We start from the raw sequence: 144,179 nt of genomic DNA on the forward strand, positions 1-144,179 counted from the left end.
GCTCCATGTTATTTGATTTGTTTCTTATTGACTGCTTGCAGTATTTTCTCCTTGATCTGGGAGGTCTGGAATTTGGCTATAATATTCCTGGGAGTTTTCATTTTGGAATCTCTTTCAAAAGGTGATTGGTGGATTCTTTCAATTTCTATTTTACCCTTTGGTTCTAGAATATCAGCGCAATTTTCCTTGAAAATTTCTTGAAAGATGATGTGTTGGCTCTTTTTTTGATCATGACTTTCAGATAGTCCAATAAATCTTAAATTAGCTCTCCTGGATCTATTTTCCAGGTCAGTTGTTTTTCCAATGAGATATTTCACATTGTTTTCTATTTTTTTGCCCTTTTGATTTTGTTTAATTGTTTCTTGATGTCTCATAAAGTCATTAGCTTCCACTTTCCCAATTCTAACTTTTAAGGAATTATTTTCTTCAGTGAGGTTTTGTACCTCCTTTTCCATTTGGCCAATTCTATTTTTTAAGGAGTTCTTCTGTTTGGTGAACTTTTGTGTCTCTTTTTCCATTTGACCAATTCTACTTTTTAAGGCATTCTTTTCCTCATTGGCTTTTGTGCCTCCTTTACCATTTTGCCTAGTCTGTTTTTTAAGGTGTTATTTTCTTCAGTATTTTTTTTGGGTCTCCTTCATCAAACTGTTGACTCGTTTTTCATAATTTTCTTGCATTGCTCTCATTTCTCTTCCCAATTTTTCTTCTACCTCTCTTACTTGATTTTCAAAATCCATTTTGAGTTCTTTCATGGCCTGAGACCAATTCATATTTTGATTTGAAGCATGAGCACAGAAGAGCTTGTGGCTGCAAAGGAGCCGAGACCCTGGTCACATGCTCCTCTTTGTCCTGAGACTGAGACCCAGGATTGAGACCCAGATCCAAGTATAGGCAATGCAATAGAGTCCTGCCTCTGATGCCTATTGTCCCATCCCCTTACTGTCTGTGGGCTGAAAAGTCTGGAAACCGAAGCTGCTGCCACTGATTCAGAAGCCTGGAGCCCTGCTTCTGGTTTGCTGGGACTGGGTCTGTGCTGGCATGGTCTGCGCTGGCCTACGCTCCTCTCTCACCCTGGTGAAACAGACCTTTCCTGCAGACCTTCTAAGTTGCCTTGGGCTGGAAAATTGTTTCTCTCTGTATTTTTGTGGGTTCTACCATTCTAGAATTTGTTTAGTGTCATTATTAAAAGATGTTTGGAGGAGTTTGGGAGAGAGCTCAGGTGAGTCTCTGCTTTTACTCTGCCATCTTAGCTCCGCCTCTATAATAGATCTCTCGTCTGGTTCATTTAGCTTCATGAACTGGCTTTAAAGACTTTTCATACTTAGTCCAAGGCCCATAAGTGATTGATTGAGACATTTTCTTACCTAGTTGAGATATCAAGGCTAAAATGTATAGGATGGTTTTAATACTACCCTTACACATGCAAACACACACATAATATTTCTATGTATATTTATAACATATATACGTAATGTGTGTATATACACATGTAAATGTGATACAGGGTAGAAATATCATCTTTATGTAAGATGATTTCCAAATGAAAATATCCAGCCATGATATATCTCTTGAGACCTAGTCCAGCATCTCTAACAACTTTCCTAACTCAAGGTCCCATCAAATTCAACATGTCCAAAATAGAATTCAATATATTCAGGCATAAACCTTCACCTCCAAATTTCTCTGGTTGAAATGATTTGGAGCTCTATAAACCCAGCCACTTCCTATTAGGCATTTTGAAGTGGATATTCTATGGACATCTCAAACTCATCATGTCTAAATCCAACCCTTTTGGCAAAGAATTGGAAATTAAGGGGATGTCCATGAAGTAGAGAATGGCTGAAGAAGTTGTGGTATATGCATGTAATGGAATACTACTGTGCTATAAGAAATGATGAGCAGGCACATTTCAGAAAACCTTGGAAAGATATACATGAACTGATGCTGGGTGAAGTGAGTAGAACCAGGAGAATATTGTACATAATAACAGCAACATTGTTGATGACTAACTTTGATAGACAGCTCTTCTCAGCAATGCAAAAATCTAAAACAACTCTGAAAGACTCATGATGGAAAATGCTCTCCACATCCAGAGAAAGAACTATGGAGTCTGAATGCAGATCGAAGCATACTATTTTCACTTTTTTTGTTGCTTTTTCTTTCTTGTGTTTTTTTCCCTTTTGTTTTGATTTTTCTTTCACAATATGACTAATGTGGAAATATGTTTAATACGATTATACATGTATAACCTATATCAGATTGTTTGCCATCTTGGGGAGGGGGGTGAGAAGGGAAAGAGGGAGAAAAAAACGGAACTCAAAATTTTATAAAAGTGAAGGTTGAAAACTATCTTTACATGTAATTGGAAAAAATAAAATACTATTTAGTCAAAAATAAATAAATCCAACCCTTTTCCCAAGTTTCTGTATTTTTGTCACAATACTTCTAATCACTCAGGTTTGTACCAGAGTAATCTCTACCTTCTCTCATGATTTCTCACTCTCCTTCTTTGCACATATCCAAGCAGTTGCCAAGTCTTATCAATTCTACTTCCATCTTTCATGTGTCTTCCTTGTGTAGTCACCACCCTATTTCTTCTCATCTTATAATTAATCTCTCTGGATTAGTTCTCTACTCTCACTAACCTACTCTACACACAACTGCCAAAGTGGTTTTCTGGAAACTAAAATGTGGCTGTATCATTCCCATGTCAAATAAATTCTAGTCCTTATTACCTCTAGGATCCAATATAGATTCCTATCTGGCACTTCACCTCCTGGCTCTAACTTACTTTTGCAGCCTTATTATTCATTCCTCCCCTTCATACACTCCATAGTCTAGCCATCTGGTCATCTCACTATTCTTTACATATAACGCTTGATTTTTCATCTGATGGCCTTTGTACAGTCTGTCTCCTATGACTGTAATGTAATTCCTGTCCACCTCTGACTCTTGGAATCCCTCATTTCCTTCAAAGCTCAGCTGACAGATGACCTTTTGCATGGAGCTTTTCCTGACGCCATCAACCGCTAGTGTTTTCCTGCCCTGCTCCCACCCACACACCAGTTACCTCATATATAGCACACTGTAGTATATTCTGATTTTACTTGTATATGTGTAACATTGAGGAGCCACTGTTGGGTCCACAAAGACTAGGGTACTGCATCTATTCCTTATTTTGTACCTTGCCATATTGTTTGGACCAGGTTCAACCCCAGGAATCCTAGCACCTAATGAAAGGGGTGGGGCTAGGCTTCTTCCTTGTTTTAACACTCTTTGGCTCATTAAAACTTCCACCCCAGTTTCCCAGGGTCAAATTTACTTATAATTTTGGCTATAGCTCTTATTTATAGTTCCCTCCCAGAGGGAAGGTAGAGACTATGTACACTATGAATCAGGCAGGAAACAGGCAATTTGTTCCTACCCACACAGGAAATGCTAGGCATAAAAGACTGACTGACAGCATGCATCAACCAATTGACTTAAAACAGAATTCAATAATCTTTAATTACTGTTACAATTTACTGGCAGGCTGATACTTAAACCTCATCAGAACATGATGAAGTTTACAGAAATGTTCTTAAGTATCCAAACAACTCTCAGTATGTTTGCTGGTAAAATGGCCAGCCTTTGGCAAATTCTCTTATTGGTGGCCATTATTTTCAAGCGTTCTAGAGTAGTTGCCAGGGACTATCTCCCCTCCCTGCCTTCTAGCCTCCATTCAGCTCCAATCCAGTGGGAACCAGGACCTCTCACATCTCATATTTACACAATATTCTCCAAGCATGGTCCCTCTCTGGATAGATGTTCATTCACCTGAGATCAGGGAAGAACAGACAAAAAATGGGGAAAAGGCGTCCAGGATCCCTGATGCAGTCTTGCCCATTTGAATCTCTCTGCACTAGCTGTCATGTGGGCACGGTCGTCATTCTGCTAGGGTGGAGAAAGGCCGATCCTTCCCTACCTTTAAAGTCCTGGGTAGGGACCTTGAAAGTCCCAGGATTAGCAGCATCCAGAGTGCTGTGGCAGCACTCAGACAGGAATAGCCCAGGCCAAGGAAATTCAAGAGTCTCTAGCACTCTGACCTAAGATGTCACAGAAGACCTTGAAGATCCAAGTCTCTGAACTTCAAAGACCTAGAAAGGCCTAATTCTTGGGCCTCATTTTCTAGTTTGTGGTATATGTATGGGGGGATCATTTGCTTTGGGACAGGATCCACAACTAAATGGTGTGAGCAGGGCCTATCTGGTCCTAAGGACGGTGTCTAAAATTAAGTCCCTCCTTCAGGGGTTTCTGGGGCTGCTCCAAGGAATCCAGGCGGAGATCAAGCAAGGTCAGCCACCCTGCCCAAAAGAACAGCAAGAGGTGGAGTCTGGCTCTGGCACGAAACACTCATTCAGAAACTAAAGCTAGAGAAATGAGTGAATCAAAGGAAATATAGACCCCTATACAAAGTGAAGATCTAGCAATCCCTAAAGAGGAGCAACTCTATAGTGATTCTACTTCAGACCTGTCAAATTGGTAAACTTGACCAAAAAAGGAAAATGACAGATGTTGGAGGAATACAGGGAACAGTTTCCTTGACGTGGAAAAAACATGAACACTGATGCACTGTTGGAGTTGTGAAGTGGTCCCATCATTCTGAAAAGCAATTTGGAACTATGCACAAAAAATTTACTAAACTGTGCCTATCCTTTGACCCAACAATCCCACTAATAGATCTACATCCCAAAAGAGAAAAAGGATCCATCCATACAAAAATAATTTGTCAGTTGTCAAAGAACTGGAAATTAAGTTTGCCCATCAACTGAGAATGGCTGAACAAATCTCACCTTCTCCAGGAAATCTTTACTGGTCCCCTTTCTCTCTGACATTACCTTCAATCTGCCTTGTATATATCTTGTTTGTACATACTTGTTTTCATGTTGTCTCCCTCATTAAAGTAAAGCTTATTGAGGTCAAGAACTGGTTGTTTTTATTTTTGTTTTTCAACTTTCTTTATATCCTCAAAGTTTAGTATAGTGCCTACAACATAGTAAATATTTTATAAATGCTTATTGATCAGAACTGACTGGAATATTCTCAAGCTGTAAGAAATGATAAAGGAGACAGTCTCAGAGAAAAGCTGGGAAGACTTATATGAACTGACCCAGAGAACAGTGAGCAAAACTAGCAAATAATTTGTAGAATAATTTATACAATAACGGCAATATTGTAAAGACAAAAAACATTGAAAAAAATTAAGAAGGCTGATCAGGGAAGAAGGCAGCATGTTAGGATGTAGAGAAGCCCAGATCCTCTGTGGGGTTTAGAAATGTACCAGTCTAAAAAGAAATAAAAAGAAATACCTTATACTCCTTCACTCAGCTCTAAGATCCACAGAAGAACCTCCTGTAAACTTGTGGAGACCCTGAGATAGACAAGCTGGGTAGGTCAGAAGTGGAACACAGAGAAGCTTGGGGAAGGCTTAGAGGGTGAAGTGGGCTCCATTCATCCTCAGCTGTATTCAACCCAGAGGTAGGAAAAATACCTAGGCAAAGAGTAACTTGGGCATCTGGAAGTCTATGGTAGCAGGAGCCCAGTGAGAAGGAGCAGTCTCTTAGGTACCCCAGGTGGGGCCTAGACCAGCATTAGCAACCAGAACCCAGAGGCAGGAGAAAAGCCCTAGGTAAAGACCAACACAAGGTTTCTCCAAAGCTATTGGCAAATGACAAGTGTTGAAGTAGCCCTATAGCCCAGCAGCATGAGGAAAACACCTAGGCAGAGACTAACGTGGAGAGAGATTTTGGTGCCCCAGAGTAAGAAAGAACCCCCTAGACAGAGCTCAGAATTGGAGCAGTCACAGAAACCCTTGAAAGAGGGAACTACTTTTAGACACCATACCGAAGACCAACAAGCTCTACTCACACCATTTAGTTGCGGATCCTGTCCTAAGCAAAAGGGAAATAGAAGAGATAGGGACAAAGGAGGGGCAGAGAATAGTTTAAGATGGAGTGTTAAGATAAGTAAGGAAATAGTCATAGGCAAAACAAACAAATATTTGAGAGAGAAAGGAGAATTAAAAGGAAAAGAAGAAAGAGTGAAAAACCTGGGTCAAGGATGGGGAAAGGGGAAAATAAGAGCTGTAACAGAAAAAATAGGCCATTTCATTTATAAGTGCTAGGCAAACTCTTTTACTATATTTCCTATTGTAAAGTTGGTATTGATAGCAAAGAGAGGAAACTTTTTTTTTTTACTATATTTCTCTCCTTTATTATATTTCTTATTGTAAAGTTGGTGATGGTAGTAAAGAGAGGAAACAGTACCAAAGGACAAGATGGAGAAAATATGCATTTAATAATCATAATTATGAATATCAATGAAATGAATGTACCCATAAAATGGGTTAGAAAACAGAACCTGACAATATGTTGTTTATAAGAAATACATTTGAAACACAAAAATTCATATAGAGTTTAAATGAGGGGCTGTAGTAAAATCTAGTATGCTTTCACTGAACTTGCAATCAGATATATATATGTATATGATATGTATATATATGTGATAAAGAGATAAGGAGGGAAATAAGCTCAATGTAATGCTTAAAGACACAATAGATATATCAAATTTCAATACTTAATATTTATGTACCTAAAAGCATAGCATCTAAATAATTAAGGGGAAATTAGAGGAAAAAATAGATAGTAAAACTCTAATAGTGGAAGACATTAATGTAACCCTTTCAGAATTAGACAAATCTCATAAAAATAAAAACCACAAAAAAGAAATTAAAGACTCGAATAGGACTTTCAAAAAAATTGAGATACCTCTTTAATTACTACCAAATGAGGATAGAAAGAAATTTATATAATGAACTGGTGAGTCAAAGAACCAAATTTTGGAAAAATAGAAAATTTAATCAAAGAAAATGATAATCATGAGATAGCATATCAAAACTTATATGATGTAGTAAAACAGTTTCTAGGAGGAAATTTATATCTCTAAATGCTTTCATTAACAAAAGAATAAGTCAATGAGTTAGATAGGCAACTAAAAAAACTTGAACAAGAACAAATTAAAAATCCCTAAGCCACAAAGTAAAAATTCTGAAAATTAGAGAAAAGATTAATAAAATTGGAAACTCCAGAACTAGAATGCATTTACAAGTAAATTCTATCACAGAACAATTAATTCCAACACTACATAAACTGTTTGTAAGAAAAAGAAGGCCACCTTCAATCTCTTTCTATGATATAAATATGATCTTGATATCTAAACCAGGGAGAGACAAGACAGAGAAAGAAAGTTACAGTTATCCTTAGTGAATATTGATAAAAAAATTTAAATAAAATACTAGGAGGCAGGCCACAACAACACATTAGGTTATATGCTACAACCATATTGACTTTATAAGCAGGGTTAGTTCAAATCAATACAATAAGACATGTTAATAATATAAATAAAAATTAGGGGAGTGTGGAATAGTTTACCTGTCAGATCTATGGATAATGGAAAATGTATTACCAAATAAGAATATCAAACATTATGGGATGTAAAATGGATAATTTTGATTACATTAAATTTAAAAGTTTTTGCATAAACAAAACTAATGCAGTTAAGATTAGGAAAGCAGGAAACTGAGAACAAATTTTTACAACAAATTTCTCTGATAAAGACCTCCTTTGAGTCAAATTTATAAGAATATGAGTTATTCCCCAATTGAAAAATGATCAAATTATATGAACAGGCAGTTTTCATATAAAGAAATTAAAGTTATCTATAGTCATATGAAAAAATGTTTTAAATCTCTACTGATTAGAGATTGAATTAAAACAACTCTGAGATACCACCCCACACCTATTAAAGGAAAATGATAAATGTTGGAGAGGATGTGGGAAAATTGGGACATTCATGCACTGTTGGTGGAGTTGTGAACTGATCCAACCATTCTGGAGAGCAATTTGGAACTATTCTGGAAGAGCTATGAAACTGTTTTTTACCTTTTTTTTGTTTGTTTGTTTTTACCCTTTGATCTAGCTATACCACTACTAGGTCTGTATCCCAAAGAGAAAAAAAAAAGGAAAAGGATTTGTAGGTATAAACTATTTATAGCAATTCTTTTTCTGGTGGTAAAGAATTAGAAATTGAGGGGATGCCCATCAATTGGGGAGTGACTGAACAAATTGTTCACAAATATGATTGTGATGAAATACTATTATGTTATAATTAATGATGAGTAAGATACTTTCAGAAAAACTTGGACTTACATGAACTGATGCAAAGTGAAGTGAGCAGAACCAGGAGAACATTGTACAAAGTAACAGCAATATTGTGCAATGATCAACTGTGAATAACAGCTATTTTCAGCAACATAAAGACCCAAGACAGTTTTGAAGCACCTATGATGAAAAATGCTATCCACCTTCAGAGAAGAACTGATGGCATCTGAATGCAGATCAAGCCATACTGCTATTTTACTTTCTTTATTTTTCTAGATTTTTTTTTTTGGTCTGTGTTTTCTTTAACAACATGACTAATATGGAAATGTTTTGCAGGACTGCACATGTATAAGCTTTATTGAAGTGCTTGTCTTTTCAATGACAGGGAAGGGGAGGAAGGATGGGAGAGAATTTGGAACTTAAAATTATAAAAAACAAAAGTTAAAAATTGTTTTTACATATAATTGGGAAAAAAATAAAATATTGAATTAAAAAAAAAGCTGTACCCAAAAGGAAGAGGTGGGGGGAAATACTGTAGGCTTTACACCCCCCACCAGCCCCACCCCCTCTGATCTTCAAAGTCTATTTTCAGGACTGAACGGCAGTGGAATTTCTTTTTTTTTTAAATTAATTTATTTATTTTTAGTTTTCAACAATCACTTCCATAAGCTTTTGAGTTTTAAATTGTCTCTCCTTCCCTTCCCACTTCCCTCCCCAAGATGGTATACAATCTGATATAGGCTCTACATATGCATTCCTATTAAACATATTTTCATACTTGTCATGTTGTAAAGAAGAATTAGAACCAATAGGAAGAACCACAAGGAAGAAGAAACAAAACAAAACAGAAGAAAAAAAGAGCAAATAGTATACTTCGAACTGCATTCAAACTCCATAGTTCTTTCTCCGGATGTGGATAGCATTTTCCATCATGGGACTCTTGGAGATGTCTTAGATCTTTGCATTGCTGAGAAGAGCTAAGTCTATCAAAGTTAATCATCACACAACGTGGCTGTTACTGTTACTCAGCATCAGTCCATACAAGTCTTTCCAGATTTTTTTGGAAGTCCACTTGCTCATCATTTCTTATAGCACAATGGTATTCCATTACATTCATATACCACAACTCATTCAGCCATTGCCCAATTGATGGGCATCCCCTCAATTTCCAATTCTTCGCCACCACAGAAGGAGCAGCTATAAATATTTTTGCACATGTGTGTCCTTTTCCCATTTTTATGATCTCTTTGGGATACAGCCCTAGAAGTGCTGTTGCTGGGTCAAAGGGGAAGAGGAATTTCTTCTATCAGAGAGAATGATAATTGACAGGAAGAGGAACCCAAACCAGACCCTGCTGGTCAGAACACCTTAGAGTTGCCTGACTCTTCTGTGTGGTCTTTTTTTACTTCATCAATGTTGCAAATCAGCTAAGGGCAGTGACATCCTGGCCCAAGACATGGGGCAACATGCATGCAACACTAGTGAGGGGTGGGGGCAAGGGGGAGGTGTGTGACACCAGGCCTGTCTAGCACAGGGGACATTGATAGCATGAGGGATAGAGATCAGGCTCCAGAAATAGGGACTATGGTCCTCCTGACTGGGGAGAAGTGGCATGAGCCCCCTCAGCCAGGCTCAGGACCTAGCATGAGAGGAGGGAGAATTGCTTAGATCCTAGTATAGGAGAATATCACTCACTCAGTCCAGGAAAGGGAGGCAGACTCAGGCCCTAACAGTGGCAGTGCCTGGTGCAAGGAAGCAGTTGCAGTATCCAAAGCAGTGCTGCCCTGGCATAGGAGGTCAGTGCTGTGACCTGTATGAAATAGGGAGAAGAGTCAGGTTCTACATGGTGACACCTGCCCAGCAAAAGAAGGCAGTGGCAGTGCTTATGTCAGTGCTCAGGGCTATAGTGGTAAGCACGGGTGGCAAAGGTTGGCCTAGGCAGTGTGTGTGTGTGTGTGTGTGTGTGTGTGTGTGTGTGTGTTTGTGTGTGTGCTGGGGGGAGAGCCCAGTGGCATCAGGCAGCAGCAAAACTCTAGCAGCAGTGGCAGCAGAGAGCAGTGGGTTAGGCCCTGGAGGCAGTGGGCAGTGGGCAGTGGTGCAGTGACAGAGGGCAACAGTACGGACCTCAGAGGCAATCGGTAGCAAAAGCAGGCCGCGTGTAGGGCATACCCTAATAGCAGCAGAATGGCCAGAGGTGTGGGCCCTGGAAGAGTGGGCCAAGTGGCAAAAGACAAGCCCAATATAATCTTATTGTTTAGAGTGATCCAGAAATGATGAGGCCCCTCCATGTTGTTACCAGTACAGTATCCAGGGGCCATTGGACCCCTTCTTCCCCAGGGAGAGCTTGAGGACCAAGGGACTGACATTCAATGGTTGGGAACTTACTTTCTTGGTGAAGGGGGATCTGAAACTTTTTGCCCAGCCCCAACAGAAGAATGGAAATATCTTCTATTCATCCTCCAAGGAGGTAAAATTTTTCCCTTCCTATCCCTGTCTCCCCTTGCCCCCCACTCCCAGGGAGAAAGGAGTCCTGGTTGATGGGTCAGGGAATACTGAGTAGTATTACAGGGTGATTCCTAATTATAGAACCTCTGGTACAGGATGCATAAAGGAGGGAAACTGCAAAAGACTGGCATCAACCACCACACATAGTAGCCAGAATGTTTTGATTTGAAATTCTGTCCTTTCAAAGTATGTTGTTTGGGGGTAGGAGGAGGGGAAGAATGCAGGGATTGATATTTCTGGTCTTTTAAGATTCTCTCATAGTTGGGCACAATCAAGATGATATTTCATTTCTTTTCTTTTCTTTTTGCTATCTTTCTAGTTTTATTTTTCTTTTCCAGGGCTGCCTATGCCAGGTTTCTTGCATTCCTTAGATTAGGGTTGTCTAGTAACAGACCTAAGGCCATTTAAGTGGAAGTGTCAAACACATGACCAGTTGGCAGCAGAAGATCCCTTAATAGTGGAGTGAACCAGATTACAATGTAATTGGGGAATATTTAACAGAATGAAAACTACAATAAAACATAGATAATGTTAATACTTGGTTTTCTAAGTCAATATATAGGGCAGCCAGGCAGCACAGTGAAAAACACGCTGGGCACGGAGTCAGAAAGACCTGAGTTCAAATCTGACCTCAGACATCTACTAGCTAGGTGACCTTGGCCAACTCACTTATCTGTAAAATGAGCTGGAGAAGGAAATGGCAAACTATTCCAGTATCTTTGCCAAGAAAAAGCCAAATGGACATGACTGACATGACCGGGATATGCCCTGGAGGGATCCTCATGTGGGGTTTCCATTTTAGTTTGACATCATTGCTCTAGACATCGTTTAAGAAACTTGCCACCAAGGGGTGAGATTAATAGAAAGCTATCTACCAAGATGGTCAAGGCTCACTTTTTTTTCTTTCTTTCTTTTTGTTGTTTTGTTTTTATGTCATAATCATAAACTTAACTCTGAAGTCTAGCCAGACTTATGGAAGGAAAAGGGAAATGAAATCCTAAGAGAACTGCAGCCAGTGAGATCACAAAGATTATAAGATACAAGAGAAAACAAGATTTGGGAGTGCTGTCCCCAGCTACAGAGGCTAATGGTTTGGTGGTTAAGACAAAAATCAAACCAAAACAAAACAAAATTTCACAGTCAGCAGGGCTGATCTTCTTGTTGGTTGTGTCATCTTGGGATCTGAAATGCTTGATGACTTCCATGATGTTCATGTCTTCCTTCACTTGGTCAAAGATCAAGATGCTTGCCATCCTACCAGTCTGAGCAGTTCAGATGAAAAATTGGGAGTTACTTGTTTTGGGCCCAGGATTTGCCATTTGCCAAGATGCCAGGACCAGCATACTTCAGGATGAAGTCCTAATCAACCAATTTCTCTATAGAAGCCTGTAGATGGTCTTGCCAACTGTACCATTATGATATATGACATTACCATCCTAGCACATGGTCCCCAAGAATGTGAAAGTAGGATCCCTTGTATCCAAATCTTTTTTCTCCAGTGCTCTCAGAACATGGAACTTGTCTGTTGTTTTTAGACCTTTGCCTTCAAATAACTTAAAAGAAACTTGGTTTAGGGGCTTATTATTTGACACAGGTGTCAAAAGACATGATGGAGTTCCATGGCCATGGCCATGGCCATGGCTGGGCTAGGGGTTGCAGTGTAGACTGTAAGGGAAGGGAGAAAGGAGGGGCATGGTGGCAATCGGCACACCGACCAAGTGAAGCTGAGGGCTCCCGGTTGCAGTGTCTGTGAAATTAGGCTAGCTTTTCCTAAGGCTGTATCCCACAAAGGCTAAAAGGGGAAAATTAAAAGGCATTGAAACTGTCCCAGAGAACTGATTGGCTAAGATGACTAAGGCTCAGCTTCCTGGTCTCTTTAGAGAAAAGTGAAGAGCTGCTTCCTGAGACTTCTGAATAGCAGACTCAATCAGGCTCAGATGAATCAATGCTATATCCTCCCTAGATATCCTTTTCCTTCGATGCCTAAGTAAACCTTCTGTTAACTTCTTAGCAAGGACTATGAAGTGCTTCGTTTTGTTAGAATCTGGGCTCTAAGAAGTGGCTTTTTGCCTTATCTCACCAGGAACAAGGCCTCTTCCTCACTTCCTGTGCAACAGTTCCAAATCATGCTGCTTTTTGGGTACTCCTCCCCCAGCCCGTTATGTGTGCCCACACTCTTGCTTGCTTATATTTGTCTACTCAGGGCTTAGTACAGTATCTGGCACATAAGTGCTTAATTAGTGTTCTACCTATCCAGGAGCTCTAGATGTAGGGATGAGAAGGACATGAAACCAGGTAGAATAATAGAAGATTAATACCATCTGCTGGAGAACTATGGTCAAAGATTGATGCTGCATGATATAATGGAAGCAGAATAACTGAGGATAAAGAGAGGGAGCGATGATGACACTTTCATCTGGTGGGAGCTACAGATAATTCCAGGCAATTTGATGGACAATAGCCACATGAACGTGCCTTAGTAGGAGAGAGACTAAGAGTGTGTCTGAGGAATGTGCTGGAGTCACACTAGACAGAGCACTTGCTGGGGTCTTTCTGAAAGGGCATTAATGATGAGGTTGCTCAGTAGGTAGGTGTTGTCTTTTCCCATAATCACTACATACATTTATTTGTATGGTAGACAAACCTGTTCATTCTCTGAGCTTTATGAATTAAGGATGAGCTTGTAAGGGTTACACCCTGGGTGGTTTTCAAGTAGAGAAATACTCAGACTGTCTGGGTGGGGACGAGGAGCCCGAGGTTTGAGAAACATCCTAAAGTGCACTAGAAGGTTGGGGGAGACTTTTGATTCATGGAGGAGTCTCATGGAGGAGACACAAGAGTTACACAATCAATACTTACCAGCTTACCAAGGGACTATCAGTCCATATTACCTGATATCAGCACCTTCTAAGTTCAAGGTGGAGTTTGGGATGAAATGAAACAACTGTTAAGTCATTAAACAATTGAATGAACAAAAGGAGGTTCACTTTGCCCTAAAACAGAAGAGGGTATGTAACAGGGATACAGTGGCACTTAGCTTTGTAATGACAAAGTTCCCTGTGTCTCTCTTTGGAAACACATTTGATCATCAGGGCAGGGCCTGGTAACTTGAGAGTTCTTCAGATATCTACCAAATTGGAGGGGCCCTGACTCCATGTGGGTGAGACTTTTTATGCCCTTGAATGACCAGGAAGCTGCATCAAGGGAGGCAGGGGCCAATCAGGTCCCAGGGAAAGCTTTGTTGCCTTTTTGGGCAAGTTAGGTGGCATAGTGGATAAAGTGTAAGACTTGAGTTTGGATTCAGTCTAAGACAGTAAGCTGTGTGACCTGGACAAATTACTTAACCTCTGTTTGCCTCAGTTTTCTCATCTATAAAATTAGGATAATAATAACATCTATCTTCTGAAGTTGTTATGAGGATAAAATGATGTAGTTGTAAAATGTTTTACAAACCTTAAAGTGCTATGTAAGTGTTAGTTATTATTATTAGGGTAAATTAATCCCTGTTGTGGGGAAATGAGAGGGTAGAGTAGGAACCCTTCTGTCATACGCCATATCAGGTTGGACTCTGAACAAAGCAAGCTAAATGGATGCTGCCCTTTGGAACAACATATAATCTTGTGGGAATTATGGGAATTGAGCGAACCACACTGACTCCAAGCTTGGGGGAAAAAATGCTGGAAAAATCCAGGGAAACCTGAGTTACATTCCAGTTTCAGAAATTTATTAGCTGTGTGATCTTAAGCAAGTTGCCTTATCTCTGTTTACCTCAGTTTCCTGATCTGCAAAGAGGAAAATAATAATGGTATCCTTTCCCAGAGCTGTTGTGTGAATCAAAATGATGTAATAATTGTGAAGTGCTTAACACAGTGACTGGCATATGGTAAGCACTATATAGATGTTTATTACTATTTCTTTAATTGGATTCTATATTGGATTTTTTATGTGATTAGTATAAAATGCCAAAGGGGTTCAGATTAATCATTTTACATTATATTAATAAGATAATTTGGAAATGCATTAGGCTGAATGGATGTCATCTGACTGGCAATAAGTTTTATTTCATGCTTTGAACATATGATTTTGTTTATATTATTATTGTGTTTCTAAATTCTCTTACACTGTGAAAATTGGAAAATTATTGTTATCAGAAATGCTGTTAGAAAAACAACTTTTTTTTGTCTGGATGCTGTTAGATTATGAATTGAGCTGTTAAAAGAATGTGATAGCTATATTTCAAAACTGTTAAATATTTAATGGGGTATATTTTGTTTCAAAATAAATAATAATAGAAAAAATTTACTGTTTGGGGGAAAAGCTGCACAGATCCTTTAAGATATTCTTGTCTGTGAGGACCCTTGAGACTTTGTATACAGGCAGGGTCACAAGATCTTATCAGCCTTATTGACTTCATGTTGCAAAATCTAAAATACTGAAGTTTGAGGACCTACAGTTGAGAAAACAAAATCTCCTTTCCCATTCCTTGTTAAAGGAGGGGAATTTACAAGTTTACTATAATCAGGAGTTTTCAATTGAAAATTTTGGCTACCATTTACAAAAATTATGCAAATATATAGGGTGGTTTAAAGATATAACTTCAGTACATTAATATGAGTCAGGTATTTGTTGTATGTTTGAAACCCCAGAATGTGGTTAGTTTTGATTTATAAAGGATAAATGAAATGTAACTTCGAGGGAAACATGAGAAAATTAATAATATCTAAACCACAAGCTGTATGTAGTTCCTAGAGAAAAGTCTAATTCTGCTGCTTTTTTTATACTAGCATTCTGTTAGTAATTCAGACATATTTCAGTATAATCTATTATTTAATGGATTTAGTATTGTATTTATAAAACATCTACTGCTCACCTGCCCTGATTATAGAAAAGTAGGGACATAGTTATAACAGTGTCAAGACTTGTCCCCTCAAGGGCGTAGACTGCCTGGACATGTACTATAACATGGGAAAAATTCCCTTAGTTGTGTTTGATTCCAAACACTAGTCATATCTGATAGCCAATCATGTAGTAAAGTTCCACATTTTTCAGAGTATCAAAAACCAGGCTCAGGATTAACCAGGTGGGGAAATTTCCTGTTCAGAAAGGAAATAACACAATGGGGAAACTGAGTGAAGATGATCCTGCCTTAGGCCACACCAAGGTTCTCCCTTCAACTTTACCCAGGGACAGACATCCACCTGTAGCTATTCTCAGACTGCAGTACGTGACTTTTTCTACTATTGACTTCTGTAATCAAAAACTCACAACATCATTAAATTATAGTCCTAAGAGGTTTTACCTCAAATAGCAAAATTTCACTAATCACAGCTTGTGGTTTGGATACAATTAATTTCCTTTTGCAGGTTGGTGGGGAATGAGGTGGCAGCACCATGAGGGAATATAAGGTAGTTGGATGTTGCCTGCCTACTCCCCAGAGTCCAGTGCCACCTCTTTATTGGATTCAGATCTTTGCTCCTAATCATGTTGTAGCAAAGTCCCGATTCTGGTACTTCGTTTCCCAGATGAAAAGATGAAGAAGTCCTCTGGAGAAATTGTATATTGTGGACAGGTCTTTGAAAAGTCCCCTCTTAGGGAGAAAACTTTGGCATCTGGCTGCACTACAATTCCAGGAGTGGAAGCTACAACATGTACAGGGAGTATAGAGACCTGACCACTGCTGGTGCCGTCACTCAGTGCTATCGAGATATGGGAGCCCGTCACCGTGCCTGGGCCCACTCCATCCAGATCATGAAAGTGGAAGAAATTCTTGCCATTAAGTGCTGCCAGCCTGCAGTCAAGCAGTTTCATGGCTCCAAAATCAAGTTCCCTCTGCCCCACAGAGTTCTACATGGCCAGCACAAACCATGCTTTACTACCAAGAGGCCCAACACGTTCTTCTAAGTGCAGAGACAAGGAGGCACCTGTTTTATTTGATCTGTTTAAATAAATTTCTCAATTGGAAACCCCCCACCCCCAAATTCTTATATCAGGTATAGGGTTTAGGTAAAGATTAAAACAGTAAGTGGTTATACAAAAAACTGAAATTCTCTAAAGTCTCAGGTGAATTATGGGTTTCTAATTTGATGTCTTATAGTTCTGTGGTTAATAAGATCAGAACCATAAGACTTGAGCTGGTTTTCACCATATGAACTAGTTATTGGAAAATAAAATTTAAGAGAGTGTACCAAATTGTATCACTGTAGTCATAGATATTGTATATCGCAGTCTTGTTTGTTGTTCGGTCATTCAGTTGCATCCAACTCTTTGTGACTCTGTGAACCATACTTTCTCCATGGGATTTTCTTGGCAAAGATACTGGAATGGTTTGCCATTTCCTTCTCCAATGGATTAAAGCAAACAGAAGCTAAGTGACCTATCAAGGGTCACACAACTAGTAAGTGTCTGAGGTTGCATTTGAATTCAGGTCTTCTTAACTGTAGGCCCTGTGCTTTGAGTCACCTAGTTGCCTTTTCCAGTCTTGTTACTGACAGATTTTAGCAGAAATATCTAGGAATCTCTATAAAAGATTTAGAACAAGAGAAAGCAGAGCCCTCTTCAGAACTGTTCTGAAAATGAGGCCTATTCCAGAAAGTCCAGAAGATATTTCCAGGGATCAGATGACCACATGGGAAAACTGGGACTTAAGACAATATATGATGCTTAAATGGACATTGGAAGTGGATTACTAGGATACAAGAAAACGGTGTTATTTAATATTGATGATCATCATTGTATTACTTTGGCCTTTTGTTTCATGGTGTTTAGATCTGCTGAAGTCATGTCGGTGACATAAATCTCTCCTCTCAAAAATTAGTCCATTGTGAGCCCTCTTTGTAGTCTGATCTGTAGCCCGACATGTAATTCTGAATATATACATATATATGTGATTCTAATTATATAAACTTTATAGATTTGGCTTATAAACGATTGATAGTGGAGGGTGCCAGCCCCCTCCCCCAGGAATCAGAGGAGGGGAACTGTGGGAACTGAGTGAACCAAGTCCATCTTGTGACTCAATTCTGGATCTAGCTCAGTTCCCTTTCTATTCAATTATGGATTTAGTCCAATTTCTGTCTTCTGAGAAAATTTTATTCAATTATGGGAATGGTGATAACACATTATTGCACTGTTTGAAATTAGCTCTGCATGGTTAGGAAGCTGGACCACCTCTACCTGTGGCTGGCTTAGAGACCTTTAACTAAGGACCTAGGTTATGCTGATCAGAAACCAAGTCAGATCCAAGGATTGACCACAATTCTACATCTCAAGCAACCAACATGTCTTAACTGCAAATTGACCTGTACTGGTCAATCAGTTACTGTTTTCTTGTTCCTTCGATTGAATACAGACACTTGGGGGGGGCGGGAAGTGGGACACCTCTTTTTTTTTTTTCTGATTTCAGGGAATTGCACCTCTTCATTCTACCCCTTCCAACTCGGAAAGCCCTTGATCTTTCCTTCAATTAGAAATCAGATTATGTAATCTTGTATCCTGGCTTGTATCCTGTTAATTGTTTTCTTTTAATGCATAAAGATTTCACCCCCTGCAATTCAGGGTCCAGGGCTAAGCTGAGGAGGCCTGGTTACAATTTGTTATGCAATAGGCATGTATTGCTCAATAAATCAATATGCCTGAAACCTCGAACTTTTGTTTCCTTTGTCATTTCAGATTTCACCCATCACAATATGGAGGTAGCCAAATTTTCATGACCTTGTGAATGACGCATGCTTATCTTCAGTAGTTCATGTGTAATTTCTGCACGTCACTTCCAAGTGGATGACTGCTGAATTTCTTTTTCTTGAAGGTTTGTTGCTGTTATTCCTGTTGTTGCTTTTGCTTAGACAATAGGGGTTAAGTGACTTACCCAGGGTCACACAGCTAGTAAGCTGAATTTCTTTTTCTAGTTCTTATCTTTCATCTACGGTCCTATAACCAAGAGTTGTCTAATAGATGTTCTGTTCTCTCCACTCAAATTCGATCTTCTCTGATAACTGGCTTTGCCACTTACTAGCTGTGTGGCCTTGGCAAAGTCATGTCTCTCAAAGCCTCAGGTTCTTCTTCTATAGAATTAGGGGGCTGGACTCAGACCTTAAGGTTCATTACAGCTGTAAATTCTATGTCCCAAATTAAACTCATTATCTTCCACCCAGACAAGTTATCCCATTGAGCTTTCTGATTTCTTGTCAATGAGTCACTGTTGTGTCACCCAGATTTAAAACCTTGGAGTCATCATTGGACTCCTTCCTCTTCCTGTCATTCAAAAGTCCCCATAATCTTGCTGTACCCTTCCTCTCTCATTATACCTCATCTTGAATTCTATCAGTCAACTTGGACTCACTGTCCCAGAGGGCACACCAAACTCATTCTTATCTACTGCTTCTCCTACTACTATGTACTATCTACTACTTATATTGTCTTCTGTGTGGTCCACAGTAAAGAGGATTGAAATTAGAATAAAGGCCAAGGTTCCTCATGTGCAAAATGTGGAGGTTGGATTAGAGTCTCTTTTAGCTGCATGATGAGGAAACTGAGGGCCAGTGAAGGGAAGTAATTTTTTCCCCTTGGCCCTAAAAGCCTACTGTTCTTCAAAGAGAAAGACAGACTCTGAGGGGGGAGGGAGTGGTTTCCAAATAAATTCCATACAGGAGGGGTTGGGGAAGTAAACTGGAGCACTTAATCAGATGGTCAGGGGATTACTGACAGCTCAGCTTGCTGGTCTGGTAGTAAAAGGCGTATTTCACTTCCTCTATGATAATTTTTTTTTCTTTTTCCTAACCACCATAGCCTATCTTGATGTCTCTCTCTCTCTCTTTTTTTTAAAACTCTGATAGTATTTAGAGTACTTGATTATATGCTGCCTTGCATTATCTCCTTCTTGTTATTTCATATTAACTATTATCTTTCCTGCCAGGTGTGTAAGTTCTTTTGGGTCAAGGACTCCCACTCCTGTATCTAACTTGGAGCCAGAAATGAAGTAGGCATTTAACAAATCCTGTTCTACTTTTTTATTGCCCTGTCCTACTGAAAAGTGACAGCTAATTCACTGATTAATTTAATTTATTAAGTACTTACTATATTGGAAACTAATATTTTGCATAGTGAAATTACAAGATTCCCCACTGCTCTGGATAGGTTACAACCTATCTTAGGAAGACAAAACAAGCTAGACATTTTTGAGGAGTTGAGACAGATTATGGATGTTATAAATCATTGTCAAGTCTAGAAGCAAGGCAGTCCTCTGCAAAATTTCATGGATATCATAGATATCAGCACTTGTAATGAAAACTGTTCCTCTGATTGTGTTTTCTAGCTAAGTAGCGTAATTTACACATTAGTCTCATAAAAGTATTTTACCTTGGGTTTGATGGAGGGAAACATCTTTAAGGCCCAAGTTCTCTTTAATCCTAAATTCCTTCTTTTCTCCCACACCCATTTTTTTCCCTTTTCGTTAAATGCCTATTATTCCTTACATCTGAATAGTAACCACATTCTGCTGTTGTCTTCCTTTGAAATGTCCCTTGCATCCATTTCTCCCATTCTAATAATCCCATTGCATGGATAAATCTCGAGTCCCTCTGTTCTTCCTCTCCAGCTTTTCTAAATCAGGTTAAAATTAGCTTCAAGGGCAGCTTTGAAAGTGAAAAGAAACTATAACAGAACGCAGCTCGAGGAGAGAGTTTTGGGATGAGAGGAGGGGTGCACTTTCAGGCTTCTGTGATTTATAGGGCAAGGAAACCCCACACAGAATGGGCTAGCTCAGGAGTGGGGAACCTGCGGCCTCGAGGCCACACGTGGTCCTCTAGGTCCTCAAGTGCGGCCCTCGGACTGAATCCAAACTTCACGGGTTCCCCAGCTGTGAAGGACCCTACGGTCCGGCGATTCTCGTAGTGTGGGTCCTGCGGGTCCCAGATATCCTATTTTCACAACAATACAAAGACGTTTTAATTTCGAATACAGTAAATACCATAAATAAATAATTCACATAAACAAAAGCTCTTTTTTTGGGGGGGATATCCTCAGTAATTTTTAAGAGCGTAAAGAGGTTTTAAGATAAAAAAAAAGTTGAAGAACCAGTTATCTAGATTCTAGGATAACCCTCTCCTTTTACAGATGAGGGAACTGAGGCCGGGGACTTGAAAAGGACTTTGTCAAGGTTACACAGCAGGTGAGCCAGGAGGCAGGATGGGATCTCAACCCGACCGAGCTCGTTGACTGCCCTCGCAGCGGGGGGCAACTCTTCACCAGGAAGAGCCGCGGGATGACGGGCCGCGGAGAAGGGCGGAGGAACCGGGCGGGGCCCCTGCGCTTAGATCTGCGAGGCGGCCCTCCGCGCTTGCGCAAGAACTCCGCCACGCTCTCCCACTCCTGCGTGGCTGAGGAAAAGAACGCCCCGGCTGGCTGGCCCTCACCTTCTTCCTCCCCTCCCCATGTCGCCACCCTTCCCCTCCTCCCTTCGGTGCAGGGAGCCGGGACGCTCCGAACCCACACCCCACCTCCGCCCTGCGTCACAGAGAGGCTTGTGACTGCCCCGCCCGCCAGAAGTATCGAGCGCGGAGGTCGGTGCTGCGCGTGACGCGGCAAGCGCGAGCGCGAGCGCGGGCGAGAGCGAGAGCGAGCTCTTTGGGGAGGGCTGGAGAGGAGGCGGAATCGAGGCACTGAAGAGTGGGTCCGGTCCGGTCCAGGCTGGTCCGCGAACATGTCCGTTTGACACTGTCCAGGTGAGACTGACGCGCCGAAGGGACTGGAAGGGCCCGGGCTGGGCCGGGGTGTTTGGGCCTCGGCTGAATTCCGTTTCAGCCGACCTGCGGCCTCGGGACTTCGGGCGGGGCCGGCCGGGCCGCGCTCCCCTGGGCTGCCGGCCCAGCTAGCCCACCTGCAGGGGCCGCGCCCGGCCGGCCTGGCGCTGTCAGTCAGCCCTGCGCCACCGCTGCGGGAGTGGCCGCGCCCACCCCGTCCTCGGCACCCCTCTCGGGAGATGGAGGCCCGGACAGGGAAGACCGCGGAGGCGGTGCGGGAGGGCCGCGCGCTGGGGACTGTCCGGGACGTGGCACGGCGGGCACCGGGGCTCCGGCTGGACCTAGAGGGTGGGGATGCGGATGTGGCGACGCCACCCCTCGCCCGTGCTCTCCCTTTCCTTGGGAAGGCCTTAGGGTCCGTTAAATGTCACCCAGGTGTTTTCAGGTTGCTTCTGGAGTGTGACAAATGAAGCATTGACATAGCACCCTTATTTTTTTCCTAGAGCTAGAAGGGACCTCAGGCTGGCTAGTCCAATCCCTCTCTCTTTTTACAGATGAGAAAACTGAGGTCCAGGGAGGTTAAGTGATTTGCCCAAGGACACACAGGTAGTATCAGAGGTAGGATTTGGCCTAGGTCCTTTGACTCCAGAGCTAGTGCTCTTCCCACTGTACTAAGCTGCAGGTTACTTATTCGTTTTCCCAATATGTAATTGAATGATGATACTATTTTACAATTCGGTGACTCTTCCAAAGCACTTTGACATATATTCTGTTTATACCTTTAAGCCCCAGCAAAAACCCCACCACAGACAGGAAGCCTTCCCCAGCCCTTCTTAATTCTGTTGCCTTCCTGTGTTATTTCCTATTTATCCTGTATGTAGCTTGCTTTGTATGTATTTGTTTGCATGTTGTCTCCCCCTTTATATTGTAAACTCCTTGAGGGCAGGGCCCTCTTTTCCCTCTTTTTTGTATCCTCAGTGCTTAGCACTGTGCCTGGCACATAGTAGGTACTTAATAAATATTTATTGAATTGAATTGAATTTGAACCTGAATGTGGAACTGGGACTAAAAACTAGGTCCTGCATCCTTGGTTGCTATACCTTTCTCACCAGATTGACTCTAACTGAAGTAGCTGATCATTCAATCTAATTAGCTTTCTTCCATTCTAATTTCTGACTTAAACTCTGGGGGAAAATTGAAGTCAAATTAGGGAACTTTGAAAAATAAATAAAAACTTACAATATTTTTGTTTTAACAAGAAGGTTTAAAAGAATATTTGACGGACATGTTGGCTGCTAGAGTATAGTTAGTGACAACTATAGATAGCTACAATAGCATAAAACTTTTCCAAATATTGTACTCAGATACAAGAATAAATTTAGGCTAGGATGAGGTGATTTGATAAGCTGACTGTTGCAAGAGACATCTACTGAATTGACTTCTTAGTCAGTAGCTATACCTGTATGCCATGTGCAATATAATAGTGCTTGACATAAGAATTATGCTGGGTCAGATTTGTGATAGTACATCCAGTCCAGTATTCTGTCTCTGATCGTGGTGTTCAGGGATCCAATCTTGAGCTTTAGGCTTAACTGATCCAAACTTCTTTTTGAACCTTAGGGCCTTTACTTTTCACCACATTCTGAATCTTCCAGGTCATGAACCCCCACCAAAGTCCCTGTGCCACTTTTATGTACCTTCCTGGGTCACTGAAGCAAAGGTTGGCCATTTGGGTTCATAGATTTGCTGCATCTGATCCCTAATTTGTCATTATTAAGGTGTTGCCACCAAGAACCAATTGTTCTCTGTTTTACATCTGCTTCTTTTTCTCTTTTTATCCTGTTTCCACATGATCATGTGGCTTTTTTTTTAAGGATTTGTTTACAAGGGAAAAGAACATAGGAATTCATAAATAATTCAGGACAAGGTAATTAGAAATATGTTAATTTCAGACTGACACCTAAACTTTTTAACCTAAGCCTTAAATAAAATTCTCCTAGCCATTTGGCTATTGACCCTCTTCTAGCCTGGTAATGTCATGCTGCCGTGTCTGGCTCTCTCATGGCTGCATAAAAGAATATTGTCTTTGCTACTAGAATACTCCCAAGCTGATTTTGAGATTCCTTACTTGGGTGTGCTGGATCAAGCTCTTTTGCCCATTATATATTCCCTGGATCTCTCTCAACCAATCAGGAAGTGACTTGATGGCATGACTTTTGGTCCTTCCTCCCACATTCCTATATAATCACTTTCCATCTCCTCCCCCTCAAAATAAATACAAACACATAAATACTATAGTGTTTCCATCACCTCCAAAATCAGAAAGATTCAACCCAACAAATAAGTTACTCCAAATATACAAAAGACAACTCCTTTCCTTAAACTGTGGTACCAGAGAATAGTTTATGGGAGGAAATGTTTGATTTCCCTTATGCCAACCTCAAAAGTTTAGAGAGACCATTCTTCCCTAATCCTTGTGTCCTTTGGCAACTCTTTAGTATCTGTCAATACCTGTGCTCTTTTTTCTATTATCTTTTGAGATTACAGAAGCAAAGAATGTTTGAACTGGAAGTGAACTTAGAGATCATCTGGTCCAAATTCCCCACTGCCTTATTTTACTGTTAGTCTTTTTGGCTGTAGTAGCACACTGGAGCTTCAGGAAGCACTCTACAATGACTCTCAGATACCTTTTTTGGATTGCAGTTGATAGTTTAAAAACCACCACCTTAATAAATGGAATTTGCATTATTTTCCTCACTTTCCCTGCTGTGAAATTTTCTGTTTTTCTGCCTATTCTGACAACATCCAAAGATCTATTGCTACCTTGAAAAGTTTAGTTTTAGCTGCATATTAGTAAAAATTTCAGATAAGATCTATCTAAGCACTGATCCCTGGGGGAATTTCAGTTCTCCACATGCGAAAGTTGTGTATTTATCCCAAACTGATATTTCCTGACATTAATTCAGTTCATTAATTTTGACAGCCTCACTTTCCACCTGCCCCTCCATCATAGGATCTTAGATTTAGAGCTGGAAAAAGGTATCCTTAGGGATCCTTGAGGCTAACCCCTCTCATTTTACAGATAATGAAATGAGCCCAGAGAGGTTAAGTGAATTGTCCTACTAGGTCATGCAACTAATAAATGTTTGAAGTGGGATTTGAACCTAGATCTTCCTTATTCTATCTGTCCCGCATTCTATCTACTGCACCTTGGTGACTTAAAAAATGATCTCTATTCTGTGTAACTTTTATTAATTAAATAAGTTATATTGCCTTCTTTTTCCTTGTCTTCATGCTTTTTTTTCTTTTATTCCTTTAAAAAAATTTCATTAATCAAGCTTTGATTTCTTTTACAAAAAAAGGTTACTTTTAATAAGTTGTTTGCTTGAGTGTTTTGATCTTATGTTTTCTTGGAGATCTCTGTTATATTTCATTTTGCTCAGCACTAGTCTGTTGTTCCCATAGGGTCCTTATGAAGCCCTTTTTATGGATGGAGTTTGAAGCATGACTTTCTCCACTTTTGCATTGCTAACTTCTTGGAGAATTGTAAGCAAACTTTTCATCTCTAGAGGATCCTAGATCTTGCCTGCCTGCTTCTCTGTACAGCCACTACCCATTTTAAAAAAAATTGAACTCCCTGTTTTTCTATAAACTGGTGGTGTCATTTCAGTAATGTTCCTAGGAATGGGCAATATTTATTAAGGAAGAAGTCAGTTTGGGATTGGCATTAGTGCTTGGCTTGTAAATAAATGTCTGAGTTGATTGTGTGTTTATGTGTGTGTGTGTGTGTGTGTGTGTGTGTGTGTAAGTTTATTGATGATTTTTGGCATTATTGTTACTTTTCAATACTCCCACCTCACATAGAACCCTTTCTTCTAACAAAGAGAAAGAGTTAAGCAAAACAAATGGGACACGTGGACCATGTCTGAGACAATGTGTAACATTCTCTATGTTTCTAGGCTGGAAGGAGATTTATTATTTCTTCTCCAGGACCAAGATTGGTTATTAATCAATTTAGCTGCTTTGGTTTTTGTTTTTTTTTGGTGAGGCAATTGGGGTTAAGTGACTTGCCCAGAGTCACACAGGTAGTAGGTGATATGTGTCTGAGGCTGGATTTGAACTTAGGACCTTCTGACTCCAGGGCTGGTGCTCTATCCACTGCACCACCTAGCTGCCCCCAATTTAGCTGCTTATTTAGTGTTTTCATTTATATTTTTGTAGTCATTGCTTATATTTTTCTCTTCATTCTGTTTTCTTTGCTCTGTGTCAGATAATCTCTTCCCAAATTCCTCTGAATTCTTCATATTTGTATATCTGTAAGTATCGTATAGCATATATGCAAAGTATTTCTGGATAACATTAGAGGGTAAGGAATGCCTGGAAAGGCCTCTAGCAGAGAGTAGGATTTGAAGAAAATCAGAGATTTCAAGAGACTGCCAGTGAAAAGGAAGACAGGAGATGAAACATCATATATGAGGAACAATAAATAGTCTAGTATGTTTGGACAATAGAGTGTGGAGAGAAGTAATATCTAAGAAGATTGGAAAGGTAGGAAAGAGCTATCTTGTAAAAAGCTTCAAATGCCAAACTGAAGTGTTTTTATTTAATCCTGGAGGTAATAGGGGGCCTCTGGAATTTTTGTGTGTGAGGGTAACATGGTCAGATCTCTACTTTAGAAATCACTGTGTTATATGAAGGATAGATTGGAGTGGGAGGAGTGGGAGAGCTGCCAAATAGGAGGTTGTTGGACCTCTCTCCCTCCTCATCTCTGCCTCTTCACTTTCCTGTCTTCCTTCAAGTATCAGCTCAAGACATTCCTCTGGCAAGAGGTCCTTCACAGTCCTCCTTAACCTTAGTGCCTTCCCTCCAAGGTGATCTCCAGTTTATACTGTATATATCTATATCTGTTGTACATAGTTGTTTGCATTTTGTCTTGCATTAGACTTCAAGTACTTTTTTTGGGGAGGGGGGTTTCCAATTAAGAAATTTATTTAAATAGATCAGATAAAACAGGTGCCTCCTTATCTCTGCACTTAGAACATGTTGGGCCTCTTGGTAGTAAAACGTGGTTTGTGCTGGCAATGCAGAACTCTGTGGGGCAGAGGGAACTTGATTTTGGAATCATGAAGCTACTTGATTTGAGGTCTGTGGCACTTGCTGGCAGAAATTTTTTCCACCTTCAAGAACTGGATGGAGTGGGCCTGGGCACGGTGATGGGCTCCCATATCTCGGTCTGCACTTATTTCTTTTGCCCCACTCCAACCACTTGCCAGACTGTCAACTACATAACGACTGGGTCTGATTTTCAATTTCCCTCATCCCAGGGCTCTGCGCATAGTAGGCAATTCACAGGATTCTCACTTGACCTGCAGGAAATATCTTTCCAGTTCTGCCTTCATGGAGATAGATGCAGGAACCAAATTTCCAACAATCCTGACTAGGACAAATGTTGCCTGTGCGCCACAATCCTCGGGTCAGCCCAGAAGGGCCATGGCCTCTTAGGAGTGTAGATTCCACCGTTTCGCTTTCTGGAGGCCCATTTACTGTACAGACTTCGAGTACCTTGAGAGTCATGGACTGTCTCCCCCCGCCCCCCCCAACCTTTCTTTGTATTCTTAGCGCTTAGCACAGTGTCTGAAGCATGTTGAATGTGCTTAATAAATGCTTGTTGACTTGACTCAACACACTCTATATAAGCCAGCCAAACTGGCTGGGCCTCATATGTGACATTCCATCTTTGTGTCTTTTCAAACTCCCTTCCCACTCCTCCCCAATGCCTGGAGTACATTCTTTATTCATTTCTGCCTCTTAGAATACCTAGAGTCCTTCAAAACTCAGGTCAAGATCTATCTTCTCCATGAAGCCTTCTTTGTTCCACATTCCCCCAGCTACTAGTACCTTCCCTGCCCCCATTACCTTCGGTTTATCTTGCATGTACTTAAGTGTACATGCTTAAGGGACTGTTTCATTTTTGTTTTTGTATCTCTAGCACCTAGTACAATGCCTGGCACGTAGTAAGCTTTTAATAATTGCTTTTAATTAATTGCCAATTTGGGTATGAGATGAAACTTCAGGTGGTTTTAATTTGCCCTTCTCTTTAATGATTTGGAACTTTTCCTTGACATCAAACAAATTCCTTTTATGTTCCAGGTGCTCTGGTAGGGATACAAATACACGTATGTATTAAGTGGTGGGTCTATAATGTCTTGCCTTTAAGGAGCTTACATTCTATGTGAGGGATGTATGTTCATGGATATGAGTGTACCAGATGTACTAAAAAAAATACAATGTTGGAATAAGGTGGTGGATAGGGATTGTGAGGACGACTAGAGTCAGGAAAAGCCTCCTGAAGGAGGTTGCATTTGAGAAAAGACTTAGGGGTTCCAAGAGGAGAGGTGAGGAAGAGAGCATTGTAATAGCTGTAGGCATAAAGGTTAGTCTGTGCAAAAACATGGAGGTGGAAAACAGAATATTGTGTATGGGGAAATGGTAAATAGGTCAGTTTGAATGGAACATAGTTCATGAGAGGGAATAGTGTGTAATCAGCCTGGACAGGTAGTCTGCTTTAATTTTATAATGTACCTTTTTACATTTAGGTCAGGTATTCATTTGGAGCTTATGTCGAGGTATGTGATATAAGATGCTTGGCATATAAACCTAATTCCTGCAAAACTGCTTTTTAGTTTTCTCAGAGTCCTGTCCAGTAGGGACTCCTGTCAGTAGTTAATGTTATTGAGTTTATCGAACACCAGGCTACTGTGTTCATTTACTTCTAGGTCTTGTATTGTCTTTTCCACTGATTTACTTTGACCATTTTTTAATCAGTACCAAATAGTTATAAAGTTTCTTTTCCACTAACCTACGTTTCACAAATCACAAAACTTACTGGACTTCTTTCCCATCTTCTACCTCTGTTTCTCTCTACCTTTGCCTGTCTGGAGGCATTTGTAGATATCTGAGAGTTAGTGGTTCTCTTGTCCGATTGGGTAGTAATAGTTGTTTTCCTTTGAATAGTTACTATTTTAGCCATACGATAAGACTGCTGGCTCCAAGTGAAATTTCTTTCAAAAGAAAATATAAATATAGGTAAAGACTGAAAAATAAACACTGAGTATGGGCCATAGGTTTTATACAAGTGATATTTTCGAGGGAAAATGAGAGATCTGTATTTAGACCTATATTCTGTGAAGGGCAATGTGTTTGTAAGAGTATTGGATGAAAAGTCAGAAGATTTGAGTTTTGGTACTTGCTTTTTAGGTTTGTGGCCCTAGGTAAGTCACTCAGCTTCTGTTTTTCTCACTTGCTGTATCTATAAAATGTGGGGCTTGATGATCTCTGATATTTCCAAGTTCTGAAATTCTGTGATGCTGTGTTAGTGGTATCTACCTTTCTCTGTATGTATCTTTTCCCTGATTATTTTTCATTTCAGTTTAGCTTTGTGTAAGGTACTGTGCTAGGCATTGGGGATGTCTACCAATAAATGTTAAGCACCTACTATGTGTCAGGCTTTATGTTAGGTGTTGGGGAAATGAAGACAAAAATGGCACTACTTGTCCTCAAGGAGCTTATGTTCTGTTGGGGAAAATAGCATGTACGCATAAAAGGATGTGCAAAATATATACAAAATAATTTCAGGGCAGAATGAGACACTAGCAATGGAGAATCAGAAAAGGCCTCCCATAAAAGATGACGTTTGAATTGAACTTTAAAGAAAAATGAGAGATTCTAAGAAGCATGAGTGCTGTTCCTGTCTTAAGAGAGATATCTTATGTAAGGCAAAAAAAGGCTGGATATTTTGGCTGGACTATAGAATTTGTGAAGGTGATTAACACATCTCTTGCATCTGCCCCCTACCTTAAGTCTCCACCTGTCCAGTCTATCCTTCACAGAGCTTCCAGTGATATTACTACAGCACAGATCTGACTATGAAACTCATCAACTCAGTAAACTTGAATGTCTCCTTATTATCTCTAGAATAAAATATAAGCTCTTCTGTTAACATTTTAAACTCTTCATGAGTGGGCTCCAGACAATTTTTCCAGGTTTATTGTGCATTATTCCAGGAATTTGGGTTTATTTATTAGGTAGTGGGCAGCTAGGTGGCACAGTGGATAGATAGAGTGGCAGGCCTGGAGTTAGGAAGACCTGAGTTCAAATCCAGCCTCAGATACTTACTAGCTGTGTGACTTTAGGCAAGTCACTTAACCTTGTTTGCCTCAGTTTCCTCATCTGTAAAATGAGCTAGAGATGGAAATGGCAAACCATTCCAGTATCTTTGCCAAGAAAGTTCCAATGGGGTCATGAAGAGTTGGACACTATTAAAACAACAGCAACAATGACAACAAGACGGGATTAATGTATTGGAACTGTATAGTATTCTGGATGATTACTCTAAATGTGGGATTAGACAAACTGGAAGCTGAAAGGTTAGGAGCCTGTTTGATATAGCCTAGAGAGGTTGTAGGGCAGTGGCTGTGGGCAATCAAAAGTTCGTAACTCTAGAATTGGAAGGGACATTAGAGGAGGAAATTGAGGCTCAGGGTTATGTAACTTGCCTCTTACCTAGTGTCATAGAGGTAGTAAGCATCAGAATTGGAGTTGATTTGGCAGGCTATGACTCCAAAGATAGTGCTCTTTCCATTATATTACTCATTGAAAAGAGGAGTAAAGGATGCAAAGATATTGCAGGAAGATATTTATTGGAGCTTGGGCAGGTAAATAAGTTAACCGGGTTTGTAGCCTATGTATATGTAGATTTTAGGTCAGAAATTAGAACAAATTGAGACTCCTGTAAGCTATATACTGGTTTAAAAAAAAGGAATTTTACTTAACCGTGTCAAAGGACATCTGTTGAGATCAAGAAAAGGGAATGTCCGGGATTTTCAACTGAACACAGATTCTTATTCTGGCTCTTGTTTCTGGTCTGCTGTCTGAAGCCTTGGGGATGTCACACTATTTTTTGTACTTAGGTGACCAGACAGCTGTGCCAGTGGCCTGAGCTATAGTACCTGAGCCAATCAAATCTCGAGGACATTTTTAAAGGAAAAACTAGCCTAGTTTTTTTTTTTTTTTTTTTTTTTTTTAGGTGGGGTAAGAGGGTTAGGATAGAGCTTCTAGCACACCACACTACTTGATGGTAAGAGCTTCTAGAGCAGAGGTATCAAGCTCACTGGTAATGGCTGGCAAAATTTCGAGGTGTCACCTGAATCAAATGAAAATGTAATTGGGAAATATTTTTAAAAATTAATAAAATACAACATAGATAATGTTAGTGTGTGTGTGTGTTTTAAGTCATTATGCTGCCCACAGGGATTCTTTTCTATTTGAGTTTGACATCACTGTTCCTCCTCTGCTTAACTTTAGTGTTGTTACAGATCAACTCTGACCTGGGGATAGAAGCCCCACATGGGTAATACTGAATGATTTCTGTTGATTGTCACCTTTGCCAGTTTGCTGGGTGTGATGTTAATTCTCAGAATTGTTTGATATTTGTTTCTCAGGTTAGTGTTTTGGAGCATTCTTTCATCTGGTTATTAAAAGTTTACAATTCTTTTTTTGAGAATTTTTTCTTTATATCCCTTGACCACTTGTTTATTTGCAAATGGTTTTTGTTTTTCTTTATATTGGTTGTCTGGATACCTTGGATATCAGACCGTTATCAGAAAATAGCAAAAACAAAATAATGATTAATAGTCCCTTGAAGGGGGTGACTGAGTAAGAGAGAGTCAACACCAGACAGAAACCCAAGATTTCATCCTGCCATCCCCATTGGAAGGACTGAATCCTGGATCTAAATAATACGGTCTGTGTAGTGAATGTTGCCAACTCTTTACAATTCACAGTGGATCTCTTGATGTAAAGAAATGACCAGGAGCAAGAATGATACAAAGAACTATCAGGACTACAATGAATATAATGATACTTTTCCTATTTAATCAGGATCATCATCACAAGTAGGGAAGAATTGTCCTATACCACCATTCACTTAGTGTTCTCTAACCCACCATTCAGAACTTCCTGCTCCCTCACGGCTCCATGGAGGGTCCGAGGTGGGGAATACCAAGTCTTTGCCCCATAAGAAGGCTCTGAAGGACTACCCGCCTATTTATTCTGTGTTTGCTGGATTTTTACTTTTACCTCCCACTTGTCAGAAAACAAGTTGCCTCCTAACAGTGCCACCCCTTGGTCCTCCAAGTCCTTCCTGGGGAGCAGTGTAGAAGTTGAGTTCTGTATTATAGTAAGCAAATGACTACACTGGACTTTCTTTGCCATTGCTTACGCCAGTGTCTATGTTGGCTGAGACCAATATTTCTACCTATTCTACTGTTGCCCAGCATGTCTTTTTAGTCTTCCTCTAGACTCAGTGTCTGTCTCAGTTGCCATTGCTATTACAGCCCAAGGTACTGTCCACTGCATCCCTGTCCCACTGCTTCTGCCTCTACCTCTGCCTTGGGGGCCTCATTTCAGTACACCCCAGTAGGCAATCACAAACCACCACTAATTTTCTCTTCTCCTGACCCTTAATGAATTCTCTTCTGACAATTCATGGACTCATAGCATCATTCTTTGGAGGACAAGTAGCTGCCACTTCTTCAGAATGTACAGCTCCCTCTTTTCAAATAACCTTGTTTGTTTTTTTAGCTCCAGATGTCCAGTTCCAGGGGTCCTTCCCTTTTTCTCTTGTATAATATTCAACCCTTTAATAATCAGATACAGGTCAAGATTCCTTTCTGTTTTTCTTCTTTATTTTTACACTGAAGCCCTTCCTGGTTTTTGTTGTTTGTTTTGTTTTGTTTTTGGAGCATTCTTTCTTTATATCTTAAGAGAATAGGGAGATTTTCCTCAAGTCTCTTTACATTCTCATTTGGGAGGGATAGTAGCCTCCATATTGATTAACAGTCATTTGGCCATGAAATACGAGCATTACATATTCATTGTTGATTACTACAAGCATCTTCCTGCCTTCTATGACCTACTGGAAGTGACAGCCTCGGTACTTATCTTTCTTCCTAGTAGCTGTCCTGTACCCTCATCCTATTAACCTATGTTCAGGTTCATGAATCCGAGGCACTGCTTGGGCAGTATTCTTATTTTATCATAAGCCCATTCTTGTTTTATTGATAATTTTCCACTGTCGTATTTGTAAGATAGATCTATAGATATGTAAAATGCTTTTGAGACTCAAAGTTGTTTGCATGCCAACTTCAGTATCAGAAGTCAGCAAACACAACTTGGTAATTAATTGGATGTGAGGTATGGGAGATGTCAAAGATGAGAGCCTGAGAGAATTGTGGTACCATTATTTTATCCTAAGGAAGACAGGAAATAGGGCGGTCTTGAAGAAAAAATAGTAAGTTTAGTTTGGTATATGTAGCAATTTCAGGTGCTAATGAGATGTCTATTCCAAGAGAAATGCTCAAAAGGCAGTTGAAAATGGAGCTGAGGAGAATTGGGGCTGGAGAAGGAATACTTCCCCTCTCTTCCTTAACTTACCTTAATATGAAAAAAATTAATTTGGATATAAGTTCAACTTTAGTGCCTCATCATAGTATGGAGGTAGTGGTGGGTTTTTAAAAGTGATATCAATGAAGCATAATCCCTGGTAGGTAGGTTCAGCCATCCTTGAAAGGTTTTGAGCATGTTCCTAGTGAGAGGCTGAATTTACTGTCTGCAGGCCAACCTAGATAAATATGGAGAAACTTAGCAATGGAATTTTTTAAGCACCTTTGTGCTTAGGACACTGCACCAGGTGCTGGGGTGATGAATTCTTTACCACTTGCTGAATAGAGTTTTATGTTCTCTGTTCTTCATTGAAAAAGTAGGTGATTTCCTGCAAAGATTGTAATCTGAAAGGTTCCAACTATTCCCAGCTCCCCTCAGAAACTCCCTACCAAAGCTGAAAAAGAGCACCATATGAAGCAGTGATTCACTAAAACAGAAGGGAAATAACATCCAATCTAGGACTTTACAAGAAGTCCAGATGCCCGCTGGTATTCTTGTTTTGTGGACCCTTCAGAAAACCTGAAGTCATTGGAATCATAACCCCAGTTTGTCAGAGCAGCTTCAGGAAACAAAGCCACCCTCAAGTGGATTACTTACTGCACAAAGAGACTGAAGGACACAGAAGCCCAGGTAGTGCCCATCTTGGGTCCTTCAGGAATTCTACAGTCACCCTGATTTCCACAATTTGCTTTCTGCTGAATTAAACAATCAGGTTAGAGCCATTACAAGAACTACAGAAGCTGAGGAGTGGTTCTATTGCTAATCTGGACATTGAGGTGGTGATGCAATATTGTGCTGGATGCAGAACCGTATTATCCCCCTAAGTAAGGATCAAGCAGCTATTCTAGCCCACATGGGTTACGTGTGCCACTTGCAACAACCACCTAATGCAAGTAGCTCTCAACCTGTTCCTCAATTGGCAAAATTTCACATTTATCCCATCTCAGGGCAAGAAGTTTGCCTCTAGTGATCATCAGGTACATCATCATGCATCTGACTGCTAGGTGTCCAATCTCTATGAAGCCATGTCCATGATGAATCAGTGCCACCATAGGAAGAGAAAGAGTTCTTTGGTCCAGCAGTTTCTTGGTTTTGGCCTCCAGGAAGACTTACCTGATTAGAATGAATTGCTTTTGGGTATAATGACCCTTCTTTATTTCTTCCCTGGAACAGAGATCCTGCACCTTAGAGCCCTTACTCTTCTAGAAGGGCTTCATAATGCCCTGGAGAAATAGCTTAAATTTCTCTCGTTTGGAAGGCTTCCTTTCCTTTGGGATGATTCAGATGATTTCTTTCCAGAAGAGACTTGGAAGAACCAAAGGGTAGTATTGTTGGGAGGTGTCTTGCTTTTTACGTTGTTATGTAGCTATGGTAAATGTCTGTTTACTTGGAAGAAAGGGGATCGCCCTAGTCTGAGTTGTTAGTTATTCTGAATCTCTGGATAAAGGTGAGGGAAAAGTCCTTATTTAGTTCCCATGGGAAAATGGGGCAACCTCTCTACAGAGACTTCTAAAGGGCAAAATTTTACTATCATCGTCCTGATAGGGTTTTCAGGGAGGGGGATGTTTTGGTTGGGTGAGCAAGGCAGTACTGGGGAGGGGGGGATTTTATTTGGAGAGCTTCAGTATCAACATAGATCCTGGAACAGGATCTGTGTAAAAGGTCTGCCACCTCTTAGTCACTTTACTACAGCTGATCCTGATGCGTGATAAAAAATTGTTAAGTATGTTAGAGATGTCTTTATTTGTTCTGTGACGCTGATGTTCCTGTTGCTGCTTCTGCTAATGATCACTGCCTTGCCTTGTAAACTGATTTGGCATCTCCCAACACATGGATTAGATTGTTGAGATCTAAAACTTGGTCCTTCTGAAAGGAGGAGGAAGATCTTAGGATTTCTGCTTTTGTTCTCCTTAGGATTTTCTTTTTCTTTTTTTCTGTGTGGTGACTTTGTCATTGTTGTTCAGTGGCTGTTGTGGTTTTGCTTTTTTTGGTTTATTTTTTTCATTTTTAGCATAGGAAGATTGTCCAGTAATTTAAAAGCATTTAAAGCATTTAAATGCTAGAAGGTCTTCTAGAAGAGCCATAGGATCTTGCCCACCATGAAGTGTTATATGATAGAACCAATGTCTTACCAGGTTACTCCTCTTCTTAAAAGGCAATAAACCTGTCCCTAGGACTTGACTGGCTTGTACTGTGCTGCTTCCTGGTAGCTTCTGGTAATGTTGACATGGCTTCCTGGTCACCATTGGGCATAGAAGTTCCACCCCTGTGGGGGGGTTCAGGCTCTTAAGACTTGGTTGTCCTAAGATACCTTCTCCTGCTGACCAGTCTCCATATGGAGATGGAGTGGGATGTCTGCCTGACCTAAGTACTACTGTATCTTTTTTGAGATCTTTTCTATGTTATGGTTAATTAAATCTTCCTTTTCAACTGTTAAATGACCTATGAGTATCTCATTTTGTCCCATCACCAAACTAGAACTAACAGAGTATCAGTGTAGATTATATCTGTACAAGGGAGATTGAAAGGAGGGAAAGAAAGGGGAAAAAACCATGATCTAGGTCAGGGCTTTGTGAAGAGAGGCACTGCAGAGTAGTGAGATTACACTTCAGTGATGATTGTTGTCCTTCATTCTCTAAGGGGACTAAAACGACTGTCACTGTGGCTGAGTTCAGAAGGCTGGACCACAGGTTGGGCACAGATAATCCTGCATGAACATTTGGAGTGAAGATGTCTCTAAATTTGCACATTTCATGTTTCTTTTGAGGTACTGCAAGGTAATGGTGGGTTTTTGACAGTAACTCTCCCTCTACTTCAGTCTTGGCTTGTAACCTTTTCAAGTTAAATAGTTTAACCTCAGTGTGTAGCTGACTTTGATGCTATTTTTGTCCTCGTTAAAGGCATCTGACAACATTGCTGAAAACATAATGCTAAAAATTAGTATGGGAGCAAGTATACACCCTTACTTTACTCCATTGGTGACTGGGAAAGTGTGAGAACAGCATCATCCATTATCTGGAACTACTGTTACTATGTACAACGTTCTCCTATCTTCTCTTTGCATCAGTTCATATAAGTCTTTCCAGTTTTCTGAAATCATCCTGCTCATCATTTTTTATAATACAGTAATATTCCATTACCATCATATACCACAATTTATTCAGCCATTCTCCAATTGATGGGCATCCCCTCAATTTCCAATTCTTTGCTACTAGAAAAAGAGCTGCTATACATATTTTTGGACAAATAGGTGAAGAATCAGCCTGTGAAGGAGGACCCTGGTAAGACTCTTGCCAGCAATGACTAAGAGAGAGATTCCTCCCCCCCCATGATTGTCATAGGACAGTCTATTTCCTTTACCATTATAGAGTTGGACAACAGAGGCATCCTTGAACTCCTGGGGGATTCACCTCCTCTTGCCATATAACCTGGAAAATTTCAGTCAGCTTTTGTATGAGCAGTGGACCCCCTGCCTTGTAAATCTCAGCTGAAATAGAATCAGCACCAAGTACTTTGCCACATGAGAGGAGCCTAATGGTATCCAAAACCTCTTCTTCAGTTGGAAGTTCAGCTAGAGAGGGATTGACTTCAACTTGAAGTATGACATTGAGAACATTATGAAGTGTTCAGCCCATCTCTCCAGGATCATGTCCTTATCACTAATCAATGTGGCTCCATTAGCACTGAGTAGTTGAGATGCATCATAGGTCTTTGGCCAGTAAATAACCTTCAAGGCATCATAAAAGTGCTGTGGATTGTTACTATCACTGTACAGCTTTTTTTCTTCTGCCTTCTCACTGCGTCTCTCTGAGTTTTGCTTGTACTTTACTTTTGATGGAGATAAATGCTGCCTTCTTAGAGATAGATGAACTATTCTGCTGGTAAACCCTGTGGAGTTCTCATTTTTCATTTATCAGCTTCTAAATTTCCCCATCATTTTCATCAAACTAGTCTTCATGTTTGTGAGAGTTCTGGTCCAGATGAGTAAATGCAGTGCTGTACACCATCTCTCTGAAAGCTGCCCATTCCTTTTCTTTTTTTTTTTCTTTTTTTTTTTTTTTTGTTAAAGTTTTTAGGCAATTGGGGTTAAGTGACTTGCCCAGGGTCACACAGCTAGTAAGTGTCAAGTGTTTGGTCTGAGTCCGGATTTGAACTCTGGTCCTCCTGACTTCAGGGCCAGTGCTGTATCCACTGCACCACCTAGCTGCCCCCTTGCCCATTCCTTTTCTGATCCACTGTTGCCAACTGTGTGTTGGCTCAGCTTTACCTCCAAGTTAGTAATGAACTGTTCCTGCTTGGAGAAGCACTCTAATCTGTTGACATTGTTTTCTGGCAGTCATCTTGCTTTTGTTGCCCCTGCTTTTGTTGAATTTGAATATTTAGCTTGGAGAGGATAAGTCTGTGATCAGTCCAACACTTTGCACCACGTCTCCTTTGTCACTCTTGCATCCTGTGGGTCTCTTCTCCTTACAGTCACATAGTCTGTTAAATGCCAATGTTTGCTGCCAGGGTGCATCCACAAAGTTTTATTGTGTTTAGGTAAACAGAAGACAGTGTTGTTGATGAGAAGGTTATGAGATGCACAAGTCTCAAGTGTTAAGTGACTGTTATTGTTGCTGTTTCAATCTGCATTTCTCCCAAGGACTCCCTGCCATGTCTGGTAGTCTGTGTCTGCTCTTGCATTAAAGTCACCCAGAATTATAAGGTTGTCCTTTTTCCAGCACATTGATGATGAGGGTTTCCAGGTCTTCCCAAAATTTTTCTTTGAGCTTATCAGGGTTCATCATGGTAGGAACATATACACTGGTGATGGTGGCATGGCACTTTCCTTAAGTGGCAATCTCATCATGAGCCTGTTGTTCACTCCTTTTGGTAGACATACAAGCTTATCGACTAGATTATTTTTGATTGCAAAAGTTATGCCAGCTTTATGGCACTCCCTTTCAGTGTGGCCACTCCAGAAAAACATGTATCCAGCTCTGCCTTGAGTAAGCTGGCCTTCATTTGCCAGCCTTGTTTCACTCATGGCTGCTATTTGGATGTGATACCTGCTGAGTTCTCTTGCAACAAAAGCTGTTCGTCTTTCAGGTCTACTGGATTTCGTGTTGTCCGTAAGCGCGTGCACATTCCACGTATCAATGGTGAGTGGAATCATCTTTGCAAAAATTTTTGTACATTTTGTGTGTGTGTGTGTGTGTGTGTGTGTGTGTGTGTGTGTGTGTGTGTTTTGACCGCAGGGTGGGATCCCTGCCTGCTGTGGTAAGCAGGCCAGGGTTGGGTGAAGCAGACAATTTTTAGGGCCCCTTTTTAGTCCCTTCCTCACAGCAGGAGGTGAGCAGCATGGTCCTTCAAAAAGGCTGCTCAGACACCCAGGGGGCTGCCAAATCTCACTGCTGCTTCAGTCCAATGAGAAGATGACTCTTTGGCTGGGGCTGTCTGTGTGCAGGGTTGTGACTACAGCTCCCATTGTATCTGCACCTGCTACTTCATCACTTGCCTCTTGCCACAAGATTTTGAGATAGGTAAAAATGATAAAATGGTATAGGTAATATCTTTTGCTTTGCACATAAATCGGATTTAAGTGAGGCAGAGTTGCTTGACTTCGTAGGCCTCACTCTGTCTTCCAGAGTCATCAAAGTCCAGTGACAAGACAAAAGTCAAGACGACTGATGATGGTTCAGGATTCGGTGGATGACCTTGGTGTCTTTGATGTCTAACCAACCTCTAAGCACTCTACAGCACCTGCTTCCGCTGCCTTCATGGCCTGTTGGAACAAATTGTTCTCATCTGCCCATTCCACTGGGGGAAGTCTTCACATGGTTGGGGTAGACACCCCCATGACTTAACAAAGGGTTTGAGACCCCTCTGTTACCCTCAACCTGGTTTAGTGCCTCTGCAGAAAAGGTTTACCAGGGTGTGGCTGCTGTGCATGCTACTGCTTCTTAGAGCTACAGGTGAGAGTTGGGTGAGTTAGGTAGACACCAAAGGTGGAAAGCAGACCTGAAAAGGGCTTGGCAGCCCTTACACCAGAGTTATTAGTCCTCCCTGAACACACCATACACCCTCACCGTACTTTAGGTGTATTTTGCTAGTATTGAATCTGTTCCTTTTCTCTCTTCACCTTCTTTGTGAAAGTACAAGAAGCAAAGAGAGGAAAAAATATAAGATATGAGGGAGGGAAAAATGATGATCATAACTGTGAATGTGAATTGAATGAACTCACATAAAATAGGAGGGTAGCAGAATCAACAATAATGTGTTTACAGGAAATAAACTTCAAAAATATTTGGAGCTTAAATTATGGGCTGGAGTCATATTGCTTCAGATGAATCAAAAAAAGCAGGGTGGAAATCATATGATAAAGCAGTAGTAAAAAAAAGAAATGCTTAAAAGAGATACACAGGAAAAAGATACAATAAACTGCAGAAATTCCCCCCAAGATCAAAGAAATAGAAAAAGAGAGAGACATTTAGAAATCCAAAGGGAGAGAGAGATCCAACATCTTTTGGAAAATCTCTCCAAACCAAGGCTTTTACTTTGTAAAATCTATAGGTTTCAAAACCGAAGACTAAATGAAATTAAACTGGAGTATGAAGATTAGGAAACAGTTTCAGTTTAGAAAAAATAAAACAACTTTTGATGTACCCTGGAGAATCATCTTCCCAAAACTATGCAATTCTTCTTTAACCTTCTAAAAAGAGTTTTTCTTTCTTCTTTCTAAAATAAATTTATAAATACGTCTGTTAAGTAAAATAAATACTTCTATTAATTAAATTAATCAAAGACTTCTTTCTTTGAGTTGGATAATGCCCTAATCAGTTTTGGGGAGGAATCCTTCCTGGAATGATTTGTCCTCTTACTTTAGAGAATGGATAGGTTTTTAGTAAGAATGATGCAATAAAACCAAAACTCACTACCATTTGTAGTGGTAGCAGCAGCATGTCTCACAAGAAGTTCTCTGCTTCCTGCCTCATGAGTAAAAAAGCAGACACAAGAGAAAAGTGAAGAGATAACCTTACTAAGCCCATCCACCTCACAGCCTTGGAAGGGGTTGTGTATGACAGGGTCGTGTGCTACATGACTTACATTGTTTAGAAATTGGACAGGACTGGCTCCAAGGTGAGCAAGAGAGAAATTGTTGAAATGGATACCATAGAAACCTACACCCCTCCTGTCATGGTCATTGTAGGCGTCATGGACAACGTACGAATCCCTGTGGCCTCCATATATTCAGTACTGTATTTGTTGAGCACATCATTGATGAGAATACGAGAACTGGTACAAATCCAAAAAGGCCTTTATCAAGAACTGTAAGAAATGGCAGGATGATGGTAAGAAACAGTTGGTCAGAGACTTGAGCAGTATGAAAAAACACTGCTAGATTATTTGGGTCATTGCCTATACCCAATTGTATTTGTTCCCTCAAGGCAGAAGAAACCTCATCTGCTGGAGATCCAGGTGAAAAGTGGTGGTGTTTCTGAAAAACTGGACTGGGCTCAGGAGAAGCTGGAGCAGCAAATGCCTATTTCTACTGTATGTGGGCAGGAGGCAGTGATTGTTGTCATTAGGAAAACAAAGGGGATGGTGGAGAAAAGGCAGCAACTCAACTGAGCTCTCCCCCAGACCCCTCCAAATACCTTTAAATAATACCATAAAACAATTTCTGGAGCAGCAGGACCCACAAAAGGACGGGGTGAAATAATTTCCAGCCAAAGACAACTTAGAAGGTTAGCAGGAAAGATTTGTTGCACTTGGGTAGGAGTGGAGCACTGTCCAGTGCAGGCTGCACCAGCGCAGACTGGGCCCCAGCAAAGATCTGGAGCAGGCCTTTGGAGTCACTGAATCAGCAGCAGCAGCAGCAGTTGCTTCTGGAGCTCTCAGCCCACAGATGCTAAGGGGGTTGAACAACTGGTCAGAAGGAGATGACAGGGGTCACTTTGCTAGCACTGAGGCAGAACTCTGTTGCTTTGCCCATTCTTGGATCTGGGTGGCAGTTCCAGGGTGAGGAGGAGCATTAGCACACCAGAGCTTGTGGCTGCAATGGGGCAGGGACCCTTGTCACGCTTCAGGGCAGAAAAGAGTACTTGTGGTCACTCACAGACCAGAGCACAGGCCAGGAGAGTAGTAAACACACTTCTTCTTAGATCATACCTCCTTAGAAGAACTGAAAACTTACAGGTTCCTAGAAATATCTCTGAAAACAGCTACACAAAACCCCTGAAGCTTGGGACAGTGCACCCTCCACCTTGGAAGCAGATCCCTACTTTAACAAAGAGTTAAAAGTTGAGAAATAGGCTGGAAAAATGAGCAAACGAGAAAAAAAATCTGCCCATAGAAAGTTACTGTGGTGACATGGAAGATCAAAACACACTCAGAAGAAGATAATGAAGCTCCTACAGCTAAAGCTTCTAAGAAAAATATGAATTAGTCTCAGGCCATGAAAGAGCTCAAAATGGATTTTGAAAATCAGGTAAAAGAGATAGAGGAAAAAGTGGGAAGAGAAATGAGAGTGATACAAGAAAATCGTGAAAAAAGAGTCAACAGCTTGGTGAAGGAGACCCAAAAAAATAGTGAAGAAAATAACACTGTAAAAAACAGACTAGGCAAAATGGTAAAGGAGGCCCAAAAAGTCAATGAGGAAAAGAATGCCTTAAAAAGTAGAATTGGCCAAATAGAAAAGGGAGGTACAAAAGCTCACTGAAGAAAATAATTTCTTAAAAATTAGAATTGAACAAATGGAAGCTAGTGACTTTATGAGAAATCAAGAAGCAATAAAACAAAGCCAAAAGAATGCAAAAATAGAAGACAATGTGGAATATCTCGTTGGAAAAACAACTAACCTAGAAAATAGATCCAGGAGATATAATTTAAGAATTATTGGACCTCCTGAAAGCCATGATAAAAAAAAAAAAGAAAAAAGAAAAAAAAAGAGCCTATACATTATCTTTCAAGAAATTATCAAGGAAAATTGCCTTGATATTCTAGAACCAGAGGGTGAAATAGAAGTCAAAGGAATCCACCTATAACCTCCTGAAAGAGATCCCAGAATGAAAACTCTTAGGAATATATAGCCAAATTCCAGAGTTCTCGGGTCAAGGAAAAAATATTGAAAGCAGCTAGAAAGAAACAATTCAAGTATTGTGGAAACACAATCAGGATAACACAAGATTCAGCAGCTTCTACATTAAGGGATTGGAGGGCTTGGAATATGATATTCCAGAGGTCAAAGGAGCTAGAATTAAAACCAAGAATCACCGCCCAGCAAAACTGAGTGTAATCAATGTGGGGGCAAAATTGATATTCAGTGATGTAGAGGTCTTTCACGAATTTTGATGACAAGACCAGAGCTGAATAGAAAATTTAACTTTCAAATATAAGACTCGAAAGAAGCATACAAAGGTAAACAGGAAAGGGAAATTTTATAAGGGACTTAATAAGGTTAAACTGTTTACATTCCTACATGGGAAAATGATATTTGTGACTCATGAGATCTTTCTCATTATAGGGCAGGTAGAAGGAATATAAGGCATAAGTGTGAGTTGAATATAAAGGGATGATATTTAAAAAAAAAACAACAGCTAAGGGGTGAGAGATAGGAATGTACTGGGAGAAAGGGAAAGGGAGAGGTAGAATGGGGTGAATTATCTCACATAAAAGAGATAAGAAAAAGCTTTTACAGTGAAGGGAAAGGGGGGGGTTGGTGAGAGGGAGTGAATGAATCTTGTTCTTATCCAAATTGGCTCAAAGAGGGAATAACATACACACTCAATAATGGATTATAGAACTCTAGATTACCCTACAAGAAAGTAGGAGAGGAATGGGATAAGAGAAGAGGGGGAGGTGATAAAAAGGAGGGCAGATTGGGGGAGAGGGTAGTTAGAAGCAAAACACTTTTGAGTAGGGACAGGGTGAAAGGAGAGAGAGAATAAAATAAATGGGGGGGAGTAGGGTAGAAGGAAATAGTTAACAATAATTGAAAAAAACTTTGAAGCAAGTTTGTCTGATAAAGGCCTCATTTCTCAAACATGTAGAGAACTGAATCAAATATATAAAAATAAGAGCCATTCCCCATTTGATAAATGGTCAAAAGATATGAAGTTTTCAGATGAAGTAATCAAATCTATCTGTAGCCATATGAAAAAATCTTCTAACTCATTGTTGATTGGAGAAATGCAAATTAAAACAATTCTGAGGTACTACCTCATACCTATTAGATTACTAATAGGACAGAAAAGGAAAATGACCAGTGTTGGAGGGGATGTGGGGAAAATGATACATTAATGCACTGTTTGGAGAGTTGTGAACTGATTCAACCATTCTGTAGAGCAATTTGAAACTATGCCCATAGAGCTATGAAACCATGCATACTGTGACCTAGCAATATCACTACTAGGTCTGCATCCCCGAAGAGATAAAAAACAAAAAGGAAAAGGACCTATATGTACAAAAATATGTATAGCTCTTTTCTGGTGGCAAAGAATTGGAAATTGAGAGGATGTCCATCAATTGAGGAATGGTTGAAAAAATTGTGGTGTGTGATTATGGTAGAATACTATTTTGCTGTAAGAAGTGATGATCTCAGAAAAACCTGGAATGACTTACATGAGCTGATGCAAACTGAAATGTACTGTGTGCAAAGTAACAGTAAGATGATTAGCTGTGAATGACTTAGCTATTCTCAGCAATACAATAATCGAAAACAACTCTGAAGGACTTATGATGAAAAATGTTATCCATCCTCAGAGAAAGAACTGATGGTGTCTGAATACAGATTGAAGCATTGAAAAAAAAAGATAACAAAGGACAAGGGTTGCAAAGGCATCTCTAGCCCTTTGACACACTGAAAGCTCCCCCGTAATGCACATCGATGCTTGTGCAAAGTGGCCTATATTGGAGATTGATATCCTGCCCGTCTGTGGCCTAGGCTGCTCCGAAGGGCTACCACCACTACACTAAGATCTTCAAAAAGATCCAGAAGACTGGCTAAGTGGTACCATATTAAGGGTGATCCAGAAAAATACAGCTCTTGATTATGATCTGTCTGTTAAGAGAGTTTATCACTGTGGTGAGATGACTGGTGACTTTTTCATGTTGTGTTTTAGGGACCAAAATGTTGTTTCTTACTTTATTAAAATCTGCCAATACAGCTGAAACATCATACCCTAAAGATTGACTTGAAGTTTATCAATACCACCTGCAGATTTGACCATGGCTGCTTGTAGATCATAAAGGAGAAGAAAGTGTTCATGGGACCTACTTAAGGATTATGTTGCTGAAGAGCAGGCTGCTTAATATAATTCCTAGCCAGTCAGCTGGGAGCTTGGTAAACTCTTAGTAAAATTGAAGTTATTTTAAAAAAAGATAGAGAAAGGTCTTCATCGTTCCAAAATTGATAGTTCGTGAAAGACTGATACGTTTCCTCATTCAGATTAGACCAGGGACCAAGACTAAAGTATTGTCCTAATATTATTTTGTAATATGTACTCTAAAGAGGGAATAGGTATTTGGGGGTGTGGGCTAGTATGATGATTATAGCAGTTGTCACAAAAATTATTTAGTACTGCTTAAAAAATGGAGAAGTTAATCACTAAAACAGATTAATAAACTAAACTCAGAAACAATCAAATAAAGTAGCATAGGGTTTCATAAGCCCAAGGACTCTCTATTAGACAAAAACAACTGGAAAATAGACTCTCAGAAGTTGAATTTAGGCAAACATCTCATGTTTTTTACCACATTAAGCTCCAAATGGATAGATATGTCATCTATGTAAAGATCATATATAAACTAGAGGAGCAGGGAAGGAGGTGATATCTTTCACAAATGTGGATAGGGGAAAGGGAGGGTTTTTGACCAAACAAGGAATAGAGATGATCATAAAACATAAAATGGACAAGTTTGATTATATAAAATTGAAAAACTTCTGCACAAGAGAAACCAGTAGTTAAAATTAGAAGGGAACTTGTCAACCTGGGGGAAAAATTGTTGCAGCAAATTCTTCTGATAAAAGTCTGGTATTCAAGTTACATAGGGAATTACTGTGTATCTATAAGAATAAGCCATTCCAAAGTAAGATAAAGGCAGTTCTCAGTGGAAGAAATCCAAGCTATTATCATATGAGAAAATGCTTTAACTCACTAATAATGAAAAATGTAAATTGAAATTGTTTTGTGGCGCTACCCCATTGTATTGGCACAAATAAAAGGACAATTGTTGTGAGGTCTGTAAGACAGGTACACTAAAAAGCATTGTTGGTGGAGCTGTGAATTAAGCCAGCCATTCTTTAAAGCAATTGGAGCTATGTTTCAGAGGTTACTAAAGTATGGATGCCTTTTGACTCATTGGCAGGAATGTACCTCGAAGAGATTAAAAAAAAAAAAGAGGGAAAGGATCCCTATATAGTAGTACTTTTTGTTGTAGCAGAGAACTGCTAGTTGTATAATCAAAGTGGGCACCTCCAAGGTTCAGCTAAACATACTGTGAATGTAATGGGATAATATAGCATAGTAAAAAATGTTGAACATAAGAGATTCAGAGAAATTGTATGAGCTAGAGTGAAATGAGCAGTGCTAAGAGAATAATTTACATGATGACTACAATAATGTAAAGGAAAATAGCTTTGAAAGACTAAAGAACTTAAGGACCAGTCATGACTTCAGAAGACTAGTTCAAGCATGCCTCCCAGCACTTGGTAGAGGGGTGTTGAACCAGACGGTTAAAATGAGACAGTGCATTTACAGACAGAGGTTAATGTAGTTTTCTCCTACTACACTAACTGAGCTTATTTCGGTAGGAAGGGCCGTTTAGGGGACAATGAGTGATGTAAAAGAAAGGAGAAACAATAAAAAAAGATAGAAGGGGACATAGAAAAGCATAGTTTTATAACTTTTGACCCATTTTTAATACATAAAAAAAAATATAATTGACACTCACATTTTCATATACCAAAACCTCTCCCCAAAATAGAAAGGTATGTATTTCCCCTTAAAAACAAAACTAGATTGAATTGTGTTTCTTTTTAATTGATATTTTCTTTCACTTGATTTTCCCCCTTTCCCACCCTGCAACGGTTAATGAATATTAATTTAAAAAGATTTCTAGACCTCCTTTTGATGTTGACCATTTTCATTGTATTAGGTGCATTTCATTATTTTAGGTGTTTGTAAATTGTAATGTGACTCCAGTAGACTTATTATTTTTGTAGAACAGATGATGTAACAGATCCCTTTTCTCAAAGAGGTGAGGGACTGTAGGTATACAATGTTGCATATACTGTTATATTTGATCATTTTGTCTTTGCTTTTGCCTGTCTTTGCTTTTGCCTGTCTTTGTCTTTTGCTTTCCAGCGTTTCTTGTCGCATGTAATCATTGATTTATATTTATTTGGTTTACCTAATTTCCAGGGAGCACACTGCTTTGGTACATTTTAACACTTTAAACTTTTTTTTTTTTGCCTTCTAGTTCTTTCTTCCAGGTCTTTTATTTCATTACAAAAATTCTTCTCAGGTATTCATGTAGTCCTTATGGAAAATCCATGTTTTCCTTTGAATTTATGCTTGATACTTCTTGTGGACTATCTCTCTTCTAGTTTAGATTTTTTATTATCTTTGGATTTGTAATAATTGTCTGGATCTGTAATAATTATAATTCTAGTGGTTGGTATCTTCATGTTTTTTTATTTTTTAATTTTTAAAAAAATTTTTTGGTATCTTCATTTTTTATGTGTATCTCCAGCCTTGGTTCCTGAAGTAGGACATTGTGCCAAGGGGAGGTATGTGCACCAAATGATTAATCAGTTTTCTTACTCTGGACCTACCTGCTGACCTTCACCCCTCAGAAGTGTCTGTGATAAGAATGCTAGTAGGTTTTAGGTTCTCCTGGATCTTTGAGATTTAGAACACTGGGTTTCAGAACCTTCTGTGGCATCTTGGGACAGAATGCTATGGAACAACTCAGGACTGAGTTGTCCCAAACTGAGTGCTACTACATTTGTACTGGTTGCTGTGGCTCTAGGTGACTTCCAGCATTCATACTGTGGGTTTCCAGTCACTTTGGGACTTTGTTTTAGGAACTCTGTGCTTTTGCTTTTTCAATATACAGAACCTTTCAGACTGTTGGTGTGTCTGGCCCATTTCTAGTTGTGCTGAGAGACTTTCCTCTTGTTTGTTTGCATTGATTCTGGCTTTTCTAAGGAACCCCCTTTACTATTGCACTGTGGGCTTTTGGTGTTTTGTATGGTGGTGGGATGGATTAAGTCATTCACTGTATTTACTCAGTTGTGTTTCTTGGTCATTATTTGGTCTGATGCAATATTTAAATTTTTGTTGGAGTGGATGTGTGGGAGCTGAGCTTTCATCATTCTATTCAGCCAGCTATCTTAGCCAGAAGTCCTTTTTGGGGGGGGGAGCGGGGAATAGTTAAAAGGGAGGTGGGAGGAAGAGGAGGCATATTGGAAATCAACTGTGATTCTAAGGATACTCTCATTGTGTATGTAGATGTTTCTTATAAAATTTTAATAGACTGAGGAAGTATATATAAGGGTCAGTAATTATTAATATTCTCTGTTGCCTTTTTTTTTAGTACTCAGAGATGTAACTTTTTTGCAAATACTTGTTCTAGTCCAGCTGCACTTCCCATTTTTGTTTTCTTCAATATTTCTACTTCGTTAAGAAGCACATTCAGGACACTAGTATTTGAATCCAAATATGGTACCTCCCCTGTCAAGGAAGAAAAGACTTTTTTATAAAGATATAGATACAACATTTATATTTTTGTCTCTTTGCCCTTCCATTTTCACTCCTAAATACCCTCAGAATGATTTTTGCTTTGTCATGTCTCTAACTAGATTTTCTTTTAACTTAATTTCCCTTCCATTGCATTTATGAGGCAACTACTGCTCATAATCTTCCAATCAGTGAGACAACAAACATTTATTAAGTTTCTTGTATGTGCTTGGTGCTGTGCTAAGTGTTGAGGAAACCAAGGCTAAAATGGAATAGTTCCTGCCTTCAGTTAGTTTGCATCAGAGAAATAGCATGTAAAATATTACAAATGAGTTTATGTTTTAAACCATTGGTATTAAACTCAAATAGAAATGGGGGGATGGGGTGCTACTAAACAGTACATGAGGATCTTTTCAGGCCACATATTGACTTTTAAAATGACATATTAACATTATCTATGTTCTGTTTTATTTTATTTTGTTAAATATTTCCCAATTATATTTTATTCAGGTTCCACCACACTCAAGAGTGTTGCCACCCTCATTTTTGACATCTCAATTTCAGGCCATTATTACCTTTGACTTCCATATCCCTTTGTTTGACAAATAAATAGTTTGTTGACTGAGGTAGTTTTTAGGTGGTCTCATTATGGTAATTAATTTACGTGGGTTAAGTTTCTTGTGAGCAGGCATTGTTTCATTCATTGTATCTGTATTACAATGAAGTTCATAACATAGTACATGGCACATAGTTGATATCTTAATAAATGCCTATTGATTAAAAGGTTAAATTTCCTCAGGAAATATATGTCTGTGTTAGTGTCTGTTATTTTATCCATTTCCCATTTTGGAACATCAACAGCCATTTAAATAGGTTGGATTTGTCTCAATTAAGTGACAATAAATATATTATTTTAGTTTGATTTTGGTTTTGATCTTTGCCTGAAAGTGTCCACGGTCTGGTTATACATGGATGGATTGTTTAGAAATGACTTCAATATCATACAGACACCATTTATTTCTGTCTGTTATGTCAGTTTCATTTCTGTGTGATTTTATTCAGTGCTTACCATGTCTAGCATCTCCTTAATCTTTTCTAGAAGAAAGGTATTGAAGATATCTAAGAATGAGGCCTGTGTGTTCTAGAAGTTGTTGGCCTTTATTATTTCTTAATCCTGAGTTATATTTTCAAACAATTTTTTCATTATATTGTTACCTTTGTGTATTCCATTTCTAATTGGAGATATTTCCCAAGGCTCTTCTCTGTCTTCTATCCTTATCTCTCTCTCTCTCTCTCTCTCCACTCTTGGTGATCTCATCCTCATGGTCTTAATTATTTATCGTCTCTGTGCAGATAACTCCAAAATCTACACATCCAGGCCCAGCCTCCCCCTTGAGCTTTTGTCCTATATTAGTAACTGCCTATTGAGCATTTCTGACTGGATGTTCTGAAAACATTTCACAATCAGTATGCCCCAAATAGAACTTACTGTCTTTCCCTGCCAAACCTACTTCTCTTCCATACCTTCCTATTTCTGTTGAAAACACCACAATTCTTCCAGTCTCCTAGGTTTATAACTTGAGTGTTATCCTTGACTTTACTGTTACTCACCTCACATATCCAGTCATTTGCCAAATTTTGCTTCCATAACATCTATTTATCCAACATGGGCACCACCTTAGTTCAGGCCCCCATCACCTCTTGCCAAGACTATTGCAGTGACTTCCTGATTGATTTTCCTGCTTCAGATACCTCCCCCATTCCAATCCATTCTCCACACAGTTGCCAAAGTGATTTTCAAAAAAATACCAAAATGGCCATGCCACTTCAATGCCTCCCTGTTGCCCCTAGGATAAAATATTGGTTTTTAAAGCTCTTCATAACCTGGTTCCCAGCTTCACTTTCCAGCCTCTTTATTCATTTCTCCCCATCTTATACTTTACAGGGCAGCCAAGCTGGTCTCATGTGTTCCTGACACAGTACACTCCATCTCTAATCTCTGTGCCTTTGCACTAGCTGTTTCTAACCTTGAATATACTCACTTCATCACCTCCATCTCATAAAACCCCTCGTTTCCTTCAGGATTTAATTCAATCACTACCTTTTAACATTTAAAAAAAATTGTTTCATTATGAATATAAATAACATCCTTCCACCAAGAGTTCTGTACACACAACAGGATTCTCTATGAAACCATAATTCTCCATTTCATATCACTTGCCTTCTGCATATTATTTTCAAAATTATCTTGCCTGTCTTTGCTTTCTTCGGAACTTTTTTTGGCTCTCTTCTGTGAATTAATGACCCTTTTTTTGGGCTTCATTACTTACGTCCTCCTTAGCCCTTCATCCCCTGATTAACCAAGAGGGGGAAAAAAGCAGCCTGTACCCCCCCCCAAAAAAAGAAAAGAAAATCCTTGTAACAAGCATTGTCAAGCAAAACAAATCCATACGGTTTCTATGGCACTCTCTTCCTGTACCATATGTCCATCTACTCTCTTTCAGACAGTAATTATTATATTTTATTGTAGGTCTTTTGAAGATGGATGGTTATTGCATTTAGCTGAATTCTTAAGTCTTTCAAAGTTGTTTTTCTTTACAGTTTTGCTGTCATGTAAATTGTTCTCCTGGTTCAGCTCACCTCACTTTGTATCATTTCATACTTCCTAGTATTCTCTGAAGTCATCTCTTTTGTCATTTCACGTGGCCTAATTATATTTCATTATGTTGATGTACCACCCTTGTTAAGCCATCCCCCAGTCTGAGTCACCTCCTTAGATTCTAGTTCTTTCCTTTGTTTCCCTTTTATTCCCTTGTAATTTTTGCTTCTGCTAACTGTGGGTGTTCCCTAAGATTCCATCCTGGGTCATCTTTTCTTCTCCCCCTATACCATTTCACTTGGTGGTCTAATCAGCTCCTGTGGAATCAATTACCATCTCTATGTAGATGATTTTCAGATTGATTTGTCCAGCCCTAACCTCCCAACCCCCAGCCTTGAAGGGGATGTCCTGTCAACATCTTAAACAAAGCATTGTCAAAACTGAACTCATCTTCCTCCCAACTCCGTCACACTCCCCTCTTCCCAACTTCCCTACTACTGTTGAAAGTACCACTATCCTTCCAGTCACCTAGGTGTTTCACAACCCAGGTGTCATCAACTCCTTTCTCTCACCCTTTATATTCAGTCAGTTGGTAAGTACTGTCCCTCTTCTTTCATAATAAATCTAGTATATGCTTCCTTTTCCCTCTCTGGTTACTCATAGGTCTAATCCTACTCTGATTAGTTTTATTTGCTCTGTATTATGACCTGGGCCAATTCCCCTCCTTGCTCATAAGGCTCACCATTAGTGCCAAACTTAGTGTGCACAACTCTATTGGCTTAGCCCACTTCAGTGCAGAATTCCTAAGCTTAAGAAATCTACCAGCCTCAGCCTTCTTGGTAGCTGGGATTATAGGCATATGCAAGCACACTGAGCTACTCCATGCATTTTCACTGACTGGCCCCCTTGCCCAATTCTCTCTCTCCTCATCTTTTTTTTTTTTTTTAATAATTTTTAAATTTTATTTGTTTTGAATTATCAATCGCTTCCATAAGCTTTTGAGTTTTAAATTTTTCTCCCTGTCCTTCTCCACTTCCCTCCCCAAGACGGTGAGCAATCTGAAATAGGCTATACATATACATTTCTATTAAACATATTTTTACATTAGTGATGTTGTAGTGAGAATTAGAACTAATACCTCCTCATCTTTGTCTCCTGGTTTCTTTAGTTTCCTTTAGGTCCCAGCTAAAATCCCGTATTCTGCAAGGTCTTTCTTCATACACTTAATACTGTATATATCTTGTCTGTACATAGTTGGCTGTGATAATTTATAGCTTACTAACAGTGCATTAATGTACCTGTTTTCCTATAGCCTGTCTAGCATTTGTTATTTTCCTTTTGTATTGGCTTTGCCAATTCAGTGGGTATGTGGTAGAATCTCAGAGCTGCTTCAGTTTACATTTCTCTCATTATTAGTGATTTGAAGCATTTTTTTTCATATAGCTATTGGTAGCTTGGCTTTATTCCATATAGTTCATTTTTATATACTTTCGTTTTGAATAGTACCCTTTAACATCTTTTTTTTATTTTAATGTGTTTTGGTTTGAATTTGATTTGTCTCATTTTTGTAACTTGGTGATGGCATGATAAATTTCAGAAGATCCTTTCAGTTTCAGTCTTTCTGGGTTAAATATATTTCCTATAAATAATATATTGCTGAATTCTCTTTTAAAATTCATTATATTGCTCCTTTTATTTTAATGTAGCTTTTATCCCATTTACATTGTGTTATAATTTTCTTAAAAAAGCCCCCATTACTTTTTTTAAAAAATGATTCGTTTTATTAGAATGTGAACAAATTTTCTAACACATTTTTTCTTCTTGTTTCTGTTTTTAAACCAAACTTAAATCCACACTAAATAAAGTTCTTCTGCCTTATTAATCCTCAGATATCCATTAATCAGCTGTTATGTGCTATTTGATATGCTGGGTATTGGGAATACAGATACAAAATAGAGAGAATTCTTGCCCTTTGGAGCTTACATTCTAATAAGAGGATATACCAGGTTCTCAGATGAGTGCTTAAAGGATATATAAAAAACAAAAACACCTTGATTTGAGGGACTAAGAAATTGGGGGAATCAGGAAAGGACTCTTGAAGGAGTTGACTCTTCAGCTGAGCCTTGCTAGGGGTTCCGAAGATAGATTTGCAGAGGAAGAACATTCCAGATATGAGGAATAGCTTATGCAGAGTCATGGAGGCAGAAGATGGAATGTTGTCTATGGAGGAACACCAGTCACTTTGATCAGAGCATAAAGTGCCTGAGGGGGAGTAATATGTAATCAGGCTGGAAAGATAGGCTGGAGCCAGTTTAAGAAGGGTTTCAAATGACAAACAGAAGAATTTGATTTTAGCCTAAGAGCAATGAGAAGCCACAGAAGCTTCTAGATCAAAGAAATTAGATGGTTATATCCATGCTTTCAATGTCAGTTTGGAGTTGGGTGGAGAATGGGTTATAGAGGGGAGAGATTAGATGTAGGAGATAAATTCGGAAACTATTGTAGTAGTTCAGGTGAGAGAAGCCTGTAGAGTTGTTAATGGGTTAATAGAGAAAAGTTGGCAGATGTGAGAAATGTATTAGATGGAATAAACGAGTCTTGCCCACTGAATGGATGTGGGAGCAAGGAGGTGTATGGTGAGAGTATGAAGAGTCAGGAAAAGCTTCTAGGTTGCAAACCCGGGTGTTTGGAAGAGTGGTGCTCTCAACAGAGATATGGAAGTTATGAAGAGGAGTGGGTTAAGGGGGAAAGATAATGAATTCTGTTTTGTACCTGTTTAGCATGAGATGACCATGATCCAGGTATGTATAAGAGTAGGTATTGTTTCATTCTTTGTATTTGTACATATAGTGCCTAACACAATGTCTAGCCCATGGCAGGCACTTAAATAAATGCTTATTGATTGATGGTAAAATCTGGAGCTCAGGCAAGAATAGAATCTGATATTTAGATTTGGGAGATTGTATAGAGCTGATAGCTGAATCCTTCGGAGCTGATGAGATCACCAGGAGAGAGAATAGAGAGGGGAGGGGAGGGCTGGGAAAAGAGCACTAGGAAACACCCATAGGTAGGGGGTAGAACATGTACGGCAAAGGAGACTGAGTAGTATCAGTTGGCTCTGTCAGATGGGTATGAAGAAAATCCCATAGATATGACAAAATCGTGACCAAAAAGTGAGGGAGGAGAAAGGATACAGGAAGAAGGAGTGATCAGCACTATCAGATTATAAATAGAAGTTAAGAAAGATGAGGACTGAGAAAGTGCCGTTGAATTAAGAAATAAAGAGATCGTTGGTGGCTTTGAAAACAGTCGTTTCATTGGAGACAGAAGCCTAATTGCGGGGGTTGAAGGAGTGGAAGGTGACAAAGTTGAGGCAATAAAGATGGCTTTTTCTAGGAGTTAGGTTGTGAAAGAAAGAAAAGATATAATACATTTAGGTGGTGCTCAGGTAAAGTGAATTTAATAATTGATAATATCTAGGCATTTATGTAGCTTTAAGGTGTGCAAATCTCTTTATGAATATTTTATCCTCATTTTACAGATGAGGAAGGTGAGACAATCAGAAGTTAAGTGACTTGTCCACAATTTTCTGAAGGTTCTCACATTTTAAGTGTTTTATTTTGATTTAAGAAATGTGGTTTTTTTTTGTGCCTAAACAAGATTTTAAAAACATTTATTATTAATATCTTTTGTTTTTTATCACCTTCATTTGCAAATTTATTCCTCCCCTTCCCACCTACCTAGAGTCATTTCATGACAAAAAAAAAAGCAGAGCAGTTCAGCAAAAGTAACTATCAACCTGGATTGATAGTTTACACAACACCCATACCCCAAAGAAGGGGGAGAAATAATTTTTTTCATATCTTTTTTGAGGCCAGGTTTGGTCACTATAATAAGAATAATTTTTAAATTCAATTTTATTTTCAGTTCCAAATTCTCTCCTTCTTTTCCCCTACTTATTGAAAAGACAAGAAAAACAAAACTCAACAATTATGACAGTTATGTATAGTCAAGTCATTATAATTAGATAGTCTTTTTTTTTGAAGGCAGTTGGGGTCAAGTGATTTGCCTAAGGTCACATAGCTAGTAAGTGTCTAAGGCCAGATTTGAACAGATCCTTCTGACTCCAGGGCTGTTACTCTATCCATTGTGTCACCTAGCTTATCGAAGTATATAGGGCCTCTAAATTTTTCAGAGTGTAAATGGTTCTTGAGAACTACTTTCTCTCTTTTCTTCCAGCATACTTAATTTTACTGATTAACTAAATTGAAGTTCATGACCAAAGCTTCATAATTTCCTATATGTCATATTCTAGTTTCTTCAGTTATAACTTAACTTCTTTGGGAAGTCCACTGTAATCCTGATTGTTGTAGCTTAGTATATTATCTGTCTGCCTGTAGCTTACAGTATTTTTTCATTATCGTGTACAAGTTTAATGTGTCTGGGAGAATTGAACCTTGAGTTCTTCCTTGTAGGGATCCATAAAATCATAGAATTAGAGCTGAAAAGAGACCTTAGAAGTTTTTCTCAGTTAGATTGCTAGAAAAAGCTGTACCCTTGCTTGTCCTCCCTTCTCACTTTTCAGTCCTTTGCAGTCTGGCTTCCAACTCATCTCTGAATTAAAACCTTTCTCTTCAACGATACCAGATATTTTAATTGCCAGATATAATGATCTGTTCTCAGTCCTCATCCTTCTCTACATGTCCACTGCATTTGACACTGTTGATCATTCTCTCAGCCTGGGTATGCTCTCCTCTTTGGTTTTTGTGATACTATTCTCTCCTGTCGAATCACTTCTTCTTTATCTCCTTTACTGGTTCATCATCCATATCATGCCCTTAAACTGTGGATGTTCTCCAAGGCTCTTCTCTTTTCTCTCTATATTCTCTTGCTGACCTCATCCTCTTCTGTGGGTTTAATTATTATCACTATACAGGTGACTCACAGATCTATTTATCCAGCTCCACTCTCTCTGAGCTTCAGTCCAATATCACCAATTGCATATTGCACATTGCACACTGGATGTCCCAGAGACCTGTCCAAAACTGAACTCTGTCTTTGCCCCCAAATTCACTCATCTTCCAAACTTGCTTATTTCTGTTGATGCGGCCATCATTTTTCTGGATGTCCTGTAGTCATCGCAAACTTAGTATGGCCAAAAACAATTCAGCTTTCTCTCCCTAACTCTTTCAGCCCTAACTCTTCTGAATTTGCTAGTTTCTGTTGAGGACACTACTATCTTTCTAATCACCCAGGTTTCCAAACTTGGCATTTTCATTGACCCCTTTGTCACTCACCCTGTGTAGCTAGTTAGTTGCCAAACTTTGTTGTTTCTTCTACCTCTGCAGCAACTTTGGTGTTCATCCCTTTCTTTTTAACCACATATCACCCTACTAGAAGACCTTGTCATCACCTCTTGCCTGGACTTTTGCTGTAGCCTTCTTATTGGTCTCCCCTGCCTCATCTATCTGCGCTCTGTACCATTTTCCACACGGCTTCTAAAATAATTTTCTAAAATTGCAGGTATGACCATGTCACTCCCTACTTACAACCTACTTACAATCTCTAACTTTATTACGTATTATTCCATTTAATATATTTTATATTGAGGTCATTCTGACCTTTTTAAAAAGGTTTTTTCATACACATCTTTCTCGTACGCATCACTTTTCTCATATATATCACTTTCTCATACATATCACTCAATTTCCCATCTCTGTGCTTTTGCACTGGCTATCTCCCATGCCATGTGGCACTCCCTCCTCGTGATAGCCTTTTAAAATATACTTAGTTTTCTTCAAAATTAACCTCAACTGACACCTACATTAAGCCTTTCCTCATACCCCTAGTTGCTAATGTTCTCCTCTTTCTTCTCATTATCTTATATCTATTTTGCATATATCTAATGCATACATTTTCTCCCTGGTAGAATATAATCAAGGCAAAGTCTGTTTCTTTTTTGCTTTTATGTCTATCACAGTCCTGGCCATGTAGTAGATACTTAATAACTAACTACTTGTTGATTGATCAAAGATGTCATCCATTCTGATGGTTTTATAGGACTTCATCTTTATGAAAATTGTTTCTAAATCTGTTTATCCAGTTCTTACCTCTTACTTAAACTCCAGACCCATATCTCCAACTGCCTGTTAGATAATTCTATTTTATATTTTTTGGTATCTGCTGAAAGGACACATCAGAAGTTATCTTTCCCTCCAAATAGTATCCCCTCCCAGCTTCCCTGTGCTTATATTGGTGGTGGTGCTATTCTCTTGTCCTCCAAGTTTGAAATTTTGAATACTCTTTTACTTCTTCCTCTTTCATCACTTATATCCACGCAGCTAAACAAATCCTATCAGTTCTTCCTCTGAAATACCTCTTGTACATATTTCTTCTCTTCTAACATTGTACTACTCTGATTCAGGCCTTTAACATTTCATGTTTTAATTATTGCAGCAGTGAAAAATTGGTCAAAACATTTGTGAGAAACTGCCTTTGTTTATTGATTATTTCATAATGTTCCTAGTTCTATGATTTTCATGTAGATAAAAGATGAGATATGTTTATGTTTAATACTAGAGAACCAGGTAATTGATTTGAGAGGCATAATGAAAAGAGATGTGCCATGAAGACCCGAGTTTGAATTCGTCTTATGACATTTACTATGTAACCATTTTGATAATACCTTTAATATCTAATAGGCCTCATAAGAGATCAAAGGAGATAAGGATTTATAATCTTTAGAAGACTTATCTACTTCAGCTCTTATTATTGATGTTTCCCAGAAGTTTAGTTGTTCAGTTTCTAGAAAGGATAATAAAGCAAAATTAAATTGAGTGTATTGAGTGTAAGTTCAATTTAATTTTAATTTTTGAATTGGTAACTCTTCTTAGACCTCTTCAGTGTGCATTTGTTATCTAAGCTGTAGTTTAATTTGAGACTCTTCATTTTCTGAGTTGGCCTTAATTACTGACTTGCCTGTTGTAGGTTAATTTGTGTATTTACCCTAAGACTGTACCTCTAGGTTTGATTGACTTGATTGGGAATTCCAAAAAGCCGGTTTGAGTCCCAGATTAGGCTCAGTCAAGTCAACAACTAAAATTTTTTCCTTCTGTCTATCTGTCAGGTCTTCCACTGGGATAATGAAAACCTTGGTTCAAGTGCTGCCTTTGATGCATATTGGTTGTGTGACCTTGGGCACAAGTTACTTAACTTCAATGACCCAGTCACACCTCTGAGATTGTATGTTAAAGAAATGTTGCTGGTCCACATTGGTAGAGGGATTTTCCCAATAGCAATGAAATCACAAGTCCAAAAAAAGAAAAGAAAAGAAAAGAGAGAGCTTGGTCAAAACAAGCTTTACTAAAGTAAAGAGAAGGCTGTGTGGCTGAGCACATTGCGAAGCATAGACATACATTTTACTGCAAATTTAGAAGTAAAACCCAAAGAAGCCATGGACTATTATTTACTACAGTTATGTGTAGCTGTCCCTGAGGTGCTCCTTGGGTGGCAGATGGTTTCAGAGGCAAGTACTTTTCAAGGAGTTAACTGTTTTGCTATTCTAGCAGGAGCTACCATGATATTCTTTTGTTGTTACCTCTGACCCAAAAAGCAATATTTTCAGGGGTTCTTGTTCCTACCACAGTATAGTGCTCTCTACGGTCTGTTCACTCCAACTAAAAGGACTTCATGTGCCTTGTTTCATGACTACTTTTGATCTTGTCAGTCTCTGAATGGCACTAGGCAGAGGGAAGCAAGGATAAAAATAGATGACTCAACCTAAAGAAGTAACAATTCCACTTGCCTAGAATCTTTGATATTCAGTTTTCCCCAGAGCATGTTTTACTGTTCTAGAATTTATAAAAAAAAGTATTTGTTTACATGGTTCCTGTTTCTCATGTCCAATTTTTAAAACTTTTTCATATGGTAATGTTTTTACAGACTATTTTGACCATGGATGGTGAGGAAATACCAGACTTTTCAAGTTTAAAGGAGGAAACTGCTTATTGGAAGGAACTTTCCTTGAAATACAAACGAAGGTAAATATTGAAAAGAGCGGTAGAGCGGTATAACAATTAGAATATTTGCGTAAGCCCTGTTTTTTACTGTTATTTTAGAATAGTATGTTAATTCTAAAATTAAATTTCCAGAGTTAGGAGGGACGTAGGATTGTGGTCTATATTACATAATAAAGTAATATGTTTTTAGTTGAGGCTTGTATTATTTGTTGGGTGCACATATTCTTATTTTGTTATTTATTGTTTGTGTGACGTTGGACAAGTCCCTTAATCTGGGCTCCGTTTCCTCATCTACAAAATAAATCTGTGATTCTGTGAATAATAGTAATAAAGAAAGTATTAAAGTTGGTTGAAAAAGCATTAGTTGTAGTTCCCCTACAATTTTTGTGCTTTCTTGTCATTTCTTGTTTGTTGAGTGAATATTGAATAATGGACATGGCTACGTTTTCCTTTTTCTTTTGTTATTGATATATTTTTGATATATTGATATATTTTGTTTTGACACAGCAGACTCATCCTAATTACTCAAACAGACCCTCATACAAGCTACTCTTTCCCGAAGGGTTGAGTAAAATCTCCTAATTGACTGCCACTTTCCACTTTTGTAGCTTACAGATCTGTTAACAGAAAGGAATGATGTGTGATTTAATTTGAAAAGTTTGGTTCCAACAATATTCATTGTAATTGATGTGAATTTTGTTGCCTTTTAATGTTGTCTTTACATTTATTTTAGTTATAGTCTTTACATTTGTTTTAGCTCTGCTTTACCTCATACAAGTCTGACCTCTTCATATTTACCACTCTTTACAGTACCATAATATTCCATTGCATTCATCTACCACATTTTATTGAGCCATTTTTTACTTTTTGGACACGCTGGTTTGTTTCCAAATGTTTATTATTATAGATAGTGCTGCTGTGAATGTTGAGGGGTTTTTTTTGTTTTTGTTTTTTTTGCTCTAGTATATGGGTTTTTTCTTACTCATAGCTGCATTTTCCCTGAGAGGTGGGTTTATGTCCAGTCTGGGTTTATATCTGCAGTACACCAGTAGACCTCATCCAGTAAATCTGTTTAAACCAGTTTAGACCAGTTGTTCTCTGCCTTTGAATCTTTTACACCCTTGTGTTACTGTTCTGGTCTTGCCAATCCTCAATCTACTTTCATGTACTTTCTCCTCTTGCTTCTTCAGTACTAAACATTGCTGGGAGAAGTTATAGAACCATGTCAGCCCTTTTGAATTTTCTTCTGCTTTCATCTATTTTTTAAATGATTCATTAATGATCTTTTCTTAATTTTTTAAACTATCATCACTATCCCCTGTGACTTCCCTGACCAAAAGGAAACAAAAGTTTTCTCTTGTAACAAATAAGTATAGTCACACAAAATAGGATCTGCACATTGGCAATAATCTGAGAATGTATGTCTCAGTCTGCACCTGTAGTCTATTATTTAGTTGGTATAATGGATGGAGCACTGGACTTAGAGTATGGAAGACCTGAGTTCAAATACAGTCTCAGATTAGTACTATCTGTATGACCATGGGCAAGTCACTTAACCTCTGTTTGCCTTAGTTTCCTCAACTGTAAAATAAGGTGGTCTTCCTGGATTTTTCTGAATCTGTTCTTTTTGTCATTCTTATGGCACAATAATGTTTGATTACATTTACATGCCCTAATTTGTTCAGCCATTTTCCATTTAATGGCCTCCTATTTTGTTTCCAGTTCTTTGCCTCCTTGGCTTCTCTTGACTTCTGTGTTTGTGTTTCAAAGACAAGCTCTGTTCTTTTTATCAATAGTCCTTTTTTTTTCCCTGTAGAATTATGCAATTTGTAAGAGAAGTCATTCTTGGTTTTAAGTCTTTTCTTTTGAATATTGAGTTCCAAAATTTCCTCTCTTTATATGATCCTGACTGTTGTTACTTGGTACTCAGACTTTTTCTTCTTGTATGCTTGTAGTACTCTTTTTTTTTGTCCTGAAAGTGTTGGATTTTGGCTAAGACTTTCCTAGATGTTTTAAACTGGGATTTCTTTTAGGAGGTGACCTGTGGTTTCCTTCTACTTTTACATAGTCCTCTGATTATTATAGATTTGAACAAGTTTTCTTTTATGGAAATTATAATTTTTTTTGTTCGATGGTGGTTTTCAGAGATTCTATTGGTTTTTAAATGATCTCTCCTCAACTTCTTTTTCCAGGTCAGTTTTTGATAGATACATTTTACTAATAATAATAATTACTAATACTAATTTACTAATATAAATAAAATTTATTAATACTAAGATAAATTTACTAATTTACTACTAAAAATAATATTTCAGTCCTTTGACCTCTTTTTGATATTTCTTGTTGTCTCATTTAAATGTTGGCTTTCTATTCACTCCATTTTATTTTTCTGGGAATCCACTACATGGGCAGGATTTTCCACCTATTCCGAGTTGTTTTTTCTCCTTCCAGTGTTTTCCTTAAGTACTCTCAGTTCATCTTTAAAATCTTCGTTTACTCTTGAAGTCTTTATATCCAAACAATTTGTTTCTGTGAGGTTTACTTTTGTACTTATTAAGTTACTTTGTCCTTCTGGATTTACCTCTTGGGCTTCTTTTAACCCATAATATTTCTTTGTGGTATTTTGAATTTTCTTCTGTTGACTCATGTCTTCAATATTATTTCCTAGATTAAGATTTTGTGCCAGGGTCAGGCTGTACCCCTTGGATGGAATGGACATGTTCTGTTTGGACTTGTCCCCGCCATAGTCTAGAAGCTGCTGCGATTGCAGTTCTGGATGAAGTGGATGGAGCTAGGCTCTACCTATTTCTATAATATCTGGCTTTCTCCTCTTTCCTCTGGTGGCCCAGTGCAGGTAATAGCCTCAACCAATCTCTGTCTCCTTGTCCTTGTGTTTCCAGCTAGAGATAGGCTCTACCATGCTGTATAGCACTCAGAGTGGTTAGGTAAGTGAGGGTTAAGGAGCAGGAGGGAGCTGACAGAAATTCTGAGAACTGTCTTCTTCAGTGGCTCCAAAAGGAGCATTAACTCCAGGCATCTTGGATAGCCCCATGGTGCCTCGTCCCATCTCCCTGAGCAATAAAGGCTGGCTCCTCTCCCACCATGACTCTAACAGGAAAGGGCAGAGGTTCTGATGGTTTCAGGCTCTGTTTGCTGGAGGTCGGATTAGCTTTCCTTCTCTTCCTCATGGATTGTCCTTGCTAAGAGTACCTGTAGATTTCTGTTCATTTTCTTGGGCATTCCTGTACTGGATGGAAAAACTTTTTGTAATCTCTCTTTGGTTTTCTTGATTGTTTCTTTTGGCAAACTTACATTTTTTCTGTGGTGTTTATTAGGCAATATAAGACTGGCCACAACATTTCATGTTGCCATCTTAACTGGAAACCTATCCACTTCTCAAACCTGTACAAATGGACTTATGAACCTCTTTCCAAGGTTGTCAACAGTGTCTTAATTGTTAAAATCCAGTGGCTTTTCATTCTGCTTGACCTCTCTGTGGTTTAGGACATTTATTGATCCCGGCTTTTTCTTTGTTGTTCTCATCTCCTTTAGCTTTTGTGACATTATTCTCTATTGACTCTTGGTTCTCCTATCTGACTCATTTTCGGTATCCTTTGACTCTTCACTCACTGTCTCTTTCACATCCTGTTGATGTTAGTCTGGATCTCTCTTCTTTTTTATCTGCCTTGATGATATCATATATCAATGCCTAACATTGGAAAAGACTTGTAATTTTATGTGAATCGTTAGTGTTTCACCAGTGGGATCATTGGTCACTTGGCTGAATGCTGGAAGGACCAGAGCTTCAGAGACTAGGCCTCACACAAAGCTGAATACATGATCCACATGTAGGATATCTTTTAGATGTGCCTGGTGCCATGAGTGAGTATAGTTTGGTCCCTGAGGACCCAGAACCCCTTTTCACAGCCATCATCATTTTAATCATCTAATCTCTTTTCAGATCTGCCTTTTTCTTCTGAATATTTTCACTTTTATTGATATTAGTGATGAAAACACCACCTTTGCCTGTGAAGTATTCAGTTTCTTGTAATCTCTTGTAATGCTTTCTGTGCTACATAGATAGGATCTGGAGGTATCATTTGCTTCCATCTGAATTACCAAAATTAAACAGAATTTGGATTTCTAGACCATAGTTTAAAAGATAGAAATATAAGGCCCTATAATTTAATAAAAAATGCTTTAAGATGAAAAAGAAGGGGGAGGAAGAAAGCTTCTATTATATAGTTATCAAACTTGATATCATAGAATATTGCAACTGGACACCTAGAAATTCATAGGAGAAGAATTCAACAAAGAAATCAGTAACTTATGACCTCAAATGTCTATACCAACATACACAGGAAATAAGTAAGGGGTTTAGGGATTCTAATGCAAGGAGGCAAATTTGACCTCATTAAGTATCACTGAGACTTGATGGAGTCAGATCCACACTTGGAATTTGGTTCTAGGAAGGTGTAACTTATTTAAGAGAAACAGGATAGGAGGGAGGAACAGAGTTGCTTTGTTTATTAAGAAGGAAATCCTGGAACCAGAGAGGGGACAGTGCATGGAGTGATTTGAATCTTTTGAGAACAACAGGGTTCTCTCCACTCTGTCTCCCGACCTATCTTAGGTTTCAGCTTTTTGCTATTTTTGTTCTGCTTCTTCCACTCCACAAATCATTCTCCTTGGACTAGAAAACAGAGGTAAAATAAGAACTGAACATCACTGCTTTCTCTCTATTGTTTGTTACGATAGTTCAGTTTATACCTAAGAGTGTACCATTTTCCCCCTCCAATGCTGTTTAAAAAAAATAACAAAAAAAACACCAAAACCCTGATATCCCTGAGGATTTATGCGAATAAAGTAGAGAAGACAAATACATTGAACATGTAATTAATAAAAGCAGAACAACAAAATCTTAATCTCTAAACAAATACAAATGAGATTTTGAAAAGAAAGGGCAAAATAAATGGAAGTGAAAATTTGTGGAAAATTGAGTTATTAAAACAGCTGATTTTGCTTAAAAGACTAACAAAATTGATTAAACTATTAGCTAATTTAGTTTTTTTTAAAGAAGACCAAATTGTCAAAAAATGAAAAAGGTGAATTCACAACAAATGAAAGGAAAGAAGCATTTATTAATGCTTCTATCTATTAATTATTAATGCTACTGTCTAACAGGCACTTTTTATGCTAAGTGCTTTACAAATATTATTTAATTCTTCCAATAACCCTTACAGGAGGCAGGTGCTATTGTTATTCTCATTTTACAATTGGGAAAACTGAGTCAGTCAGTGATTAAGGGACTTGGCTAGAGTCATACAGCTAGTAGGTGTCTGAGGCCAAATTTGAACTCAGGTCATTCTGATTCCAGACCTAATGTTCTATCCATTGTACCACCTAAGTGCCTCTAGGGTTAGGAGAAGAAATAATGAAAATCACATGGCAGCAAAATTAAAAACTTAAAGAAAAGGAATGGATTTTTCTAAAAATATGAAACACAAAAATTAACACCTCCCCAAAAGAAATAACCTAAATAACCTACATTTTGAAGGAGAATATGAGTAAGCCTAAATTCCTCTATAAAAAATTCCATGTCAAAGCAGGTTTACAGTTGAATTTTTTCAGACATTTAAATAACACATAACTTCTATCCTCAGGAGTACAAAAGATGCTTTAGTATTAAGAAAACTACAAAAAATCATTAGTAAAATTCATAAAAAGTATATGACCATATCAGTAAAGATAGGAGAAAACATTTAGTAAAATACAGCATTCATTTGTGTTAAAGCTTCTAAAAGATATAGTATAAAATTCAGCATTTTCCCCTTTTTATCAGCATGTTTGATTTTTAAAAAACTCTTAGACACATTTGCTAAAACAGAAGGAAAAGCAGGAATAATTTCAATGTAACTTATTCTGCATGTAACTCTGGGCCATATTTTTTCACTAATGTACACTATGTCTCTGGGAGAGAGTGGTCACAAAACCTAAAAGTGATGGTTGTCCTTTGTTCTTGAAGAGGACCAAAATGACATCACTGTGTTGTAGTCAAGTTACAGTGTGTTTGACTGGCTGATCGGACCAATACAAGATCATAATGCTGTACCACAGGTTGGGTGCAAATAGTTCATATGCATGTTTGGGGTGGAGCTGTCTCTAAATTTGCACATCTCACATTTTCTTTTGAGCTACTGTAATTCCGCTCTGCTCATAGAGCACAGTGCCTTCTTGGGATATGAGCACACTGTGCTTAGCAGTCCTTTGCTAGCATCTCCCAGGTAACACAATCAATTCCAGAGTTCTTCAGAGAGATCTTGAGAAGTGTCCTTGTATTGCTTTTTCTGACCACCATGTGAAGTGCTTACCTTGAATGAATTCTCTGTAAAATAGTCTTTTAGGCAAATGTACTTTTGGCATTTGAACAACATGGCCAAGCCCATTGGAGTTGTGCTCTCTGTAGTAGAGTTTAAATGCTTGGCACTTTAGTTCAAACAAGGGCCTCAATGTCCTAGGTACCTTATCTTGCCGGATTATCGTCAGAATCTTCCTAAGACAATTCAGATGGAAGTGATTCAGTCGCCTGGCATAGCGCTGGTCCAGGTTTCACAGGCATGTAACAATGGCTTTTTTGGCCTTCATTTTGGTAGGCAATCTAGTACCTTCTCTCCCACACTTTCCAAACTTAAAAAACTATAGCACTGAAACACATGATTGTGTCTAGAGCACCTTCGAACACTAGCTTACTGGCCTCAATGTCTTTGTTCTTTCTGAGGGACAGTCTGCACCATGATTCATTGTTGGTTAGAGACACTTCTCTTCTATGCATTTCTGCTCCTCTGCCAGACATAAAGTTGATTTTTAATAATGCTTTCTACAGCATAGCCACCTTGCCTAAAGAGGCAGCATGGTATAATAGAAAGGGTACTTTATCTTGAGTTAAAAGACCTGGGATCAAAGTTATCTTGTGTAGTTTCCAGAAACGTAGCATTCAAATTCTTTATTCACACATTTTTTGGGAAACTAATAATTCTCAGATTGTCTTGCAAAGCTTTGTCATCTCTATTGCTTCAGTTTGTAGAGTTCTGAATACTCTTCTAATCCTGCCATTTTTTTACTTTTGTTCTGTTGTTATTGCTTGTCTCCTAATTATTTGAGCCACTTTGATCCTCAAATTATGCACTATTTCACTAAGATTTTGAATGTCTTTTTCATTTTTAGTGTTCTTTTTGAATTCTTCCCTTCTTTATGTTTTCTATTTTTCAACACATTATTCACTGTCATATTAATTGCCTTTGGAGGTTCTCGCACTGTGTCCATTCTTCTGAAGGTGTGGTTTGTTCTTGTTGTTGCAGTGTGCTTTTTCTTTTCTAGCGACTTCTTCCTTTCCTTGATCTTACAATGTTTATTTAATGATGTAAGGATGAAAATGTAAGGGTGAATAAACGAATCAGAACAGAAAGGAGGGAGATACATTTTACAGATAGAGAAAAGTGTTTTTGACTAAATTTATAGGGATAGATGATCATAAAAGATAAAATGGACAGTTTCAATTACATAAAACTGAAAAGTATTTGCATAAGCAAAATCAGTAGTTAGAATTAGAAAGTAAACGACTGGGAAAAATCTCTGCAGCAAATTTCTCTAATTAGATCTGATAATCAAGATATATAAAAGATTTATACAAATATATAAGAACAAGAGCCATTTCTGCAATAAAAAAATGGTCAAAGAATATCAATAAGTAGTTGTCAAAAGAAGAAATGCAACCACAAACAACTGTATAGCTGCAGATAACTGAAATTAGAAATGCAAAGAAAAACATCTTCTACCAAGTTACATTTTACCCACAGGGCATTAATGTGCCTATTTCCCCAGATCCCTTCAATATCTGTCATTTTCTTTTTCTTCAACTTTTCCAGGCTAGTGAGTGTGAGTGGAACCTTAAATTTGCTTTAAATTATATTTTTCTAATTATTAGTGATTTGGGACATTTTTTCGTATGATTATTGATGGTTTGAATTTGTTCCTTACAGAACTACGTGTTCATGTCCTTAAAATTATTGATCTTTTCTAGTAACCAGTTTGAATCTAATAGGAAACATTAGAAGCTTTTACCTACTAATAGTTAGTGTTGGAGGGGTTTTGGAAATATAGGCACATTAATGCATTGTTAGTGTTAGCACAACCATTTTGTAAAGCAATTTAGAATTATGCAATTAAAGGAGCTAAAATGTATATAGATCCTTTGACCCAGAGATTCCACTGCTAGGCATATACCCCAACGAAGTCCTTGATTAAAAAGGCCTCAAAAATATTTATAGAAGCACTTTTTGTGATAGGAAATACTAGAAACAAAGTAGATGCCAATTGATTGGGGAATGGCTAAACAAATTGTGGTCTGTCAATGTAATGGAATATTACTGTTAAATATTACTGTCATAAAAAATGACAAATACAGTAAAGAGAAACATGGAAGGACTTAAATGAACTAATGCAAAATGAAATATGTAGAACTAAGAAAACAATACATATAATATAAAGTTATAAATGGAAAGAATAACCACACAATTAAAATGAATGTTGTAAAATTATAAAGAATGAACTTCGATATATTGATTGCTTTTGTAGATTAAAAGAAAATCTTCCTCTTTTTTTCTTTAAAAAATAATTTGTTACATAGAATGACTTTCTGAGAGAAAGAGGAAGGATGTATGAAAAAATTTAAGCAATGTAAAAATAAGAATAGAAATGATTTTTATTTTTTAAAAGCACTTTACCTAATTAAAAAAGCTGTTTGCTTTAATTGTTTATGAATTTAATGAATTGTTTTTAAAAATTTATATTTTGCAAAATTCTTTGATTTTTGTTTTTTGCTTTCTTTTGAAATATTTAGTTTCTAACTTTTTAATTGTAAACTAAATTTTTTTTTTCCATTCCCTTTTCCTCATGTATTCTCTTAGAGTACTGCTTTGGCTACATTCCATAAATTTTGATCTGTAATATTCATAGTATATGTAGTATTATTTAGTATAATTTTTATCTCTTTAATTTGACCTTAACTCTTATTCATCAAATCATTTTTAATTTCCATCTAAGCTAGCATCTTTTGATTGTATTTCTCTTTTTGATAACTGTTATATTATGTTATCATTTACAAAGTGTCATTTGAAATTTCTGCCTTTCTGAATTATCCTTGAATTTGGTCAATTTTTGTGAATGTTATCTATGTTTTTGGGGAAAAAACTTACTTTCATTTCCTGTTTGGTTTTTCTGTACATCCAGTTTCTCCAGCACTTTAATAGTTTGTAACTTTTTAATTTCTCCTTCTCACAAAATAACCAAATACCTCCTTCTATCTTACTCCCTGCAAACAATGTCACTTGAGTCATTTATGTTTTTGATTGAGTCATCATATTCCATTAATAGAGTGTTGAAATCTCCTAATTCTTTTTGCAGCTTAATTAGGTTTCTTTTATAAATGCTTGGTATTCACTCCCATTGATACCTTTAAGAAGTGTAATACTTCCTAGTTTATTTCAGTGATTTCTGCTTTCTTATTTAGTACTATAGCAGCTTATTTTTTTACAGTCATCTGGAAGCATAGTACGTTTGAATCTGTATTATCATTTTCATTCTGTGTCTCTCTGTATTAGATATATTTCCTGTAGGCAAATTATTTTGAGTTACGATTTTTAATTCATTTGGTAACTATTTAGAGAAATTAATTGTTTACAGTAAAGGATATAATTGTCAAATTTGACATCCTCCACTGTACTTTGTCATTCACACATATCATCTTGCTTATTTTGCTAACATTTATTTTATCCTGATGTTTAACACATAAAATGCTAAATGGATTTCCTGTTTTCCACTATAATTTTTAAAAACTGAACTTTTACTCCCCCCCTCAGTTGAGATGAGATTATCACATTGACTGATTTCCCTCTTAAAACCACAAAAATGGGTTCTTAAATGACCCTTGTATTTGTCTTTGGAAAGTATGTTTGTTTTTATGGGACAGCTGATTTGAAACGAAGTCCATTTTCTTTTGATTAAAAAAAATATCCTAGCTGTTTCCTTTGGCTTGGGTGAAAGAGCCTGTGAAATTGGAATTGATGGTTTTGAGGATGTATTATCTGCATATAAAATATTTTTCTTGTAGCTTGGAAATTTGAATGGATGAATGAAAAAGCATTTATTAAATACTTAATTTATACAAAGCACTGTGCTTAGCACTGGGAATGCATATAAAAAAATGGAGACTGTTCCTGCTCTTATTCATTCTTATGAGGGAGATAACACAATTAGCTACAAGTTAGATGGAAAGGTCCCATGGTTCTTAGGGTGCAGCAATGAAGTAGATGAAGTAATGCATCTTCTTTAATGTTGTTTCCACTAATGAAATCGTATCCTCTTCTGATTTTTAACCATTTAGACTTTGGTGTCAAGAATTTTTCTTTTCGGAGTCTTCAGTAGCTTTAGTTGCTGAGGAGGTGAGGCCTGTAGCACCTGCAGAAACCAACAAGGTAGTATTGTGTGATACAGCCCTGTCAGGAAGAACTGACTTCAGATCCATTGTTAGACACTTACTAGCTGACCTAGGCAAATAATCCTACTTCTTGCATACTCAGTTTCCTCATCTTTGTAATGGAAATAATAATAACACCTACCTCCTAGGCTTCTTGTGAGGATAAAATGAAGTAACATTTGCAAAGTGCTTTGCAAACCTTAAAGCAATATGTAAGTCTCCCCTGTCCTCTCCTGTCCTCTTTTCTCCTCCCTCCCCTCCCCGTCCCTCTCCTCTCTTCTCTCCCCTCCTTTCCTTCCTCTCATCTTGTCTCCTCCCCTTCCCTTGTCCCCTCCCTGCCCTGCTCTGTCCTCTCTCTCCTTGATCTAGATTGGTTTTCCAGCCCCTAATAGTTTCATTACATTAAGTCTGGAATTTGAATCTAGTATTCATTCCTAAATCAACTTTTGATTTATTTCAAGCTGGAGTCAAGTCCATTGATTTCGATATTTTGAGGAAGTTTTTTGATACCCTGAAATATGATCATCAAATTTATTTTTTTAAATATGGATTTAACTGTGTATTCCCTCCCTCCTATTTCCCCCCTGTTTATCTTGCTCTCTTTTCTTTCACCTTGTTTATCCTCAAAAGTGTTTTGCTTCTGACTACCACTCCTGCATTCTGTCCTCTCTTCTATGTGGTGCCCTCCCCCCTCCTCTTCTTATCTTCTTCCCTTCCTACTTTCCTGTAGGGTAATATAGATTTACATACCCAACTGAGTGTGTATGTTATTCCCTCTTTGAACCAATTCCAGTGAGAGTAAAGTTCAAGCATTCCTTCTACTTCCCATATCTTCCCTTCCACTGTAAGAGCTCTTTCATGCCTCTTTGTGAGATAATTTACCCCATTCTGCCCCTCCCTTTCCCCTTTTACCAGTGCATTCCTCTTTTTCACCCCTTAATTTAAATTTTTTTTAGTTATCATCCTATCATATTCAACTCACATCCATGTCCTCTGTCTAGATGTACTCCTCTTATCTGCCCTAATAATGAGAAAGTTTTTTAGGAGTTACAAGTATCATCTTTCCATATAGGAATGTAAACAGTTTAACCTTATTGAAACTCTTATGATTTCTCTTTCCTATTTATCTTTTTATGCTTCTCTTCAGTCTTGTATTAGAAAGTCAGATTTTCTGTTCAGCTCTGATGTTTTCATCAGAAATGCTTGAAAGTCCTCTGTTTCACTGATGTCTGTTTTATTTATCCCCTGAAGGATTACACTTAGTTTTGCCAGGTAGTTGTCTCTTGAGTATAATCGTAGCTCCTAGGGAGGCAGCTGGGTGGCGTAGTGGATAGAGCACCGGCCCTGAAGTCAGGAGTACCTGAGTTCAAATCCGGCCTCAGACCAAACACTTGACACTTACTAGCTGTGTGACCCTGGGCAAGTCACTTAACCCCAATTGCCTAAAAAAAAAAAAATAATAATAGTAATAATCCTAGCTCCTCCTGGATTATCATATTCTAAGCCCTTCAATCCTTTAAATGTAGAAACTGCTAAATCTTGTGTTATGCTGACTATGGTTGCATGATATTTGAATTGTTTCTTTCTGGCTGTTTGCAATGTTTTTTCTTGGACCTGGGACCTCTAGGATTTGGCTATAATATTCCTGGGAGTTTTTATTTTGAGATTTCTTTCAGGAGGTGATAGGTGGATTCTTTCAGTTTTTATTTTACTTTAACTTCATTTTACTTTCTGCTTCCTCAATTTTCCTTCAGTTTTCCTCAATAATTTCTTTTTTAGGTTGTTTTTAAATTTATTTATTTTTAGTTTTCAACATTCACCTGCACAAGATTTTGAGTTCCAAATTTTCTCCCTATCGCATCACTCCCCCTACCCCAACATGGCATGCATTTTGAATATCCCTTCCTCTAATCTGCCCTCCCTTCTTTCTCTCCTCCCTTCTCTTATTCCCTTCCCCTTCTATTTTCCTATAGTGTAGGATAGATTTCTATATCTCATTTCCTGTTTTTCTTATTTCCCAGTTACATGTGAAAAAGATTTTTTTTTAACATATGTTTTTAAAACTTTGGGTTCCAAATTTTCTCCCTTCCTCTCTCCCCACCTACCCTCATTGAAAAGGCAAGCAACTCGATATAGGTTATACATGTGTAGTTATGCAAAACACTTCCGTAGTAGTCATGTTGTGAAAAACTAACTGTATTTCCCTTAATCCTATCCCACCCCCCATTTATTTTATTCTCTCTTTTGACCCTGTCCCTCCTCAGAAGTATTTGCTTTTGATTACCCCCTCCCTCAATCTGCCCTCCCTTCTATCATCCCCTTGCTCTCTTGTCCCCTTCCCCCCTATTTTCTGTAGGGTAAGATCGATTTCCATACCCAATTGAGTGTGTATGTTATTCCTTCCTTAAGCCAAATCCTATGAGAATAAGATTCACTCATTCCCTCTCACCTTCCCCCACTTTCCCTCTACTGTAAAAGACTTTTCTTGTCTGTTTTATGTGAGATAATTTACCACATTCTACCTCTCCCTTTCTCCTTTTCCCAGTATAATCCTCTCTCACCCCTTAATTTTATTCTCCAGATATCACCCCTTCATCTTCAACTCACCCTGTGCCTTCTATCTATCTATCTATCTATCTATCTATCTATCTATCTATCTATCTATCTATCCATCTATCTATACATCTATCTATATATCTATCTATACTTATAATTTTTCCCCTCCAACTACCCTAATAATGACAAAGGTCTCGTGAGTTAAATATTATCTTTCCATGCAGGAATGTAAACAGTTCAACCTTAATAAGTCTCTTATGATTTCTCTCTCCTGTTTACCTCTTCATGTTTCACTTGAGTCTTGTATTTGAAAGTCATATTTTCTATTCAGCTCTGGTCTTTTCATCAAGAATGCTTGAAAGTCCTCTATTTCACTGAATGTCCATTTTTTCCCCTGAAGGGTTATACACAGTTTTGCTGGGTAGGTGATTCTTGGTTGTAATCCTGTCTCCTTTGACCTCTAGAATATTATATTCCATGCCCTGTGGTCCCTTAATGTAGAAGCTGCTAAATCTTGTGTTATCCTGATTGTGTTTCCACAATACTTGAGTTGTTTCTTTCTGGCTGCTTGCAATATTTTCTCCTTGACTTGGAAACTCTGGAATTTGGTACAATATTCCTAGGAGTTTTCCTTTGGGGAATCTCAGGAGGTGATTGGTGGATTCTTTCAATTTCTATTTTGCCCTCTGGTTCTAAAATATCAGGGCAGTTTTCCTTGATAATTTCTTGAAAGGTGATGCCTAGGCTCTTTTTTTGATCATGGCTTTCAGATAGTCCAATAATTTTTGAATCTTCTCTCCTGAATCTGTTTTCCAGGTCAGTTGTTTTTCCAGTGAGATATTTCACATTGTTTTCTATTTTTTCATTGCTTTGGATTTGTTTTAAGTGTCTTGATTTCTCATAAAGTTACTAGCTTCCAGTTGTTCTATTCTAATTTTTAAGCAAGTATTTTCTTCAGTAATCTTTTGTACTTCCTTTTCCATTTGTCCAATTTTGCTTTTGAAGGCATTCTTCTCCTCATTGGCTTTTTGGACCTCTTTTACCATTTGGGTTAGGCTATTTTTTAAGGTGTTACTTTCTTCAGTATTTTTTTGGGTCTCCTTTAGCAAGCTGTTGACTTGTTTTTCATGATTTTCTTGCATCACTCTCATTTCTCTTCCCAGTTTTTGCTCTACTTCTCTTGTTTCTCAAAATCCTTTTTGAGTTCTTCCATGGCCTGGGACTGATTCATATTTTTCTTGGAGACTTTGGATGTAGGAGCTTTGATTTTGTTGTCTTCTTCTGGTTGTATGTTTTGATCTTCGTTGTTACCAAAGAAAGATTCTATGGTCTGACTTTTTGCGAGGCTTGGTCATGATCCCAGCCAATTACTTGAGTTTTAAACTCTTTGCTAAGGTAGGAGTCTCCTTCCATTGTAGAAAATATACTGTCCCAAGCTTTGGGGGTTTTATGCAACTGTTTTCAGAGATACTTCTAGGGACCTGTAAATTTTCGCTTCTTCCAAGGTGGTATGATAATTGGTGAGGTGTTTACTCCTTTCCTGGCCTGTGCTGTGGTCTGTGAGTGACCACAAGCACTCTTTTCTGCCTTGGAACTGTGAGGAGGATTTCCTCTCCACCACCACTACAAGCTTCATCACACCAGCACTCCTCCTCACCCCAGGACCACCACCCAGAACTTCAAACCAGATCCAAGCACGGGCGAAGCAAGACATTCCTGTGTCAGCACTGGCAAAGAGATCCCTGCAATCCCACTCTGATCAGCCACCCAATTCCCCCTCAGTCTGTGGGCTGGAAGCTCTGGAAGCAGCCGCCACCCCAGGGCCGCACTCAGGGACTGGGGCTGGGACCGAGCTTCTCTCTGTCACCACAGTCACAGACCTTTCCCACTGACCTTCTAAGTTGTCTTTGGTGTTTGTGGGTTGAGAAGTGTGGAATCTGCCTCAGCTGCCCGTGATTCAGTCCTTTGAGGCCTGCTCCAGGTTCACTGAGACCTGTTTTGCCTACACGCTCATGCCAAACTGCGCTCCTCTCCCTGCCTGGTGCGATATACCTTTCCAGTCAACCATTCAGACTGTCTTGGGCTGGAAATTTATTTCACTCTGTCTTTTTGTGGTCTGCTGCTTTAGAATTTGTTTAGAGCCATTTTTTATAGGTATTTGGAGGGGTTTAGGGGAGAGCTTAAGCAAGTCACTGCTTTCACTCTGCCATCTTGACTCCGACCCCACAATAATTTCTTAAAAGATGATGTTTAGGCTCTCTTTTTAATTATGGCTTTTGGGTAGTCCAGTAATTCTTAAATTATCTCTCCTGGATCTATTTTGTAGGTCAGATGTTTTTCCAGTGAGATATTTCACATTGTCTTCTATTTTTTTCATTCTTTGGGTTTTGTTTCATTGTTTCTTGATGTCTCATGGAGTCATTAGCTTCCATTGCCCAATTCTAATTTTTAAAGAATTATTTTCTTCATTCAGCTTTTGTATCTCCTTTTCCATTTGGCCAATTCTGTTTTTTAAGGAGTTTTTCTCTTTAGTGGATTTTTGTGCCTCTTTTGCCATTTGGCCTATCCTGTTTTTTAAGGTGTTATTTTCTTCAGTACTTTTTTATGCTTCCTTGCCAAATTTTTGACTCTTTTTTTTTTCATGATTTTCTTGTATCACTCATTTCTTTTTCCAGTTTTCCCTCCAACTCTATTATTTGATTTTTAAAATTCATTTTGAGATCTTCCAGGAAGTCTTTTGGGCCTGAGACCAATTCGTAGTTTTTCTTTGAGGCTTTTGATGTAGCAGTTTTGACTTTGTCGTCGTCTTAAATTTATGTTTTGATTTTCTCTGTCATCGTAGTAACTTTCTGTGGTCTTTTTTTGTTTGTTTCTTTTGTTTTTTTTTTTTGCTCATTTTTCCAGCCTATTTCTTAACTTTTAACTTTATGTTAAAGTTGGTCTCTGGCACCTGGAGTAGAGGGGGGACACTGTCCCAAACTTCAAGCCTTTCTTCCTGCTACTTTCAGAGCTAGTTCTGGGGGGTCTGTAAGTTCTTCAAAGGTGGTATGATCTAAAGAGAGGTGTGGGCACTGTTCTCCTGGCTTGTGCTCTGGTCTGTGAGAGACCCACAAGCACTCTTTTCCATCTGGAGCTGTGACCAGGGTTCCTACTCCACTGTAGCTACAAGCTGTTGTGTACAACTGTTCCTTCTTGCCCTGGAACTACAACCCAGGACTGCAACCTGGATCCACATATGGTCAATGTGACAGAGTCCTGTAGCCAGTTCTAGAAAAGGGACCTCTTCAATCTCCTGACCATTTGTTTGACCCCCTTCCCATTTGTGGGCTGAGAGCTCCAAAAACCACTAATGACTTTGCTGAGGCAGTCACCTGCAAGGCTTACTGCTGTTTTTCTGAGGCCTGGCCTACTACAGCATGTGCTCGACTGTGTTTCACTCTCACTGTGGTGTGACAGACCTTTCTTGCTGACCTTCTAAGGGCTGGAAATTTATTGGGCTGGAAAATTGTTTCCCCCCATTCTTTTGCAGGGTCTGGTTCATTCATTTTGAGGACTTATTTAAAGTTGTTTGGAGGGTAATCTGGGTGAATTACTTCCTTCTCTTTATTGTCTTGGCTCTGCCCAATGGTCACATTTTTTAGGGAGCCTTATAACTCTTTGGTTAACTCTCAGAGCTTTTTCCTCCAAATTTGTCATTTTTGTTTGTTTTCAGCTTTCATTGTGGTTTCCATCCTTGACTTCAGCATTCTTATTTTCAGTTCAGCAGCTATATTTCTCAGTGAATCTGTTGTTTTTTTCTTCCACAGATATTTTCAAGTAGATTTCCATCATCTTCTCATCTTCACTAATTTCATTTCTTCCTTCATTTCCATCAGTACAAGTATTTTACACATTGATGTTCCTGATGTGTTATTTTGGATAGCATTACTGTAATTTATTACATACTTTTTCTTTTATGTTTGTTACAGGTTTATTTCATATTATATCCATCTCATTGGAGCTTTTCTTTATTTGCTTATTTATTTGATCTTCCTTTTTTTAAGAGATTATTTTCTTTGAAGGTTTTTTTTGTAACTCCACATTTTTTTTGTTTTGTTTTGTTGTTTCTGTTGCTCTTTTTGAAGAGGATATGGGTTCTCTTGTGCCATCTCATTCTACCACCTTCATTTATAATGTGCTTATTTATATATTTGTGTTCTTATCTCTACTAGGTTTAATACCTCCTTGAGGGCAGGGATTATGTCTTAATTTGTCTTTGTCTGTCCCCTAGTGCCTATTAAAATACATTGCACATACCAATCACTTAATATGTTTGTTGAGTGCATGTTGTTTTTTCTTAAATAAAGTTGTCTTCAAGTAGTTAAATCTTTGTGATGCAACATAAAAATTTAACTCTTCCTTCTCTGTTCTCACACAGTTTTCAGGAAGCACAGGAAGAACTGGTTGAATTCCAAGAAGGAAGCAGAGAATTAGAAGCAGAATTGGAAGCTCAGCTAGTTCAGGCTGAACAAAGAAATAGAGACTTACAAGCTGATAACCAAAGATTAAAATATGAAGTGGAAGCATTAAAGGTATTTGAAAGTCTCATCATAAGATCTACTTTATAGTTATTTAATTTTCAATTAAAAATTTAATTAATTTTATTTATTTACAATTAATTTTATATAATATATTTTACATAATAATTTTATAAATTTGTTTATTATTATAAATTTATTAAATTAAAATTTCAATTTAGTGAGAAACATAACATATTGTGCTTTCTGGCTTTTCAAACGTATCTGTAATCAGTAAATGAAAATGAATGAGTAAATGAATTTATTGTATTTATCTAGTAAGTGGCAGGTAGGTAGCACAGGGGATAGAGCTCTGAGCCTGGATTAAGAAGACCTGAGTTCGACTGCATCCTCAGACACCTATTTGCAGTGTGACCCTGGGCAAGTCACTTAATCATGTTTGCCTCAGTTTCCTTATCTGAAAAATGATCTGGAGAAGGAAATGGCAAACCCTGTCAATTTATTTAGTGCATTTGTTTTGTATGCTTTTAAATACTGCTTTCATTATCCTCTCTTATTAAGATAGAAAGTAAGGAAGAACTAAAGTGAAAGATAAGAGGAAAGGAGAAAGACTAAGAGCAATAGAAAAGCTATAGTTGGATCAATGTGGACAGCTCCATCCACTGACAGTACAGGCTAAGTTTGTGACTTAGTAGTTGAAGCTTAGAGAGTTGTTTGGCCATAGAACAATATATGAAGAAGCTGAAAGTGCTTCCAGTCTAACCTCCTCATTTTATGGATGTGGAAACTTAAACTTTGAGAGAGTTTTAATGATTTGTCCAGGGTTACACAGCTAGTAAGTAACATAGACAGGAGTTGAACCTAGGTCTGCCTGCCTCCAAGTCCAGGACTCTCATCTACAGTGCCTCTGTAATAGAGCATGGGGAAAGGAACTAAAAATTGATTTTTAAAATAGTTTTTCCCCCCGTGGGATTATGAAGATTTTTGTATTGTATCTTTAAGAGGCAGCATGGTTTATTGGATAAATGACTGCCCTTGGAATTAAGAGGAACTGGGCCCATTCTTGTTTCTGAGACATACTAGCTATGTGAGTAGGGGCAGTGCCCCCAGGCAGCTTTCTAAAATATAAATTATAGATAAGGTTGGTTGAGAGCATTTACACTATGAGTTCCCTATGTTAACAAAATCTTAGGTCTGAACTGAAACCAAAACAATTGGAAAGATCTCATATTTTAGAAATGTAATTCTTCATTTTAGAGGTAGGTATCAATTTCCTAGCTATACCTATAAGTCTCTTTTGATATTTAAAAGCTGTTTGATTATAGGATTATTCTTGAGAGATTATTGTACCTTTTTCCATAGTACTTGAAAGTACTTAAACTTATATTCATGTTCTGAGTCCTTTGTTTTGAAAGAAATTCAATTATTTGGTGGTAGTGTATTCTGGATTTACCATAGACTGGATAAAGTTAAACTCATGTTTAGATTCAGCCTATAGATTGAATAAAGTTTTCTATCAGTCATCTACAGTTGCTGTCATTTAGGAGGTTGTCAATGTCCTGATGTCTAATGGAATCACATTACTTGACTTTTACTCTAAAGAGAGCTCATTAAAAGGCTTCCTTTTTGGGCGTGTGTCAGGATAGTTGATGGCAATGTCAGGGGATCTGATTTACTTGATGACACATGTACAGTTGGAATTTATATTTAAATTTTTATGAATCAGTGCATCCAAAATGTGTTTATGATTCGACTTTTAAATATTGGAAAGGTGACATCAAAATTATGTTGAAATTTAATTTTTTCCCCAATCAAATTATATGAAAACTAAATACCAGTGACATAGTACTAGTCCCTACACTTACTCTTACTTTTAGGAGAAACTAGAACATCAGTATGCACAGAGTTATAAGCAGGTCTCTGTTTTGGAAGATGATTTGAGTCAGACACGAGCCATTAAAGAACAATTACATAAGTATGTAAGAGAGCTGGAGCAGGCCAATGATGACCTGGAGAGAGCAAAAAGGTAGGTAATATATGTTTTAATTTTTTTTTACCAAAATATGGATATATACATATACATACATATACACACACATATACATACATACATACATATGTATCTTAATATATGGTTTTCCCCCCTATTATCTAGAAGGGAGTTGCAGCATTTGCTCATTTAACTTGCTCAAATCCAACAATCTGTGCGTAGCAGAAAGAGAAGAATAACAATTTAAATAGTGTCTGCAATTGCATTTTCTATTAATGAGTATATTTCTTTGTGAACAGGTAACACCTGGTTTGATTGGTTCAGCCCCAGCCTCCAGGGTACATATATGTAGGCTTAACTGACCCAATAATCTGGCATCTCCAGTCCCTTTCACCTGTAGTCATTTTTATGCAGACATAATTAGAATTAAGTTTCCTGTCTCCCTTCCCCTCTCATTTTTCATTTCCTTGTAGGCGGTTCAGAGAATACCCTCATTTCAGTGGTCCACCCTATCCCACGGTACCCCACTGCTTTATCCACTGGTTATGATGGGACAGTCTCTTATTAATGCCATGTCAGGTCTTTGTCTAAAAATTCTATAGAAGTTTGAACCCTGAGTGGCTCTGAACTTTTGATTGGCATGCACATCCTATTGCACATTTGAACCACTAACGCTGTGCTGCCTGTGGAACTAGGGGCAATGGGGTCCATACACCTATACTGTTACATGATGGCATCTGTTCTCCTCCTGCAATAACCATTTTTCACTGTACCACAATGTCATCTTTAAGAGCAACTCCCTCCCCTCTTACACTACTTAACTCTCTTGGAATGACTGTGCCATGGGGGCTCGGAATCTGTTGTTCTCTTAATCAGCATTAGTTCCCATGTACTTCTTAATAGTGAATGCATGTCTGTGTACTGAGTGCAATTCTAGAATTTCCTTCATCATACCCATAATAAACTTACTCGTTTTGCTTAATCTGGTAGAGCTAATGAGGACAAGTTTAGTGGGCTTTCCTAGCATTCTAGGTCACTTTCTTTGTTGTGTTTTTTTTTTGTTTTTTTTTGCTTCTTAGTAAAGCAGGAAAAAGACAGTTATGTAGTGGTATTATACCCTTCTTAATACCTCTTGTTTTTATATCACTTTAAATTTCCAATGTATCTCTCTTTTCTCCTCTTCATGGAAAGCCAAAAGCCACTTATTATAACGAAAAATTAAAAAAGAAAAAAAAAGTTCAGTGAAACTAACCAACAGAATAAAAAAAAGTCTTACATTATATGCAATATTGCATACCTATAGCTCTTGCTCTCTGCCTCCATCTCAGAATTAGGTTTCGAATTGGTTATCAGACTCATAATACAAGTATTTGATACAAAGATTTTTCTTTTTCTCAATTCAGTTGACTACTTTCCCTGTTGTCTTAGGTGAGTTGATTTGGTTCATGCAACAGCTTTTCAATTTCACTTAATTGAAATCATCTTTTCATCTTTTGTTGTCTCTGTCCCTTGTTTGGTTAAGATTTCACCCCCCTAGGGGTGACCAGGACCTTAATTTTTTTTTGTGTCATAGACTCCTTTGACTGCCTGATGAAGTCTATGAATGCTTTTTTTCAGAATATTTTTAAATACATAAAATGCATGAGATTACAAAAGAAACCAATTACAGTTAAATAGAAATGTAGGTTTATTTCCCATCCAAGTTCAGGAACCCTCTGAAATCTATTTGTGGACACCTGGGAGTTAGGACCTGAGGCTAACAACCCCTGCCATAGACATAGCTGTGTGTAAATTTATATGTGTACTTGATTTAGTCCTCTTCTAACTTTTTAAAATAGGATAACATATATTCAGGTCACATAGTCATTTGTAATTTATTGTGGTATATGGTATAAAGTATTGATCTCACCCTAATTTCTACTAGATTGCTTTCTACTTTGCCCTAACAATTCTTGTCAGATAAGGAGTTTTTTCCTAGGTAACTTACATTTTGTTTATCATACCCTGGTTATTGAATTTATTTATTCCTGATTCTTTTTTTTAAAGGAAGGATTAAAAAATATTTTCAGAAAAAAGAATAGTACGTGGAGATTAGATTTCCCCTGGTTAATGCAAAAAATCCAGGTTTGCATTTTAGTAGAGATAACTGTTTTGAGTTGAGAAGTTGATTAGAAAAGGGGAAAAATCCAGGGCGACATACCAGGCAGCCCCAGGAGTTACAGCTCAGCCAATTTTCAGAAGTAGCCTGGGTGAGAGAGGCTCTGGTTCAGTTTGGGTAGTTTTTCCAGCATTTCCATCAGCAGCGGAAAGGTAGGCTCTTCTCAAAGTTGAAGGCCCCACGAATTGACAAGATCTCACTGACTTCTTTCCCCAACCTGATTTATGCCAGGACTACTCAATACATTCCCTGATTCCATTCTGCCAGATCAGGGCCTCTGCAGCTTGGGTCCTAAAAAGGCCAGTCTTTCACTTGTAGCTCATACCAAACTTATAAAATACCAAAGGCATAAACATGAACTGTGCTAGAAAAGGGCAGCTTGTCTTCATCTTTCCCAGGGGTCATCTCCCAGACAATTTCTGGGACCAGATAGCATTGTCAATCATGTGGCAGCTTCAGTTTGTTTTCCTGCCTGCCTTCCTGGACCTTACCAGAGATCCCAAACAGCCTGAAGTCTGTGGTGCCACTTTGCCATTGTCAGGTCTTTGTGTACGATGCCCTTGGTGTACAAGATACTCCATGCCTTTGGTGATTTCCTGAGCAATCTGCGTGGTTTTGTTTATCCAGGCTTATCTTCAGGATCCCTCACAAATGAGTGAAGCATCTGTCCTTTATAGAAACTGGTGATGATGGTAAGGGGGATTAGGAATTCATGCACGACCCCATGAAGAGCATGATGTTCTTATGCCACATCTGCCTGTTAATTCATCACTTCCTTTTTAAACTGCTTGAGATGGTCCTGGTTGTTGCCATCAGTCTTCAGAGGACAGATTGTCACCTCCATGTGTTCTCTGCCCCACTAGACTTTCCCCCCCTGTCCCTGCCCAGTGGGCTCCCCCTTTGAGATTGTGCCACTCCTGCAGGTAGACTCTGGTCTTGCTGACTTTGCGAGAGATCATCCCTTTCCACAGCTTCTGGGAGTTAGAATGTCCATCTCATCCTTGTTTTCTTCCAACTCTGATTTACTTGCCTCTTGTTCTTTTATGTTTGCTTCATGGTTCTCAGCCATAGTGGCTTTCAGCTGGTCATTGATTCAGCCAAATCAGGGACTTGGGGTAGAGTGGAAACAGTTGGGAAATTAAACCTGCTGAACCATTGGGAAGGGGTTTGGTGGTGGTGTTACACTGAGGAGGGTTGGAAGACTTGAAGGGCATGAGGAAGGATGGTGTGGAAGAGATGGTAGAGGACAGGGAGGTGGTTTATGGCTGGGGGGGATGTTCCTTCTTTGTCAGGGCTTTTGAGAGGGTCATGAAATGGGGTTCTGTTGATCTCTCCACTGGGTTGTTGTCTGAAGGCACAAATTCTGTCCTCTGTAGTTTAGATAACGGTAGGAACAATATTCTACAAACAAGGGTTTCTTTTATGCTTTTCTTATGACACTTTAACCTGCATTTCTTCCACTTCTCCCCAAACATCATGCTCTGCTGCCACACATGACAAACCCAGGACAGCCAAGACTTTGTGGAGAACCTGTGGGTTGTCTCTTTGTATTGTCTGTAGGGATTCATGGGGCAGAACAAAATTGATAGAAGGTACCTTGTTGATTCTGTTTCCAATTTGAGATTCATGAAGTTTGCTCCTGATAAGAGTCGAGAAGTTGGTCAGCAACTGGAAAATTTTGTGGCTGGGTAGGCACACTACCCAGCTGTGGCTGGGCAAACTGAACCACTGGAAAGACTACTTCAAATCACTGATATTAAGAAAAATGCAAAGCAAAACTACTCTGTGGAAGGAGGATGGATATATTGGGAAATGTAGGTGATGTAAAAACAATATCTTTAAAAATTTATTTTAAGATGTATTGATAAACTTAATAAGTATTGTAGGTAAGTTCCAAAAAGATTGCATTCTCCCTAGAAGTTATTTTGTCAAGATTTCTTCTACTACTTGTTCCACTGGACTTATGTTTACTAATAACTAAATTGCTTGTATTTGTAAACCTGAGGGGAAAGTTTAGTATGAAGGTTTACCCCCGGGTGTTCTTTTGGTGCTTGATAGCAGTGATTGATTATTTCTACTTGTCAAAACAAAAACAGCCATAGCATAGAATAAGAAGGCACCAAATCCACAAAACAATTTCCCTAGCCTGAACTCAGATTTGAATTTCTTTTCTGATTTTTTCCCTCAAGTTATGAAATAAACTGAGTTGGGAGCACAGACCAAGTATAGGCCTGCCATTTAGACCTGAGTGTGTTGTTCAGGTAAACCAGTCTATTACTAATCAAGTCTTATACATATGTGAAGTAGTGTGGTATAGTGGAAAGAGCCCTGGATTTATAGGACTTCAGATCCTGGCTTTGCTACTTACTATCTGCATGCCTATGGAGAAGTCACTTAATTTCTCTGGATTCAGTTCCTCATCTTTAAAATGAGAGAATTGATTAGATGAACTCTAGGGTCCATTTCAGGTAGATCTTGTGATCTACTTCATGAAACTATCATATTAAGTGTGATTTCTGTGCTTTCTAGTGATCCATTGAAAATATGAGTCCACATAGGCTTGGTGTCTAGTCCTTTTTTGAGGGCAGACTTTCTTTATATGACCCATGGGTTAAATCTTGCCCCAGCTGTGTGACCGTGGGCAAGTCACTTAACTTCGGCACTTAGCACAATGCCTAGCACGAAGTAGGCACTATATAAGCACTATATAAATGCTGATTCCCTTTCCCTTTGCAAATCATATCTGCTCTTCTGTTCTCCAACCCTCTGCACCTCTGTTCAATTTAGCATGAATCAGGTTAAACTGAATCTCAGGGACAGCCTTGAAGGCAAATAGAAGTGAAGGATGAATGTAAAACTGACACAGAGATATCTGTGATAATGAGAGAGAACTTCAGTAGTCCCTCCTTTCAATAGCTGCTCAAAGTACAATTCTGCAGTTATTAAATTCTTGATTAGTATTACCTACGATTTTGTCTGGTGATAAAAGAAAGAACTTAATCCCAGAATTAAATCTGACCTGTAAGGAAAAATGAGTTGTTGAAGGGCATATGTCAGGAACCTTAGGAATAAGTGTTGGTTATCTTATGGTTCTATAATATCAAGGAAAATGAGAATACACTTTAGTCAACCTCTGGAATCCAAGAAAGCTGATTTAAAGAAGTTCAGAGAAAAGATAACATTATTCTCATGGCTAAAGTCTCTAAAATGACTCAGAAAGGACAAGAAATTCTAAAAGTTCAAATTTTGACAGTGCAAACTTTAATAATCACAGTCAGTAATGTAGCTATACAAGAATTTCTCTGAGGACAGATTTTTAAAAGGATACATACAATACAAAGAAGGAATGTCACTTAACCAAGATGAATATAATTGAGTGCCATAAACTTGTGTGAATGGTGTCAAAAGGATAAAATCTTGAAATAGACTGAGTCTAGTGAAAAGTGTTCAGAATAGGGATGTATTAGAAGTAAGGAATAGACTGGCCCAGGGTTTAGGGACTGTAATTGTAACTGTTGAGAGAGAAAGCTTAGGTTCCTAGTATTTAGAGATTGAATAGACCTTAGAAATCATTTAGTCCAACCCTCTCGTTTTATATACAGGTAGTAAGTAGCAAAGCTAAGATTTGAACACATGCCTTTTGCTCCTAAGTCCAATGCTTTTTCCATAACAATACATTGCTTCTTATTTAATGTGTACCTTATTTCAGAAGGTTTTTTTTTTGTTTGTTTGCTTTTTACACCAGCAGTGAGAATGGTCTTCTCACTGGAAAGAGTAGAAGAAAGAGGAAATTTTAGCCTAGTTTGGTAAGGTTGTAAGAGAATACCCTGACTATTTAAAAAGAGATCAGGTCTCCAGACCTGGATGAATTTCATTCCAGGATGCTGAAAGAACTTGAAAATGTTATCTTTGTCCTTTGTCAGTAAGTGTAAAGAAATCTTAAAGTGCAGGACAAGTGCCAAAAGAATTGAGAAGGGCAAATGTCCTGTTTAGTCTTTTTCTTTCCCTCAAAATTTTGTTTGTACATTGCCTTTGTGTATATGTGTGTGTGTGTGTGTGTGTGTGTGTGTGTTTGTTTCCCTTCCCCTCCCTCACTCAGAGGGTTATCCCTTACAGCAAGAAATAGGGAAAAAAACAGTTCTACAAAATTAGTCAATACATTAACTGATGTATATTTAGGATTTCACAGTCAGTCTTCCACCTTTCTAGTGGAAAGAGGTATGTTTTCTCATCCCTTCTTTAGGAACAAGGTTGACCAATTCTAATTAGATGGCATTTAATTTCATTTTTCTTTTATTTTTTCTAAACCCCTAATCTTGTCCTTCAACCTTACCGTAGTTACTATTCCCTCCACCCCTTAGGTCTTTACCCTACTTTAACTACTATGACACCTTGGTGAAGTAGTTTATCTCTGCACTGTTTTCTGCTCTCTAATTTCTTTTCCCTTTGTTCTGTCATTTATCGTGCCTTGCCAAACCACGACTCTGGGTTACTCTCACAGTCTGTCTCCTTTCTCTAATAACTCCTGGGCCCTCACTGCAGTGAAGCAATCATTCTGTTCTACTCTAATAGATTTGCTCTTACCCTCCACAGTGCCTGTTCTGGATGTCATCCGAAGTTTCCCACAGAACTCCCTCTCTACACCCTTTCCTCTGGGGACTTTGCCTTGTAGGTCACAGAAAAAAAAATTGTGGCATATACTCACTAAGAACTCCTTCCTTTCTCACCTCTCATCCCATCCCTCATACCATCCCCTACTATCTCCTCTTAAACTCATGTCTCTGAGGAAGAAGTTGCCAAAATTTCTTCTTGCCAAGACTTGTCTCTTTACCTTGCTATCATCCCCTTCCATCTTTTCCAGTAGATTGTCCCCACTGTTTAATTTTCATTCTCTCTCTAGTTATTGGTTCCTTCTCTTCTGTGTATAATTGCAATAGTCTTCCAGTCTATCTCCCTCCTTCATGTTTCTCCCCACTCAAATTCATCCTGTACTCATCTCCTAAGGTGATTTTCCTTAAGCACAGGTCCGATCCTATCATTTCCCTTTTCTGTGCCCTTGCCCCCACTAAAGGTTCGAATATAAAGTCCTTTGATACTTAAACTCTTCGTGATGTGACCCCTTCCTCCCTTTCTTCTCTATACTTTTTTTTTTTTTTTTGGGCGAGGCAGTCAGGGTTAAGTGGCTTGTCCAGGGTCACACAGCTAGTGAGTATCATGTGTCTGGGGCCGAATTTGAACTCAGGTCCTTCTGACTCCAGGGCTGGTGCTCTATCTAGCTGCTCCTCTTCTCTATACTTTTTATTCTTCTCTGCACTATCTATAGTCTGATCTAAAGGCTTCTTTGTTGTTTCTTGCGCACAGCACTCTATCCACCATCTCTGTGCCTTTACACTGCTGTCCTTTATGCCTGGAATCCTCTCCCTTCTCGGTTATGCCTTAGTTTACCTGGTTTTTTTCAAGACTCAACTTGAGGGCCCCTCCCACCTTTACCATAGGCCTTTCCTGGTCCCACTAGTCCAGCGGTGGGGAACCTCCATTCTTAAAGCCACATGTGGCCTTGAGGCTACAGGTTCCCCACCCCTGCTCTAGTCTAACTGCTGGTACCTTCCCCTCTGAGTACATATCTTGTATGTAATTTAGTTATTTTCATCTTAATTATTTTTATCTTTCATCATCTTACTCCTTAAAATGTAAGCTACTAGAGGGCAGACACTATTTTTTTTCTTTCTCTATAGCCCCAGCACTTAGTGTGAATGCTTAATAAATTTTGGAGACTGACATTGTTTTCCTAGCTCTGGTTACTTTACCTTATATCAGTTTATAAGTCTTCCCATTTTTATCCGGGTCCTTCATATTCTTCATTTTATATGGTATACCAATATTTCACTATATTCATGTGCCACAATTTTTTGAGCCATTCCCTGGTCAATAGGAATCTAATTTGTTTCTAGTTCTTTGGTCTAACAAAAGGTATTCCTGTTGGGCCTTTCTTTTCCATTTTTGGCCTTTGGACTATGTGCATAGCAGTGGGATATCTAGATCAAAGGGTATGGATATTTTAGTTACTTTCTTTGCCTAATTCCAGATTTCTTTCTAGAGTGGTTTGATCTTTTCACAGCTCACAACAGTGTATTAATGCTTGTCTTTCCACAACTGTCCATACATTGAGTGTTCTCATCTTTTGTCATATTTGCCAATTTCCTGAGTATAATGTGAAACTTTAGAATTGTTTTGATTTCCATTTTCCTTATTACTGATTTGGAAGTCTTTCAAATGGTTTTTAATGACTTCCAGTTATGCCTTGTAGAACTGTTTGTCCTTAGACTTTGATCACTTATCCATTGGGAAAATATCCTATTTTTCAAAACAAGGGAAGGTGCAACTAGAGCAGGGTAAATAGATGATTCAGATAATGCCATGATTTGACTAAAGTCAGTGGCATTAAAGATTCCAGCAAGAGACCAGGCAAAAGACAGGGAATCTCAGGTTAGAAATATAACTAGAGAGAGTGTCATGTGGACTTCTCCAATGAAGAACTCAGACCTTTTGAGGCTTTTTATCCTTAGGCATTTTGGGATTATTTGGTTAGCATTAATATCCTAGAATAAATGATAGGACTTTCACTGACTTTTTAAAGGAGGAGAATCCTCTGCATTTATCTTGTAAGTCTTTAGTATCTGTGATAGAAGTCAGGCCATGTTTTCAGCTGAATTTTGAGACTGAAGTAGGTCTACAGTTCTCATAGTGACCTGCTGTGTTCCATCTTGAGGGTCAGGGACAGCCCAGGCTCTTCCTTGTCAGAACTTTCCATCTCCATTGTAGGGACAAGAATCTTTACAAAAGTGTTCTTCCTGACAGAGCAAAGAGTGAGGCTTAGAAACTACAATGGGCATCTGACACTTCTCTTATGAGTCAATCAGGTATTTTTTGAGCATATATTCTAAGTTGTGTTCATTTTAAAGTCTTTAGCTATGTGAATACTCACACTACCTGCGTAGACACATAAACTTAATATCCCCAGGGTGGTGGGAAGGGGGGATGGTGAAGAATAAAAAGAGATCTCAGAAATTATTCTTCTTCTCAAGGAACTTACAGTCAAATTGGAGAGAGAAAAATATGAGAAAAAATTCACAGTTTAAGTCAGTAAATAAAGTACACATTAAGGGTATTAGTAATCACTTGCCTTTACATAATGCTTGAAGGCTTGCAGAGTACTTTTTCACAGCACTGTGGGACTGGTAGTATACTTGTTATTATCCCCTTTTTACAGATGAGAAAACAGAGACTATGAGAATCTTAGTGACTTTCTTTTGATCACGTAGCTAATGAGCTTCTGAGGCAACACTTCAGTTCAAGTTTCATAACTACTTCCATTGCTTTATCTGCTATACCATGCTACCTTACGACAGATAGTAAGGGCTGTGTGAATTAAGAGGGAGAGGAAAAGAAATCATTTTGGCTGGAATAATCTAAAAAAGTAAAAAATGGAATAATTTTGTCTTCACTATTTGCATATATTGCATGTAAACACTTTATTTCATGAAAATCTAATATATTGGCCTTTATTTTTAGGGCTACAATAGTTTCGCTGGAAGATTTTGAACAAAGGCTGAATCAAGCCATTGAACGAAATGCATTTTTGGAAAGTGAACTTGATGAAAAGGAATCTTTGCTGGTTTCTGTTCAGAGGCTAAAGGATGAAGCAAGAGGTACAGTTTCTTCTTTCCTGCAGTGATTGGTCCAAAACACTTATTCACATTCTGTATGGCATCTATGTGGCAAAGGGAACAGAGCATTAGACTTGCAGGCAGGAAGACCTGAATTTGAATCCTGGCTCAGAGATTTACTAGCTGTCTGATCTTGGGCAAATCACCTAACCTTATTCAGTTTCAGATTCTTTATCTGTAAAATGGAGATAATAATAGGCCTGCCTCCCAGGGTTATTGTAAGGATCAAATAAGACAACGTATGTTTTGTAAAGCACTTTGCAAATTTTCAAGAGCTATGTGTATAATGTTAGTTGCTTTTATTACTTTTATTATTATATTTGCTGTTACTTCTTGATCTTGACATTTTCCTGGGAATATTTGATGGTTCTCTGCTCCCTTAGAGTACTCATTCAATTCTCAGGAACTTTAGATTTACCTTTGTGTGTTCTATATCTATATTCCCAGTGTATAGCTTTTACTTGAACTCTAGTTCCGTTTTCAAGCGTTTGCAGTTCATTTCCATTTGAAAGTCCTACCATTACCTCTTTGGAAGTAGCTGTCCTTTCCCATGCTACAGAATTTTCTTCCACACCTCAATCAATGCCTACAACTTACAGCTCCCCTTCTCTAACTTCCTGTTTTCTTAAGAGCCCCAGGGAGCCCCTGGTTTCAATACCTTCATTAAGCCTCTAAGTCACTTGATAGGGTTTTGGGAGTCATTTGCCAAAAGGTAGCTGTTGAATTTGTGAGAGAATATGAATTAATTCTTAGTGGGAGAAGAGCTGAAGTTCAAGCTTTGAAAGATGAACATAGGAAATTAGAGGATAAAGAAAAAGTCAATGGAGTGAACAGAAGGAATTGTAGACGTAGGAAGAGCACCAGGAGGTATCATTGTCATTGAAGTAAAGGAGAAAAATTAAGGAACAAAGTGAATGTCAAATGTCCTAGAGAGGTCATCAAGGAGGAGGATATTAAAAATATCTAGTGGGTTACCTAAAGAGAGATCACTGTTGACACTAATGTCTCCTTTGACCAGAGAATGTGAAGTCTTTAGATTTTAATCTAATGGAGGAGTTCAGGTCCTTTGTTATAATTTTCAGGAAGTCATTAAAAACATTTGATATTTTTAAAAAATCATTACTTCTTGCTTGCTCTTTTCTTCATTGGGTATCTTTTTTTTCTTTCCCTGTTAGTATGTTAAGGGAATACATCACCTGCGAGTAGTAGAAAAATAAATTCCATTACTCTTTCAGAAAAGCTATTAAGAAGGGATAAAGTGTATTACATTTCTTTTCAATTCATCACCTGATGTATTTTTGGCTTATCCTGATTTTTTTTAAACCTGGATATGCAACAGCACAAGTAATTATTCTCAAGACTTCAAACATAGTAGGCACTTAACATTTTTTGATTAAATGGAAAAGCATTTAAGTGCTTACTATGTGTAAAGCAATGTGTTAAGCAGTGGGTTGCTTAAACAACTTCTGTTCTCAAGGAGTTCATATCCTATTGGGGGACATAACACATATGAAAGGTTTCAGAAATAAGGCAGGTGGTAACACTTGGTTAGTATTGTTCCCATTAATAAAACGCTGTCAGTTTCTGATGTCAAATCATTTGATGCTGCCCAGGTGTTAAGAATTTTTTTTTTCTGGGTCTGTAGATATTGTGGCTGCCAAGGAGGTGGCAGCTTCAGCACCTACACAGGTCACATTTCCACAGGGGTTGCTCGCTATGGGGCAGGTTAGAAGTAGTGGTGTGAGGTAGTACTGCTATTTCTTGGGCTCTTAGGCTCCTTACCTGCCTGATAGTAGCAGTTGGTCACCAGTGGATATTGATAGGAATGGGCATGGCAGGCTCTTTCTCCACAGGCCTTGCTTCTCTCTATGATAGTTGTGGGACCAGTCTGGAAGCAGACTTGAATAAACATTTTTAAAGATCTAAGACATCATTTAAACACTTGAGTCATTATGTTAACCCAGTAGACACCTTCTGATATATAAATAAGAGAAATTGAATGGTTTGGAAAATTTATAATTGAGATACTATTGAAATAATGTGATGGGCTACATGGGCTACCATTCAGGTATGGCTTCCTGAATGATACACTATGCTTTGTCTCTGTTACTTCCAGTAATTGTTACTACCTGAATATTTTTATATTGTAGATTTAAGACAAGAACTAGCAGTACGTGAAAGGCAACAAGAAGTAACCAGAAAGTCGGCTCCTAGTTCTCCGACTCTAGATTGTGAAAAAATGGATTCTGCTGTACAGGCATCCCTTTCCTTGCCAGCCACTCCTGTGGGGAAAGGGACGGAGAACAGCTTTCCTTCACCAAAAGGTTTGTAATTTCTTTCCTCTTCCCAGCTGTAGAATATCAACTTAAAATAGTTTTAGGATTAAGCAGGATATTTGGTGATAGTGGTGGACCCAAGCCTATGGTATCTTTGGCATAGTGATACTCCTATGGGAACTCTTGATTGGAAAGCTCCTTTTACCAGTGTAGATTGACACCTTGCTCTTCAAATTGTAATCTTATAGAGTTGCTTTGGGGCACTTAGAGATTAATTAGCTTTCCAGGATCACATAATCATAGACAGGGGTTGAAAATCTTCCTGACTTGGAAGCTAGCTCTCTATCAAGTATGTCACCTTTAAATGAGCCTTTATTAAAAGGGCAGAACACTTCTGATCAGTCAGTTAGTCAGCATTATTAAGTGCTTAGTATGGGCCAGGCACTGTGCTAAGTGCTAGGTATACAAAGAAAGACAAAAAACAAAAAAAAAGAAAGCTCTCAAAGAACTCCCAGTGTAATGGGAGTGACAACATATAAACAACTATGTAAAAACAAGATATAGACAGGAAAATTTCCAGGGTAGTCTCAGAGGGAAGGAACTAAGATTAAGTAAACCTGGGGAAAAGCCTTCTTGCAAAAGGTTGGAATTTAGTTGAGACTTGAAAGAAGTCAGGAGGTAGAGATGAGGAATGAGAGTCTTCAGGCATTGGGGACAGTGAAAATGCTTAGAGTCTGGAGAAGTGTCATGTTCGAAAAACAGCACCAGTGTCATTGGATCACAGAGTATATGGAGAGGAATAAGGAATAAGACTGGAAAAGTAGGAAGGGCCGGGTTAAGAAGGACTTTAAAAGCCAGAGAGAGAGAGAGAGAGAGAGAGAGAGAGTGTGTGTGTGTGTGTGTGTGTGTGTGTGTGTGTGTGTAGCAGGTATATAAACCATTTTTTTGGATGGATGACTTGCCAAAAGAAAACATTGAAGAAACGTACAAATTAAAAAACATTTTGAGAGAAAAAATATGACATTTAACTAACTTGTTTTTAAATTAAGCACAGAGTACATAGAATTTTATTAAATAACAAATTACATAGTAAAAACATACTTTAGTTGCAGGTAGAGGAACATCAGGGAAAAAAGGAAGAGGAGATACATTCAAACCAAAAAGAGTGACTAAAAGGGAAAAAAACATCCAGACAAAGAAAAGGAGAGAGAGAGACATTTAGGGTGGGGGAGAAGCAGAATGGTAAAGGTATTAAGATTAAAACAGAAGAATCAAGAGAGATAAGAGAAAGGAACAAATATCTCACCTTGCCCTAAATTCTGTATCTCCACCCTGCCAAAGGCCTTTGTTCTAACCTGGTTTACTACCTGTTTTCTTCTGGCTCCCAAAGACTGTCACCAAAAATGAACTGTAGCTCTTTGAAAGGCATTGGCCCCCAGTTAGCCAAAGCAGCTTTGATTCATTTCAGCAACATGTTATCTTTTTTTCTTTCCTATCATTTGTTTATGGATTAGGGCAGATCTGACAGGAGTTTATGAGGTTCTATTTGGATTTTGCTGCTCCCTTGTTGCTGTTGGCGAATTGTGGTTGTAATAGCGTAGCATAGCTCAGGCCTTAGGTTAGGTGCTCAGAACTGAACTAAAACTCTGAGTAACTGCCACACTAGCATGTTATTATGTGAATATAAGCATTTATTTACAGTAACCAAATGAATAATAGCTAATGCAGTTTTAAATTAATAAAACAAGCAATACTAAATTTATAATAAAGGAAGAGAAACCTACAGAGGCAACTCTAAACATTGAAATGTCTTTTTTTGAACTTGTAGCCAGTAAGTTTTAACTTATTCCTTCTTTAAGACTTTCCTTAGTCATTGTCATGAAAGGCATATGATCTACTTTTTTTCTAATTTTTTTGTGGTATGATTTTTAATATTCAGGTTACATAGCCTTTTTGTATTTATTATAGTATATAGTGAGTTGTCGGTCCAAAGCTGATTTCTGCCAGACTATTTTCCAGTTTGTCTAGTAATTTTCATCAAATAGGGAATTCTTTCCTAGATATGTTTTTGAGTTCTTTTGACACTGTTACCGAATTAAATTTTTTCTGATTCTTCCTTGTCTATTCTGGTCTTTTGATCTACTTTGATGTTTTTAGCCAGTACCAAAATAGTTTTGATAACTTGACTTTATAATTTAGTTTAAGGTCAGAAATACCATTCATCTTTTTTAAAAAAAATCAGTATTCTAGATCTACCATCTCTCCAAATAAATTCTGTTATTATTTTGTCTAGCTTTGTGAAGAATTGTCCCTTTGCAGTTTGATTTCTGTAGCATTAAATCTTAAATTTAGCTAGTACCAAATATCCCTCCAGTTATTTAAGTTGTTTTTTATTTCTTTAAGGAATTTTTTGTAGTTCTTTCTTCATGGGTATTGAGTATGCTTTGGTAGATTGATTCCTGGGTATTTTATGCATTTGCTGTTTACTTTGAATAGAACTTTCTGTTATTGCTTCTCATATTTTGTTATTGTTACAAAGAAACATTGGTATTTGTTGGTTTATTTTGTCGCCTTCAACTTGACTGAAACTTAATTGTCTCAATTAGTTTCTTTGATGATTCCCTAGTATTTTTAAAGCACACCATCATAAGAACAGGTATAGGGACTAGATCTGTAATTTCACTGGTACAGGAAATTACTAGATGCAGAAGGCCCCTCTAACCAATGCAGATGAGCACTGACTCTGCAATTTTAAATCTTATTAGAGTTTAAAATCTCTAAAGTCTCTCACGTACAGATAGTAACATTGCCAAGGTCATGCAATCAGTACAGTGCTTGAAGCAAGACTGGAATTTAGGTCTTCCTGCCTCCAGAGCCAGCTCTGTTGTGCTCACCAAACCTTGCTTCCTCTAGTAATAAAGCATTATGTCATGGGTACAAAGGGATAGTCTTATCTCTGCTTATGTTTATACATTTAATTTTTTCTCTTTGTTTTATTGCAAGCATTTTTAGAACTGTGTCACATAACATCAGGGAAAAAGGCAGTCCTTACTTTACTCCTGTAGATACTAGTAAAGTTTCTAGTGTTTTCCCATTGCATATAAGAGTAGCTTTTGATTTTAGGTGATCCTTCTATGCCTGTACTTTGTAGAATTTTTAGTATAAATAAGTTTTATACTGTGTTTTATACTTTTTGCTGTTTATACAATTGTATAAAATTTGGGATTAAAAAATGTGATTATTAGCATGCTTTTGCCCTTTATTCTAGCATTCTGTAATCAACATGGGAGGGTGGGGTGGATTCAAGAACATAGGGTCAAATCCATACTATAATGAAGCATTGGAGTAGAACTTTGTGGAGAGTTTGTTTTTCATTTATTTTACTAATGTTGTGACTTTTTTGGAGGAGTAGACATGTTCCCCTTTCTCATCTTCGTAACATTTCAACTTGGTAGCCTTGGCTAAAGAAATAAAAACTAGTATATAATTTAGAACAGATTTTCACTCAGATTTTCCTGTGTCTACTCAGTCTAGCATTTTCTTTTGCTCCTGGAGAAGGTTCTTCAATCTTGTCTCCAAAATGAGCTTTCTGTGTTTTCAAATGAGATAATATATTTAAAGTGTTTAGGGAAGCAGAAAATACTTCAGTTATTATTAGTATTTCATGAGCAAAATTCATTTTTGAAATTGGTAGTTGCATGTTGTACTTGTACCATAGATGAGTGCACAGGCTAAATGTGTATTTATAAATGGTTTCAACAGCTACAGAATCTATTCTCTATTATCTTGGTATTTATTTTTACTTTGCATGGAGAACAAAGTCTGTGGTAAATCCGGAATTGGCTATGGCTTCATGCTAGTGCTAAATCCATTTTGCTCTGTTTCCTTTGAAGCAGGAGACATGAAGGAGAGGAAGATGTGTGTACATTTAGGACTAATTTAATCATTAAAAAGTAGGGATAGGAGTTATGAAACAGGTTATGCTTATGATGAATAAATGTAGTATGTGCAAAACTTAGAGAATTATAAACACATGTCTTTATTTCCTCCAGGTATACCAAATGGTTTTGGTACCAGCCCACTAACTCCTTCTGCAAGGATATCAGCATTAAACATTGTGGGGGATCTCTTGCGGAAAGTAGGGGTGAGCACTCAGCTATTTATCCCTTTAAGTTTCAGTTACCATGTGGTTACTCTATTATGTTGAAAGCAAAGAATAGAAGGGAACCCTTCTTACTATGAAGAAAATGTTTAAACTGAGAAACTATAGGATGTAGTGTCTTGAAGACTTTTTAATAGAAAACCAAATTTACATTTCTGTTTTTTGTTTTTTAGCAAGGCATGATGAATCCAACTTAATTATTCATTTGATTGAGTTTTTTTACCTTTACTCCCTTCCTGCCTTGATGCTGGTTCAATAAACCTCTAAGGATAAATGGAAAAGGGGAAGGAGTTTAGGTTTCAATCTTTTAGTCTCCTTACTTGTTGAAAGTTCTCTTAAAAATATGGAGTGGAAACTGAATGAGTTAGCTGTTGTCAGCAATACAGAATCCAAGACAATTCCAAAAGACTCATGATGAAAAATTCTGTAGACATCCAGAGAAAGAACTAATGGGGTCTGAATGCAGATTGCAGCATAGTATTTTTCACTTTCTTTATTTTTTTTTCCATGGTTCTTTTTTTTCTTTTGGTCTCTGTCTTCTTTTGCAGCATAACTAATATAGAAATATATTTTGTATAATTGCACATGTATAACCTATATCAAATTGCTTACTGTCTCAGGGAGGGGGAAGGTGAGAGAGAGGTTTGGAACTTAAAAAATTTTTTTTAATGTTAAAAATTGTCTTTATGTGTGATTGGAGAAAAATAAAATATTTAAAATATGGAGTAGAAGTTCAAATTAATTTCTCAAATCATTTAATTATTTTTATGAATAAGATACCTTTCTTGCAATAGCTGTGCATGCTTTGTAAACCATAAAGTATTATATAATTGTGAACTAATAATATACTAGGCAGGTACCCCTAGTCCCTTATAGTCATATTGTTTATTATAAGAATTATTCTTTTTTTTTCCCGTGTGCCATATTTGTCCATCTATTAAGTGGAAGTAATGAGATAGATCATGTAGTTAACATGCTAATTTGGCTTCCCCAGTTTGGCAAAAAGCCATAGGAGGTTTTTAGGAGGCCTTATGAGAAATCACCAATATTTACTTTTTTGTGAACATTTTAATTATAGACATGAAGTATAAGAGATTATATGATAAAGTTGTACTTTAAAGAGCACCAGATCTGGAGTCAAAAGACTGGGGTTTAAATTCCAGCTCTTTTACTATCTGTGTAATCTGAAAAGCTAGCTAAATTTAGAAGAGCTCAAAGGAGATGTTTGGATATAATTAAAATTTGCATTATCATTCCCATGTAAAAAGTATGTATTCTTCTGTTGAAGACTGAATAGAGAACTAGGAGACCTGAAATCCATCCCTTGCTTTACCACTTTCATGTTAGAATTTTTATTAACTGTTAGGGTAGAGTGATATCTTGAGAATTCTTAAGTAATAATTCATTAAGTTTATAAAGTGTTTTGAGCTCCTTACAAAGAAACTTATTTTATTAGTTGATTATTGTTTGATTATAGCTCTAGTTTTCTAAGTTATTTAGATAGCCTATAGCCTTTATTATAAAATGGGCAAGTGGCATCAATTATCTATGAGAATGGTTTGAAATATAGATTCTTATATGCAGATACTGTTTTGATAAGCAAATTTTATTTCTTCTTTATTTAGGCCTTAGAATCCAAATTAGCTGCTTGCAGGAATTTTGCAAAGGATCAAGCATCACGGAAATCTTATATTTCAGGGAATGTTAATTGTGGCCTGGTGAATAGCAACAGCACAAAATTCTCTCGTTCAGGGCATACATCTTTCTTTGATAAAGGGTAAGTCCTAAAGAACATGGAAATTAATTTTTTTTGAGTAAGACATCGGGAAAAGTTACTGAATGACCAAGTGTGTTTAGTGAAACTTGATGTACTTGAAACATATAATACATAAATATACTTAGTTGTACAAATCCAGAAAGTGTAAACCAGTGGAAACTTGTTAAATTTAATCCAGGTCCCTTGAGATCTACATTGTGTGTCATTATCAACCAGATTAGAATAGAATTAATTCTATTCTAATTCACTCTCCTCTTGTTGACCCATAAAGGAAAAAACTTTGGGCTAACTGAAAGAAGTAAATACTTCTAAAGGTACCTCTGAGTCAGTAGCTTTTGAGCCATTTCCTCTCTGTTACTAATATTACTAGCATACGGAGTTCTTTTCTCCCATTTTCCCTGTGAAAGCAAAACATTAGTTACTAGAAGATTTCATGGACTTTTAAGGGATCCTGCATTATTTGTTTTGCTTATTAGCTATAACAAATATATGAAGGGTGTTAACGCCAGGTGTATTTAAGCCCCCTGTAAAAGTAACTTTTAGTTCTGTTTGCATAAACATATATAACTGAGTATCTTCATTATCTTTACCTTAGAAAGTTTGGCTCTGGAGCCAGGTAAATATTACTACTAATTAATGCTTTTTGATTAAAGGGCATTTTACTTTCAAAGCACACATCATTAGATCTAATAATCCTAACCATATTGCTGAAATTTTAAGTAATTTTTCTCCATCTCCTGGAGTTTCTGTGTGGATATACTCTCCCTGATAAGATGTAGGTAATTTTTCAGACGGACTTGAAGAATGGCCATATTTTACTCTGATTTAAAGGGAACAGATAAGATAAAATTTTGTGTGAAGGCTTCTGTTTACCTCAAGTGCTATGGAGAAAATAAAGGGGCATCCTTTATATAAGATTTGGGTGTTGGAAACAACATCTAGAAGATACATTAGATTTTTATCTAGTGACTTCTGATTGTCTCTAATATATTAGTTATTTTCTCTCCTTTTTGAGTCATGTTCTCTAGGAAATCTATCCAACCTGTTAATGCCATTCCAGGGGAACTGAGATAAACTATAATTTCCCTGATGAAATGCATTATTATCTTAGAGACATACTTATGTGTATTCCTTTAAATTATATTCAGTCCAGAATCCCCTGTTATTCTGTTCTCATTTAAAGTTCAGAGTATCTGAAGTTCTTTTTAGTTGTAGGAAGCCTATTAACAACTTGATGGGAGTAGGGGGAGGAGTGGGTAGATGATGTGAGGATGAAGGAAGATTTTGAACTGGAATATATTTTCACATAGAAACAATGTCTTAAGTGTTGGTTTGGGGTGATCAATACAATACTAATTGTGTGTACTAGCATAATATAGTATAATACTACTGTAATCATGTTATGGACTGAAGATATTTTTGTGAACTGGCCTAGGAATTTAGCCACCAGTTAAAATACTTCCTGTGAGAAAATGTGCTTCTGGCTTTAAACATCTGACCTATAGATAAATTTTTGGAGCTCTAACCCTTTTGTAGGTTGGGAACTTTATTTGTTTATGTTCTGTTGTTTTTTCAGGTCACTGAATTATGGCTAAAAAAATAAGGCTAGTTAGAAACGTGAAGAAAGATAAATCTATGGTCGTTGTATTTCCTGGTAGATGGGAGAGCTTGTGTGGAGGCCAGATGGTGCTCTGATGCTTCTTTTGGGCAAGGGGACACCATCTCTCTGGCTTCAGTTAACCTGAGGTTCATTTATTGACATTTACTGTGTGTCAGCATATACCAGCTTTGGAACAGTATTAAAAACGTTTTTATTTGAATTGCTTGTGATTTAAAAAAAACCCAAAAACAAGAGATTGAAAAACTTTATTGTATGTCTAAATCCCAGTGGAAAAAAGATATTGAATTATCAAAATAATCTGTACCAACCTATTTAGAGGACATTTCTCCAGAGATGACTCTTGATGCCTGTCTCTGTAGGTGGCATTTTGATTAGACTGAATGATTTCTAAGGCCTACCATTCTGCAACATTTCTAACATATCAACTTCCATGTTCTGTTGTTCAGGCCTTCTCTCTGTCTCCCGCAGCTATTAAGAGTCCTTTCTTTTTCCTTGTTCATGAATTAGGTACCTTTCTGAGGGCTCACTTTTTCGAAGTTACTTTCTAACAGCTTGCTTCTATTCTTATGTGTTATTGTGAGCTGAAGAAACCCTAGGCAGCAGCATAGGAATAAGGGTCGTTTGAAAGGACAGGGGCTCAGTCCCTTCCAGTGACAGATTTGGAACTGTAGACATATAGGAGCTCTTCAACACCTAGCACAGTGTCTGGCATGTTATTTAATAAATGCTTGTTGACTGATTGACATCTGTGGCAATAATTTTGGAAACCTTTCTGGAAACTTAAATGTAGCATGCCTACCAGGGGCAGTCTTTAGAGAAACAAACTTATAAGTAATTTGGGTTTATTTGTGGGAATTAGACTCTTAGTTGTCTTATTCAAAAGGAGACAAATATGTAACACTTTTAGGCCTTGTTGTTAGTATTGTTCTTTGGTGAATTTTTTTTTTCCAGCTATATAAAACCTTAGCACTGGTTGATTAGAATTTTTTTTCTTTTCTCTGTCACAACTCTTTAAATGGATCAACTAGTGATGTATGCTCTTCTATCTAATCTAGTCCTCTGTACTTGTTTAGATGAAGGAACTAAAGAACAGCAGTTAATTATGTCATTTGACCTATCCAAGGATATCGATTCGAGTCTCTACTTCTACCACTACTTTGCTGTGTATTGAAGGCATATCTCTCTGGGACTCACATTACTCATTGAGCAAACTGGATGGTCTCTAGTGTATGACTTTAGGTCAAGCTTTGTTCTCAAAAAGCAGATAGGGTTTCACTTAGAATCATCATTTTCTATTTTCTTTGACTTTGAAAATGATAGTTTGTTAAGTTCATAATAATACAAAAGACAATATAATTAAAATAAAAATTGCTATTTGATACCTGCTGAAGTATAATGCTAGAAAGGAAAGACAATGCGTTATGTTGGCCAGCAGCCTTTAAACAGTCTAATTTCTGGTGGGCTTTGTGCACATTTGCATGTGTTAATTTTTCATAAATTGTGTGAAAATAGTCTGTGTTGCTATTTACATAAATTGTTTCCTTTTTTTTTTCTTAGGCAAGAAAAAGTCATATTCCCCACCTTGTTCATGGGTAATTGAATTATTTTGCTGTGGTTGGGCGCATTCTTTGAATCCTGGTGTCTGATTTAGAGACATTAACCAAAATTCAGCATACTAACTGCATGGGCCTGACTCAATTCAGTTCATCAAATAAGACTTGCTCTGTGCCAGCACTGTGCCGGGGATACAAAGACAAAAACCACCCTTAAGGAACTTCTATTCTTTTCCCAGTTTTAACCAGCTTATAGCTCATTAGTGACCAGTTTTGAACTGGCTACATATTGCTAGTTACATTCTACTTTTAGAAAGAGTTGAAAGAGCTTCAGTTCTGGTTCTAGTACCACTGAACAGCTCTTGTCTCCTCACACTCACCCCACAAATCCATTCTGTTGCTAAATCTTGTCATTTCTGCAAACATCTCTTACGTGTTCCCTTTTTTCTACTCGCATGCCTGCCACCCTGGTGAAGGCCCATATTACCTTATACCTGGACTAGTACAAAAACCTTCTAACTGGTAACTGGGCCTGAAGTCTATCTCCATACCAGTCAATCTTCCACTCAGCTGCCAAGCTCATATTTCTGAAGTGTGGGTCTGACCACGTCACACGCAAAGTGAGTTTCAGTTACTCCCTACACTGTCATGATCAAATATAAAGTCTTTTCTTTAACATTTAAAACTCTTCATAGCCTGAACAGCCCTCTTGTATCTTTCCAGTCCTCTTACACTTTATTCACCTTTATACAATTGTATGTACAATTCAGCAACACTGGCCTACTTGGAAATCCTTTAACACGATGCCACATATCCCATCTCCCTTCCTTTGATGTTCCCCATGCCTGGAATACTCTGTTCTCACCTTTCCTCTTTGTTTCCCTGATTTCTAAACTCAGCTCAAAGCGTACCTTCTGCAGGAGGCTTTCCCAGTGTCCCCAGCTGCTAATGCCTTCTTCTTTCAGATTACCATTATCTACTCTGTATATATGTATGAACCTAGTTATATACATGTTGTCTTTCCCATCAGAATATACAGTCTTTGAGGGCAGGGACTGTGGTTTTTTTTTTGTTTTTGGTTTTTTTTTTTGTCCTTCTTTGTATCAGCACAGCACTTAGCTCATAGTAAGTCCTTAATAAATGCTTGTTGGTCGACTGGCTGACTGATTAGAAGTTCTTTCTTTCTTTTGAGGGATCAGCAACTATTTTTAAACTTTCTGCTTATGTTACACTATAGGTGAATAGGGATTTGTTTTTTTAGTACTTTGGTAATAAGACCTAGATTTAACTCCCGATGGAAGCCTCCAGAAAGACCTGAGTAGAAATATGCCCTAGGAGTAAAGTCCATGGTTATATTTTCAGTTCTCCTTTCTCTTCTCCTCCCTAGTAGCTGCTTTTCTATTTGTCTTTTAGACACAGCCTAAGTTATTTCTCTTGATTCTCACAAAACCCTGTAGGTTAAGGTAGTGATGCGCTTTGGCACTAGTGACTAATGTGGTCAGGGCTTTAGGTAAAGTGAAGCCAGGCGTTACTTCATCATAATCTAATGTGATTTTGTGGGTTTCATATTGTTACCTAATATTTTTTGCATTTCCAAATCATAACTTATATGTGTTCCCTTATTCTTACCTATTTTAGGATGCAGGAGTTGGACCCCAGAGTGAGTGAGAGTAACGTATAGAGAAATTGATGTAATTTCTCCAGTGATTTCCCATTTTCAAAACACCAGGGATGATGACAATATGAAAACTGCAACTGTTCCTGAGAAGCAGCTTTTTTTTCCCCATTAAATCCATTCAGAGCAATTGTAGTTAGCTTTAATGGCATCTAGGCATTCTTGACTTTGTAGAGTCATGAGGAAGGATCTTGTAAAGTGTGAAGTACTGTAGAAATGTGGCTAGTAGTCATAGCTACACAATACTTTTATTATGTCCAGGCCACTTCCATTCTAGTTTCCATTGTCTTCTCCCAGTTAAAACTGTTCTTGCTGAGACCTAAGGCAACTTTTTTATGGTTATAGACCTAAAGTTCTCTTCTGCTTTTATCCTTTCTTTTACTCCATTCGAGTCATGCAACATTGTACAGTGGAAAGACTGCTGAGAGACCTAGGTTCTACTCTAGCCTGTGACACTGCAGGATCTTGGCCAAATAACCGTATAAGTGCAACTCTTATGGAGAGACAGCATGATATAGTTCATTGGTTTTCTGTGTGTGGTCCAAGGTTCCTAGGGATCCCCAATACCATTTCAGAAGTCCTTGAGGTTAGAACAGTTTTCATAATAATACTAAGACTTTATTTGCCTGTTAAGATACTCATCACTTTTTCAAGGTAGCTGGGTAGCACAGTAGTTAGAGCCTGGAATCAGGAAGACCTGAATTCAAATCTGGCCTCAGACACATACTAATTGTGTTACCCTAGGCAAGTCACTTAACCTATTTGCCTCAGTTTCCTCAGCTGTAAATTAGGGATAACAATACCTAACTCAGGTTTCCCTCCCCTCCCTCTGCGTGACACTAGCTTTGTTTTTGGAAAATACTTTTTTTATAAAAGTTATTTATGTTAACATGAAATGTATTTGTTATTTTTAATGAATTAATTAATATTTTAAAAATTTATCAGTTTTAATTTCCAGTATATAAAACCCACATAAACAAAGCTGAATAATTTTTAAGAGTGTAAAGGGTCCTGAGACCAAAAAATATGAAAACCCCTGGTCTAGTGGAAAGTATGCTGGATTTAAGAGCAACTTGAGAATCAAGCCAGGCCAGCCTCTAATCATTACCAGCTCAACAATGGAAACTCACCTCTCTGACTCTCAGTTTCTTTATTTGTCAAATGGCGATAATACCTGAAGTACCTCGTCATTGGTTGATTACGAGGCTGAAATAGCATAATATGTATAAAGTGCTTTTCCACTCTTAAAGCCTTATACCAGTATCAGCTATTACTATCAGCTATTTTTCAGTTGGTAGAGCATGACAGACACCTCTGAGGCTGTACTCATGCTGATTTTCTCTCCTTTTATCATTTGATTTCACCTTACCCATGTCCATCCTCACAGCTCAATCTAGATTTTAGTGATCTCTTATTTGAATTCCTGATCTCTGCTAGGAGTGCTACTATGGTTGTTGAATAGTAGTGTGACTAAAATATTTTTCAGCTTTGGGAAGGTGTGGGAGGCCTGAGTTGTAGTCTTGGCTCTTCTACTTACTACTTGTTTGACCTTAGGTTAATCACTTCCCCTCAGTGCCTCAATTTGTGTGTGTGTCTTTTTCCTGTAAAATTAATTTGAGCTAGATGATCTTTAAAGTTCCTTTTAGCTTTGATGCTTCTATGACTACCTCAGTAGCACTTACGGTTTAGAGGCCTCCTAGAAGCCTTTGACTAAGTTCATCTTAGAGCCTACACAGTATTATTTTCTTCTGGAAAGAGTCCCCTTTTGCCAGCAAGCAGTTTTAAAAATTGCTGTCCTTGTTACTCAGAGTGGGCATTTATTTTTTAGTATCTTGGTAACTGGACTTTCTGTGAGGTCTGGATTTAATTCCTCTTCTCTTATGGAAACTGGAAGTCCCAAGTATTATTTTTCCCAGGGGCAAAGTATGTATGTATTTATGTATGTATGATATGTATGTATGTGTGTGTGTGTATGTGTGTGTGTGTGTGTCTCTCTGTCTCTCTTTCATCTACTTCCCCTCAGTTCCCTCCCCCCATCATCTTTGATATCTGCCTTTTCATTTGCCATTCAGTTAGAGAAATAGGGCATATGTTATGTCATCTGATCCTCATAACAGTTTCTGAGGTAAAGAGTTATCTCCTTTATCTCTATAAAGTATTTTTCTCCATTTTACAGATTCAAAAGCCTGAGACTCTGAGAGATGAAATTGACATGACTAGTAGGAGGTAGAGCTGAGACTCAATCCCTGGTCTTTTTTATTCCGAGTTGAGTGCTGTCTTCATTCACTGTATAGAAAAGGAATTGAGGTGACTTTTGGGCAAGAAAAGGGGTCCATTAATACGTGTCATTGAGATAGTTATTTGTCTCCCCGTATGAAAGTATTTTCAGCAGCAAAAATCTGTTGAGCACTAAAACACCTGGTCATGAAGACGTGTTTTGAGAGATACTGAATCTGCCAAAGGGCATCAAAATCTGAGGTTTTAACCCAAATCTAGGATTTTGCACAAGACAGCCTTACAGACCTTATTGTTTCTCACATTGGGGATACAGTAAGAATTATGAGTATGGACTCCGGTAGTCTGTGAATGCTTCATAGAATAGCTGGGACTTGAAGTGAACCATGAAGTATGGGTAGGATTAGAAATCTTTTGATTCTTTGAGATCTTGTTTCTTATGCCTTTGTGCTCACACAGGGAAGTAGAGAAGGTAGAAAGGAAATTTATTGAAATCCTGGCGCTCAGAAGAGGCTGCACAAAACTGGATAAGTAACTTATCTCATGGCCTGCCATGAAGTGAAAATCTCAGAGTTGGAAGGGTTTTCTGAGGTCATCTAGTCCAATATGAACCTGAACAAGATACCACTCTACAGCACTTAGTCATCTAACCTTTGCTTGAAGAAGGGATTTCTCCCTCTAATGTGGGGGAATCTATTTTCCCAAAGCAGTTCTTTCCATTTTTAGAGATCTCTAGTTGTTAGTTTTCCTTATGTTATGCTGAAATCTCTTTTTATTATTTATAGTATCATAGCATGATAGATTTAGAACTAGAAGGAACCTTAGGGGTCTTGTAGTCCAGCCCCTGCATTTTGCTGATGAGGAAGCTAAGGTCCTGAAAAGGGAATTGAGTTGTCCATTATCACACTGGGCTAAGATTTGAACACAGGCCCTCCAACTCCATATCTAGCACTTTCCCCATTGTTTCAACCATTACTCCATGGACTTTTCTCTTGGGCCAAACAGAACAAATTCAGACCCTCTTAGGACCATTTAAATACTTGAATTTATCATGCCTCATAATTGCTAAATCTAATTACCTCTTGATCCTAATTGCCTTTTTAATCTCTGCAACCATTGACAATATTAGTCACCCTCTTCTGATCTTCTCTACTCTCTAGGTTTTCATGAAACTACCCTCTCTGGTCCTGCTATCTGTCTGACTGATCCTTCTCAGTCTCTTTTATTGGATGTCTCTAAGAGTCTGTCCTTCTCTTTTCCCTCTATACCAGTGATTCTGAACCTTTTAGTGTTAACCCCGTTGGTCTGGTGAAGACTATGAATTTCTCAGAATAATGTTTTTAAACAATTGAAAGAAATGCCATATATATACACATATATATATATATACATACATATATATATATATATATATATATATATATTTTTTTTATGTGAGGCAATTGGGGTTAAGTGACTTGCCCAGAGTTACACAGCTAGTAAGTGTTATGTGTCTGAGACTGGATTTGAACTCAGGTCCTCCTGGCTCCAGGGCCAGTGCTCTATTCACTGTGCCACTGAGCTGCCTCTAAAAATGCTGTATTTCAGCTAAATGTTAGCAAAGATAAAGATGGTAATTTTTTTCCTTATCCAAGTTCATGGCCCTCTGAGACCTTAGCTAAAAAACCCTACTCTTTATTATCTCATTTGATGATCTTATCCTATGGGGTTCAATTCTGATCAGATGATTTGCAGGTAAATTTATCCAGCTCTCTTCTGAGAGCTGTATTTCTTCAGTATTGCTTCACCAAATGTCTGTTAGACATCTTGAACTGGATGTCCTTTTTCACAAACTCAACATGATCAAAACAGAAATCATTTTTTTCCTCCCAAAGCCTCCTCTTTTCTGAACTTTGCTATTATTACAGTCAAGGATACCACCACCTAGCTATCTAGGCCCACAACCTCAGTGTCAGCCTTGACTCCTCAGTAATACTCACCTCATATATCCAGTCTTGTCATTTCAGCTTTCACAGAATCTCACCCATGTCTCCTCTCCACCCACAAAGCCAACACCCTGGTGCAGACTTTCATCACCTCACACTGGACATTTGCAATAGGTTCCTTTTTGGCTTCCTGCCTTCTCTCTCCCTAATCCACTATATCTTCCATTCAGCTGCCAAAGTGAGTGGAACTTTTTGAAGTGCAGGCCTGACCATTTCCCCCTCGCCCCCAAATATCAGTAAATTCCAGTGGCTCCTCTCAGGGAGCAAATATAAATTACTCTGGATTTTAATAATTCTCTTACATAACCTGGCTCCTTCCTACCTTCCCATTCTACTTATTACATCTCCATAATCATGTAACACTGACCTCCTTACTCTTCTTGAGCACAGCATTCCAACTTCTATCTGTGTGCCTTTCCGCTGGTTGAGTCTCATGCTTGGACTGCTTTCCCTTCTCACCTGTGCTTCCTGGCTTCCCCTTATAGCTTCCTTTGAGCCTCAGCTCAGATCCCATCTTCTGCCAGAGGTTGATTCCCTTTCCTGTGAGATACACTTTGTATATTTCTACTTATGTCTCACGTATGTTCAGTTGTTTGCATTTTGTCTCCTCTATTAGTATGTGAACCCATATACAGCCCAGACTGTGTTTTTAAGCGATTCTTTGTGTACTTAGCACTTAGCATAATACCTGGCACTTAGTAAGCATTTAAATGCTTGTTGACTGAGGTCTTTAGACATCTTTAGCTTGACCCTTCATGTTGAGGATCTTTACTATCTTACTCACCTTCTTCCATAATCTTTCTGACTTTTACTTACTGGCTTTCAAACAGGCCTCCCCAGGTTGTCTGTGTCATTTAAGCCAATGCACAATGAATAAAAATAAGCAAGTCCCCCTAGTAGGGTGGGCCTACCTGCAACTGGTATTTGGCATTCGTTAGTTGAACATTGAACTCTTTGAAGCAGCATCTGTATTTGGGCCTTTATCTTCATTTCATACTACTGGTGGCAATATGCCCCTTTTTTGCTTTGCTTATAGTCAGTAAATGACTGTTTTTAGTATTTAAGCTGAATTTGTACTGAATTTGAGGTTTTTGTTTTGTTTTTAATTCTAGATGTCTTAATATCTACCCCGTCCCTCCTCATTGATGCCTTTCTTGTAACAAAAACAATTCATGACCCTGCCTCTTAATGGTAGTCCATTTGATTAATTGCCTCTGTATGCTTATTGTCATACTGAGCTGCATGTTCTGCATTTCTCTGCATGAAGCATTTCTCTTTGCTGAAGTTACTCTGGATATAGTTTTATAATCTAGTAGCTCTCAGGACTGGATCCTGATAAGATTATTCCCACTGTATGTTCATTGCCTTGGTTTACTCAGTGAAGTCACTGACCTCTTAATTCACCTTTGAAGTTATCCTTTCTTTCTTAAACATGCTGTTAACTGTATATTTTGCTTCCTAGAGTGTTTGGCTTATGATACTGAAATGCTCCCTCTGAACTTTTTGGGATCTTATTCACTCCTAATACCTTAACATAGAGAATTTTCTACTTCTCAGGGGAGGCCCTTAGACCCATGGGGGTGGGAGAGTGAGTCCTTCTGAGCATCAGACAAAGTTAGCCCTGGATTCACCCATCATCTTCCTGCCTTGATGTTGGCAGTTTCTGAAACGTGCCCCAGGCCTGCCTGCTTTGGGGGTTGGGAAGGAAGGTAGCAGAAAAGGAGTAATTGTGGACTTGGGGTGAGAGATGGAAAACCTGGAAAAAAATCATTTTGAAAATTTCTTTCTCTATGCTAGAAAAGAGCCACACTGATCCTTTCCTATCTGTGTTTTAAAATAAATTTCCAGACCACTATCTCTCTAAAATGCTAAATGTTCATTTTGAGCAGAATAGGTTATTCCATATGTATTGTTTTTCTTCTTAAACTACACATTGACTTTAGTTAAATTTCTGGGACTTGTACAATCTCTGCTTGTAAAGGAGCATGGAATTCCTCTTTCTCAAACCCTGGAGTTTGCTGTTTCTCTTTGTGCCTTGGCCCCTTGTTCACTAAGGGATGAAGGGAGGAAGGGAGGAAGAGAGAGAGAGAGGGAGAGAGAGCGAGCCCTGGGAGTTTGAACTGACACTGTCAGTTGGCTCCTGGGTGGGTGGGGGTTTCCTAGAGAGGGGAAGAAGGTCCTTCTATGATAGAGCTGTTTATTGTGTTACAACATTGAAGTAATCCCCATGGTCTGGGACATTTCTGGTGCTTGCAGTTTGGTCCCTAACTTGATTCTGCCAGGTTCTGGAATTGTCCCTTCATCTTTGTATTGGAGGCATGGCTGCGAAAGAGCTGCAGGTAATTGTGCTGCAGTTGTCGTGCACTCTTAACCGAGAGGGTGTGCACCAGGGCCAGTAACTAAGTTATCCAAGTTCTCTTTGTTTATTCTAATCTCCAGTGTCTAGAATGGGATACATAGTCCTTAAACAAAACAAAGCTAGTCCTTTGTACGGTTAGGGAACCATTGCTCGACAGGGGTGGCAGGTTTGGGGATGAAAAGGGAATTTCATGTTTGTACAATGATTTGTAAAAGGTGCTATGTCTTTGTTTCTCTCTCTTCTGTCACTTTCCAGGACAGTAAATGGCCTTGACCAAGTTCCTCCAACTGGTCTGGGCTCCTCCAGACCATCATCTGCTCCAGGTATGCTGCCTTTGAGCGTGTGAGCACCCAGTGTCCAGGTGGAGGACTCGGCCCTCCACTGATGAACAAGGATATACCTACACCTCACCTGTCTGTGCGCACACCTGCAAGGCCCAACTCATGCCCTTCTATCCACCTGCCTTCCCGTAGCCAGCAGATGGCATGCCAGCTGCATGCCATGGCAAACACCATGCCCACTGCCCTGCAGGACTCTGCTCAATGTTAACCCTGGTTATTTTTTCTTCTCACCATAGTGCCCATTGGTTTCACATGATTGCACTTTTGTGGGTCACAAGCTGATACGTGTATTACTTGGTTTCTCTGGATACAGAAGTTCCTGCTCACCCCCTCAGCCCAGCAGCCCTTCCTTGCTGTTCCAGTAGGAATCATTTGAGTGTAGGACCAGTGCAAATCTTGGAGTTCTCCAAAACCTCATATTGATGTGTGTCCTTCACCACAGCTTCTCCATCCCCACCCCCACCCCACAGCATCTCTCCTCCTGCCCCCCAAAAAGAGTCTTTTATAGCAAAAAGGCTTTTGTATTTTGGGGCCTCACTTCTGTCCTATATTCATGGTAGTCACGGACACAGGGCACGTTTTTCCTGTACCTTCTGAAGCCTTTTGAGCAGTTAGCATTTCTCTAGGCTCCTATCACCAAGAGCAGCATTTAGTCCTGGCTCATAGACAGCAATGAAAGGGGTCCCCAGAAAGTCCTAGGGGCCATGTTCTGGAGGACTTTGCAACTGTGAGGTGTGTCTCCTTCTCTCTGTGCCTCAGACTTGGTGGGGTTGACCACCCCCTCACCAGCTTTCCGGATCCTTCAGTTAAAAACACTATCTTCAGAGCACTTTTGTTTTATTCTCAGTGGGCCTAACCAGTTGAATTGGGAGGAGTTGAGTGGCTCATCTCCAAGGGGCAAAGAGAAGACTGCCCCTCAGAAGGGTAGGACTTTACGTGTTTTTCCTGTGCATCCTTTGATTATTCACATGCTGCATTTACTGTTTACATTTTTTTTGTATATAGATTTGTAAACATACTTGCCTGAGATATTTGTGCATAACTTGGGCTTTGTAGCATTATTTATTCAGAATCCATTTGGCATGTTTAATGACTTAGGATGGTGTCCTACTGGGCAGCTGTATAAGATCATCATGTGGTTTAAAAAATAACAAAACACTTCTCATCAAAATAAAGATCCTTTTTTGTGGAAACAGTGAATTTTACAGAAAAAGAAGATTGAAGTTGATTTATTGCCTGTATGAGAGAAAACAAAAATTGGAGAATACTAATGACTCAAGAAGTTCAAATCCATGACCCCATAAATCAGAAAGAGGAATTGATTTTTACCATGCAGGGGGCTTCCCTAAGGGTGTTAAGTTAGGGCAGGTATCGCAGAAGGAAAAGGCCCCGATTTTGCTTTGAAGGGCATATTCCTTGTTCCCTTTTTCTCTTTTTCCCCACCTATGCTGATGAAATGAGTGATCCTTAACCTCAAGATCGGAAGCAGGTGGAGGATAACCATGAAGCCTCATGAGCAGATTCCTACCATGTGCTTGTTAGGGTTAGTTTATGGGGGTAGATAGGGTGGATCCCACCATCATTTTTCATGAAGTGAGGTGTTACTTTTGTCACTCCATAATTTGAGGTCATTTCAAACTAGGCTTCTTAAATTTCAACTCAGAATTTTCACCTCATCTCTCAGGCTTGCTGATTAACACCAGGTGAGAGAAGGTTCCAGGTATTTGATAGCAGTGACAAGAACAGCTTCAGAAACCTGCAGACTGGACGCTCACAGCTCTCATTCGACAGGCTTTGAATACTACTTTTGTTACAACAGATGAACTCAGCATTAAGAGCAAGCAGAAACTAAAATGCTAAATAAGCAATATCAAGTAATATTTCACATTTGTAAAAAAAATAATAAAATATTATGCAAGTAGTCTCTGCTTTTAGACATACTGCATTCTTCTGGAGTCTGGGTTTTAAACAAGTTCTCCACAAGACTGAATCCTGACATCATTTGCATAGGTATCTTCCTCTACAGCAGCAAGGGAAGGTGGTATGCAAAGGCATCAGTGAAAAATGAGGCCTGCCTATTTTCATGGATGTAATCCTATTCATTTAAAGTTGCAACCTAGCCAGTGGAGGAATATCTGCCAACTTACAATTTTTAGGGGTTGGATCCTATTTTAGAGACTTACTAGGTGCTATCATGAACAAATAAGTTCTTAGAGTTTTGTGAAGAAATTGGTTTGTAAACATTAACATATACATGTGAATTATTATTAGGCTTGGTGATCATGGTACAGTGGAAGCAACCTGTTTGGAGTCAGATGACCTGGGTTCTAAATTAATTGTGTGACTTTGGGCAAATCACAGCCTCAGGTTCTTCCTCTATAAAATGGAGAGGTCAGACTACCCAATTTCTAAGGGTCCTTCCAGTTCTAAAATTTATTGTGAGGTTACTTCCACTTTTGATATTCTGTGATTCCCAGTAGCCTTTTATAGTGTTAGTTGTGTTCATTAACTTTTTTTATAGCTAAGGCCCCTTTCGTTTTCCTAGAGCGGAAATGATAAACATCAACCTGTTCCACACACCGGTATGTCCTCTCTGCCCATGACAGTCATTTCTTCTTTCCCTCCTGTTTCACACTGCTATTTCTCTCCATATCATTAGATTCTGCCCTTCTGCTCATGTCAGCCTTTTAAAGTACCTGCATAATTCTCTTTTCTTTCTAAGGGGTCAGTTTGGTAACTTCAGTCAATAAATAGTAAACCTTTAATAAACACCTAAAAACTCGGTTTCATTTCCTCTCATCCTGCCACCAAGACATCATTAGCTGTCATAGCCATGAGCTCCTGTTCATTTCTCTGCTACATGTACTCATTTGTAAAATGCAGCATTCAGTTCCATCGCCTGTAATTGTTTATCCAGGTAGTTGTACTTACTGATGGAATGTAAGAGCAAACTGATGTTATGAGCACTGGGTTGGGAGTCAGAGGTTTTGAGTTTAAATCCCAACTCAGCCACTTATTACCTTTACAGCCATGGGCAGATCTTTAAGGAGGGCTATTTTTTCTCATCTGTATAATAGGGGGAAGGGCTAGGTGACTTTTAAGGTTCAGAAGTTTTAAATCTATGTGTGAATCTGGTATTTGTGGCCCAAAAACACACTGCCTTGTAAGGGGGTAAACTAAAAGAAGTCATTCTTAGCTGAAGTTAAATTAATAATGAGTGTAAGTTTACCATATTTTGCCTTGGCAGCCTGTAATTTTATCACAACATCTCCCTAGCATTTTCTTCTATATAAACACCTGCCTATTGACACTGTTAGGGATGCTTTCCAGGAACTTGACCCTGTCAGTTGCCATTTTTACAAATCTTCCTTGTAGAAGGGGAAGGTACTGCTGACTAATTGATGAGATTCATATTTATAAGGGCAGAGATCTAGTGGTCAGCTGAGGCTTCAGTGAACAATCTCTTCTAGATGATGCAAGCTGGAAGTAAAGATAGGAAACAAAGATGAGCAGAGGGACAGGGACGTTTGCATTTAAAAAAAAATTACTGTTAAAAGGATGGCGTTGTGTTGGTCTTTATTAAAGTAAGACCTGTGCTGCTGGAAGGCAGAGGTAAATAATGATAGCTCTTGCTTTCATCTTGTAATAGATATAGACTTGTACACAGTTAAATGTAGTACAGATTAGAGTATGATGAGTGCCTATGAAATCAGTGCTATGAGAGTGATCCCTTCTGTGGGGGGATGGGAGGATTGTAGAAAAGGGCAGGCATCTGAGTTAGATCTTGAAAGATGAGCCTCTAGAGATGAGTATTTGTGTCAGGTATTTCAGAGAGGGCAGTTGTAAAACACTGGAAAGAATGGAATTCATTTAGGGGTGGGGAACATTCAGGATTTGGCTCTAGTGAACTGGAAGAAGATGAGGTTGGAGCCACATTATTAGGGCTAAATTCTAGACTGAGAAAATTATACTTCATTTAAGGGGCAATTTGGGATACATTAAGGTTTTTTGACATGACCAACTTAGAAAGTTACTCTGGCAGTGTTATGAAGGATGGATGGGAAGGGCAGGAATGGACATTGAGAGACACAGGCTCGTATAATAATACACGTGAGAAGTAGTGAGGTCCTGAGCTGGAGTGGCTGCTATGGAAAGGGTAAGGAGGGATATGTTTGTAAAGTTGTATCATTGACAGGATTTGGAAAGATGACTTTGGAGGTTATGGAGTGGAGTGATTGGGGAGGGGCAGTTTAAATCAGGAGGAAAAGGTTTAGTGGGGTAAGTTCAGTCAAGTCAGCAAGCATTTATTAACACCTAAAGAATAGTGGAGATGTATGACAAAAACAAAACAGTCCCTATCCACAATTAGCTTAATTTTTATGAACCATAGCAATATGTACACACGTAAGTTTGACATAAAGTAAATATAAGTAATTTTGTGGAGGAAGCACTAGGAACTGGGGAGACCAGGAAGGCCCTGGTAAGAGATAGCACTACATGGCTAATGTTTTGCATGACTTCATGTGTGTAATAGGCATTGTAGTTCTTGTCTGCTTCGTGGATTGGGGAGGGGTGGAGAAAGGGAGAGGATTTGTAACTGAAAATAATAACTTTTTAAAAAAAGAGATGACAGTTGGACTGAACTTTGAAGGAAATTAGGAATTCTACAAAGTGGAAGAGAGAAGGGAATGCATTCCAGACACAAGGGATGGCTTGTGTAAGGCGTATAGATGGTGGAATGTTGTGTGTGAAGAATGGCAAGCCAATATGGCTGGACCATTTAAGTGTCTAGAGGGGAATATAGGGTATTTATTGAATCTAGGAAAACAGACAAACCAGATCAAATGTCCAAAGAATTTGTATTTTATCCTAGAGGCACTGGAATTTTTTGAGCAGGGGAGTGACCTAGTCAGATTTGGCAACTGATTGACTGTGGGTGGGTGGGTGGGATGAGGTAGAGTTGAAGACTCCAGGGCTGTGGACCAGGGTGACTTGAAGTTTAATGAGGAGGAGTTAGGAAGAGGGATAGGGTGACAATTCAGAGAAATGAGTTGTGTTTCAGATACATTAATTTGAGATGTCTACTGGACATCTACTTGGAAATGTTCAGTAGTTAAATTTGCCTTTGGATATAACTTAGTTTTTCCTTCTTTTCATTCATATTGTTATAGCCACTATATCTATTGCTTTCTTAATTCTACTTATTTCACTCTGAATAAGTTCATGTCTTCCCATGATTTTCTAAATTCTTTATGTTCATTATATCTTACAGTAGAGTAATATTCTATCATATGCATGTGCCACCTTTTGTTTAGTCATTCTCCATTGATAGGTATCTACTTTCCAATTCTTTGGTAACATAAGGGTTTTGCCTTACCTATTTATTCACAACAACCCTGGCAGAAATTATTTGCTCTGCTTTATAGAAAAGAATAACAGTAGCTGACATTGATTAGTGCTTTAATTTCACCAGCAGCTTGTTTCTCAACAATTTGTCTCACTTTAATTTTTTTTGCTAATTTGTTGGGTAATATCAGAGGCAATACGCACTGGATCATCATGCAAGGAGGCTACCCCCAGGATTTGGTTGGTGAAGATCAGGGTTTAAATACACTGCTGCTTTGTTGCCTGAGGCATAAAAAGGCAGGCTCATAAGTAGCTGATGTGCTAAAGATTTTAGCTGAATTCCCACTTGTCTTTCTAAATATCCTTCTAACTCAGCCCTGCTGCCATGGTGAATGCTGAGGTGGGGGGGGGGGGGAATCAGTGTTTTCATTATTAATTATGTCTTTAAAAAACTCTTATAAGTAAATTTATTATTTCATTTTATGGTTCATGAGTGTTTCAGTGCCTTCCAATTCTAAGCCTGAACCAAAACATTTGATGTTAAGACTGAATAAGATGACCTTGTGGTTGAAATAAAGGGCTAATGCAGAAGAGACCCTTAGGTAATTGGATGACCAGTTAGAGGAATTTGGTACCTTTGGTACCTTGAGGCTGCCAATGGGGAACTCTTTCAAAGGAAGAAATGGGACCCCCACTGACACTGTAGGATTTGCCTGATGAATGGGTGCTTAAGGGTTGACAAGAGGAAGAGTATTCCAAGTAGTTCTTGCTGAGGTTTTTACAAAGGCTAGATTGCCAGGATAAGGAAAATGAAAATATTTGAAATTAAAATCTTTGCACATTCAGTAGAGACAGATACGGATGTGTTTTCGTTTATTTAAGAATGGTGCCTTGAAGGCAGAGGGGCAGTTTATGGACTTGGTAACAGCACAGGGCAGGGCGGATGAAGGCAGGGACTGTTTACAGGCTCTGACCCAGAGGTGGTTTTGCTTAAGAATGTGTTGAATCTCACTGAGATTGGGGCTCTAAGGAAAGAGAATAGGAAGAAGAGTGAGGATGAGAATTGGGAATGGGCTTCTTTGGGAAGAGATCTTTAAGCTTAAGAGGGGGTGGGGAGTACCCTGTTAAAGCCCCTTTGGGTAACTTCCTCTAGAGTCAGAAGGTGGGTGGGCTTTCACCACTGAGGAACTTGGGTGGCTATATTAGAGATTTAAACAGCAAGCTCTCAGAACAATATATGACACACTAGTGGGAATTCCAACAAAACTCCAGCTAATGAGCTCCCTATTGGTTGAGCTCTTAATGCTTCAGGTGACCAGAAGGCAATGCCAGTGATTCAGACCCTAATCTTCCAGACCAGAGGTGTCGAACTCAGGGCCTTTGGGCTGCATCTAGTTGGCAAAACTCTCCAGAATAGCCCGAGTGAGTTTAAAGTGTAATTAGGAAATGTTTAACAAAATAAATAAAAATGCAATAAACTATCATGTTAATTTTCAGTTTTCTAAGTCAATATGCAGCCCGTAGGAATCCATTTTTATTTTGTGTTTGACATCACAGTCCCAGGCTGACCTGAGGGTGGCCTCCTCCCCTCCATGAAGGGAAACCATTCCAACCTCTGTGAAACATGCCACTCTTACCCTAATAGTGTATTATAAATTTAATATTAAAATTAATACAACCAGTTTAGTTTGTTTTACAACTACTTGTGTTTAATGAATTTCAGCATAAAATATAACTTTTCAGTCACTCCTTATTATTCTTACTTTATCAATTCCTATTTACTTTTCTCCTGTCGTCATGGTAGATACGGTTTTGTTTTTTTCTCCCACTTTGCATTATTCGAGATTCTAGCAGTCTAGGATTGTAGATGTAGAGTTAGAAAAGCCTTTACATATCCATGGTGCAATGGGAAAAACATGTTGAATCTGGAGTCAGGGGACATAGTACCTATGTGGCTCACCTTGAGCATTTAACTTCCCTGGGTCTGTTTTCTCATTTGTAAAGTGAGGGAGTTGTACTAGATGACTAGGATCTCTCTGCTCCTATATTCTTATCCAACCTCAATTTACAGATGAAAAAGTTTAGAACTAAAGAATTTTGACTTTCTCAAGGTCACAGCAGAGCTAAAACCCAGGTCCTTTGACTCCAAAGCCCCCATTGACTTTCCCTTTATATTTCCAGGATTCCTCATTCTTGTTGATTTCAGTTGCATTGCATTATTTGGTCATTATGCCATGTTTCCTTATTGCCAGATGTTTAGGTACTTCCAGCTTTTTAAAAAATTACAAATAATGCAACTCTAAAAATCTTTGAACAGTTATTAAAATGAAAAAAAAATGAATTCTCTTGGTATGTTGTCAACAATGGCATTATTAGGTCAAAAGTAATTATTATTTTTGTCATCTTTACTGCTAGATTGCTGTCCCCAAATTTCTTAGTAATCTAGTTTATTTTAATACATTTTTACCAGTTTGATGGATGAGAAGTAGTTTTGATCTCTTTAATCAGTGAGGTTGAACATTTTTCCAAGTGATTATTAACATTTCATTTCTTCTGAAAATTCGTATATTTTGACCCTTTATTGTGGACTGGGTGTTCTGACCCCTTAATTTTACATAAAGCCCATAGAGAGGAAATAACTTGCCCACTCTCAATACATACTATTAACTTAGTGGGGAAATCACCCCACCCAGTCTCCTGACTCTTCCACAAGCGATGGAGGAGCCGTGCTGACTTCTTCCTCACATAGCCCTGTTTGGGTGGGTTGGCTTAAAGCCTTTATGAAGACATCAGGCATGTTCTCACAGCACCACTGTGGCATTGCTTCCCTAACCTTCAGTCACACTTAAAGGGTTGGGTCCCCAGAGGCTTGGCAGATAGTACTTTGAAGATTCTAGGGGTAACTGAGCCGCTGGGGTTTCTAGTACTGGTGTGTTCCCAAACAACAATGAGGAAACAGGATTTACTGAGGATTCACAAAGAACAGTTAGTTTAAAACATTCACCTCCAGTTGGGGATATACTCTCTCCTTGCATCCATGTCCTTGGAAGAATGGGCTCAAATGTAAGGCACGTATGTCAAGAATTGTGTGTGGCCAAGAGGCACCTCCTGACTCCTAGTCCTGGAAATCCTTCATAGACTCCTCATGAAATTCCTACCTTTGTCTGACAGGGGACCCGCTAAAAGTAAGGGTGTTGTTGGGTTGGCTTGGGTTACTCTGTTGCAGCTAATACTTTTCCCCCAACTTCTGCCCAGATGTCAGAGGGACACCACCAGCTGTGACCCAGCTGCTGTGCTGGCTTCTCACTGGGCTCAGTTGCTCCTGGGCCAGGCTGCTCAGATTGCCGCCCTATAATTTCTAAAGACATTTTAATGCCCAGTGTTGCTTCATGGACACATCCTTTTCAGATTTGCTACTCTGTCAATTCTTGACTCCTATCGCTATCGTTTCTGGCTCCAAAGATCTCTGTTACTATTTGCTTGTGGAACCTCTGATGGGACCTTTGTATCTCAGATTCACCAGGTTGTCTAGGCTCTCCTGTCTCAGAATATTCCTTCACATGAGATCAGGAAAAAAGAATAAGCCAAAAAAACAGAAATACCATGTGCTTAGCGACCAAATGTGGAAATTTGTCCAGATAGCCTTTGAACCCTGGCAGCTCAAAGCAGGCCCCCCTCACTGGAAACTGCCAAGGAGGGAGAGATAGGTGAGTCACCCCTTGTGAGTGCACCCTCTGTTTCAGCTCAGCAACTCCCGAGTCATCAGTTCTGGCTCTGCAGCCAATCAGAAACTGGCATTACACAGCGCCAGCTCTCCTCTTAAAGTTTCCATGTAGTTATAGTGAAAGCAGGCAGGGAGTATCTACAGGTGACGTTAGGCCAGCTTAGCCCTATTATATTTAACCTTTTGAAAACTGTTAGGAACCATCCTAGTCTTTCATTCTCTTCCCCTAATCCTGTCCTGCTTGTGTTTTTTTTCTTCTAAACCTGCCACTATTTGCTTTTGAGAATGGAGCTGGCTCTCTGTTGTATAGCAAGGCTTTAGTGAACTAATTGCTTAGTTATTAAACATTTCTAGAGAGAGAAGCTGGAAGGCTGTGAGGAGGAGGGGAACTCTGGGGAGAAGCTGAGAGTCTACTAATTAGATGCTGCTGAGAGATCCAGAGACCAATAACTGCAGAATAACATGGCCAGTATTTCTGGGTTATGCAAAAGGAAGAGGGCTGGGGCAGAAAAGAATCTTCACTGAGGCTTTGAGTGTCAGGTAGGTAGCTGCCTCACAAAGGGTGCCTCACAAACCTTAATCTGGTTTGCATTTGGGACCCCTCTAGGCTTAAGGATTCTTCTTCCAAAAAAAGGAACCATTCTTTTGCTCCTTTTAACCTCCAAGTCATAATTTACTGCCTGAAACTACATCCTCATGTAACACTTGCCACTAACCAAGATAAAGTTGAAGCTAGGAGCCCTTGAAGGGCGGAATGTTTTTCACTAGCGCTGATGAGGTGAGATGTTGCCCTCAAACTCTTTATCTTCAGAGACACCTTTACACACCCTTTGGGTATTTTCCTCTCATCTCTCACTCATATTAAAAAGAAAATAAAGCACACCAACTAGACCAAAGACTTCAAGTTGGCCATCTCAGAATGCAGCTGTATCTCTCACTGTTGGCTATTGATCAAATCTATTCCTGAAAATGTTTGGGAATAAAGTTTTTATAAATAAAATATAAACAAATGTCATTTTAGATATGTATTCATGGGAAACTCTATAGCTCTGCTTATGACATAAGGATTGCATTTAAGAATACTGCAATCCTCCCCCTCTTTCAGTGCATATTTAAAGGAGAAATGATTATATTTAATATTTTGTTAAACTGTGGAATTTCTTTGAAAAAATCTTCAATGTGGGAGCACCACACATATATACAATGTAATTGGTATGGGATAGAACTAATACACACCTCACAGCCTGTAACTTCAGCTTTCACCACATGTAGTTGTGTTTTGAGGACAAGATTTGTCCACCCTGTAACACACTTGAATCCTTAGTAATGAATGATGCTATTGTAGTGGTTCTATGAACTCTAGAGACTTTGCCCAGGAACAGATGGAGGCCCATCTGCCAACATACATAATGGAATCTTTCCTTAAGGGCAAAGGTAATGAATGGTAAACATGTCATAAGACATTTATTTCTGTATCATCTCCTCCTGTACCAAATATTACTGGAAAACCATTAAAAATTACAGAAGAGAGGTTGTGTGATAACTTTTATTGCCCACCAGTTTCTTCCAAGGTGAGTGGGTATAATCACAAAATTAACTATCTTCAAACATCTAGAGGTTTTAGGGTCTTGTAAGTTCAATAGGAGTCAAGAGTCTGATGTGGCAGCTAAGAACAAAAGCCCAAAACTAATGTGTTACATGCCTGTATTGAGAGGCAGTGTACAGGGCTAGGAAGGTGGTATTTCTGTAGTATTTGGCCCTTGTTACCCCACATCTGGGGTTCATGTTCAGTCCTGGACACAACATTTTGGGAAAGACTTTTGACAAAAAAGTATTGGGGGGGGTGGAGAAGAATGGGATGGCCAGGATAATGAGGGGACTGAAAATCATGCCATATAAGAATTGGATGAATGATATGGGAATGTTTAGCTGGAACAAGAGAAGACCTATAGATCGATAAATGTCTTCAAAATTTTAAGGGCTATCATGGAATTTAACAAACATTTATTAAATACCTACTATATCTCAGGCACTGTGTTAGGTGCTAGGGATACAAGCTTAGATTCTATTGGGAGAAATCATATGTGTGTACACACATATACACACATATATGTACTTTGTATGTATCTCTAGATGTGTATGTCCCGAGCTCCAGTCCTGAGACTCATCTGTGAGAGCTGGGATAAGAAGTCTTAGATCTTATGTGGGATATAGATCTATATATATCACAACGAATGAATCAATAAATCCAAGGTAATTTGTGGGGTAAAGCATTAGTAACTAGGGGGCTCAGGAAAGGCCTCATAAAAATTAGAGCTTGAGTTGAACTTTATAGCAAACTAGGGATTTTAAGAGGCATGGATGGCAGCTTAGGCAAAGGCACTAAGATGCGAGATGGAGCATTATAGTTGAGGAACAGGAAAACCAGTTTTAGAATAAATCCGAAGGAGTAATATCTAAAAAGACAGGAAACATACATTGGAGAAAGATTTTGAAAAATAAATAGTCTATGTCAACTAGGGCAGTGACTGAGTAGAGTGATATTCTGGAGGGAGAATTGACGAGACCTGGCAATAGATTGGATGTGCGGCATGAAGGTCAGTGGGTAATTGAGGATGTCTCTGAGGAAGCAAACTCAGGTGACTGGAAAGATAGTAGTTTCCTCAACAAAAATGAAGTTTCTTAAAGGGGTAGGTTTGGTGGAAAGATGATGAATTGTTTTGGACATTTAGAGTTTGAGATACCTATGGGACAACCAATTCAAAACGTCTAAAAAGCAATGAGAGAGAGAAAGTGAGCACAAGCACCTCAGGGGTATAAGCACAGTTGGGGACATAATAACAGTGATGACCCAGCAAAAGAGACTGAGAAGGAATTGTTAGATAGGAGAGCCAAGAGAAGAACAGTGTCATGAAAACCCAAAGAGAGACTATTTAGGAGGAGAAGGTGATTAATGGTGTAAAACGCTACAGAGAGGTGAACAGAGATGAGGCTGTTGGATTTAGCAGTTAGATCATTGGTAACTGGAGAGAACCATTTCAGATGAGTGAAAGTTAGATTGCCAAGAGTCGATAAGTGAGTAAGAGTAGAGGAAGGGCATAGGATGGTCAAATGGCTTGGTCAGGATGGGGGAGACTTGTTTGTAGACATCAGAGAAAGTAGAGCCGGGGGAAGGAGAGATAAAAAATTAAAGTGCCAGGGGATGGAATCAAGGGTGAGAAAAGTAGGAAACGGTTGGTGTGACTGAGAAGGGCCATCTCAGAGACTGGAGTAAAGAACTGGGATTTCAAGGGATTTTGAAATATAGAGAATGTAAAAGTATTTCAATGTTCACCTACAAAAGAACTATATGAATACAAATACTAAACAATATTTACAGAAATAGAGATTAGATTTAGTATCATAGATTTAGAACTGCAAAGGAACCTTAGAAATCATTTAGTAGAACCCTCCCTTATTTTTACAGATGATGAAGATAAAGTTCAGAAAATTTAATTGTGACTTATTTGAACCCAGGTCCTTCAATTCCAAAGCCAGTGGTCTCTCTATTATATCACATTTTTTGTTTTAGTTGGTTTCATGGGACTGGAGACAAAAGGTGGAATTTGCAGAGAGGCAAGCTCCCTTAAGGAGGGAGTTCCAAAGATAGACAGTGGGTTCCCTGTGACCTTCTACCACTGAGAGTACTGTATAAGGATTCCTGCTCTTTTATAATGCCTTCCATCTCTTAAGTTTCTTGATGTTTTCTTTTTTAGTGATGTGCCAGATTTAATCAAAGTTATTTGAGTATTTCAGAAATTCTCAGGGAATGAGTAGATAAATTAGACAATACCAAATGGATGATTTTGAAACACAAATTTTGCTTAGGTGAGAATAAGGGGAAGTTGTAGAAAGTCACATTTTTAGCTCTATATAAGGAAAAATTTCCTAATAATTAAAGCTATCTAAAAGTGGGATGGACTATCTGGTGGGGTTAGTGAACTCTCCTGTTCTCCCACTTGTCAGGGATAAAAGGAATTCCTTCTTAGCTACCAAATTTATTAAAAATTTAAAAGATTTCACAATTAAAGAGGAAAACAAAGGAAAATAAAAGAAACCATTTTGCCTAATGTGCCAAAACTCATAACTTGAATGAAATTGATATTTATAAAACTATACCCATAATCAACAAGAAATTAACAATTTAATTATTAAATAATGTTAATAAACTTATTAATGGATAATTAATATTAATGAATTATTGATGCATAATTAATATAGCATAATATCAGAAAAAGAAATGGAACAAGCCATAAATTGATACCTAAAGAGAGGAGAAAAGCCCAGAATCAGATGAATTTATGAGCAAAGTCTATCAAATATTCAAATAATAATTTTTATATAAATTGTTTGCAAAAACAGAAAAAGAAGGGACCCTTTCAGATTGTTTCTATAATACGAATATGATCTTGATACCTAAACTAGGGAGAGATGAAGAAAAAGAAAACAGTAGAGCAATATTCCTAGTGAACATCAGTGTAAAAATATTAAACAAAATCTAAGTAAAAAAGCTATAGCAATATATTAAATAAGAATATATACTATGAACAGGTTGGTTATACATTAGGAATTTCTGGTTGGCCTAAATGTAAGGAAAACTATCAATATTAGTAACAAATAATTTAAGCCACATGCTGCTATGCTGAAAAAACCTGACAAAATGCACCTATTTCTGTTAGAAACACTAGAAAGCATATAAATAAATGGACTTTCCCATGTTTACTAAGTATATTTAAAAAAAAAAAAGGAGCCAACATTATATGATATGCAGAAAAGCTAAAGTATTTTCTAATAAGACCAGAGGGTGAAATTTCCATTTACCATTTCTCAGCTGCCCAGCCATGGGCTCATGTCATGACCTGGGTTCAAAACTTGCCTCTGCTGTGTGACTCTGGGCAAGTCACTTAACCCCAATTACCTAAACAAACAAACAAACAAAAAACCTTGCCTCTGATATTTCCTTTATGGAACTCTCTAAAGCGGTTTTTTAATCTGGAAAATGAAGTGTGTGGACTCTGGGATCCATTTCAGCTCTAGATCTCTGATACTATCATAGAACTAGAACTGAAAGAGACTTCAAAAGTCGTTTAGTCCAGCTGCCTCATTTTAAAGGGAGGAAACCAAGACCAAGAGACAAGAAGTGATCAAATCCACTGATCATTTTGCTACGCCGTTCCACAGGAGGGATCCAGACCCCTGCTCTACCATAGGTGTAGCGTGACTAAAGAGAAGATATAGTCACCTCCCTCCCTTACTGATACAAAATGAATCTGTGACCCTGGCCGTGTCACCTAACTTCTTAGTGATCTAGGCAACTCTATAAAGAAGATGCAGAAGTGCCAGCCTGCACTGGTGGAGCGAGTTTCCTCATCTGTGAGCCTCTTTCATCAATGAAATAATAGGTCTAGCTCCCTATTTCTAACCCTGTGTACGTACTTGTCGTCTCTCCCATTAGAATTTAAGTTCCTCACAGAGAGGGATTGTTTGATTTGTTGTATGTTTAGCAAATGCTTTTTGATTGATTAAATAACGGGAAATACAAGGCCTGTCATGTGGAAGATTTCTTGTACTTGACACCAGGAAACAGAACTAAGATCAGTGGTTGAAAGTTACAGAGGAACAGGTCAGGCTCATGGTGGAGACAACTCCAAGTCTCTTGATTTCTAGTCCAGTGAGTTACGGTCATTGTTGCTGGACTTCCTCCTGCTGCCAGAGGGTATCAGAGACCTTGTCTCTGACAAAGGGCACTGGGCTGAGCAGTGAACGAGGCTGTGGCATTAGAATGGGAATTGGGACTGAATAACACTGCCCTGCTTTGGTGCTCTCATCTACCTTATTATAAATACTGGGTCTCTGTGACTTGTGAACTAGACTTCCAGTCTGCAGGCTCTGCTCTTGAATTCAAATACTCCTCAGTGTAAGGTGTGCATGTTGGGGATCAATTAAATTGCTCCACTTAATTTAAGTAACAAGATGCTATACCCTGATGCTTTTCTCGAATGAGACCTTGTAACGTCCATGAAAAAGCCCCTCAAATTGTTCACCTAAGACCTTGAGCCTCTATCTGCCCTTAATGCCCCATTATTTCAAAACCAGTTCTTTTAACATTTTTGTCCGCAAGAATTTTATTTATCATACTGCCATTCATTCATTTAAAGATTTATTAAGTGCTTATTAGGTGCTGGACACCGCGAGTGGGGTGGGGAAATCAATACACAAAATTCGGGATGATGCTCACAGTTGTTTTTTTAGCTATTTTATCTTCTGACTTTATGATTATTGACTTTCGTGGCACAAATTTTTACTGTAAACATAAAGATATTACTGTGATTATCAACAGTCAGAAAAGGTGTGTTCATCGTCTCAAAAATAAAATAGATGGACAATAGAAAGATAGTTCCTGCTTTATATCAGTAGCCTTAAGATGCTAAATGAATAAGAGGAAGGTCCCATTAACATTAGGTGGATTTTCCCTGGGGGATTTATGGAAAAATATGGTCAAGAATCCCACTGGCCAGGACAAGATGAGGAGTTACAATCTGTGCTGATGGCAGGAGTACTTGTGTGGATGAAATCACAGATTCTTCAAAGTATCAAAGAAAGGCTTTTCCTTTAGTTGTAATATATCATTACTTTGATATAACTTGTGCTAATTGTAGATACTTACTTGCTGGCCAGAAAAGAACAAGAAAGTCAGCAGACTAGTCAACTTCCAAACAACCTAAAATGGATCCCTCTGTAATAAGAGGTATGGAGGTTGCCTAAAGAAGGGGTCCACATACTGGCTGGACAAGTTTAGAGCTGGACCAAGGCCAGGCCACAGATCTTACAATTTCACATTGTTTTCTTAAAATGGTTGGAACCATTCGTTCTGCTTCATAGGGGGTTATTAATGAGAAGTGTTGTAAAACATCCCCCTCTCCAAAAAGTCGAGTCACAAGCACTTGGAAGCTTCATATCTAGTGATCCCAGGGAGACTGATGGATAATTTTTTTTGTATTTCACACAGAATCTCCACACTTTGAATTGACCCCTCAGTTCTCCACCCGGTCATCTCCTCTACACTGGCCACTCTCTCTTTTCCCCATTTTGACCCCAGGGTGAACAAATTCAACTTTACACTTTCCTCCGTTCTTGAGTCCCTAGATGTCTTATTACATCACTGATTATGTCCTGACAAGCCTTAGCTTTCGATCATTCCCACCATTCACTGTCTCAGCTCTTACACGTGAGCTGCTGAACAAAGGTGGATTTGTTCCACTACTCACCTGTGCCCTCATTAGGGCAGTGAGACACAGCACTGCCAGGCAATCCTTTTATACCTCCCCTATGGACTCATTATCCCACTCCAGAGGCTCTTTCAAACCTCCCATGTCTATTTCTTCCCCTATCCTCTTGGCTGAGAGCCTTGCCTCATATCTTATAGAAGAAATTGAAACCATTCTCCATGAGCTCCCTCTTCCCATCTTATATCACTTCTATACCTTCTGCCACTATCTGCCTTTCACCACTGTCTCACACAATAAAGTGGCCATACAAGTAGATTCCATCCTGTCTCTTCCACATATTGCCTCCTCTGTCGTCTCCACTTTCACTTATTTTCAATCTCTCCCTATCTCCTGGCTCCTTCTCTGCTTATAAACGTGCCTATCCTGAAAAAACAAAACCAGATCCTTTTATCCCCACTATCCTCCTATATGGTTTCTGCCCTTTGTAGCTAAACTACTTGAAAAGCCTATCTACAGTAGGTACCTCCACTTTCTCTCCTCCCACTCTCTCCTTAACACCTTACATTTTGGCTTCCGTCATCATTCCACCAAAACTATTCTCTCTGAAGTTACTAACAATTTCTTAGTTGCCAAATCCAATGGCCTCTTCTCCATCCTCCTTCTATTTGACACCTTTCACTCCTTGATCATCTCTTCTTTGTAGATTTTTAGGATATCCATTCTATCTTGGTTCTCACTCAGTAAGCTTCAGTGGATCTCTGTTGCCTCCAGGATTAAATACAAAATACTTCAACATTTAAAGCCTTTTATAACCTTGCTTCCTACCTTTTCAGTTTCTTATTACACCTCATACCTTGACACGTGCTCTTTTGTCCAGTGATGCTGGTCTCGTATACAACACTTCACCTTTTGGCTTTGGACATTTTCTCTTTCTCCTATGCCCGGAAGGCTCTTCCTTCTCATCCCAGCCTGCTGACTCCTCTGGCTTCCTACTAAGTCCCACCTAACATCCCATCTTTTACTGGAAACCTTTCCCAACCCTTCTTAATTCCAGTGCCTTCTCTGTTAAGTATTTCCTATTTATCCTGTTTGCTCTGTATGTATTTGTTTTCCTATTGTCTCCCCCATTAGATAGTAAGTTCCTTTTGTCTTTTTTAGTATCCCCAGTGCTTAGCACAGTGCTTGGTTTTTAATAAATGTTTATTTAGATTCATTTGGAGTATGCACTTAAGTCTGAAAAATTGCATGAAATTATCCCATCTTGGTAGTTGATGATGCTCTGTGGAGATGACAGATGGGTCTGTGGAGAAATTAGGAATGATTAAGGAAGATAAGGGTGTTGAAGTAAAGGGAGGCTTGGAGAAACTGAACCACTAATAACCATTCTTCCATTTGTGAAATCAGCACCTGTTTGGCCTCCCCTCCATCATGTCCACAAGATCCATGGGTGTGTGAAAGCTGCTGCAAAAGAGACCCCATTTCATTACCCCTGTGCGGGAAGGCAGAGGTCAGTGCTTTACTGGAGTTGAACAGGCTGATGATGGATGGCTGAGACATTTATCAACATGAATATCAAATCCCAAAGTAGGAAGGCAAGAATTGGGAGTAGAAAGACCATAAGCCAGGCCCTTCAGTTCCTAACCAACTCGGTCCTGTCTCCCCCCAGTGCTTATCTTCCTCTGCCTTCTTCAATGGTTTCCTCTTGAACCCTGCCTCTTTCATCCTGGATCTATTCTTTTCACCCTCTATCTCATTTTACTCATGGTTGCTGCTTCTTTTATGCCTGTGACATACTAGGTCAGAAGGATTTGATATATTTTTTTCTTCCCACTATTTCTAGACCTTCCCTCTGTTGTCATAACTCAGCAAACTCTTTTAAGGTGTGCTCCACCAGTCTATACCACCTGGTCCAGACTCTTGTTTCTATCATCAGACACCAGCCTCTGGGTCACTTCCTCTCCATACTCAGGTCCCTAGTTTGTTGTCTTCTCCATACCCCAACTCTTGCCTTCATACTTTGGGATTTAGTATTCACACTGATTAATGTCTCAGACACCCAAACATTAAATTCTGATCTTTGGTCTTAGGGCCATCAAATTAGAAAGATAAGGTCTAATCCCTCCTATTGATTGATTGATTGATTGACATATCAGTTGCTTTTGAAGAAACAACCCTGGAAGCTTTACATTTAAAATATTAAGCAAAACCTAGTTTAAAAAAAAAAAGACAAAAGTAACCAACAGCATGTGTGAATATTTCTTAACAGAAAGGATGAAAGTAGGTTGACCTTGGTCATTTGGAACCTACATTTGACCCTGTATTTCACCTGAATTCTGTTGTCTTCATGTACATTATAATCAATGTGGACATTGTTCTTTTTTCTTCACTCTGCATCAGTTCATTGAAGTCTTTCCACATTTCTTTGAATTCTTCATGCTCGTTTTTACTTAAAGCACAATGCCTTTCCATTATGTTCAAATAACACAATTTCTTAAGCTGTTTATTACCTAATTATTTGACCCATAATTCATTACTGACTTTGTGCTATTCTACTTTGTGCCACCATGAACTTTTATTACTATGAGATCTTTCTGTTGTTGATCTTCTTGGGCTTACTAGGATGAGTAGATCAAAGGATATTAACAGTTTAACTTTTCTCAAAAAACTCCAAGTTATTTTCTGAAATGGTTGGACCAACTCAAAGCTCCATCAACAATGCATCTATCTTCCCACAGTCCACCCAAATAAATCTTTGGAAATGTGTTCATCTTACAAATGAGGAAACTGAGTGCCAGAGAGTGGTCCAAGGCCGCTCAGCTGAATTCAGACCCAGGTCCTCTGACTCCCATCCTAGCATTCTTTCCATTTCACCATGCTGCCTCCTCACCTGCTGCTCAGCCAATCCTCAACCCTGGAGCACCCTTAGCATCTTTTCTCTAATAACTAAGTCGCTCAGTGCTGTTAAATCATGAAACCCTATCAAGTAGTTCCAATACAAAGTCACATTATCTAATCTCTAATGGCCCTCACTGTTGCACGGCAATCTTCTTCCTTAATCTTCGACACTAGGGTATTCTCCACTAAGCCTATTCCAAACTCCCTTAAGACCCAGTGTCATTCCCATCGTCTGTCCTATCAGCAGAGAAACTTAACTTCTCTTTTACCAAGTGAATCAAAGCTAGTCAAGTTCTCCCACCTCCCCTCTTTCACACCTCAAAATTAAACCTGGAGGTCCTTCTTGCCAGGGCTAAACCCTTTGCATCCTTTTTTATCCCTTCTCGTCTTCTCTAGAGGCCTGTCTCTTCCATCATCCCTTCCTCCCTGATCTACTGGATCTTTCCCAGCTGCCCACAAATGTGCTCAGGAATCTCTCCTGTCCTTAAAGAAACCTTTCATTCAACCCTGACATCCCCTCACAATGTCATCTTTTTGGTTTCTTTCCTTTCACTGTGAAACAGGAATTTGGCACTCTTACAGTTGTTGCCTTCCTGGCCACCCACTCAATTGCCAACCCCTTCAACCCCTGGCTTTTGATCCGATCATTTCAGGGAAAACTACTTTCTTCAAGTTTACTAATGATACCTGTCAACTCCACTGGCCTTTTAAAATTCTCATCTTCTCTGACCGCTTGACACTGGTGAATATTCACTCTTCCTACATACTCTGTCCTTCTTAGGCTTTTAGGATATTGCTTTCTCCTGGTTCTCTTCCTAATCATATGGCTACATATTCTGTCTTCTCTGCAGAATTAATCAATTAGGTTATATTTTATTCTTATCAGTATAGATGATCCCCAACGTTCTGTCCTTGTTCCCATCATCTCTTCTATATTCTTGCTCTCTTAATAAGCATCATCCCCTACCCCATAGTATACATCTGTGTACAAGCTGTAACCCCCAGTATAACAAACTCCTTGAAGTTAGAAACTTTAGGTTTGCTCCATATGCCCTGTGCCTAGTATAGTACTGTGTAAATAAGTAGGCCCTTAATAAATGTTTGTTAATGGAAAAAGTTCGAAAGAGCAGGAGGCAACTTAAGCAGAGCTGACCTCAGAGGCTAGATACCCAGGAGGAAGAAACACAATCTCCCCTCAGCCCTCCTTTGTTTCTTCGACTTCCTTCCTCCACAGCATGGCCCCCTGCCTGGACTCAGGCCGCTACTCTCTCAGGCTTCAGTGAGAGCTCCCGCAGGGCAGCAGTTCCAGATTGACCTTGTGTATTGTTGGAATAGACTAGCACTGTGAGGGTCACTCACACTGAGCAAATAATTTAACCTCTTAGAATCTTACTTATAAAATGAGGGGTTAGACTAAATGACTGTAAAGATCATTTCCACATCTAAATCATATAAATGAGGTTTGGGGCACACTTGACATAGGCTGGAAATCCATTCTAGGAAAAAAAAATATAAGGACAGGCAGAATAGAACCTTCATCTCTGATCAGATCCTAAGTCCTTCTGACTTTTTTCCGTTAGAGTACACACATCTCTTTCAGGGAAGATCTAAAAAATCCCTACCCCCGCTTTTCTGACTACCTTAAAACACGGTAAAAACAGCTCATCATTCAGGCATCTGGTACCACAAGGCTGGAGAGATCTGGTATCTCCAGTCCTAATTCCCTCTAGGGGTCCACAAACAAGGGCCCCAGGACCAAATATGGCCTGTAGCCTGTTTTCGTACTTCAGAAGCTCAATTATTTTACATTTAAAAATAAAATTTAATTTAAAATGTAAAAGCCATTCTTAGCCTGGCAGTACAAAAAATGGGCAGCAGGCAGACTCCTGCCCTATAATATTCTGTATATACTTTAGCATAATTCCTGGAGGCTCCATCTCTAACAGGTGACCTGGCCATTATCCATTAACAGGCAAAGCCACCCCCTAATACAAGGGTTCTTAACTTGGGATCGATTAACTTTTAAAATAAATGTATTTTGATAACTTCATCTCAGTATAATTGGTTTCCTTTGTACATTTAAATATTCTGAGAAGGGGTCCATGATACCAAAAAGGTTATGAACACCTGACCCAAAGACACCCAGAAGTTGTGAAAAGACTTAGAAGGCTGCCCAGGGAGGCCCATTCTTTACCCAGAAAAACTGTGTCCTGGGATGCAAACTCAAGTTTATATTCCTATTATTCTTGCCATTTCCTTTGGTTTGAATTCACCTGAGATCTTGGGAGAGTTACACCTTCCAGTATTCAAGGACTGTTCTAAAAAAACCTACCTGGATGGAAGAAGGGGGAATTGGCTTTTCCCCTTGGAGTTGGGAGGTACGTATCCTCATCTTCCTGTGAGTTCTGACTTAAGGCAGCAACTTTGATAGGTGGGAAGAGGTGTGAGGCCCTCCCCCTTCTTTGTTCATGTTTTACCCTAAGAGCTTTTCATCAAACCTTTAAAGTTTGTATGACTCCACGTTATGGCCATATTCTACCCAAACTAGGTTCCCTTCTGCAGAAATCTCCAATATTATTGACTTTTAGGAATTACTGTAGTACTTTGAACAGGATGAAAACATAAACTTCTGGGGCAGCTAGGTGGTACAGTGGATAGAGCACTAACCCTGAAGTTAGGAGGACCTGAGATCAAATCCGGCCTCAGACCAAACACTTGACACTTACTAGCTGTGTGATCCTGGGCAAGTCACTTAATTCCAATGGCCTAAAACAAAACAAAACATAAACTTCACTTCCAAAATCCTTAGTTTATTTTCCTTAAGGTTTTAAGCTTTTTCTAAAAAAAACCTGACATCCTTGAAGAACTAAGACTTTCTACCAAAAAGTCTTGGCCATAACACAGTTGGGCATCTAAGAAAGGCCCATCTACCTAGATTTTGGCACCTGAAGTCCAGAAATAAGGGAACTTGTTTTGCTTGACTATATTTGTCACAAGGCTTCGGCACCCCTCCTCTCTTTCCTCTTCTAATGGACCTAGGTGGGGTAAATAAATGTTTGTTAATTGAAAAAACTGAATTAAATAAAAAATAATTAGAACATAAATCCAACAGTGACTATGCCTGAGAAGAAAACAGTTTGGGATGGTGATTTGATCTGAATTAGAAAGATATCCAAATGAGATTAACTAGGATTAGATGAGAAAGTGAGAGATCCAAAATCTAAGTCGTGTTTTCAAGTCCACTGTAGACTATCAAAAATTTATAATTAATGCTGATTCCACATCATTTAATATTTATGTCATGTTCACTAGAGATACATGACAGGAAAGAGAAATACATTAAATTGTTATATAAGTAAATAATATCTTAAGTACTGTAGTGTCTAAGGCACTTTCTGTAGTGTCAACTACTAACTAAAAGAGAATGCTTGCCTCTCAATGTTCCTTACTAGAAAATTAACTAGAGCATCCTTATCTTTCCATTAACAGCTCATGCTATACCCCAAACATTCCTTTCACCAAAGCACCAACTTCCCAATGTATGATTTACTAAACCCCTGAATCTTCTGACAATAAATGGCGATTGTACAAGCGCAGGCACATGAGCCAATACCCTATTTTCTTTTGCTGTTCCTCACCCCATTCTTATTCCCAAATCATCTTGGCCAGGAAACCACTGAAAGAAAACTAGCTAGAGTCTCCATGCTCTGCCGGACAAAGAAGACTGCTCATGAAGCAGTCCTGGAAGCTCAGATGGAAGCTTTGAGGAATTCAGAGACTAGAATTCAGCCAGAACTGAGCAGTTCATCGACACTGTCCACAGAACATTCTAAAGAAGCCTAGGAGAGGAAGGAAGACACCTGACAATGAAGACATCTGGGATGCACCACTATCTTTCTGGGTGGTAGAGAACTGGGATGACTTGTAGCTACATTCACAAGTGACCATCAATGTTAAGCTGCACAACAGAAGGTGAGAAAGCAGATTTTATGTTCATATGATCATTCTTGTTTATTGAGGTCTGTTTATTCTCAACGATGCTTTTTCCTTCAAGTAAACAGAGCAGGCATAAATATCTATAATAAATTTATTGTCTTACAAAAATCATTGTCTAGAAATATGGGGATACAAGAAAAGATGTTTGCAGTCAAGTGCCTGGTGGTCAGCAGCCAGTATGATTCATAAAGGGGATGGGATGAAATAAGAGATTCCATACCCACATGACAAAACCTTCATAACCGATGTTAAAGCTTTAAACCCAAAATATGAGTCATGTTCTCAAGTCCAATGCAGAAGATCAAAGATTTATAATTAACACTGATTCATCATCACTGAATATTCATCATACCACTTTCACTAGAGAGGTACATGATATGAAGCGCAGTCAAAAATTAATACATTAAATTGTTATACAGGTAAATAATATATTTAACATTGTCTTAGTACTGTAGTGTCTAAGGCACTTTCTGTAATGTCAAATTATTTAACTATTAACCAAAAAGAGAATGCTAAATATTCACTGTAACACTGTTTAAAAGGGAGAAGGTAAAGGAAAGGATTCATATTCACTGGCATGTTAACATTCAGGAAAACAGATATCCAATGCTAAGCCTCGAAACCACTGATAAACTTGGAACAAGCCTCAGATGTAAAAAACCAACATTCCCCTTTTGGGCTTCAGCGTCACGGCTGGAATTCAAGGTCAGCACCAGAAGCTGCAGGGCCTTTCACCAATCTCTGCTCTGGAATGCAGAGGCTGCTTACTCATAAGGAGTAGGAAGCACTAACAGACACAGGATTCTGGAGACTCATCCAGTAGCAAATAAGTTAATTTCAACTTGGAAACTCAGCTGCAAAGTTTTAATTGCCCTTCTGCACAGACCAGACCTGACCAAGAACAGTCCACAAGTGTTATACCCAGAGCAGCTGGGCTATCCATGAGGGGCTGCTGCAAGTTAACCAAAGTGAAGGCTACTCTCCCCATCCCATTCTGGTCCTTTCAATACTTCCAAAGCCCTTTTCACAGTTTGCTCACTGATATAGTGTTGATCACAATATGAGAATAAAATGAAAGATACAGGTGCAGTTTGGTCTTCATAATGTTCTAAGGGACTTGATATAGCTGAGAAGCCAAGGGCCACATGAACATAGGAGATGCTAAGTTAACTGTCTGTACAACAGAAAGCATGCATAATAACAACCATGGGTCTGCCCCAATAAAAGTATCTGGGAATGAAGGGCTTGAGGTTTCTGTTAAAAAAAAAAAAAACTCTTCAGACAGCATTTTATGAAATGGCCTTCCAAAGAATATTTGGAAAATAGATGCATTGAACAGATAATCCTGTTTAATATATATGTAAATATATATATAAAAAAAGAGCATTTGTACCTATATTTGAAGCAGGGTATATTATGGGGAGGCTAGACAGCCTTAAGACACAGTTGATCTTTCAGTAAATAACCTTATCATTTGCCCATTTCCTCTGCTGATTAGTGGCCACAAGGCAGACTGGTGGTCAGGGAAGTCCTTGTTCACCCCACAGTACCGCAGCTGGCTTCGGGCCCTCTCTCTCTACTCCACGGGTGCAGGTGGCATCTCATTAACATCACTGGTTTTGCTTTCTGTGTCATCATCTGATAGTTCAAGGGATGCTCCCTCAATATGTAGCTGGCGTCTGCTGGATCGACTGGAAGAGAAGGTGATTGGGCCTCCCCTCCTGGGTGGAGAACAGAAAGAACTATTAAAATGACCAGAAATGTTGACATGCGAAAGCTAGGACCTGTGGTTTTCGTATGTCCTCAGGGCACTCGAACTTGCTGCTTGTTGGCTTGGGGTGTAGAGACAGACAGACAGACAGACAGACAGACAGACAGACAGACAGACAGACAGACACACACACACACACACACACACACACACACACACACACACACACACGATAGAATCATTCCAGCCAATTCAGAGAAAATTGTGACTCCACAAGGGAAATGCCCTGGGAACTATGCTGGGTCCACACCCTGGGATAGAAGGACCAAATAAATCAGTGTCACATGAAGGTACGTGACTAACTATAAAGAGGTGGTATCCGTCTAAATTTTTTGTTTGTTTGTTTTTTGAGGGGTGAGGGGAGCAGGAGGAGCAGGGAAGAAACAGGACAAATAGTCTAAAGTTTTGGCTATGATGGATAACCTGTACAGCAAACAGCGTTATTCTTAATAAGCATGTGTTACTAAGCTGTTGCTTAGTAAGTCATTCCTTTTCTCTCCCTGGGCATGCAAAATTCACTATGGAGACAGGTGATTGGCAGTGCTGTGACAACATCTGCTTAGCTAAGCTTGGCAACAGATACTGTAAAATAGAGGCTACCAACTAACATTCCTTTTATCCTTTTAATGAACCCATCCTTACTACGATCTGAGAGGACATCGAACTTCTGTCCGTATTTAATTGTTCTAGAGGATTACCAAACTGGAAGGACAAACTACAGGATCTCTTTCCCATTTAATCTTACCAGGATATGGGTTAAAGATGCTAAACTGAACAATGGAGGCATCTTGAACAGATGAACAAGGACCAATGGCTGTCAGAGTTTCTTTACCTCTGTAGGCCTCAGATGGACCAGATGATCTTTCAAGCTTCCTGCCCTGATGTAAGGTTACTTGTCAAATCTTAAACAATCAACTCCAAGGCAGCCTGACATACAGCTGTGGACCTTAGGGTACTGCAGAGACCATGAGTCCATAAATGCACTGAGTATCATCATTCTGATTTCCCACAAAACACTCAGTGACATTTGGTATAAAAATCAATTTACATCTTATGGATTTTATTGTGTACTATGTAATATGTATTATGCCTTATGTATTTTTTTTTCAAACATGGGTAGATACCGTGATTAGTAAAATGCAAATTACTTTAAAAAATTTTTTTTTGCAAATTACTTTAAAAGCATTAAATTCCCACTAGCTTTCTGCCATTGTGTTATCTCAAATGATAGTTGTACCATCAGTATCATAAGGGTAGCTAAGCGGTGCAGTGAAGAGAGTGCTGGACCTGAAATCAGGAAAACTCACCTTGAATTCAAATCTGGTCTCAAACACTTACTAGCTGTGTGACCCTGGACAAGTCACTTAACTCTGTTTGCCTCAGTTCCTCATCTGTAAAATGAGCTGGAGAGAAAATGGCAAAGCACTTTGCCAAGAAACCCCCAAATAGGGTCATGAAGAGTCAGACATGACTGAAATGATTGAACAAAACTATCAATATCATAGAAGGAGTCTGAGAAATTTCTGAAGCTGAAATGGAGTTGTTCAACTAATAATGATTAGGAGTCACCAACACTGAAGACAGAAGGCGATTTTAACTGAATATCAAAAACCTTCAAGTCTCTTACTAGCTGTGTGACTTTGGGCAAGAATGGCCCTGCCTACCTTATAATGGCTACTGTGAGAATCAAATGAGGTAATAGGGACTTATAATCATAAAGTCCTATGTAAGGAAGTTTATCATTATTAAAACAATAAAGGATTATTTAAATTTTGTAGAAATATGACCACTAGCATGCTTGGAAAGAAAGCCTAAATAGCGATCAGGCATTTCAACTGTAATGGTCTCAGATGTAATAAAATCAGGCTTATCACAGTCCAAGTCAGGCCAAATAAGGCTCTCTGGACAGATGATGTCAATTTTTCATGGGCATCTTTGGCTGATGGCATTAGAACAAACAGAAGTAACTAAGTACTTCCTGCTGTGAAAGCCTCCCTGCCAACATCCAGAACAAAAAGCATCACACCACTGACAACTATTGCCCCACAGTCTGCATGCAAAGTTGTCTGCCCATTTCACATTTGTGAAGTTTAACATTAACATTTTCCAGAGGAGTATATTAAGTCTCATCTTTGCATGGCTCTTGGTTTGTGTTCCCCTTACTTTTTCTTTTCTTTTTTTAAAAATGATTAATTTATTTTTAGTTTTCAACATTTATTTTCATAGGATTTTGAGTGTTAAATTTTCTCCCCCTCCCTCCTCCCCAAGACAGTGTGCAATCTGATATAGGCTCTACATATATATTCCTATTAAACATATTTTCACATTAGTCATGTTGTAAAGAAAAATTAGAACCAATGGGAGGAACCATGAGTAAGAAGAAACAAACAAACAACAAAAAGAGAGCAAATAGCATGCTTCCATCTGCATTCAGACTCCCAAATTCTTTCTCTGGATGTGGATAGCATTTTCCATTATGAGCCTTTTGCAGTTGTCTTAGATCCTTGCATTGCTGAGAAGAGCTAAGTCTATCAAAGTTAGTCAGTGTTCTCCTGGTTCTGCTCACTTCACTCAACATCAGTCCATACAAGTCTTTCCAGGTTTTTCTGAAGTCCGCTTGCTCATCATTTCTTATAGCACAATAGGATTCCATTATATTCACATACCATAATTTGTTCAGCCATTCCCCAATTGAGGGACATCCCCTCAATTTCCAATTCTTTGCCACTATAAAAAGAGCTGCTATAAACATTTTTGTACATATGGGTCCTTTTCCCATTTTTATGGTCACTTTGGGATACAGACCTAGAAGTGGTATTGCTAGGTCAAAGGGTATACACAGTTTTATAGCCCTTTTGGGTATGGTTTCAAATTGCTCTCCAGAATGGTTGGATCAGTTCACAACTCCACTAACAATGCATTAGTGTTCCAATTTTCCCACACCTTTACTAACATTTATCATTTTCCTGTTTTGTCATATTAGCCAATCTGATAGGTGTGATGTGGTACTTTTGTTTTGATTTGCATTTCTCTAATCAATAGTGATTTAGAGCATTTTTCCATATAACTATAGATAGTTTTAACTTCTTTCTCTGAAAACTGCCTGTTCATATCCTTTGACCATTTATCAATTGAGGAATGACTTATATTCTTATAAATTTGCCTCAGTTTTCTACATATTTTAGAAATGAGGACTTTATCAGAGACAGTGGCTGTAAAAATTGTTTCCCAGCTTTCTGCTAATATTGGTTGCATTGGCTTTTATTTGTGCAAAAACTTTTCAATTCAACGTAATCAAAATCATCCATTTTGCATTTCATAATGTTCTCTATCTCGTTTGGTCATAAATTCTTCCGTTCTCCATAAATCTGACAGATAAACTATTCCTTGCTCTCCCAGTTTGCTTATAGTATCAGCCTTTATATCTAAATCATGAACCTGTTTTGACTTTATCTTGGCATAGGTGTAAGATGTTGGTCTATGCCTAGTTTCTGCCATACTCTCCTCCAGTACTCCCAGCAGTTTTTGTTAAATAGTGAGTTCTTATCCCAGAAGCTGGAGTCTTTGGCTTTATCAAACAGTAGATTATTGTAGTCATTGACTATTGTGTCTTGTGCACCTAACCTATTCCACTGATCCACCACTCTATTTCTTAGCCAGTACCAAGTGGTTTTAATGATTGCTGATCTGGTATGGCTGGGTCACCTTCCCTTGCATTTCTTTTCATTAATTCCCTTGATATTCTGGACCTTTTGTTCTTCCAGTTCATTTTTTGGTAGTTTGATTGGTATGGCACTGAATAAGTAAATTAATTAGGTCCCCTTGAATTTTCTTAAACCTTGAAATACTGCCAGAACTTTCAAAAGCTTTCATGGAGCACAACGTGCCGGATGTATGATCCCTACACAAGATGGCAGCTGCTCCCAGTAAGCCTGAACTGTCTGTGTGAACTGACCTCAGTCTGTTTTTCAGAGTGCTGACTTCGCGGCTCAGGCCTTCACTGGCTTCTACGGCATCATCCAGTTCACGCTGGAGCTTGCGCCGTGAGGCATTGGCACGAGTGGCCTCTTCTTCAGCTTCTTCCAGTTGACGTTTGAGCTGCTTCATTCTGGCATTGGCCTTTTCCATCTGATAAGTAAAATTCATCACAAGTGGTTAAGCAGGAAAATCACCAAGTCTGAGTAGGAGATCATCTCTCACATTCAGCCTCATTCTGAACTTGAATTAGAAAGGGAGAGGGATTAAGTTAGTAGGGCACAGAAAATAAAATCTACCTAACAACCCCCATGTCATCCACATCTTGGGGAACTCAGGCCAGAACACAAGCTAGGAGACTCCAGAGATCTCTTAATAGCATTTTGTTTTCAGACAAAAGAGGAAGAAGCAAAAGCTTCAAAGTTACTGGTCTACTTTATCTCAGGTTGCTGTGAGACACTGAGTATCAGACAGCAACTACGAAAGGCCTAGACTGACTATAAATCATTATTATTACTGCCATCAAAGGCCACAGGATAGGGAGGAGAGAGCTAGGATTTGACCACTTACATCAGACCATAAGAATTCATGGCATTAATGCTTTGAAGAAATGGAAACTTGAGTTTTGATATGAGGGAAAGAACTGATTTGGTATCTTCTAGTTCAGAAATCCTGAGGTAGGATCATATTTATAATCACTGCATCTTGATATTTTTGATTTATTGATGCTTTTTAACATCATTCTCAATGCTATCTTATAAGAAAAGCTCAGGTAAGCAGAACAAATGAATCCACTGAGCACATGTGACAGCTTGTGCCCTGCCTTTCTTCTGAGAGGAGGGAAGTATGACTGTTTCATCATCAGTTCTTGAGTCAAGATTGGTCACTGTATTGATTTGTTGACTTCGTCTTGTTTTTCTTTACATAACTGTGGTTATCACCTTTTTAAAGTAAACACTTTTCTAGTTGACCTATTAAGTTTCAGAATACCTTAGGCTTCTTTTGAATTTTTATGAAATATCAAAGCATACTGATACTGTGATTAACAGCTTAATTAATAAACTAGGGGCAGCTAGGTGGTGCAGTGGATACAGCACCAGCCCTGAAGTCAGGAGGACCTGAGTTCAAATCTGACCTCAGATCAAACACTTGACACTTATTAGTTGTGTGACCCTGGGCAAGTCACTTAACCCCAATTGCCTAAAAGTAAAAAAAATTAAAGTAAAATAAACCGAAGAATTGTAGTGAAATGTCACATTGGTCCAAAACAGAATTTATCTTTTCCCCAAACCCTCTCCTCTACCCAACTTCCCTATTACAGTCACAATGGCTTATAACCTAGGGTTTTGTCATCCTCAATGTTTCCTTCTTTCTGACTTCTCTCTGTACCCAAACCCCTCCCCACTCATATCCAATCAGTTGCCAAAGTTTATTGTTTCTACCTTCCTGACAGCTCTCATATAGGCCTCCTTCTTTCCCCCAACACTAGCACCACCCTAGTGCAGGCCCGCATGACCTCATGCTTGGACTGCTGCAGTAGCCTATCAGTTGGTTTTTCTTCCTAAACTCAACTGTCAAATTGATTTTCCTAAAATGTAGGTATGGCCACAGCATGCATCTATTCAATCATTTCCAATGGTTCCCTATGGCTTCCAGAATCAAATACAAATCCTCTGCTTGGCTTTAAAGCCCTTCAGAATCTGGCCCCTTCCTATCTAATCCTGTCTTCTTACACTTTATTCCCTACTCCTCTTCCATGTACTCTGTGATCTAGTGACAGGGACTTCTTGCTGTTCCTCCAATATAACAATCCATCTCTTAAGTCCCCAGTGTTTTCATTAGCTGTCTCCTTTCCCTGCAATGATTTTCCTCCTCATATCTATTTCCTAGCTTCCCTGGCTTCCTTCAAATCTCAGCTAAAGTCCTACTTCCTTAGGACTTCCTATCCTTAATCTCACTGCCTTTCCCACTGTATAGATCTTGCTTACATGTTGATCCCACCCACAAAGTTGTGAGTTCTTGGACAGCAGCGACTATCTTTTGCTTTTCTTTGTATCTCTAGAGCTTAATAGTAGGTGCTTTATAAATGTCATTTAAATTGACTGTCTAGTTAAATTATAGGCTGCTCCTCAAGAAAGATCTCTTTGAAATGAAAATACGAATGTTATTATCAGTATAAACCTATACTTCAGTTTTTTATTGGGAGAAAGGCTGATTAGGAGAACAAAAACAGACTATATTAAAGAAAAAAATTGGAACTGAGACAAAAATTAGAACTGTGCACATGTGACAGGTCTGCCCTCTGCAAGTCCCTGTTTATTATTTAACATTTGATTATTTATTATAAAATAAATCCAAATACTTCAAAGTTTCTTTAAAAAAAATGCCAACCATAGGTAATGGGTGCTGAGTAGAGGAAGGAGGAGCAGAAGTGAATGTTCTAAAACAAATATATGGAGAACTGGGGAATTTTTTTTTTTACTGGAAATTGACACAGTTGAGTAACTGCTCTATAAATGGTACATCTGATCATAAAAGGGAAGAGACCTTTTCTTAAAGTGCTAACAGTGGAATGATGGTATGGAGAAATTAAGTCAGGAGCACTAAGTACTAAGGAGTACAAGTACTATGAAGCACTTTTATCATGCTAGATAGCTTATTTTTATCCTTGAACATTTAGGTGTTAAGGTATTTCCTGAGAACAAGATTGAAGAAGTTCCTTAACCAACCTGATGGGATAATAATTAGACACTGGATAAAGTAAATGGCAGCACACAGGGGACTTCTGCTGACCGACAAGAGAGGATCAGCCATGCCTAAGGAGCCTATAAAAAAAAGGTTGGCCAGCTAAGCTTTGAGTTGTGGGTCCCCAGTCAAAAGTTCACTCTTTGTCCTTTCCCTTATACCTCTTGCAGAGTGCAGTAAAGAAGGAGGCAAGAAAGGACAAGAGATTTTTTCCCCCACCACACACCCTATTTTCTTGTCTGCACAGGCTGTCCCCTGGGCTTAGAGTGCTCTGTTTCTCAGAATCCCTGGTTTCCTTTGAGATTCATCTTAGGTTCTCTCCCAACCCTCCCCAGCTGCCAGACGCGTCCCCCTCCAAGGCTACCTTTTACTTAATTTATATGTATCTTGCAAGTACCTATTTATGTACATGCTAACTTATATTAGAATGTAAGCTCCTCAATGGCAGGGATTGTTGTCTTTTCTTTGTATCCCCAGTGTTTAACACAATACTTGGCACATACTATGCTTAATAAGTACTTGTTGATGGTGAGATTGATTAGTGAGGTCAGGATGCCAGCTAAGCCCAAAGCCGCAAACTACAATTCACACTAAGTGTGAGAGATGCTGTGCCCAGTGAGGATCAGGCCTAGCCAATGCCTTACCCAGGAGGGAGAAGACACCAGCAGCCTACGATACTGCCAAGTCTTGAGTGACCGTGGTCGCAGGCGTCCACTTTGTATGTGCATCTCTGCTGGCAGCCTTTAGGCATCTGTCTAGTCTGGCTGGTGTCTGTATTTAGGGAACTACTGAGGTAGAAGTTATGTTTTATTACTACTGTTCATGCTATGCTATTTTAGTAAAAACCTTCACCTCGAGATAACCGTGTCCTCTGACTGATCAGAAGAAAAAGTAGACAGAAAGGTGCATACTCCTGAGTTCTAGTTTCAGGGCCTTTCAAGGCCAGAATCCCTTGACCTAAGACCCATGAAAGCAGCTGGAGGGCTAGCTCTGAGGGGGCACTATACCCTTAAGTTTATGTCCTGGAAATACTTAGAGCTTTTAAACAAAGTAATGAAACCAGCCTGAAAAGACCTTTCTCAGATGAACAAAAGCCATCCTCAGGCTCCTGTTGACCTTCTTCATCAAAGAGAACATGGCTTCTCAGACTGGTCTGGAAGCTGGAGAGAGCTGCTGCCTATTCTCTGAGCTCACTCCTTTTGTTGGAAGGGCAATAAAAGAAAGAAAGGTAATGAAGTCTGTCCTGGAGTTGGGGGAAAACAAGCCAGCCTCCTAACCCATTCCCTTCCAACATTTCCTTCAAACAAAAAGATTCCTGGTGAGCAAAAATCCTCACTATATCCCAAGAGATAATGAGAAAGTTGACAAAGCAAAGAGAAGCTACTATCAGGCTGGAAGATCATGGGGAATTTAATTTCTATCAGGACACTCCTTGAAGTCTTTCAAAAAAAAAAAAAGCTCATGAGTACACCTACAGTGAACCATGACAAAACATTTCGGAGCATGGTTTTATTTAGTTTCTTTGCCTCTTCTTGCTCATCATTTCAAAGAGGTTCTTAGATGGTCATAAAATATTTACACCTGACAAGGCTGTTGGTGAGGAAAGTGTTTTGTATACTTAAAAGTTTTATATAAATAAACCTCAATTTTTCATGTGTGTTTTCACATATAAAGAAAACATTTCCAGTGCCTAGCACATAGTAGGAGCTTAACAATTGCTTGTTAAGGTGACTTTTCATCAAGGTGGGTAATTCCCTTCACCAACACAGATGACAATTTCTCTAACGAGGGAAACTGTTGCTGAACCTAGTGATGAGATGATGAACTGAGCTGGAACTGGATCTTAAATTAAAGGTATATAGGCTGTCACTGGTCTTGTGCTTTAGAGCCTTTTCAGCTGGAAGACAATTAAAGTTTGCCCTCTGCTGGCATCTAGTCGCCTTCACATCACCGCGGAGGTGACTGACAGTATGAGCAGATATTTATATACATGAGATGTCACCCTGTCCTCCAGAAGCTTAAGGTAATATAAGAGGTGGCAAGAGAAAAAAGGAAATCACTACAATTCAATCTGGGGCTAGAAAGCAGAGGGATAACAATGAACTGTCACCTTGTTACATCTGAATGTCTTAAAGATAAAGACTTTCTCTCTCACCATGAATGTTTCTTTAACTTACCTGCTCTTTGTACTGATCTGCATGTCGACGTTCATCTTCTACTTGCATGAAAATCTCTTTTAACTTCTTCTCTGTACGACGAACAAGCTTGTTGGCTGCTGCTCGTTCCCTGTGAAAATGACACACGTGTCCATCCTGAAATTCTGTAAACAAGGTTTCTGAGGAAGAGTTTTATTTTTAACACTCCTTCAACCGAGATCTAGGTCTGGCTATGTAGAGCTCAAAGGAACCTCTCAGTGCATCCCACACGAAGGAAACGCATCTGAAATGTCTCAAATGGGTTCTTAGTTAGAGAACATCTATTTGGCTAAGTCTTTTTTGGCCCTTCCTAATCATCAGAGTTATACAAAAAAACTGGTAAATGTCATTGAATCATTTCATCAAGCACTGAAGAGAGGACAAAAGGCTAGAGATCTGGGATTGAATCCTGGGACACTTCCTCACTGTGTGACCCTAAGCAAGTCTCTTTCACCTTTGTCTGCCTGAGTCTCCTCAGCTATAAAATGTGGACAACACCACCTATCTCCCAGGGCTGTTGTGAAGACCAAAAGAAATAATATTTGCAAAGTGCTTAGCACAGTACCTGGCTCACAGAAAATACTGTATAAATGCTTGTTCCCTTCCCCTTCCCAAATCCAATGACGCTACATTTATCTTCTAAAATTTTAAGTTGCACGCTTGGGTTAAAACAAACGAAAAATAAATCTTACAAGTGCATCATAAGGGAGGTGTGGCTAGATAGCAGTTTGTCTGAAAGTTATGGGTTTCTAGTAAATTGCTAATCCAATCTTAGAATACATTAAGAGGAGAAAATGTCTGGGACCTTGTGGGAAGAGAATCTTGTTGTGTTGTGCCCTGGCAGGACATATGAAGTACTTAAAAAAAATTCTGGCTACGACATCTTAAGAAGGCCATTTGATGATCTGGAAAGCATCCAGAAGAGGGCAGCCAGGGTTACCGTGGAGATAAGAAAACTTAGGGCAGATATGAACTAACTTCAAGTATGTGAATTCTGTCATGTGGAAGAGAGATTAGACTTCCTCTGCTTGGTCCCTGAAAGCAGAACTAGAAGCAATGGGTAGAAGTTGTAAATAGGCAATTTTAGGTTTAATATAAGAAAAAAACTTCCTAGCACTCAGAGCTGCGTACAAGCTGAATGAATTGCCTTGGAAGGGCCCAATTTCACGGATGTCCAAGGTTGTACGATATTCGGTAGACAGATTCTTGCTTTTGGGTGATTACCAAATCAGAGTGGTATGTTCCCACTCTGAATTCCATGATGTAGCAAGTCATGTTAATTCCAATTTTATTTCGTTTACTGGAATAACATGATATAGTGGAAATAATAAAGACAATGTTTTTATGCTGTTTTTAAGGTTTACACTGGGTTTTCCCCATTTGAGGTGTAACCCTGGGCTTTGGTACTATTTGGGCTTAAGTCAATTTACCTCTCTAGGCCTCAGTTTCCACATCAGTAAACAGGGTGGGGAAGAGGGCTGACTGAAATCCCTTCCAACTTTAATCTTTGCAAAAGGTTAGGGAAAAAAAATCACAATTTTTTTTTTTTACAACCGGAGGTTTACTTTTGAACAATGACATAATAAAGTCAGGAATCCTGGGTTTGACACTTAGGTTCTTCTACTTGCTAAGAATATGCACTGTGGTAAGTCACTTATTTCTTCATGACCTTAGAGTCCTCTTGTAAAATGAGTAAGTTGCACTAGAAAATCTCTAAGGTCCCTTTTCCAGTACCTATATTTGGAGAGAAAACATTTTTAAAGACATCTCAAGGAAAACAAAAGTATTTTCTAAACTAGAATTGTTCCATACTAGCAAGTTGAAGAATATAAATATTTACTATGTAAACACACATTTAAGGAAGTTGAATTCCAGGCAGATACAGTTAAGCTGAGATTCTTACTTGGCTTCCTGTTCGAGCTGTTCTTCCATCTGCCCAATCTTTGCTTCCAAAGCAGAGATGGTGGCCTTGAATTTAGACTTCACCGATCCCTCCAGCTCCTGCAGCTTGGCCTTCAGCTCTTTGCTCTGTCTTTCAAGCTGCTGACGGGCACTCTCACTTTTCTGGGCAGCACTGCGCTCTCCAGCCAGCTCAGAATTGAGAGTGTCCACCTACAGAGGAGGAAGAAGGACCACCAGCCGTGTTACATCAGGAGAAGTCTTTCACCCCATTGGCTTAGAAAATGAAGCCAGACCTTGAATAGCAATCTTTGGTGACCAGTTTACCTGCAGAGTGGCCTTACGGAACCGGTCATTGAGGAGTTCCAAGTTACTCTGCTCTTCCTCCAGTTCCTCCTCCAGCTGTGCGATACGAGCCTCCAGGCGCCGTTTTTCATCCAGTAAAGAGGATCTGAGAGGCAGAAGGAGAAAGAGAGAGTGCATCAACACAGCAACAAAGAGAGACCACTGACAATGAAGCCAATCAGTCCTTCATGACAGCACTCTGTAAGGAGATGTGACTATAGCCCCTTCTTTCCTCACTGACAAAATGAGAGGGTTGAAACAGATGATCCTAAG

The 144,179-nt window shown here is 38.7% G+C and overlaps 2 protein-coding genes and 3 pseudogenes across 7 annotated transcripts in view; 3 read left to right on the top strand and 2 right to left on the bottom strand.

Annotated features, from left to right (window-relative positions):
• The first annotated feature begins 16,093 nt into the window (after nucleotides 1-16,093).
• LOC114039335 lies at nucleotides 16,094-16,669 on the top strand (annotated as a pseudogene).
• Nucleotides 16,670-21,279: 4,610 nt separating this feature from the next.
• Nucleotides 21,280-109,668, top strand: NDEL1 (nudE neurodevelopment protein 1 like 1). Of its 6 annotated transcripts, none has more exons than XM_027857077.1 (11): nucleotides 21,334-21,421; nucleotides 38,030-38,082; nucleotides 58,205-58,302; nucleotides 75,789-75,942; nucleotides 77,766-77,914; nucleotides 87,609-87,745; nucleotides 89,914-90,087; nucleotides 94,092-94,183; nucleotides 95,827-95,978; nucleotides 99,157-99,191; nucleotides 107,662-107,756. In XM_027857077.1, exons 2-11 carry the CDS (start codon nucleotides 38,080-38,082, stop codon nucleotides 107,667-107,669), a joined length of 1,002 nt encoding a protein of 333 aa, XP_027712878.1. In that variant the 5' UTR covers nucleotides 21,334-21,421; nucleotides 38,030-38,079; the 3' UTR covers nucleotides 107,670-107,756. The 6 variants fall into 6 exon arrangements, 5 of the variants coding, with proteins under 5 accessions (XP_027712879.1, XP_027712878.1, XP_027712877.1 ...); XM_027857076.1 differs by lacking the exon at nucleotides 107,662-107,756 and adding an exon at nucleotides 99,629-99,693; XM_027857075.1 differs by lacking the exon at nucleotides 99,157-99,191 and having other exon boundaries at nucleotides 107,662-109,668.
• On the top strand, nucleotides 40,019-44,000 carry LOC114039368 (annotated as a pseudogene).
• LOC114039350 lies at nucleotides 80,095-84,888 on the bottom strand (annotated as a pseudogene).
• A 21,297-nt stretch (nucleotides 109,669-130,965) lies between the features above and the next one.
• The window catches only part of MYH10 (myosin heavy chain 10), a 201,397-nt gene continuing 188,183 nt past the window's right edge, over nucleotides 130,966-144,179 (bottom strand). Inside the window, exons 37-41 of the mRNA XM_027857033.1 lie at nucleotides 143,889-144,012; nucleotides 143,566-143,774; nucleotides 141,645-141,753; nucleotides 136,703-136,875; nucleotides 130,966-132,697 (exon numbers count right to left, since the gene is read on the bottom strand). Of these exons, the coding sequence (XP_027712834.1) occupies nucleotides 132,553-132,697; nucleotides 136,703-136,875; nucleotides 141,645-141,753; nucleotides 143,566-143,774; nucleotides 143,889-144,012 (760 nt within the window). The 3' untranslated portion in view covers nucleotides 130,966-132,552. The remainder of the gene's footprint in view (nucleotides 132,698-136,702; nucleotides 136,876-141,644; nucleotides 141,754-143,565; nucleotides 143,775-143,888; nucleotides 144,013-144,179) is intronic.

The sequence above is a fragment of the Vombatus ursinus genome, unplaced genomic scaffold (assembly GCF_900497805.2).
Source record: "Vombatus ursinus unplaced genomic scaffold, bare-nosed wombat genome assembly UNPS02011916.1, whole genome shotgun sequence".
NCBI classification, from domain to species: Eukaryota; Metazoa; Chordata; class Mammalia; order Diprotodontia; family Vombatidae; genus Vombatus; species Vombatus ursinus.

Bases quoted from the DNA above. Each gene is read 5' to 3' on its own strand.
- NDEL1 (XM_027857074.1), top strand. From the start codon at position 58,193: ATGTTTTTACAGACTATTTTGACCATGGATGGTGAGGAAATACCAGAC. The intron at 90,088-94,091 runs GTTTGTAATTTC...TATTTCCTCCAG, and splicing joins CAGCTTTCCTTCACCAAAAG to GTATACCAAATGGTTTTGGT. The intron at 95,979-107,661 runs GTAAGTCCTAAA...GTCACTTTCCAG, and splicing joins ACATCTTTCTTTGATAAAGG to GACAGTAAATGGCCTTGACC.